General features: G+C 41.6%; 3 protein-coding genes, 1 non-coding gene and 5 pseudogenes across 7 annotated transcripts; 3 read left to right on the top strand and 6 right to left on the bottom strand.

Annotated features, from left to right (window-relative positions):
- Window positions 1-1,512: 1,512 nt before the first annotated feature.
- On the bottom strand, window positions 1,513-2,616 carry LOC101718647 (eukaryotic translation initiation factor 2 subunit 3 pseudogene; annotated as a pseudogene).
- Window positions 2,617-4,015: 1,399 nt separating this feature from the next.
- On the bottom strand, window positions 4,016-26,633 carry LOC101719334 (2'-5'-oligoadenylate synthase-like protein 1). The gene is made up of 6 exons (XM_004843641.3): window positions 26,293-26,633; window positions 21,140-21,422; window positions 18,719-18,894; window positions 9,554-9,795; window positions 6,644-6,791; window positions 4,016-5,164 (listed from the first exon to the last, which is right to left on the bottom strand). The coding sequence occupies exons 1-6, from the start codon at window positions 26,488-26,490 to the stop codon at window positions 4,667-4,669; spliced, it is 1,545 nt and encodes a 514-aa protein (XP_004843698.2). The 5' UTR covers window positions 26,491-26,633; the 3' UTR covers window positions 4,016-4,666.
- A 9,061-nt stretch (window positions 26,634-35,694) lies between these two features.
- On the bottom strand, window positions 35,695-51,003 carry LOC101718983 (2'-5'-oligoadenylate synthase-like protein 2). Of its 3 annotated transcripts, XM_021257342.1 has the most exons (7): window positions 50,639-50,763; window positions 49,221-49,350; window positions 44,597-44,885; window positions 43,013-43,188; window positions 39,580-39,821; window positions 38,958-39,099; window positions 35,695-36,952 (listed from the first exon to the last, which is right to left on the bottom strand). In XM_021257342.1, the coding sequence occupies exons 2-7, from the start codon at window positions 49,236-49,238 to the stop codon at window positions 36,479-36,481; spliced, it is 1,341 nt and encodes a 446-aa protein (XP_021113001.1). In that variant the 5' UTR covers window positions 49,239-49,350; window positions 50,639-50,763; the 3' UTR covers window positions 35,695-36,478. The 3 variants fall into 3 exon arrangements, with proteins under 3 accessions (XP_021113001.1, XP_004843697.2, XP_087054809.1); XM_004843640.4 differs by lacking the exon at window positions 49,221-49,350 and having other exon boundaries at window positions 50,639-51,003; XM_087198683.1 differs by lacking the exons at window positions 43,013-43,188; window positions 44,597-44,885; window positions 49,221-49,350; window positions 50,639-50,763 and adding an exon at window positions 41,339-41,546.
- A 20,256-nt stretch (window positions 51,004-71,259) lies between these two features.
- On the top strand, window positions 71,260-112,893 carry Piwil3 (piwi like RNA-mediated gene silencing 3). Of its 2 annotated transcripts, XM_087197999.1 has the most exons (21): window positions 71,260-71,427; window positions 71,836-71,940; window positions 72,694-72,799; window positions 77,320-77,445; window positions 78,003-78,214; window positions 78,390-78,511; window positions 79,088-79,168; window positions 79,863-80,063; window positions 90,046-90,157; window positions 93,311-93,437; window positions 93,659-93,776; window positions 94,242-94,356; window positions 95,145-95,332; window positions 101,755-101,827; window positions 103,523-103,723; window positions 103,857-103,960; window positions 108,210-108,280; window positions 108,692-108,833; window positions 109,368-109,493; window positions 112,323-112,470; window positions 112,651-112,893. In XM_087197999.1, the coding sequence occupies exons 2-21, from the start codon at window positions 71,857-71,859 to the stop codon at window positions 112,765-112,767; spliced, it is 2,574 nt and encodes an 857-aa protein (XP_087054125.1). In that variant the 5' UTR covers window positions 71,260-71,427; window positions 71,836-71,856; the 3' UTR covers window positions 112,768-112,893. The 2 variants fall into 2 exon arrangements, with proteins under 2 accessions (XP_087054125.1, XP_021112999.2); XM_021257340.2 differs by lacking the exon at window positions 71,260-71,427 and having other exon boundaries at window positions 71,833-71,940.
- Window positions 72,969-73,405, top strand: LOC147821992 (small integral membrane protein 10-like protein 1; annotated as a pseudogene).
- LOC110348885 (nascent polypeptide-associated complex subunit alpha pseudogene) lies at window positions 92,098-92,903 on the bottom strand (annotated as a pseudogene).
- A 13,943-nt stretch (window positions 112,894-126,836) lies between the features above and the next one.
- Window positions 126,837-127,018, top strand: LOC147821991 (U2 spliceosomal RNA). Its single transcript, XR_015446353.1, has one exon. It is a non-coding gene; the product is annotated as a U2 spliceosomal RNA (small nuclear RNA).
- A 1,098-nt stretch (window positions 127,019-128,116) lies between these two features.
- On the bottom strand, window positions 128,117-128,650 carry LOC147821990 (PRELI domain-containing protein 2 pseudogene; annotated as a pseudogene).
- Window positions 128,651-140,444: 11,794 nt separating this feature from the next.
- Window positions 140,445-141,967, bottom strand: LOC101717622 (ras-related protein Rab-10 pseudogene; annotated as a pseudogene).
- Window positions 141,968-142,992: the final 1,025 nt, after the last annotated feature.

Below are 142,992 nucleotides of genomic sequence, written 5' to 3'. Positions count from 1 at the left end.
TCCAAAAGAGCACAATACAGTGACTGTGGCATGAAATCCATCTCAATGCAAATTTAAGAAAAGCAAACTGTAGAGACCATCAAAATTCAGTGAGATACTGTTATTTAATATGCCTACCTCTCAACTCTCTAAACATGTGGTTTTCAAAAATATCAATGCATGCCGGGGATTTAGCTCAGTGGTTCCAGCGCCTGCCTCACAAGCGCAAGGTCCCGAGTTTGATCCCAGTATCAAAAAACCAAACAAACAAAAAATATCAATGCATGATGAATGTCATTATACTGTATACCTAAAATGTACCAATAAAATTAATTTTTAAAAAATCAATGCATCAGCTTCTACTTCAAGCTAATTTAGATCATAATCTGTGGGGTATCTTTTTTTAAAAGCTTACCTAGCAATTCTAACATTAGCCAGTTAGGAGTCACTGCTCTAAATGAATCTCTTATGAAGGGAAGACATAAATAAACAGAAATGTATAAAAGCACAGGGAGAAAGGTTTAAAAAAAAGAAGAATCAGAAGGACTCACCGTTTGCTTTCTGACATCTTTTACTCTTGACCTCTTCTTGTAAGGTCCAAAGATCATTATTAGAATCTATGTCATAATCCTAGCAATTACACAGTTAAGAAAAAACAGGCCTTGGGGGAGAGGGGAACTCAGTGGTAGAGTGCTCGCCTAACATGGATGAGGCCCTGGGCTGGATCCCCAGCACCACAAAAAACAAAACAACTACCCAGGAAAAAAAGCCTGGAGAGATCTTTGTTAGTTGTCCACAATCACTTGATACAACAGTTTTACCAATGTGGGGAAGCTGTCAGGTTTCAGGTATAAACCAATGCACAAATAATCGCAGGGGACCACAGGGAGAGGGGGAGAACTTTTGGCTCAGGTTTCCTATGTCCCAGTCCAAAAAAAATAGGGGAAATGTTATCTGTGGGACAAGCATTCGCACTCTAGAGGACAATTTCTTTCTTTTTGGTTCTGGGGATCAAACTCAGGACCTTGTGATAGCGAGGCAGGCAGCAGAACCACTGGGCTAAATCCCCAGCTCTAGAGGACAATTTCATTTGAACCTATTAATTTCCTTTCCAATGAAAATTTAAAGGATAAAGTAACATAGGGGGGAGACAAGAAGGGGAGGAAAAAAGAGTTAAGATGTGTTATGTATACATACCAGCTCCCCAGTGAATGTAATCATTATGTACTGTAAACATGTACTAATAAAAAAATTAAATTTTTAAAAAAAAACATAAAATGTGAGGCCTAACAAAGGAGAGATGGTTTTTGAGGAGAATTTATATCTTCCAGTTTTTACTGGTATTAACAGTCTTTTAGCCTGGAGCTAAAAGACTTTTAGCCTGAATTGTGAAAAAGAAAAACTTTATTTCAGATAGGTTCAGTAGCATGTGCGCTACAGGGAAGGCTGGTTTTAGCAGTTTTTCAAAGCTGTATTTATGTATAAATTAGACCTGATTTGGAAATGCTAAAATGTAGATTCAATCCAACATGATACCAACCTTTACATTTATTGTAGACCTCATATTAGTACTAGAGGTTAGATTTTCATCACCAAAAAATGAGAATAACCTTACAGCTACCTACTAAGGTAATAAGCTGTGAAATTAATTCCCTAGTATTGCTTTGAAAATATACCCCTAGGTTGTTCAGAGAAATTCCAACTCCATCCAGATGTATTGTTTAACTGGGATTCTTCAGTCATCATCTGTGGTTGGCTTGATTGTCACTCCTCTTCTTATCTGACCCCAACCAATTAAACGCCAGTGCTTCTCAACTCTTCGGCTAAGGGCAATTTTCTCTCCCACTTCTGTGCACACAGGATTGGTCAGAACAATTTTGCCCAAATCAGCCTTGACAGCACTAACTCTCCCTTCTGTTGACAGAGATCCTATGTTGACCATGAGCACTTCATTCTTGGACAGCTTTTGGACCTTTGCTGCTTTCTTATCACCTTCAGTGCGTACACCTAGAAGCCGTCTAAGTAGGAAATAGGAAATTTCTAATTCTGTGAATATCTCAGGTAAAGCTCCAACTGCACCAAGCACCTGGCCCACCATTCTGTCAGCCCGGCACAAGGTGGGGTCGATTTTTGTTCCAACTCCAATAAGACCCCCAGGAGCAGCATACTGAAGATCATTATGTTCCGAAAAAAGTGATACAATTTTGGAAAAGATTGGTTTACACATGAGTTTTCCTTCACTATCTTTGGAAACAGTACCAGGTCTGACTTCTATTTCCTGGCCCACCTTCAATACTCCCTTTAGGATACTACCACCAGCCACACCTCCCTTAAGGTCATCAACTTCACAACCAGGTTTGTTGACATCAAATGACCTAATGACAATAAGTCGAGGTTCTGAAGTAAAGTCTCTAGGAGGCACCGGTATTTTCTTTACTATGTGCTCACAGACAACTTCAATACTGTATTTCAGCTGGGCAGAAATTGGAATAATGGGAGCTCCTTCTGCTACTGTACCTTGTACAAATGCAAGGGTCTGTTCATATTGTTCCTTAGCCTGACTTTCTTTTACCAAATCAATTTTATTCTGTAGGATCAAAATATGCTTCAGTTTCATGATTTCTATTGCTCCCTCTTTCCTTCCTTCCTTCCTTCCTTCCTTCCTTCCTTCCTTCCTTCCTTCCTTCCTTCCTGATGGTACTGGGAATTGAACCCAAAGCCTTCATACTGAGCTACATCTCCAGCCCCTTTTAAATTTTTAAAAAAATTTACTTTGAGACAAGGCCTTGCTGAGTTGCCCAGGTGGGACTTGAACTTGCAGTTCTCCTGCCTTAGCCCCAGCAAGTGCTGGGACTACTGTCATGTGCCGTTATGCCTGGCTAACACTCTAGTTTTCTAGCTCATAACTTCTCTAACCTGCTTGCACGTAGAAACATTTAAGGAGCAAAAATATACTGATTCCCAGGACTGATAAGTTAAAATCTCTGCAGCTAAGCTATTACACAATGATTGACAAACAAAATAACTTTTGTCTTTGGGACGCTTTACCTTTGAAGATGAGTGTGTCAGAAACATCATTAAAATAAGCTATCTGGCCCCGGGCTTTTGTATTAAAAAAAAAACGACCGTTCTAATCTGCATCTTTGTATGTCCTCCCAATTCCCATATTGAAATCCTCACCCCAAAGGTGATGGTGTTAGGAGGCAGGGCCTTTGGAAGGTGATTAACTCCTGGGAGCAGAGTCTTCCAGAAAGGGATTATTGCTGTCATGAAGGAGACCCCCTCCTTCCTTTGTGTGAGGACACAGGGAGAAGTTGCCATCTGTGAACCAGGAAGAAGCCTTCACCAGATACCAAATGTACCAGCACCTAGTTCTTCCTGGCCTTCAAAACTGTAATAAATACCTGTTATTTATAAGCCTTGAATTTATAGTTTTTGTTATAACAGTCCAAATGAACTGAGACAGTGACTCAGTGAATAAGTCTTAGTCCTTTATCGAAGAAGAATTTTTCCACTATCTGCACTGTGGGCTGTTCTGGACATTGTAATGGATACAAACATGTGGGTTGGGCTAGCCTGTTTACTTCTTGGAAATGAGACACTTTTTTGGTCCCTGAAGGCAAAAAGAGCCAGGAAATATACAAATTACTGTTGCTAAATTGCCCAGAGATTGTTGAGAACCAATTATGAGGTACATTTGATATGCTATAGTGAGTCATCAGAAAGCAGGGCAAAGTGGAAGGATGGGAGAAAGCTTTTTATTGTTTGGTTGGCATAAACCCCACCACATGATAGCCTTTGATTATAAAGGATATTATTTTTTTAAAGTCTTTGCACTAGTATGAACTGTGTATGTGGGTTTCATGAGTGGAGGGGATTTTTTTTCACCCAACCTCATCCCCAGTCTCCCAGACTTTGCCTCTTTTTGTCTGTTTTCCTAGGGTCCTTAATCCCCAGAGTTGAGAGGCTCAAATGATTAAGCAATACCCATTAGGACAGAATGACCATCTGTGGAAATGAAGGAAGACCACCCATATGAGAGCAGACAAAGGCTCTTTATTCTCAGCTTGCAAAGACATCGGTTGCCTTTGACAGAGACTCACAGACAGGCAGGGGACCAGGAAAGCTTCATAGCAAGGAGGAAAAAGGGGTGGGCTTCAGGCATGTCCCGATCCGGGCTGTTGGTGCAAGGAGGCTGGGGGTGAACCAGCCAAAGCAGGGCTACTTACGTGATCAGTGTGGGGATCTCATTTGCCTTCCCTTGGCTGGTCCTATACTAGAAGTGGGATCGAGTGGAGGGGGAAATTAGAGAGGCTGGCAGTTACTGACTCAGTCCTGACTTGGTTTCTGGTTGGTTGTTGCTGCAGAGGTTGTGGGTGAGAATTGTATTGTAACACAGGTCTTGGCCATTGTCTATTTGTATATTTAGTCCCTACTGGCAGGGCTGGGAGAACTGTTTATAAAGTTGTTGAAGATGTGAGACCTCCTCCTTGCAGAGAACTGGTGGTGAGACTCAGTTCTGATATTCTTTTTATTTCCTTCCTTCCTTTCTTTCTTCAGCAGTGTTAGACATTGAACCCAGGACCTCATACATAGTAGGCAAATGCTCTACCCCTGAGCTATGTACTCTCAGCCCTGAGTTCTGGATATGGTGGCAGAAATGTTCAGAGCAGCTTCCCAGAGGAAACTAGCTGGATGGAAATAGAGCCTCTTCCTTCTTCTTGGACAAGATGATTGTGTCGCTGTCCTGGATGCCATAGCACGAAAAATTGAACCAGTTCTGCAGGACCTGACCCCGGAACTCTAGCTGCTGCTGCTTGCTGGGCAGCCCCTGCCTGTCTTCAATCTTCTGTTTCAGACCCAGGATGAGGTGGTAGGGGTGGGTGGCATAGGCATGGCTCCTACCATCCGGGTTCTTCACAAAGACCTGGATCTCGGGAGATACAGTGTCCAGCAGGCAGATGTGGGTGTCCGAGAAGATCCCGTAATAGGCCAGCGAGCAGTGGCTGCTGAGGAGCTGTCGCTCGCCGCCGGGCTCCTGGAAGGACAGGCGCTGCAGGCCTGCGTAGCCCCGGCTCCGTCGGATTTTCTCTTTCAACTTCTTTATGGACTCATAAGGGTTCATCCTGAGGATCAAATCGGAGTGACCCCACTGCTCTACTGTCAGCTGGATATCTCTTGCTCTCTGCGAGGGACAGGGAGAGGAGAGGGGTTAAGGCCATACTTCTCCCTGACATGTAAAAGTCCTCTGCACCTGTCTTCATCTTCAGCAAAAACAGAAGCAGCAGCAAACATTTAGGGAGTGCCAACCACTTTCCAGGCCCTGTGCTGGGCACCTCCCATGCTCTAAATGCACTTTCTTCTCACAGCAACCCCAGGAAGCTGGTTCTGCTGTTTTATTTTTGGTACTGGGAATCGAACTCAGGACCTTGTGCTTTTGAGGCAGGCGGCGGAACCACTGAGCTAAATCCCCGGCCCTGTTCTCCCTATTTTACAGATGAGGCAATTGAGGGTGGGTGAAGTTAAGTATTCACTGTCTATCAATCACAAAGGGAGCAAAGAGCCAGGTCTGGAAAGCAATCTAAGCCTCATGTTGCAAAATCTTATTTTTCAAAAAAAATATTTACACAATGTTTTTTATATTTGAGAGCCATGTGGTTTTCAGCCCATCTGTAGGTCTCATGTGGCTGGTGGATCCTCTGTAATCGCTACCTTATCACAGCCTCTGATCTTGCTTCTGCCTCTACTGTAAGTGGGTCAGTCTCTTGTTCCTGCACGTTCCTTGCTTTTTGCCCCCTTCCATTCTGGCCATTCAACCTGGAGTGAGCTCTGTTCCCAGCATCTATAACCCTCCCTGGTCTTTTGGACTCACTTTAAGCCCCAGCTCCTTCAAGGAGTCATCTCTAATGACTTCAGATAATATTTATTCTTTGTGGAGTCCCACAAAGATTTGTGAATCCTGGCTTTGCTACCTCTTGGTAGTGTGATGTTGACTGACTTAACCTCTTTGAGCCTCAGTTTTTTCATCTCTAAAATGGCAACAATAGTAATAGTACTAATATAGATAATGATAATATTTGACCTTCCCACTTTACAGAATTGGGGCTGGGGATTTAGCTCAGTGGTTTCGGCGCCTGCCCCACTTGACAGAATTGCTATGAGATGTTCCCCAGACAAGTATTTTGAAAATTGTAAAATATGATGAGAAGAAAATAAGATTTTTATGGTTTTTGCCTATATTGGAGGTTTGGCATCACATAGGAATATTATTTGCTTGCTGACAGCATAGGGTGAGTTCCTCGAGGGCAGAGGCCAAGTCCTATCTCTGTTCCCCCTATGCTGCCCTTGCTACCTCCCCTCCAACTCCAAACCCAGTACTGGCACCCACTACTCAGCTCATGCAAGGCATGATCAGGAAAATGGAACTGATTTTCCAATAGGTTCTGGGGGAAAAAAGGAGAGGAATTTAAAAATAAGGGAGCTGAGGCTCGGAGAACCAAAGGGCTTTCCCAAGTCCACAGAGCTGGTGGGAGCTTGCAGTCGGGCCTCAAAGTGTCTGCCTCTAAAGCGCTGTTCACTTTGTCCCGGAACTGGAAGACTCAACATGGTGTGGCCATCTCGTTTGGAGCTTCAAGTCCCAGACAGTCCTGAAAGGAGCCGTTACCTTCACATTCCAGGCGGGGACTGGGGTATCATTGGTGTCATAGCAACAGTCCTGTTTCAGGCACTGGCAGGCTCTCTGAGCCATTATGTCCCATCTGTACCCTTCTGCCACATTGTGGGTGGGGTCTGCCGGGTCCAGGATGATGGGCCTGCAACATAGGGAGAGGGTGACATGTTCCTCCAACTTGGAGGCTGCAAGCCAGAAAGATGCCGCAGCCGCCATGAATTCAAGCCACCGAGCATCTATGTTCTGAGCCCAGGGCTGTCTGTCCAGGAAGGCCCAGAAACATCCCCGGAAAGCAAGTCGAGGGAGGTGATCAGATTCCCACCACTTCTCTCAGGAGAGTACTCTAGGTGTTCATGAGGAATTTTGAGGGTGGAGAGGCTGAGGGCCCAAGAGGTGTACTGTGGTGATAACAGATGCCACTCCGGCAGGGCAAGGGGCCTTCGGAGGTCACAGAAGGCAGCACCAGTTTGAGGATGGAGCTGCCCCACAGCTTTGGCTAATAGGAACACCACCACCAACCCTTGTACTGAAGTGCTGAACCAAACCCTATGTGGTTAATGAGTTTCAATCCTTACAACATTTCTAAAAGGTGGGGACTATTATTGTGTCCCCCCGCCCCCCCATTTCACAGGTGAGGAAACAGGCGCAGACCTTCCTAAATTCTCAGAGCCAGTTCATGGGGGTAAGAATCCATTCTACTTGGCTGTCTCTAAACTCATATAAATTGCATTTTTGAGACAAGGTCTCACTATGTAGTTCAAGCTGGCGTTGAACTCGTGGTGATCCTCCTTAGTCTCCTGAGTGCTGGGATTATAGGCACGCACCACCATGCCTGGTGTAATGTTGAATGATTTGTTTTTGGATTTGTTTTGTTTTGTTTTGTTTTGGTAACAGGGATTGAACTCAGGGCCTTGTGCTTGCAAAGGCAGTGCTTTCCACCGAGCTAAATCCCTGGCCTTGTTTTTAGATTTTTAACATGGTACTGGGAATTAAACCAAGGGCCTTCTCACTGAGCGACATCCTCAGCTCCTTTTTTTCTTTTTTCTTTGGAGATAAAGTCTTAGTTAAGTCGGCCAGACTGTGCTCAAACTTGCAGTCTTCTTGCCTCAGTCTCCTAGGGTGCTAAGATCAGAAGGGTGTGCCATCATGCCCAGCATTACATAATTTTTTTTTTTTTGGTACCGAGAACGAACTCTGGATCTTGCACTTCCGAGGCAGGCGCTGGAACCACTGAGCTAAATCCCTGGCTACATGAATATTTTAAAGAGCATTAGCTTGTATGGAGTCCAAGAGCCTGCTCAGGCTTCTTGGGCGTGACTGCATGTGGTGTATAACAACCCCATGAGTAAGACTTGGCCTTTGCCCGTCGGACTTTTCAGCTTAGGGGCTGTGACTGTCTGTGGTGGACTGAGAGCAGGCTACTGGAGGGAACTGGACACTGGGGCTTTCTGCCTGATCCCAACCCCCTGCTCCATGACAGTCCTGCCTGGAATCACCTGGGAGCAATGCAGGGCTTCCCCAGGGGGTTTGGGACACCAGAGTGCCTCAGTCTGTTGGCTGGCAGGTAATCTGTCACATAAGACCTGTGTCCACTGGCCAGACTGGTTTCTTCTGAGGTTTGACCAGGAATGATGGCGGCCCTTCAACAACTGGGAGGAAATGAGGAGCAGGCAGGTGTCAAAGGAAGAGGAGAAGAGAAGAGTAGAAACAAAGGAGAAGAATAGGAGGGAGGCAAGGACGGAGAGGGAGAGAGAGAGAGAAAGAGAGAGAGACAGAGACAGTCAAGTCAGTCTCGAGTCAGTCTCTAGGTCTTCCTAAGATCCTGAAGTAATTTTCCATTCTCAATTTCATGGACATCTTTGTAATAAATCCTCTCTCCATCAGGAGACCTGTTTTTCTTCCTTGAAAAACAAAATAAAACCATCACTAAGAACAAAATATCCAACGCTCACATAATGGAATACTAAAACTTCTAATATAAAGACTTGTCTAGGCAGGGTTCCCCTGGAAGCAAATCTCCAGAGTAAAGACTGGCTTATTAGGAAGGTGATTCCAGGAAGCACTAATAAGGGGGTGAGAAAGTGACACAGGGGAAGGGAAGGAAGCCAATCAAGGGGGAGTGTCAAGAGCATTGCCACTGTGGGCAACTGGAGGTCAGCCCCACCAGGGAACTCTGGGAAACAGTGATAGAAGAGTCCTTTCATCAGAGGGGACTGGGTGTTGGGGTATCTACCACCTACGCCCTCCAATTACTGGTTCAGGGATGCTCCCAGGATGGGTTGGCTGGTGAGAGGAAGACCTCAGGCTGAGAGGTACAGGAGTTGGCAGTTGGAAGTTGGAGCCAGCCTGCCCTGCCAAGGTCAAGGCCAAGGCTATACAAGTTGGGGCACTGGGGACCTGAATTGTGAAAATGAGCATTTTTGCAGCATCTACCACACCCCAGACACTGTGCATCCTTCACATCATGACCCTTGTGGCCATCCTGCACTGCAGGTGCTGTACCAGGTGATTCCTGTTTTACAGATGAGAACCAAAGCTCACGGCACTTAGAAAATGGTAGATGTGAGATTTAAACACGAGTCCACAAGATTTCCCCTCATTTTTGTATGCTGTTTCTAAAAAGAGAGGAAGCGAACTTGTGTGAACAAGAGAACTAAGGTAGGGTAGAGGGGTGGCTTTTGGAACAAGAAAAAGGCTCATATCCCCTAAGGGACCCACCTGCCCCTGGAAGCTTAGTAAGCTGGGAACATGAGGCACTGTGTTCTTTTGAGATTTCAGTGTCAACTATGGCAGCTTTACTATGTCCTGAATAAAGCCAATCCATAAAACTCTATGTCACAGGCCCCTTGATTCTCTCTCTTTTTTTCTTTTGTGAGACTTGGTGAGCAAGCAGTGGCCCAGTACCTCTCTTTTTTGAGCTGTTTTCTGACAGCGCCCTCGATGACTGGGTGCTGGAGGGTGTAGTACTTGGTCCAGTAGATGCAGATGAGTTCAGCATCCTGGAGCAGTTCCATCACGGTGGTGAGACCTTCAGCCAAACTGAAGCTCTCCTCCTCCTCGGTGCCCATCTCCCAGGCATAGATGGCCAGCAGCTCCAGGGCATAGGGAGGTGGCAGATTGGCCCTGGGGCACTTGGCTTTCACATACTGTTGAAAGACATGGGAAGAGAGAGGGAGAGATCCCATGATTACGCATAAGGATGGCACTGGACTAGGAGCTGGAAAATCAAATTCTAGACCTGCAGTTCATTGTGCTGTAGGAAAAGTATCCTTCAGGAAGGGCTTCTTGCTGGACAGGGTAATATGTGTCTGTAATCCCAGCACTCCGGGAGGCTGAGGCAGGAGGACTGCAAGTTTCAACCCAGTCTAGGCAACTTGGCAACTTAATGAGACACTCTCAAAATAAAGAAAAAATAATAAAAAGAGCTGGAGATATAGTTCAGTGGGAAGGCCCTGTGTTCAATCCCCAGTATAGGCTGGGGTTTTGGCAGCAAGGGCTTCTTGGATAATTGGAAAGTGGAAGAGATAATACCTAAGAATGGAGATTCTGTAGTGAGCATTGCGATGGCTCCTCTAGCAGATGTTCTGTCCTAACCCATGGTATAGTAGTGTTGCTGTTTGGATGGTGTTGACCCCCACCCCCAACCCCAAAGTGGGACGTGACTACATAATTGTTTTCCCCATGACAAGTGATGGGCTCAAGAGAGGGCATGTGACCTAGGATGGTTCAATTAGAATAAAGCAAAATTATTTTATTAAGTGGTCAAAAGAAAAGAAGTCTTGTTATGTATGCATGTGAGGGCAGGAACATCTGTGGAAATTTTGTTACCATAAGGGAAACCAACCTGAGGGCCAAGGTGACATACAGAGGAGAAAGAATTGAATTATAGAGAAATGGATAGAGCCCTCACCAAACACTGCCTGAAGACCCCATTCCACTGTTGTGGGTTTTCATACATGAGCTGATAATTTTCTTATTTAAGTTAGTTTGAATTGGTTCTGTGTATTTCTATAAATTGAAAAAGAAAGTATCTTTACTGACTGGTCACTTCCTATCTTAAAATCTTCTCTTATATTCAGCTAGAAAGTAAGAGTTTCTGTGAAATACCTAGATGTTTGGTTTGTGGAAGCAAAACTGACATGTTGTTTATGGCTGTTATAAATAAATATGGCACATAGCACAGTCAGAAGAAAAACACAGTATTTTGACCTTGAAACAATCAAAAAACATACAAAAACCACAGGTTCATCTTGTGTAGTTCTCGTTCCCCAAATAAATGGAAACTTGGGCCTTTCCTGATTTACTATCAAAAACAACTTTATTGCCGGGGATTTAGCTCAGTGGTTCTGGCGCCTGCCACGAAAGTGCAAGGTCCCGAGTTCGATCCCCGTACCAAAAAAAAAAAACACACCAAAAAACCAAAAACCCACAACTTTATTTCTGACTTAAAAATTTTTTAAATGTGCTCAAATTTATTTATGTTAATGAATTTTCTTTTTGTAACCCTGTGAGTTCAGTTTTCTCTAATACTAATGAGGTTTTACATTCTTAAAAAAAATTAGATGATTCATGGACTGGGGATTTAGCTCAGTGGTTCTGCCACCTGCCTTGCAATTGGAAAGTCCTGAGTTTGGTACCCAGTACAAAAAAAAAAAAAAAAAAAATAGATGATTCATAAAATATAGAAAGCCTATAATCATTAAGCTATAATTCTTAGGAGAAAAAAGGGGGTAGGGGTCTGTAATTCCAGCTACTCAGGAGGCTGAGACAAGAGGATTGCTTGAGTTGGAGGCCAGGTTGGGCAACATAGTGAAACCTCATTTCAGAAAGGAAGAAAGAAAGAAAACCCTGCATTTCCTTTATGATCTTTGATGGACTATTTAATGGGGAAAAGAACCCAGAAAAAAATTAACATTCTTTTCCAGAGCTGATGATCAGTGATGTTGTGTTAACCTTTTGTCACTGTGGCAAATACCTGAAGATGATCACCTTAGAAAGAGCTAAGTTTTTGGCTCACAGTTTTGGAGCTTTCAGTCCATGGTTGATTGGCCCTACTGCTCTTGGGCCTGTGGTGAGGCGGCATATCATGTGACAGCATGTAGCAAAGCCACTCACCTCATGGCAGGGCAAGAAAGAAGAGGAAGGGGCTGGGGTCTCACTCTCTCTCTGTCAAGGGCATGCACCCCCAGCAACCTAAGCCCCTCCCAGCAGTCCCTAACTCTAGTTTTTTTTGCCCCCCTGCAGTACTGGGAATTGAATCTAGGGCCTTTGCATTGAGCTATGTCCCCAGCCCTTTTTTATTTTTTATTTTGAGATGGGATTTCACTAAGTTGATAAGTTATTCATCCTCAAATTTGCCAGCCTCCTGCCTTAGCCTCCGAGTACTGGGTTTACAGGCACGTGGTACCATGCCCAGCCTTATTATGTATTTTTTTGGGTTAAGCCTTTCCTTCTGCAGTCTGCTCTCTGTGCACCTTCTCTAAAAATTTTTATTTGATAAACGATTTTTGTCTGAGTTTCTTTTCTCAGTTGAAAGTTCCACTGAGATTTCCCCCAGGGGAAACCCAAAACATTTGGACAGAACTGTGTCTGATTTATATATCTCACGGGCTGTTTACACTCAGATATGTCCCCTTTCCAACTCCTAGTGTAGGGACAGAGATCTGTAGATGAGAAAATAGAATGGAGGCTTCCTTCAGTCTTCTAGCTAATCCTGACTAGAAGTAATTAAAAGCAAACGTTACTAGAGAAATTCCCTTGACAAACAGGTCAAGTAGGGGGGTAGAGAAAGAAAACCCAGATAAAGGTACCAAATGACCTTGGTACTTGCCCCAAGAGATTGAAAAAAGAGCTGACAGGCAGGACACAGAGAGAAAGCCAGGCGCACAAGCGACAAGTCACTCCCACCTCCAATAGAATACAGAGGAAGGAAAGGTGGGGAGGGTGACTAACTTGCAATATGTGCCCACACCTAAGCACTGACAATTCCAAATATATACGTGTGTATTCACTCTAGAGTCACTACATTCGTCACTCCAGGGTCATTATAGGCTGTAAAGGACAGCCACATGCCCCTTTACTAACCCTAAGCTAACCATGAATAAGGGCCCCCATGCCAATGAGCCTCCCACCTCAAAGATAAAGTAAACAGACAGCAGCTGAACATAGACCAGCGGAAGGAATGACATTAGACAGAGGTGCTTGGAAGCCAATCCAGTTATGGCAAGTTCTCAGCCCCCACCCCCCGAAGCAGCCAGGAACAAATGGCCCACAGATCCTCCATCTTTCCCAAGCCTTCTACCCTGATTCTTTCTCTCTTTTTCTTGGTACTGGGGACCAAACCCGGGTCCTTGAGCTTGCAAGGCAGGAAGCAGAACCACTGAGCTAAATCCCCAGCCCCTGATTCTTTCCTATTGGTGTAGCTATCTATCTTCTCCTTTCCTCCCCCTTTCTTTTCCTCCATACAAATAAAGTGTCTTTCATTCAATTTTGTCCCTCTCATTTTTTTACTGGGGCTGAGTTTACAATCTCAGTGGGCTGCTTGGACTGCAGAGCAGCGATGCCCGTCCCCCGAGATGTGACATCTTTGGTTACCAGGAGCCAGACGCAACTCTAAGGTGAAGTTTATGTGGCAATAGCATTTATTCTTTCGGACTTTCTCTCCTTCCCCCTTTGACTCTGTGTTCTCTCTCTCTCTCTCTCTCTCTCTCTCTCTCTCTCTCTCTCTCTCTCTCTCTCGCTCTCTCTTGTCAAGCCCTGACTTCCTGGGCTCAAGTGATCCTCCTCCCTCAGCCTCCCAAGTACCTCAGGCTACAGGTATAGTCACCACACTAGCTATATTATTATTTTTTTGATTCTGATTCTTCTTTTTATTTGTATGGGTTCACTATATCCCTGTTGTGACAATAATCTGTAACTCTGGTTTTGACCATTTGGTGGTCTTTATTGGGAGGCAGATGCCTGGATTAACTCCCTGGTATTGGCAGCCATGGGAATTTGGTTGTATTTTGTGCTTTTCTCTCCCTTTTGTTCTGTGTGTTTTGAGAATTCTGGTGTCTCCTGGAAGCCTCACTGTTGCCTTTAATGTCATTATGAATTTAAACCATTCATAGATTTGTGTGTGTGTGTGTGTGTGTGTGTGTGTGTGTGTGTGTGTAGACAGCCCCCAGAAAGATTAGGAGCTGACTGGTGGATTTTTGCTGTGTTTATTTTTGATCCATAATTAAAGTTGTAAAACCAAAGCTGCTAGTTCTTTGCATCTTTATGTGTATAAATGAAGAAAGCATTTTCTAAAAGAATTGTCTGATTCCAATCTACTCTGTCTGTGGGAGATTTCTTTCTCACCCTCCACTCTAGGATATTTATGGAGTGTAATAAATTCATGGGTAATCACTGATATGGTCATTAATGGGGACCGAATCAGAACTGTACCAGATTCTTTTATTCTGAAAGCATATAACTTCATCAAAGCAGATTTTTTTTTTTTTTTTTGGTACCGGGGGTCAAACTTGGGTCCTTGAGCTTGCAAGGCAGGTGGTGGAACCACTGAGCTAAATCCCCAGCCCCATCAAAGCAGATTCTTTAACCAAAGATTAATAAAGCTACAAGGTTAAAGTTAAATTTTCAGTGGACATGTAAGGAAAAATCCTTTCTCTTTTTGTAATCTCTTACCCTCAATGAAAAGTTTTCTTGAGCAAACCAAGATTAAACATTTTTAAATGATATATTATGCTGACACTTCAGAATAAGAAATCTCCATAACAGATTAATAACAAATCAGAAAACCAAAGATAATTATTTTGCAAGATCATAGCATGTATTATTGGCCTTGTTTACAAAACTGTTCAGAATGATGGTTAAATATTCATGAAAGGTCTTTACTAAGTTACTCTATTTTAATAACTATATAATATTTGTGTTAGTTGAATAAAATTTTGTTCTCTTCCTACCAGCATGGAATTAGATTAATCCAATTTGTATTCATGCTAGAAGTCTCATTCGATTAGGTAGGATAGGACCATTACTTAGAATCAAGGACAAATTAAGCCAGGCACAAAAGGATAAATATTGCATGATTCCACTTACATGACATTTCTAGAGTAGGCAAATCCATAGGGACAGAAAGTCAAATTGTGGTTATTAGGGATGGGAGATAGCAGGGAATGGGGAGTTATTATTTAATAAATATTCTTGTTTGGGATGATGAAAAAGTTCTGGAACTAGAGAGTCGTGATGGTTATATAACATTAAACCTCCTCCACTAAACCAAGAAACCCCCTTTTTTTAAATGTCAAAAGCTTAGCCAAAAACACTGGGGGAAAGTTCCATTTTGTTTGTAGAGCTGCACTGAATTACATACACGAGAGGAAATCTATCCAGTAAGCTTTCCATATCTCTGTATCCACATGTTCCACATCTGGGGATTCAACCAAATGTCAAATGAAAATCTTTGGTTAAAAAAGTTATGTGCATACTGATCACATACAGACTTTTTTCTTGTCATTCCCCAACTAATAAAATATAACAACCACTTATATAGCATTTACATTATGTTCAGTATTATAAGTAATCTAGAGATGATTTCAAGTATAGGGCAGGATGTGTGTAGATTATATGCAAATACTAAACCATTTTAAGTAAGGGACTTGAGATTTTTGGATTTTGATATCCGAGGAGGTTCCTGAAACTAATCCTGTATGGATACGAAGGGATGGCTGTACATAAACACATATATACAAACATACAAATGGCGTATGTATATGGCATCAGTTTCTTTTTTTCTTTTTCTTTTTGATACTGGGGATCGAACTCGGGTCCTTGCGCTTGCGCAGCAGGCGGCGAAACCACTGAGCTAAATCCCTGGCTAGCATCAGTTTCTTGATGAAGAACAGGAAAGAATCAAAGACAGACCTTCATATGTAGAAATGATGCTTATAAAGTTTTTGTTGGAAACTGACTTGAGTTCTGCTCTAAGGCATATGAAAACCCAGCCTTACAGATAGTAAAAAGAACACTTTTATGGAAGGCCTTGAGCACTAACAAACAGCCCTCTCTGATCACTGATGTCATTACAGTTAAGATTTGACAGATGAAGGCAGAGCCCATTCTTGTAATCTCAGCATCAAGGGAGCTGAGGGAGGAAGTTTGCAAGTTAAAATCCTGCCTGGGCAATTTAGTGAGACACTGTCTCAAAATCAAAACAAACAAACAAACAATTTAAAATAAAATAAATAAAAGGGGTTGGGGGATATTGCTCAGTGGTGGAGCACCTTTGAATTTGATCCTTAGTACTGAAAAAAAATGTTCGATAGATGAAACCCCGAGGGTGTAAGATGCACATTCCTGGGTCTCTGAATCCAGTAGATGAACCAATCAGCACACTAAAATATAATTACAACTTCAAACATTTTACAAAGCCTCCAGACAACAATGATGAACTTTTTAGTCTTATGCAATGCTGGCTTTATTCTCCATACTGTGGTGATTGATTATCCCTTGGCAACAAAAGAGTTAAAACCCTCAGCAGGAAGCTTCCCCTATTAAAGCAATTCTGCTCTCCTCATACTAAGCAATCATAAAACAATGCACTCAGACTGACCCAAGGCAGCATGAGATAAAAATAAATCTTTCTCCCAGGGATCAGGGGCCTTATGTAAGGCTGAATTAAAGGGCCTTGCCAATTTGCAATTTTGATATACAACTTCAGATACAATGCAGTTGCTCCTGGGAGATTAACAAGAGACAAGATGGCCCCAGAAATGCATTTCCAAGATGTCTGCAGTTACTGAGACCCTTTTCTATGTCTCCAATCCCTTATAAAAACCCCAATCTCTCACATGGACTGCAAAGTCCTCTCTTGGGAACCCACCGGCTGTCCTCTTTCTGGAAGAGTTTCTGGAAGTCCTCTTTCCTGTCCTTAAGAGGTTAAAATACTGTAAATGCCATTCGATGGAAAGGCAGACTTGTAAAAACATTTTTGTGTGGCTTTATCTACTGAATTCACCAGATCTGGCACCATGTGACTTCTGGCTCTTCCCCAAAGTCAAAACCACCATGAAAGGTAACATTTTGAATCAATTCAGGAATGGAGGCAGCCACAATACTGCAACTAAAGACACTCAGGAAAAAGGACTTCAGGAACTGCTTCAGAAAGTGGCAAGAACCATGGGATAAGTGTGTTTGAAGCGAGGGGGGTGTTTTTGAGGGGGATTAATGGCAATGTGTCTTATACTGTTATACATTTTAAAAATTTAAACATTCTCTATGTATTTTAATCACACCTCATACAATATGAGATCTTTATGTCCTTATATATTAATCAACATCTTATAATACTTGGGTAAATAAAACTGTCAAATAAACTGGGCATGGTGGTACATGCTGGTAATACCAGAAACTTTGGAGGGGGAGGCAAGAGGATTTTAATTTTGAGGCCAACCCAGGCAACTTAGTGAGACTCTGACTCAAAATAAAATAAAGTAAAAAAGGCTGAGCATGTAACTCAATGATATATTCTTGTGTTGCATGCACAAGGCCCCTGGGTTTAATCCCTAGAATGAAAAAAAGTCAAATAAAACAAAATGTTAAGTTAAAAATCCTGCAACAAAAAATAGTTAAAAACCATGTGCTGGGCCGGGGATTTAGCTCAGTGGTTTTGCCGCCTGCTGTGTAAGCGCAAAGTCCTGAGTTTGATCTCTGGTACCAAAAAAAAAAAAAAACTTAAAAAATAGATGTAGCCCAGTGGCACCACTCCTGCCTGACAAGCGCAAGGTCCTGAATTTGATCCTTAGAACCGAAAAAAAAGAAGGTAAAAAATATGTCAAATCCTTGTCTTACGACCAGAGACTTGAGGAAAGGATTGTAGAAGTAAAGCTGATACATTATACACAATCCTCCCCTCCAAAGCTGACCCCATCCTTGACTTTGGAAAAGCTAATGTCTGAAAACTTGTCAACTGTGGTTGAAGTGACTTCTGTCATCTCACCATGAACAGAATATTAATTGTAAGTGTACTGACCTTGGTAATTTTGTGATTTTTATATCTTTTTTTTTTGTTTAAATTAATTAATTTATTTTTATTTTTTGAGACAAGATCTCAATATGTAGCTCAAGCTGGCTTTGAACTCATTTTGTAGCCTAGATTGGCCTCAAACTCACTGTGATCCTCCTGCCTCAGCCTCCTAAGTGCTGGGATCACAGGCGTGTGCCACTATGCCCAGCCTGTTTTCAGGACCTTGTGCTTGTGAGGCAGGCACGGTGCCACTGAGCTAAATCCTTGGCCCATCCTGTTTTATTTTTTAAACTGAGTTAATCTTCCCAAAATCTTGGATTTTTTTTTTTTTTTTGGCACGGGGGATCGAACTCGGGACCTTGTACTTGCAAGGCAGGTAGTGGAACCACTGAACTAAAGCCCAGGCTTACCTTTTTTTAAAATGGGAAACTTCTACGTCTTTGTAATTTTTGTATTTGTTTCTGAGTCTTCAACCCTAAGTTTAGATGGCTCTATTCATTGGATATTTTAAAATCTACTTGGTTCTGTGCAGAGATCATTTGTGAAATCTAAAACGTAGTTATTCTTGGGCCAGGGATTTAGCTCAGTGGTGCCACTGCCTGTCTCAAAAGCACAAGGTCCTGAGTTTGATCCCCGATACCAAAAAAAAAAGTAGTTATCCTGGTGATCATGATAGTCAAGAATCAGTCATACTGAGGGCGATTAGTGTGGGCGGAATAAAGGAATCTTTTCTCTTGTTAGTCCTTAATTTACTGTGATTAAGGTCCAGAGTACACAATGAAGTTACCATTTGCTAATACTAGATGGTAACCAGAGCATTTCAATCCCTTGATTACTGAAATACCGTACATTAGCTATTTTTCTCTTTCCTTTTCTGTTTTTGTTTCTCCTCTCCCTCCTTCTCTCCTTTCCCCTTTCCATTTTCACTGAGGGCTCTCTTTACAATTTAAAAGTCTAGCAATCTCCCCCTCCTTTCCCCACTTCCATTTCCCCTTGATGCATCTGGCCCCTGCCTTTCCTCTTACCCCTCCTGCCCCCATCCTGGCAGCCCTCTTTACCTGCTGGTACCAGTGTTTTACCAGCCGCAGGAAGCTCTTCAGCTTAGTTGGCCGATGTTTTATAAAGTTTCTCTGCAGCTCGCTGAAGGATGGGGAGAAATTTCCAGGGTACCCATAGGCCTTGATCAGACTCACATAGATCTCTGGGGGTGGCTTAGAGTTGGGAACAGAAGGCCCTGAGGGAAGAGGAAGCAACAACAGATATTGAGGGTTTAGGAAGCCCAGAGGGGTAATTAGTGGCCAGGGTACAGCCTGTTTATCCATTGGAGGTGCCTCTCTAGAGAGACTTGGGACCTCAGCTCTTCAGACACCAAAGCTTTGCCTTGCTTGATTGTCCTTGAGAAATTCTTGCTTTGGGGAGCCAACATTGGGCTTTCCGTGTCTCAGAGCCTCCCCCACCCAGGACTGTTGTCCTCCCTGAATATCCCTGGCTGTTATGCTTTAGATCTGGAGGTGTCCTCCAAAAGTCTCATGGGGGCACTATACTCATCAGTGAATTAGTGGATTGATGAATTCATAGCTGACTGTGTTGTTGGAAGGTGGAGGCTGGTTAAAGGTGAGTCACTGGGAGCATGACCTGGAAGGGTATGTCTCTTTCCCTGGCTCTTTCCTATGCTCTCTGCTTCCTGGCTGCCATGCTAGGAGCCCCATCCCTCTGCCAGACTCTTCCACCATGCCCTTCCTGCCTTGGAGCCAGCTGACTATTGACTAAATCCTCTACAAACTAAAAGCCAAAATAAACCTCTCCTCCTATAAATTGTGAGTGTCGGATATCATGTCTCATTGATGAGGAAGTTGCCAAGACTTGAACACTCCTAGTTTTCCTTAATATTTATTTTAGATTTGTTTCTGGACGATTCATTTAGGAAGCCCCAGGAGGTAGCAGTGGCCGAGGGGAGAACCAGTTCCATGGCATGTGTTATTCTTTTTCTTGCTAAGATTGGATCCTGACTCTGACACTTTCTCAATAGAACAACTCCTGGCAGCCACAACAGTTAATGGATGCTGGCACACAAGATAATACATTGTTATGATTTGGCTCCTAAATGTCCCTCCAGGCCTTAGTGCTAAAGGCTTGGTCTTCAGCTCATAGTGCTATTGGGAGATGGTGGGATCTTTAAGAGGAGTGGCTTAATGGAAGGAAGTTAGGTCATTGGGGTGTGCCCTTGAAGAGGGTATAGAGACTTCTCTCCCCCCCCCCTTCTTTTTCTCTCTCCTTCTCTGATACCATGATGTAAACAGATTTCCTACATCATGTGCTCCTGCCATGACATACTGTGCCGCCACCACCACAGGCCCAAAGCAAGATGACCAGATGACCATGGACTGAAACCTCTGAAACTGTGAGTCAAATTAAACACATCCTTCTTCTAAGTTGCTTATCTCAGGTATTTTATCACAGTGTCTGAAAGCTGACTAACAGAAAGCCTATATCATCTGGACTTGTAGCAGACATGGTTTATTTCAAACATGTAGGACACTTGGACTGAGGACAAACAACAAGTGCCAGAGATTTAGTGCTCCAGGCAGCAGCTGACAGCTAATGACTGATAAGAAGTCATGGGTGAGCACTCAGCACCCCCTTGAGATATTGTTGAGATGTGTTCTGTATTATTGCTTTGAGTTCTGCAGGGGCGTGAAGCCCAATTGCTCACAGAGTTGCTTATAGTAATGCCTCGCTCAGTAATATACTTTGTATTGTGTTTTGGTTCCCTGCCTCTCTCCTAGTGTTGGGGCATTTTCTTGTAAAATGCTTGTCCTCATATCCTTGTCACAAGATCTGCTTCTGGGAAAGCCAAAACAATGACAGACCCTGATGCCCTAGTAAGAAGCACTCACGGTTATTATTTTAGCTCCTTTCTCTCATTGGGTCTAGGATCTTCCAGACTATCCTTAGCACAAAAAGCAATTCTTTCTGCACTTACCCAGGTTGTTCCATTTTTGTTTTCTCTGAACACTGCCATCATGTCTTTCTCTCTCTCCCTCCCTCCCTCCCTCCCCTTATTTCTTTTATGCTGGGGATTGAACCCAGGGCCTTGTGCATGTTAGGCAAGCATTCTATCATTGAGGTACACCTTCAGCTCTTTTATTTTGCCACAGGTTCTCACTAAGTTGCTTAGACTGGCCTTGAACTTTTGATCCTCCTGCCTCAGCCTTCTGAATCAGCTGGGGTTATAGGCATGAGCACTGTATGCAGCCTACCACATGTTTATCTGGTAAGTTTCTGTTTCCCAGATTTCCCAACAGGACAGCTCCAGTGTTAGTCATGGGCACATAGCAAAGGTTCAGTCCCCGGTACAGGACATGGATAGAATGAATGAATGAATGCAGGCATCTGTATATGGCCATGAATGAGAGATGAGGGAGTTGCAAGTGTCCTGGGAAGGGCAGGTGTGTGTTGCGGGCATCTGCTTCCCTTACCCAGGACCCCGTAGGCAGGAATGATGGTGACATTGATGGGCTCTTCAGTCTCTCCGGCCTGGATGGTGAAGATGAGAGCATCTGGGACTCCCTGGGCCACACTCAGGTCACTGAGCCCGAGGTCCACCAGGTCTTGGCAACAGCAGACTTTTTTCCTTAACAGTCTCAGGATGGCTTGGTGCTGCTTGGCCTCTTCCTGGAAGCTGTGGAAACAGCTCAGAAACACCACCAGCTCCACATCTGTGGTGCCTCTGAGCACTGTGCCATTCCCGAAGGAGCCCACCTGGAGGAGACAGAGCCCTGTCACCTGGAGGCCCCTGTGCTGTGTCCCGGGCAACCCCTGCACACATCACACGACACATCCCATTTAATGTGCACTGCCACCCTGAGGAATGGGTGGGTGGTACTGACATCCCTGCTCTACAGATGGGGAAACTGAGGTGTGAAGAGGATGGGTCACTTTGTTGGGGCCCTCAATTTGCAGCCTCACACCAGAGCCTAGGTTTCTCATCTACTGCATGGCTTTCAAGACTCAGTCTTTTCTGCAGAGAGACGACTACTTCAAATGAATATGGCTTCCATATTCCCTACCCCAAAATCTGCAACCCAAAATGCTCTAAATCTGACACTTTCTGAGTGGTGATGTGACATCACAAGTGGAGCCTAGGGTGGTGGCACATGCTCTACTCGCAGCACTCTGGGAGGCTGAAGTAGGAGGATCAAAATTTCAAGCCCACTCTGGGCAATTTAGTGACTTCATGAGACCTGTCTCAAAATTTCAGAAGGGGCTGGAGATGTGGCTTGGTGCTGAGGCCCTGGGTTCAATCCCTAGTAAGACACACACACACACACACACACACACACACACACACACGCTCTCTCACACTCACAAGTTGAAGATTCCACACCTGACCTCATGTGATGAGTCATAGTCAAAACACTAGCACACTAACAATAGTGTAAAAAATTACCTTTATGCTATGCAAACAAGGTGTTTATGAAACATAAATGATTTATGTGTAAGCCTGGATCCCATCCCTAAGATACTTCATTATATATATGCAAATACTTCAAAATCGGAAGAAAATCCCAAATCTGAAACGCTTCTGATCTCAAGCATTTCAGATGAGGCATATTCAACCTGTAGTAATACCCACTGCACTGCATTTGAGAATTCGGAGCAGGGGTGTTGTGTGTGTCTGAATAATTTCATGGCATTAAAGAGCAGGAAGCAGGTTTGCCTAGTGGATGAGAGCCATGGGCTATGAAATCAGCCCTTTGACTTTGACCTTAACTAGCGTGTGTGTGTGGTGCTAGAGACTGAAGCCAGAACAAGTGCTGACCTACACCCTCAGCCCTTGTTCCTTAGCTGATCATTTGAAGCCCTCAGACCTTCATCTGTAAATGAAAGTAATGATGGAAGGTGAGTCACTGGACATGGAGAGGATTAGAGAAAATGCTGTATGCCTTGGTGTGGTGCCTGGCACACAGAAAGTCAACAATCTGTTTCGCTCTTTCCTCTCTATCTAATTGACTCAGACAATCCCTTTTGCCACCTGGGCATCAGTTTCCCCATTTGTAATGGAAGGAAACTGAGCTGGATGGTTTTGAAGAGGCCCTGGGGATGTTCTGAGATTCTAGACATACTCTCCAAGTTCCACTGCCTCTAGCGTACAGAGCTCCACACCTCTCTGTCTCCGCCTTTTCTCACTCTGTGTCAGGAAGTGGAATTCTTAGGGAATTCCCAGGCCCCAAGTGGGCTACCTTTCTTGGTGGGTGGAGCCACTGAATACAAATTATATCCCAGCTGTCACAGGCTGAGCACTCCCTCTGTCTGGTACCATGAACAGAACTTTTGCACATTACTCTTAATCCTCACACCCTCCATTTGATGTGGGTACCATGACAAATCTCCCCAGTGTGCAGATAAGAATACTGAGTCAAGTCAAGCATGGTGGTGCACACCTATCTGGGAGGCTGAGGCAGGAGGATGGCAAGTTCAAGCCTAGCCCGAGCAATTTAGCAAGATCCTATCTCAAAATAAAGAATTTTACAAAATGGGCTGGGGATATAGCTCAGTGCAAAAGCCCTGGGTTCAATCCCCAGTACTGGAAGGAAAAAAAAAGAATATTGAGGCAGCAGAGGGGGAATTAATTTACCATGGCCTCCCAGTGAGCCAGGGAGTCAAGACGAAGAATCAGAAGACAAGCAATGGGTGATTCTTCCTCCCCTTTCCTCCCTGTGACCCATATACGAGCCATGCCTTGCTCTGGGATGGGAGGAGGCACCTGCATCTTTTCTCTCTTTTTCTCTTTTTCAATATTGTGGATTGAATCCAGGGTCTTTGTACTGAGCAACATCCTCAGCACATTCTTATAGTTTTTATTTGGAGACAGGGTCTTGGTTAGTTGCTAAGTTGCCCAGGCTGGGCTTGAATTTGCCATTTTCCTGCGGCAGCTCGCTTAGTGCTGGGATTACTGCCGTGCACCACCACACCTGGCTTTCCCTTTCCCTTCACTTTTCCCACTAGATCCTGACTCAGCATTTCTACCCCCGTGAGAGAGCATGGGGTAGCTGTGTGTGGCTTAGGGTGATTGCCCTCCGATGGCCCTGTAGATGGCCCTTTCTCTCTTTGGGCTGTCCAGATCACTCCTTTTGCAACAGCCTCCTCTATCCAGACTTCTCCCATTTCATCCGCTTTTCCCCCAGGGTTGCTATTTTTATTTTGAACCAGGGTCTCAGTTGCTGAGCTGCCCAGGCTGGGCTCAAACCCTCCTGCCTGGGGGAGGTGTGTGTGTGTGTGTGTGTGTGTGTGTGTGTGAGTGTGCATGTGTGCACCTGCACATGTGAGTGCCCAAGCTCCCTAAGCCCAGCAGAAATCTCGGGCAAGAATGACAATGATGTTTCTGTTTTGAGGCCTTTGTCCTGCGCTGCTGATCATTTAGCTTACATTGCCCAGGCTGTTTGGTGAAGGAGAAAGAATGATGATTATGATGTCCGAATCATAGGTGAGAAGGCTAAGAATTTGAGAGATAAGATAGAGCAATCAAGGTCACACAGTTGGCAAGGAAAAAAAAAGCAGAATCAAATCCAGATCTGTCTGATGTTAAAATTTGTGGTTTTCTGCCCTAAATCATATTGTGTCAGGCTCCAGATGCTGGGGAAGGTGTGAAGATGGGATTTAACCCAAGGTTGCGGAATCCTTGCCTGGCTTGGCTGCCCATAGAGCCCTGAGCTGGGGGTCTGCAGTCCTACTTCTAGTCTTGCTTTGCTATCAACTTGGTGTGTAACATTGCGATATCTCTCACCTGGTCTATGTGTCAGTTTCCTTAAAGTTTAAATGAAGGAATGGCTGATTTTCTGATTCTTCAGGGCCTTTTAAACTATGGGCCTCTTGAAAAAAATGTTTTTTTCCAGTACTGGGGGTTGAACCCAAGGCCTTTGTAGTGAGCTACATTCCCAGCCCTTTTTATTTTTTACTTTGAGACAATGTTATGCTAAGTAGCTGAATTGCTCAGGCTGGGCTTGAATTTGTGGTCCATCTGCCTCAGCCTCCTGGAGTGCTGGGATTACAGGTGTGCACCACTACACCCAGCTTGAATTTCTTAAATTTTGATCCTAGGTAGCATAGTAGGTGGTATGAATCGGCTGGGGGAAGACTTTAGGGAAAATCTCAATGAAGGAGCTTAGATCCTTGGCGATGGGGTCAAATTCAAATCCCAGTGTCTGCACTAGCTATGTGACTGGGCAAGTCACCTCCTCTCTCTGAGCCTCCATTATAAAATTATTTTATTAACAGAAATTTAAAACAAACAGAAAAATACAAAGAAAATACAAAGAACACTTATGTACCCAACAAGTTAGATTCAACACATCTAATCTTCTTGCCACATTTGTTTCATCTAAACCATTTTAAAGTAAGTTACAGAAAGCACAGAACTTTGTCTATGGACAGCACGGAACTTTACCCCTAAATATTTTAGCATTTGTGTCATCTCAAAAAAAAAAGAGGACAGGGCTGGGGATTTAGCTCAGTGGTTCTGCCGCCTGCCTCGAAAACACAAGGTCCCAAGTTCCATCCCCAGTACCAAAAAAAAAAAAAGAAAAAGAAAAAAAGAGGACATTCTCTGTCTATCCACAAAGTTACCATTACAATTAATGAAATCTCTCATATTATCTAATATCCAGGCCATGTTAAAATTTCTCCATTGTCCCCAAGCTATGTGTTACACAGATGACTTATTCACCTCAGGATCCAATCAAAGAGCTTGTATTGCATTTGATCCTTGTGAATTTCTTTTTTTTGGTATCGGGGATCAAACTCTGGACCTTGCGCTTTTGAGGCAGGTGGTGGAACCACTGAGCTAAATCCCTGGCCCAATCCTTGTGAATCTTAAGTCTCTGACTTAAGATTTTTGCTTGTCTATAAAATGAAAAAAGAATCTATCTACCTCAAAAGGTACTCAAATTAGAGATAACAATATTAAGGGATTAGACTATTATACCCTGTCTTAGTTACTTTTCTCATTGCTGAGACAAAATACCTGACACCCAAAGTTAAAGGAGGAAAGGTTTATTTAGCTCACAGTTTGCAGAGTTTCAGCCTGTAATCAATCAGCTGGCTCCAAGGCAGGAAGGGTGGGATGGCAGAGGAGAAATTGTTTATGGTGAGCAGAACATAGCAAAGCAACAAGGCTCACTCACAGCTCTTTCTATCCCTTATATCTTATCCAGGCTACTTAAGGAGGGTAGCACTCACACCCTTAATCCTAGTGCCCTTGACACTAGCATTACACCATGAATCATCCCAGCCTCACACATTCTACATCCAACCACCTCTGAAAAAGCCCCACCTATGACCTCTTGCATGAGGCTTTGGGGGGACATCTAGACACAAGCCATAACATACTCCCAAATATGGTCTATTAGTATTAGTTTCCTTACTGGCATGTTCTGCTCCAGACAGCAGTGCAGTGGGGTGTAAATAGCTAACAAGGGGTGGAGTGGATCTTAAGCAGTAGAAAAGTATCTTGAGATATCAGCAGCATGGGCTAAAGATAACATGGCAAGAAGACCCCAGCATCCTTGGGGATGTGGCCTTCCACACTCGGTTTTTTCCTGCCCTGGCTAGGGAGGGAGAGGCCTGGTCTTACCTTGACCACCTTCAGCACCCGCACCTCCTGGTCCAGCCCTCGCTCCCAGTAGAAGAACTCCTGCCTCAGGTATTGCTCCACTGTCCGCACGACCTCCAGCACCTCTTCTTTCCATTTCCGGCTGGGCTGCAGCCACTGAGCCACGAAGGAGTCCAGCCTGGAGGCTGGGGTGCCATAGAGGTCGTGGGCCAGGGCCATCTCTGCTGAAAGTCCCACTGCTGGATAGATATATGGCCAGTCACTCACTGGCTCCTGGAACGCTCACCCCCTTTTTTAAGGAGGCTCCTCTCCAGCTGAACTCCAGCACCCTGATGGGTAAAGGACCTGAACAAAGAGGAATCCAGAGGTAAATGTGCTTAGAGTGGTTCCTTGGAGACCCCTAGCTGCAACAGGTATGCTGAAGGACACCCAGCTGAGGCTGGGAGATCTGGGGCCACCTTAACAGGGCTGGCATCCAGCCAACCTTTCTGCCTTTGGTTTCGATTCTCTGCTTTTAGAGTTTCCTTCTTTTGACGTTTGGAAACTGAAATTGGCTTGAGTCAGACCTTGGGAGAGGCACATTGCCCAGTATGTTGGAGTTGGATGGGGTCAGTCAGTCCAACTGCCCCAAAGTGTCCTAAGGGACAGAGGAAGAGAAGGCGCTTCCTCCTGGTGGGGGTGAGGAGTGAGACCTCTACTTTGAATTCCAGTGTGCCCCTTACTAGGCTCTCTTGACCTCTCTGGCTCTCACAGTTTTTATTCACAGGCGGGTTAGGTAATAATCCCCATCCCATAAAACTGTGCTGATGAAGAAGTATGAAAACACTGAGCAGAGAAACTACTTGGTCAATGAAAAAATTTTTATTCGTTCACTAAACATTCTTGAGGGACTGCTGGATGCCAGAGATTTTGCTAAAAAGACTCCCAAGTTGTTGACCGAAAGGGCTCCCAGAGCAATGGATAGACTTCTAGAGTCCAGCATGAGGTGTGTTCAGTCAGAAAAAGGCCATGGAATCCTGGTGGGAAGCCAGGCAGAAGGATTTCTTTGAATCACAGGTAGTGTCAGCAGACACCTGATTGACAGGAATCTTAAAGACAAGATCTAGCCAGGAGGAAGAGGGCTGAGCAGCGGTAAAAGCTGACACATGTGAACAGTCCTAGTGCTTGTGAATAGGGACTCGGGTGTTGTGTCTGTTCAGCATGGAGGGGTGAAGAGATCCGAGGTGAGAGCTGTACCTGGATAGGAGGGTAGGGATCGCATCATGGATGCTGTTCACTCATTTGCTCCTCTGTGCAGGCATTTATTCATTCAAGAAAGGCTTATTGGGGAACTACTCTATGCCAGGCAGTGTAGTGAATAGACATCAACTTGCATCTGATTGTAGGACTACAGTAAATAAAATGGGGCTAGATGGAGGAAAAGGTGAATAGGTTCTGTATGTGTGGTGGTGCTTATGTGTTCAGTTTATACTATAAGGTGGTCAGAAAAGGCTTACTTGAAAAGGAGACATTTGAGCAAAAACATGAAGGAAGAGAAGAGCGAGCCACACCTATGAGAGGAAAGAGGATCTTTTATGGCAGGACGAACCGCATGTGCAAAGACCCCACGGTAGTAGTGTAGTTGGTGGATTTGAGGAACATCATTGTGCCTGAAATGAAATGATCAAGGAGGGAGTTGAAAGGCGCCTGGGACTGAGTAGTAAAGGGCAGGGAGGTAAATAGTATCTTGAAAACTACTACAAAGGTTTTGTCTATTCTCAATGAAGTGGGGAGCTGTTGGAGTGTTTTGAGCAGAGGAGGTACATGGCCTGACTTTCATTTCAACAGAAACGATCACACAAACTGTGGGACTGGGAGTGCAGGTGAGAGAGAGAGACCAGGATGGCAGCAGTCCTGGCCAGAGCTACAGCTGCTTGAATAGAGTGGTGGCAGTGAAGGTAGATAGAGTTGAATGTTTTAAATATAAACAAAACCGGAATCATGCAATGTATCTCCATATACCATCAATCAGCTCCAGCAATTATTATTTTTAATTTTGCATAACAAGTTTATTTTTAAAAGGCATATAGACCAAAGTAAACATTTAAACAGGTTTTAATTTCTGTCCAAGAAATGTTCCATTAAATTTTAGTCTCTAAACATTTTTAGCTCATTAATTGTCATCTTTGTTGGAGTCCATTACTTGTCTTCTGTTGAATTTAACTGCTGTTTTTTTTCCTGTTTCCTGGCTTTTCAATGATTTCTATTAAATTTTATTCTGCTAGTTTCCCACTTAGATGTCCCTGTCTTGCTTTCTGTGTAAGGTAATGGTTCACTGCTTTCATTTTAGGCTTTACAATGGTAAGTTACTTAGTGGGGCCCAGGCTGATTGATCCAGAACTTGGGCTAAGATGCCATTTTTCATTTCTGCTCTCCTGTGTTTTGCTTCCAGTTGTGCTGTGTTGTTAGGATCCCCATGTTTTGCCTGCAGCTCAGCTAGCTTCTGTTTCCTCAGCACCTCTAGCTCCATGGCATGGGTGTCAGGGGGCAGTAGCTGACCACCCTCTAGCCTGCTCGTGCTTCAACAGTTATCAAGCTATAGATAATCTTCTTTTAGTTATAATTCATCCATATTTTCCCTTCTGTATTTTTTTTTTGAGACAGGGTATGCAGTTTAGGCTGACTTTGAACTCACTATGTAGCCCAGGCTAGCCTCAAACTTGAGGCAATCTTCCTGCCTCAGCCTCTTGAGTGCTGGGATTACAGGTGTGCCCACCATGCTTAGCCTTCTCTTCTGCCTTTCTGTATTATTTGGAAGGAAATCACAGACCTATCATTTCATGAGATATATTGTAGCAGATGTCCCTGACCAGTACTAGGCGGCTATAAGTGGGGCCTTCTTCTTGCTTTCCATAATTCGGCTATATTGTTTTATATCAGGAGTCAGACTGAAGCTCTATGTGACTCAGATGGGCATGTCAGATGGTGGACTGGATGAGTATAGCCCCTCTCCCAATGGCTGCTATGGAAACCAAGGCCCTGGTCTGTGAAGTGGCAGGGTTCTGCTGAGTTATGTATAGCTGAGATCATCGTGACCCCAATTAAAATCCTCTCCCCTGAATCGTGGCTTCTCACTGACCCGATGGATTGCTTGCTAATTGCACCTGGTCCCAGTACCTGTTTGTTCTGTCCAAGCAAGATAAGCAGTGCTTATTTCCTAACAGCCCTGCCTGGTTTCACTAGATGCCTTCAAAGAATACCCTGCTCCCTATTTCTTCCCATGATTGTATTCAATAAATACTGGATGTGCTTGGGGGAGCCTTTGTCTTTGTTGCCATAAGCAGCATTGATCAGGTCCCAAGATTGAGATTCTTCATTCTAAGTCTCATTTCCTGTCTATTCTTTTTTTTTTTTTTGGTACCAGGGATTGAACTCAGGTCCTTGTGCTTGAGCAGCAGGCGGCGAAACCACTGAGCTAAATCCCCGGCCCATCCTGTCTATTCTTTAATTTGCCTTGTGCTGTGGTGGCTCACAGAAGGCCAGAACCCATTGCAGAGGTTCTGGTGACAATCCCCTTCCTCGTTCCCTACAATATATTTTGACTATAAAACTAGTAGATCTTGGTAATGGTGATGTTAGAAAAAGATTGGATTCAAGGTGTGTTTCAAGGGTTTGGCCTTTGGCAATTGGAAGGATGGAATTGCTTTCAATAGAGGGGAAAGGTTGGGGAAGAGCACAGCATGGATATGAAGAGGAAGAACTTGAGTTTGGAACTGAAGTTTGGGGTGTCTATTAGAGATCCAGGAGATGAGGAGTAGACGTTTGGATATATGGGTCTATATTTCAAGGAAGAGGTGCGGGTTTGAGAAATAAAGTTGGCAGTCATCAGCATAGAGATATTTAAAGCCATGAGACTGGAAGAAGGAATGAAGAAAGAGAAAGCAAAGAAAAAGACCAAGGAGTGCACCCTAAAGCATTTAATATTATTCAGAGCTTGGTGATGGTGGTGGGGGATGTTGTCAAAGTCCAGCAAAGAAGAATAAGAAGTAGCTAGTGAGGTGGAGAAAAATCTGGAGTGGTGTTTTGGAAGCTAAGTGATATTGTTTTAAGAAAGAGGAAGTGACTCATTGGGTCATGTGCCAAGTGAACGTGCTCTGACTTTATTCGGAAGGCAGTAATAAATCAGAAGAGAGACACGTGATGAAGTTAGACTCTAGATAGCTTGGCCTGGTGCTCCTGTGGTGAGGGCAGATTGCAGGGAACAAGAGATGAAGAGTAGATGCAGAGATGAAGAGTAGAGGTGGGAGTATATGGATTGGGATGGTGTGTGGTGGTGCAGGTGAGAGGCAACAGTGGCCAGACCAGGCTAGGAGTAGTGGAGGTGGAGGGAAGCGGTTGGCTTCTAGGTGTCTTTTGGAGAAAGTTTGGGACAGGACTTAGTGAGTATAGGTAGGAGGAGAGGGACTGAGAGAAGACAAGGATGACCACCAGCTCTCTTCCTTGGTCCTTGTTATGGTTTAGATCTAACATATCCCCCCAAAGTCTCATGTGTTCAGGGGTTGGGCTTTTGGAAGGCAGTTGGATCAGGTGGGCGCTGAATGGGCTGTTAGGAAGTAGGACCTGGTTGGAGGAGGTGGATCACTGAGGAATGACCTGGAAGAGTGTATTCTTGTCCTCAGCCTTTTCCTCTCTCTCTGGTTTTTTTCCTGCTGTCTCTGTATCCTGGCTACCATGGATTGAGTTGCTTTCCTCAACTATACTCTTCCACCATGACATTTCTGCTTTGGAGCCAGATGACCATGGACCAAAGCTTCTGAAATTGTGTGCCAAAACAAACACTTTCTTCCTAAAGTTGCCTATGTCATGTATTTTGCTCCAGCTATGGAAAAGCCAACTAGTACTGTCCTTGAGTAAGTGGTTGGGGACATCATTAATAAAGAAAGAAGGAGGAGTATGCATGAGAGAGATCTAGCAGTATTTTTAGTGCTTCTGATAAGATATATAGGTCTAAGAAGGATCCAGGAGGTCATTGTTGACCAAAGTGGGTGCAGTTTTATGAGACAGGTGGGAGTAGGAGCCAGGTTAGAATGGGTGGAAGAGGAAGTGGGGTGAGAGGAATGGACGCCAGGAATGTAGATAACTTTTCAAGAAGTTTGTCAGCCATGACATATTTCTATTTAAATTTTCAAACTCGCTAACCTCCAATGGAAAGCATCATTTTTTTTTTAATTACATAAATTCTAAAAGTTCTCATGCTTCCAATGTTTGGTAGAATGTAGTCCTTAAACAATATCATGTTGACAGTTTTAAGGGTGGTGACCACACCTAAGTCAACAACAGTGTAAGATGCAACTATTTGTCATATGTTGACAGATGATTAACATCAAGCCAATATAAGAATCACTCAAACACGAACCATTTAGGCCTTATGTATTAGATTTTTGTTCACCTTCGTAAAATCTGAAGGGTAAGCAGTTTTCAATCATTCAATCACTAATATGTTAGATATATTTGAAGGCTTTAAAAAGAAACAAAGAGGCCCGGGGATTTAGCTCAGTGGTTCCAGCGTCTGCCTCAAAAGCACAAGGTCCTGAGTTCAATCTCCGGTACCAAAAACAAACAAACAAACAATCAAACATAGAGTCAGTAACATGTTGGCTTTGTGCTTTGTCACAATGACACTCAGTTGAGTGTGCTTCTGTGTGGAAGGAGAGCCAGTCTATAAGAAGGGGCTGGGCTAGGCTTGGGGCAGGAAGAGGATATGTGAAAATGTATATCATCTTGACTTGGGTTCCTGTGCTACAGAGAACAAGATAAGGGGCTATGCATGGGTGGTTTGTTCTGGAAATGATTTCAAGGGAGAAATGTGGGAATTGAGAAGGCCAAGCTGAGGAATATTATTAAATCAATAAGTACTGTGGACAACTGGGACTCAGTTCCATTGGAGACCATTTTGAAGAGCTGTGTAGAATGAGCCTGAAAATTGTCTCCCTGAGAACCAGAAGAGGGAACACTTCTGCCTCTCTTCTTATAGCTTAAGGGCTGCCTTGTCCAGTGTCAACTCCCTTGAACTTCCAGGTTTGTTTTATGCACTGTAATGGCTAAGGGGACATCCACAGATGTGCTTTGTGAGCATGCCTTGGTAGGAAGCAATTGTTTCTGTCAAGTAGAGAGAGATGGTTGAAGAAAATAGATTTTAAAAATGTATAAATCAAGCCTGCTATGGTTTGAATGTGCTTTATCCTCTCTGAAATTTATGTTGGAGTTTAAGGCCCACTGTGCTACTGGTATGCAGGAGGTCGAAAGTTAATCAGACTACAGTGTTGAAAGTTGGAGCCTATGGGAGGTATTAAGATTAGAAGTGATTTTTGTGGGTTTTTTTGGTATCAGGGATCGAACTTGGGACCTTGTGCTTGCAAGGCAGGTGGTGGCACCATTGAACTAAATCCCCGGCCCTATTAAGATTAGATATAGTCAGGAGGAAGGAGCCCTCATGAGTAAATACTGGTAGCTTGATAAGAAGGAAGGACACCAGGAGAAACACAGAGATGTGCACTTCCTGTCTCTTGCCACATGATGCCCTAAACCATCTTGGGACTCTGCCAGCAACAAGGTCATCATTAGATGCAGCCCTTGAACTTTAGACCTCCATAATTGTGAGCTCAAACAAATCTCTTTATAATTTAACCCATCTGTGGTACTGTATTGTGTATTTAGCAACAGAAAATGGCTGAATCAAATGTTCTCAAATTCTTCCCATCTCTGAAAGCACCTCCATCTGCAGTGTGGATTTTGCAGTCCTTTCTGTCAAGAAGTGGAGTCAGTTTCTCTTTCCCTTGAATCAGGGCTTGGTTACACAGCTTGCTTTGCCCAATGGGACAGTAGCAAATATCCATTAAGGTGTGGGGCCTAGGCTGGGGAGAAAAGAAAGTCAGTCTGGTATATAGAAGAAATGGAAAGGTCAGTAATTTAAGGTCTTTCTTTCTTGAAACCCTGGGGTTTTCTTCTCTGAATCTCTGCTTGGAGCTGGATCAAACTCACTGGTTTCCATCCCCACCCCCATGACACTAAGGTCCTGCTGTCTCATTAGCGTATCAGTCTGCCCTCCACTCAGAAGACTTCTAGACACCCACAGAGTCATGCGTGCCCTCTGTTTAGAAGTAGGCAAGGCTATTTTTATTCCTCAGTATATCATAATCTGTGATTACTGACATCATTCATCTCCTTGTGTTCAGACAAACCAATTTGTTGGTTTTATGCACTTTCCCCTTGCCATATCTTGGGCACCACAGAAAAAAGCTGCACCCAGTCTTAAGCCATCCAGAGACCAGAGACTTTCACAAAAATTTTTTCAGTGCCTAATATTACAACTTTCCCATCCTCTTTTCTAGATACGCATCAGAAGGGGGATAGTGCCTGCAGATTCTGGACCCAATAGACACTTGGAGATTTTGGGGGATAACATGTAAATATATGTACAAATGAACTCTACTGGCCAGGACTTTATTGTGCTGTCCCAGTTGGCTGCAATGGAGATTGGAAAATGTAATCTCTAGTCCTTAGAAGTGTGCCTATGTAAGAGACAAAAAGTATTGCAGGGGAAATAGAAATTGCTGCTACATCTATTTCAATTTTTGCAATTTTGGCTCTAGCACTGGACTAGGAATGAGGAAATTGCCAAGATCAAAGAAGACACAGCTCTTTAGAATTCCCTCCAGCCTGGGAATCCTCCCACCCTGGGATACGAAAGGGGAACTTGGAGGACGTAGGGGAAAGAACTAATAACAGCAGCTAGCTGCTACATTTATCTAGCACTTATTGTATGTCAGACACTGAGTGAAGAATTTCATACGCTTAATGTTGAGTTTCTATATCCTCAGCTATAGTATGGGGGAAACGGTTATCAATCTAAGCTTGTTGTGATAAATAAACACCAAGTACCCTGCTATTCCTAGTATACAGAGAATGGTAAAAACAAATAATGGTTCCCAGAACTCATAATCTGATTGGCATAGCCCAGCCAATGGATTAAGCCTATTTTGGGTCAGGTGATCACCCCTGGTCTAATCAGGTTTGGCAGAGGGTGAAGTCTCTTGGTGTGAACAAGATTTATTGAAGGGATTGAGAAGATTAGCAGGATGATAAGGCTAGATTTCAGAGCACGTGTTTACTGAAGGAAGTGCAGAGGTGGGAAAGGAGTTTCTTCCAGATAATGTATGAAAACTCCAGGAAGTTCCTGCTGCAGTTGCCATGATTTCCCTTCCATAAAAGTTGCTCTCCAAACATCATTTCCTATTCGTTAAGCCTTAGTACTCTGGTCTGTAAAATGGGGAAGGGTTATTTCAACTTGTTCATCTAACTTTCAGGGCAACTGTGATTATAAAAATCAAATGATGGGGCTGGGGATTTAGCTCAGTGGTTCCAGCACCTGCCATGCAAGCGCAAGGTCCAGAGTTTGATCCCTAGTACCAAAAAAAAAAAAAAAAAAAAATCAAATGATGTTATATCTATAAGGTATAAATGCCATATAAATGCACAGAATTATTAAATACTGAGGAATACAGAAAATTTTTATTGAGCTTCTGAGGCAGATCTTAGTGAAAGGTCTTGAGGGGTAGAAAATACATCCAGTCTGATTTACTCAATGAGTGGATTCTCATTCCACTGAGGATAAGGAAAAGATTCAGGAGGAATTTATTTTTTATTTTTTATTTTTTCCCCTAAAATGCTTTATTAAGACAAAGGTGGGGGGGCGATGGATTGTTTGCCCCAGGGACTGACCTCCACTCCCCTCTGCAGCCCCCCGGCCGGTTCAGTGCACTGCAGGGAGGGTGAGTCCTGGGCCCTAGGCAGAGCTGCTGTCGAGCTGGGCTGAGGCCAGAGCAGGCAAGGTCCGCGTCACTTTCCTCATGCAGTGCAGGAGGAATTTAATAGGAAAAAAGTCAAGCCTGATATCTTACAGCTTTTCTCCCTAGGAATATATGAGGACTTTTGGTTCTGTCTCTTACTGTGTGTGGCTTCTTTCTCTGCGCTGATGGCATTTTCTCTTTACTAAAGTATGGGCTTGAGTGATGCTCTAGTTTGGGCTATCATGACCCCTCCAGTCTTATCTGCATTTCTGGTTACATGCTCACTCTCATTTAACTATGCTAAGAGCACACTATACCTGGTACCGCTCTCCAGGATTCAAAATCAGATTGGCTAAGCATAGCCAAGTGTTGGAAGGATTCCATTCTGTTGCCTTGTGGTCCAATTAGGTCTAGACAGAGAGGAAAGGGAGCATTGGGTATGAGCATGGAGATCAGGTCCAACATGGGGCCTGTGTGGTATTTGGGCATTTTCAAAGAAGGAGACAGAGGCTGGGAGGCTCCCCAAACAATGTGAACTCCAAAACTGCATTAGACTGAGACCTATATCAAGACCATAGTGAAAGACTCAAAGCCATTTTTTTTGGCTCATTCCTTTATTTAGCAAGTATGTGCCAAGGGTTGATACTGGGCAGGTACCATTGTAGAACACAGGGGACAAGCACTAAGACATAGTTTTTGGCAAGTTTCGTTAGACCAGGGAATAGATGATCCAAAGGAACACAGTGAAGGCTTCAGGTACTTTCAGGGAAGTTAAATCTGAGTGAAGGGAAATGATAAAGGAAGAGGATGAGTTGGCCAACTGTATGGAGCATACAGCAGTGGTATCCAAATGGAGCACGCATTAAAATTACTTGGAAGGCCTATTAAGACACAAGCTGCTGAGTCTGACCACCTGAGAGTCTGACTCAGGTTAAGTCTGGGAGAGAAGCTGAGAATTTTCCTTTCTAAGAAGTTCCGAAGTGATCCTGATTCTGCTGGTGTGAGGTTCATACTTTGAGATTCAGTGATTTAGATGTTTGGGGATTGAAAGATGGAAACATGGACAGGTGACCTAAAGTGATGGAGTTGTGACCCAGCAGTTAGTGTTCTGGAATTGCAAGTGTTAGGGAACATCTGGTGTGCTTTAGAAGGTGAGGAGAGATTGAGGGGTAAGGAAGGGATCTTGAATGTCAAGGAGAGGAACTTGAACTTCACTCTGTAGGTAATGGGGAGACACTGAAGACTTTTAGGCAGGGGAGGGGTGTGTTCATATTTAGGCTTCAAAAAGAGCACAGTGAGTAGAAAGGGGTGGGATGGGGGAACAGGACCATAGGAGTCTACATCACGAGCAGCCTGACCACAGGGAGTCCTGGGGACTTTCAGCTTCTCCTAATGAGCAGGATGGTGTCACAATCTTTGATCTCTAGGTCTTCAAGGCACTGATCATTTTTCAGTTTCCGACCCTGGAACTTCAATATCTGATCCTCCACACAAGGTCCTCCAGCTTCTTCAATTACCTCTTTCAAGTCAAGGATAGTGTCATCAGGATTTATGGCATAAGGCCTGCTCTGGCCACTAGAATCCTTCACAAAGACCTGGATTTCATCAAGGGAGGTCTCCAACACCCGGATGTTCACCTTAGAGAAGATCCCATAGTGTGCCAGGGTCTGCCGGCTGCCGAGCAGCTGCCTCTGCCCTCCTGGCTCCTGGAAGGAGAGACGCTGATACCCACAGATGTCATTTCTCATCTTGATCTCTGCCTTCATCTTCCTGATAGGGCTGTAGGGATCCACTGAGAGTGTCCAGTCCTCTTTCCCTGCCTGTTTCACTGTCACCTGCACATCCCGTGCTTGCTGAAATGGAACAAAGAGCAGATAAAGGCATTTGGGTGGTCATGACTGTCTGTTGCCTCCAAAAGTTCTCCCTCTGGTCACTGATGATATAATTTATCATTTACTGAGACATTTTCAAAAATAAAAGGAGGCACTAGTCATAATTATGTGGCACAACAGGCATAGGACTCTTCCAAGCAAAGGAAACTATTTGGACATCCTAGGTTTACAGAATCATTGGGTCAAACTCCGTCCTCTGACTCAACATGCAAATTGGCAACAGGTTTCCAAATAACATTCCTCCTGTGTGGAACTATTCAGTGTCCTTGCCTGTCACCTGGTGGTAACATTAGTACCTCCATGAGCAAATCACAGTGCCATTGTGAGGTTAAACAATGCAATGAGCTGGACTCTGGGATGTAAGCTTAAGGACATTGATTGCAATGGCAGAAGTCTGAAGATATCTAAAAAATCTGCCACAGATGCTGGTTATATAAATTAAAGGACTTGCATTTATTGAATTATCACATAGTTTCTGAAAATATTGATTGGACTAAGGAAGGTTTTATGTTCCTGTTCACCTGGTGTAGGTCCCTTGACCTAACATTCACTCTTGAAAGTGTTCTGATTTGGACTTTATGTTATATGATTGTAACTATTAGGTCCATAGGTGTGGGCAGAAAATTATCTTTAAAATGATTTAATTTAATAAAGGAACAATCAGTTGAATATTAATTTAAGTAAAATAAAAATGCATTCAGGCACATGCTTGGAAGGAGTTGTGTGGAAAGATGAGTGGATGTCTGAGAGGTAGTATTTCTAAGTCAGGGTTGTTATAGGAGGGAAGACTTATTTACTTACTTACTTACTTTGTTTATTTATTTATTTATTTGGTACTGGGGATCGAACTGAGAACCTTGCGCTTGCAAGGCAGGCACGGTGCAGTGAGCTAAATCCCTGGCCCAGGACTTACTTTAAATTACTTTTTAACAATTTGTTTTGCCTTTTTTATGTGTATCAGGGATTAAACCCAGGTCCTCTCTGCTGAGCTACATCCCCAGCCTTTTAAAATATTTTTTTAATATATATTTTTTTGGTATTGAGGATCAAACTCAAGATCTTGTGCTTACGAGGCAGACATGGTGCCACTGAGCTATAAATCCCTGGCCCTATATTTTTTAAAATTCTGAGATAGGGTCTTCCTTAGTTAGTAAATTGCCCAGGCTGCACCTGAACTTGTCATCCTCCTGCCTCAGTCTCCCAGAGTGCTGGGATTACATAGATACACCACCATGCCCTCCTCCCGCTTTGCTTTTGTTCTCGTTTGCTTGCCTCCCAGGAGCTGCCAGATCTGCTGGACATTCTCAAGAGACATTTCTGGGTGGTGGGGCTCTGTGATGCCTTAGTTAACTGCTTCAATTCAGTAGCTGTGAGGTTGTCTTTGAGGCTAGACTCAGAATTTCCATGCAAGACATGAAAAGTGGGACAGGTGACAAGATTTCTCTGGGAGAAGTAGGTAGGGGAAATAGATTATCTCAAGGAGTTCATAAACAGAGTCTTGGTCCTGAACACTGGATTGCTACTCAGAGTGCTGTAACCCATGTGGGAAAAACCTGCACACCGGGAGGCGTGCAGCTAGCATTGTTGCCCACAGCAGAGCCCTGTGATCCTCACTTATTTTTGGGGGAAATATCTAGCAAATCTCTTGCTTAAATAGCAAGAAGCTGCACTTTTGACACCTCACAAAAGGAGAAACAATACCCCACAGGAAATGTAGATGTGAGTATCTTGAGTCTATCTCTGAATTGGCTACAGAGCAGGGCAGAAATTGCTGCTCACTTTATAGGTGAAAGAACTGAGGCCAGATACTTATCACAGAAGAGAAGAACTGCCTATCCATTTGGCTGGAATGTCTACATGGGAGATAATTCCTGTCCCGGGACCTATGGATGCTGGGGTGGGGGGATTCACATGGGGTTAACATGAGGGCAAAACTGAGTCCTGACTACAGGAAGAAGAGTCGTACCTGTACATGCCAGGCCTGGCTGGGGTCTTCAGTCAAGCAGCAGGCCTGCTGCAGGCAGTAAGCAGCCTCTTTGGCCACCAGATCCCATCTTCTTCCCTTGCCTAGGTTGTTGGTGGGATCAGCTGGGTCTAGGATAATGGGCCTGAGGGAAATAAGGGAAGCAGATCTCTGTCACACTCAGGATCCTGGCTTCTGGCACTCATGTCTATCCAAGAGTACAGCCTTTGTGTAGGAAGGATTCCTTGCAAGCTGAAGCTGTTGGTTTAGGTTTGGAATATAACCTAAACTGACTTGGTCAGAGTGAATTTCTGAGATTTTGCTTGGAATGTTCCTTCTTGTACTGGAACATATATGTCCAGATGAGAAGCCCAGGACTGATGTAACCATGAAGGAATTAACCTGAACTTGATGGTAAAACCCTGGGAAAGACAGCTGAACAATTCACATAAAGGGATTCTGATGACATGGCAAACTTCTGCAGCATGCCACACCTTAACCTTCTTTTATTTTGGGGTTTTTCAGTTACAAAAGCTAATAAATTCCTTAAATTTTTTTTAAAAAAACTGTTCCTGTTGGATTTCCTGTTCCTTGAAGCTGAAAGTAATGCAACCAACATACTCACCTGCTCTTCTTCAATTGTTGTTTGATAAAATTTCTGACAATCTCACTTTGGAAATCATAATACTTGGTCCAGTATATGCAAATGTCTTCATAATCCCTGAGGAGTGTCATCACAGCCAGAAGTCCTTCATCCATGTTGAAGTTCTCTTGTTGGTCAGTTCCCATTTCCCAGGCATAGATGGTCAGTAGCTCCAGTGCATATTTTGGGGGCAGAGCTACTTTTCGGTACTGAGGTTTCACATACTAGAGAAAGGAGTTGGGGGAGAGAACAGGAGATAACTGATGCTCTAAGAATTCTCAGGTCACTGTGTTGTATTATGTAGCATAAGCCAAGGAAAGGCGGGGTGTAGGTAGACCTATGTCCTGGGGTTATCAAGATATCAATAAAAGAGGATGCTAGGGTTTCTTATGGATCCTCTGGGCTTTTATCAATCTATGTTTTTCAGTTGGAATGGAGGAAGCAATATAATGAATATAGAAAATAATTGAAGAAAATGAAAACACACATAAGACACCATTGAAAGATGAAAGGGAAAGAGTAATGTGAAAAGTACAATTCCTCCAAAGTTAATTTAAAGTTTTATTGCAATCTCACTTGGAATCCCAGTGGTATTTTAAACAGGACAAAATAGCCTTAAGATTCACATAGAAACATAAATGGCTAGGAAAAGCCAAGAAAATTACAAACTATATTATGTACATGTACCAACTTCCCAAGATGATTGTAAAATGTATGTACTGCAAACATATACTAATAAAAAAGCCAAGAAAATTATGAAAAAGAAAAATAGTCGGATATTTGTCTTTTTGGATATAACATATAAAACAGTTGTAGTAAGAGTATGTTTTTGGTATAGGAATAAGCAATAGTCAAATGTAACAGAACAGCCCAGAATTTGTTCCCAGTAAATAGAATTTAGTATTTGACAAAGGCAATATTTTTTTTTTTTGGTACAGGGGATTGAACTCGGGACCTTGTGCTTGCAGGGCAGGTGGTGGCACCACTGAGCTAAATCCCTGGCCCTGGAGGCAATATTTTGGATCAGTGGGAAAAAGACGCACAATTCAACGATTGATGTACAACTTGTTACCTATTTGGTAGAAAATAAAGTGATTCCATTGTTCCACCATATACCAAAAGAAATTACATGAAGGGCTGGGGATTTAGCTCAGTGGATCCGGTGCCTGCCTCGAAAGCACAGGGTTCCAAGTTCGATCCCCGGTACCAAAAAAAAAAAAAAAACTACATGAAGTTGCTTTACATATTAAACCATATTAGAAGAAAAATGAAGTGACTAATATATGTGTATGGAATATACATATGTCAGTATGTGTATATATATAAGGGGGGGTCAGATAGGAAACATATAATCTATAAAAGAAAGTCATACATTTATCTATGTAAAAATTAGAAACCACTATGTTGTCAAAGACAGTATAATTAAGATTATAGATGAATGATATATTGGTAAATATATCTGAAACACATATGAGAAATAATGGTAAAGGCAATTAAAAAGAGGTCTTAGAGTTGAGAAAAAATACAAAATCAATTGAACAATGTACAAATTACATTAATAGATAACTCCCCAAAGTTTAAATCCAAATGCATTTGTTTAATGGGTGGACTAGAACAACAGTATGGTCCCACGTATCTAAGCTCTGTGCATAAGCTATGTGAATATTGGCAAACACAGATATAAAAGAATGGTCACCGATGATGTTATTGGTATTATCTTAGGATTTTGTATAAATTTTACCTTCTTTCTTAGGCTTTTTGCACTGATGATTTTTTTTTCGGTATTGGGGATTGAAACCAGGGTTTTGCACTATGCTATATCCCAGGCCTTCAAAATTGCTGTTGTTGTTGTTCTTGCTAAGTTGCCAAGGCTGGCACTGAACTTGTGGATCTTCTTGCCTCAGCTTCTCAAGCAGCTGGGATGAGAGGCATAAGCCACTATGCACAGCTTCAATTTTTTAAACATGAGTCCACTGAAATATTCAGATGGAAAAAATAATTATAAAGAATATATTTTTTTGGTACCAGGGATCAAACTCGGGACCTTGAGCTTGCAAGGCAGGTGGTGGAACCACTGAGCTAAATCCCCAGCCCTATAAAGAATATTTTGTATTAAAATCACAAGTGCCAGAGGCAGACATACTTATATTCAAATTTCAGCTCCACTTTAGCATTTGAGTCTCAGTTTTCACATCTCCAAAATAATAATAAATAATGCATACAATTGAATTGCTAACAAGAGCTGAGCATAATCTCAGCTACTGGGGAGGCTGAGGCAGGAGTGTTGCCAAGTTCAAGGCCAGCCTGAGCAACTTAATGAGCTTGTCTCAAAAATAAAGAGGGGTGGGGCATGTGGTAGGTTACTTGCCTAGCATGCACAAAACTATGGAATTGATCCCCAGCAACACACACACAGACTAAATGAGAAAAATATGCAGCATTTGTATGTAGCATAAATCATGGAACTTGATTTACACTCAATAAACGGTAGCTTTATAATAGTTGTTTTACTATTATCTGAAGTACTTGAGGTCTGAAGCCTATTGAAAATCATGCTTGTGCTCATCAGGAACTATTTAACTGCCCTTGAGGAACTGTGTTATTCAAACCAGGCGGCTCTAAGCAGGACAGGATGCTTCAGAGGACAACAGAACATAGCAACAATAAACACCATTACCAACAATACTGGCTACCCCTAACTTTGTCTGGGTGCTCTATGCAGCAGTACCCAACTTTTTGGCATCAGGGACCCATTTTGTGGAAGATAATTTTTCTGTAGGATAGGGAAGAGGAGGGATGGTTTTGGGATGATTCATTCAAGTGCATTACATTTATTGTGTACTTTATTTCTATTATTATTACATTGTATACTTTGTTATTGTTACATTAGGTTCTCACAAGGAATGCAAACCTAAATCCCTTATATCTGTGTGCAGTTCACAGTAGGGTTTGCGTCCCTATGAGAATCCAATGCTGCTGCTGATCTGACAGGAGGCAGAGCTCAGGCAGTAATGTAAGCAATGGGAAGTGGCTTCAGATACAGAGGAGGCTTCCCTGGCTCACCCACTGCTCACCTCCTGCTGCGTGGCAAAGTTCCTAACAGGCTGTGAACTGGAACTGGTCTATGACCCTGGAGATGGGGATCCATCTCCAGGTTACAAATAATTTCCAATTATACTAGTATCTCAGTATAAGGGTTTAATCTGCCTGCCACTCTTAATTGTTTCCTTTTTTTCTCTTTCTCTTTAGGTTTCTTTTTTTTTTTTTTTGGTACCAGGGTTCGAACCTGGGTCCTTGCACTTGCTAGACAGGTGGTGAAACCACTGAGCTAAATCCCTGGCCCTCTCCTTCTCTTTAAAAAACACTGGGTTGCCCCTTGTCCCTGCATCTCCCAGCCTAACCTCCATTCTCTCACCTTCAGGTACCAGAACTTCACCAGCCGCAGGAGGTTTTTCAGTTTAATAGGGCGCCTTTTCACAAAGTCCCTCTGTAACACTGTGAAGCTTGGTGAAAACTCCCCAGGATGGCTGCAGCTTTTTATTAAATCTTCATAGATTTCTGGTGCTGGTTTAGAGTCCAGGCAAAGGGATCCTGGGAGGAAAAAAGTACTTGGTCAGGGAAACCTACTCTTTGAGGTGAAGAAGGTGAAAAGAGCTCCAATGAACATAGTGTATGTATAAATTATTTTAGGCAATTCTCACAACGGTATTACCCTTCTCAATTTATAGCTAGACAAATAAAGGTTTAGATGGTTTGCTAGCACACCCAAAGGTCACATGAATTTAAAATAACTCACGCTGACCAAAAACATACAATATGTCAGGCACTGAGCTACACTCAGGGAATCCTCAGAACAACAGTTCTATGAAGTAGGCAAATTTAAGCAAAACTTAAGACATTACCATTTTTGTTGGTGAAACATGGTCAAATAGCTTTCTATGGTTCCACCTAAATTTGATATTGTCCCATTAAACAAGTTGGTATTCTCAGTGTTGGAGGTATGTTACTGTTTTTGTCTAGAATGTTCCTCAAAAGCACTTGTGGTGAAGTCTTGGTCCCTAATGCAGCAATTTTCAGAGGTGGGGCTTTTGGAAGGTGATCAGATTATAAGGGCTCTAATTTCATCCGATGGATTTATAATTTGATGGCATTTTTGGGAGGTGATGAAACTTAGATGGAGCCTAGCTGAAGGGAAGCAGTCACAGGGGCATGACCTTAGGCACTACATCTTGTCTTTGGCCCCTTTCTCTCAGGATCTTTCTCTCTCCCTCAGGCCTCCCCCTTCTCTTTCCTCTTCCCCATTGCCTCTCCCTTCTTCCTGCTTCTTCTGGCTGCCAAGAGGTGAGCAATTTTATTCCTCTATGCCTTTCTGCCATGCTGTTTCTGCCTTAACACAGGCCCAGAAACAATGGAGCCATGGGCTGCAAAAACCACAAGCCAAAATAAACCTTTCCTGCTTTGAAATGTTATTCTTGAGTGTTTTGTCACAGCAAAGGAAAGCTGACTAACAAAGTGTTAAATAGTTTTTTCAACTAAAGGTGGAGGCAGGAAGATTGAAAGTTTGAGCCCAGCCTGGGCAATTCAGTGACTTAGCTAGATCCTGTCCCTCCAAAAAAATTTTAAAGGGCTGGAGATGTAGCTCAGTGTGAAGACTTTGAGTTCAACAATCCCCAGTACAAAAAAAAAAAAAAGAGTTCTGTTTTAAAGATGATTCTAATCCAATTCTGTGTGATTCCAAAGACTGTGAAGTGCTTGCTTGACCTAGTGCATCCCAGAGAGTTGGAGAGGCTTAGGTTGGGTAGAAATTCATTATTTAGGAGAAACCCCTTTTCCATGCAACACTGAGACATGGTAACACATGCATTTATGGAAAGACTTAATTCTTAAAAGGATAGCTCCAATCCCATCTCCATGAAAAAGAACAATCTCCACTGGTTTTCACTTTCCCCAAACTCTGAAGCCAGGTCAGTAAAGGGGCCCTATCCATTGCTGTCTTTACCCAGGGCATCAAAGGCCAGGACCACATCCATGCGAATGACATCACTGCTCTTCCTGGGGTGGACCTGTAGAGTCAGGGAGCGAGGTTCTCTGGGTCCCGGTCTGTGGTGAACCACAGCGATGTTGTAGGCCAGGCTCTCACTACAGTGATCAAATCTCTTCTCAATGAAGTCAATGATGAATCCTCGGAGGCTTGCCTGCTTTTGGAAGCTGGTAAAGCAGCTCAGGAACAGAACCATGTCCAGGTCGGAGCTGTGGTTCAGCGTTGTGCCCTTCCCCAAAGAGCCGCCCTGTGGAGGATGACAATGCTGAACCTTACTTCCACTGCGACTTGATGCTTGGGGTTGAGAGTAAAGCAAGAAGCCCTCATGGGAGGCTGTACACACAGGTCCCCCCAAATGATAGCACTTGGCTGCTATCATACACAGTGGTCTATGCCGTGGGCATTATGGGTTGAGCACCTCTAACTGAAGACTCAAAAATTCAAAGTGCTCTAAGTACAAAACTTTTTGAGTGTTCACATGACACCAGAAGTGGAAAATGCCACCTGGAATCTCATGTGATACATCACAGTCAAAATGTAAAAATATTATACAAAATTACTTTCAGACTAAATGCACTGTATAAGGAATAAATAAATGAAGGGCAAAATACAAGATAGATAAAAGGAAACAGAGAGATAGATATGTTGCAGAAGGGAAGAGGACTGAGAGATGGAGAAAGGATGAAGGAGGGGAGAAGAAGGGAATGAAAAAAGAATTAAGATGTGTTATGTATGTGTACCAACTCCCTATGAAGTAGGTAATCATTATGTATGTAAACATGTATCAATAAAAATAAAAATTAAAAAATAAATTTAGATCAAAGCAGAGAGAAAAAATACTATGTTTATACAGATTTCATATTTAGACTTAAGATATCATCCCTGAGATGTCTCATTATGTACATGCAAATATTCTAAAATCGGGGGGGAAAAATTCAAAATCCAAACACTTCTTTTCCCAAGTGTTTTGTGTAAGGGACACTCAACCTGTACTACATCTTTTCACTAACTTCTAACAATCAAATAGATGGTGAGCAATTCAGAAGCTATGAAATGCAAAACTCTGTTCCTCCCCAGGACCTTAATCCCTTCTCCAGAGGCAACTACAGTTACCAGCACCTTATAGTGTTCCTTAAATGTTCTACTCCAAGACCTGCACTGTCCAATGTGGTAGCCAGCAGCCACAGATGTCCTTTTAAATTTAAATGAATCAAAATGAAATAAAACATCTGTTAGCTTTATTTCAAGTGCTCAATAGCTGCCCAAAGATAGTGGCTATTCTATTAGATAATGCACATGTATAGCATTTCTTTTCTTTTCTTTCTTTCTTTTCTTTTTTTGGTACCAGGGATCAAACTCAGGACCTTGTGCTTGCAAGTATTAGCATTTCTATCATTGAAGGAAGTCCTATTGGACACCTCTGGTTAAAAATATTTTTATGCATGTATTTTGTACACATATATTTTGTATATACAGATGCGTGGGTATATGTACAAATATTTTCTAGGCTTTTTGCTTTGAAATAATTACAGACTTACAGGAAGTTATAAAGATAGTAGAGAGGGGTTTGGTGTGTACTTCACCTAATTTTCCCAATGGTTATATACCATTATTGGGGATTGAGCACATGGCCTTCACACTGAGTTACATCCCCAGCTCCTTTTTTTTTTTTTTAAGTCTTGGAACTGTTTCTCACTAAACCACTAAGTTGCCCAGGCTGGAGTTGAACTTGGGACCCTCCTGCCTCAGCCTCTCAGAGCGCTGGGATTACAGGTATGTATTACTCTGCCAGCACATCTTACATAAAATATAGTAGAATATTAAAACCAGAAGGTTGACATTGATGCCACATCTTATCCTGTGACAGTCAAGGTAGAGAATCATCATTGCAATTAAGATACAGAATTATTCTATCATTACAAAGATGTACCTCACGCAGCTCCTTTATAATCACACATACTCAGGGCCAGGGATTTACCTCAGTGGTTCCGCCACCTGCCTCACAAGCACAAGGTCCTGAGTTTGATCCCCCGTACCAAAACAAAACAAAAAAAAATCACACATGCTTCCCTCCCTCCCACCATCCTTGAACCCTGGAAAACACCAATCTGTTTTCCATTTGTATAATCTTGTCATTCTGAGAATGTTGCATACAGTTGTCCCTTGCTATCCTAAGACTGGTTTTAGGACTTCCTCAGATACAAAAGTCTGAGGATGCTCATGTCCCTTACATAGAATGGTGTAGTATTTGCATATCATCCCCATCCATGCACAGCCTCCTGTACATCTCAATCTCTAGTTTACTTTTAATCCCTAATACAATGTGATAGGCACAGTTGTTACACTGTATAATTTTATTTGTATTATTTTTAATATTGTACTATTGTTTTTAAATTTATTTATTTATTTATCTTTTTGGTTCTGGGTATCGAACTCGGGACCTTGCGCTTGCAAGGCAGGCGGTGGAACCACTGAGCTGAATCCCCAGCCCTTAAATTTATTTTTTTAAAAATATGGTTAGACCTTTGTATCTAAGTCCCACATAAGCATATTCAACCAACTTCATATAAAAAAAAATACTTGAAAGGGCCAGGGATTTAGCTCAGTGGTGCCACCACCTGCCTCACAAGTGTAAGGTCCTGAGTTTGAGCCCCAGTACCAAAAAAAAAAAAAAAAGAAAAGAAAAAAAGAAAAGAAAAAAGAAAAATACTGTTTGTGCTGAACAAGTATGACCTGTTTCTGGGCACTATTCCCTACACAATACCATGTAATACTATTTACATGGTAATCACATCCTTTTAGGCACCACAGGTCATCTAGAGATGGTTTAAAATAAAGGCAAGGAGGTACATAGGTTATACAAAAACACTACGTCATTTTATATAAGGGACTTGAGCATCTTTGGATTTTGGTAACTTCAGGTATGGGAATGAGTGTGTGTTCCTGGATTCCATCCTCTTGTGGCCTTTTCATATTGACTTTTCCTGCCTAATTTGCACAATGCTTTTGGTATCTACTTGTAGATTTGTGTGTCTTAATAGCTTTTTCCACCATTGTCACATTTGTTTTAGGTTATTCAAATTTTTATTTCAATCCCTATTATTCTTGTTACATAGATTAATTTTCAGAGTCCTCAAGTCCTGGCTCTTTGCTGTTTGTCCAGAGTTTTAGTTGTAACTTGTAAGAGAGTTTGTAAGATGTTTACTCCATCTTGGCGGCACCAGAAGTTTACAGACTCTTGTGAAATAAATATAAGTATTGTTAAATTAAATAAGCAGGAGGCCATTAGTCTGAGGCTCCCATAATTTGAGCTCCTACATTACAAACTGTAGTCTTAGTATGTAAATAAGCCAGATCCTGATTTAAGTAGTATAACAAATGGCCAGGTTTCAGCCAATCAGAAACAGCTAAGCTTCAGCCAATCACAGTCAGCCAACTGATCAGACCATGTCCAAATAAAGGAACGGCATATTACATGCTGCCTATAGAAAGAAATGCCCACCAGTAGCCAAACAGGTGATTTCTCTACTTTGTTCCCATGTTTGTCCAACTTTTATTGGCCTTTGTGTTTACTGCTCATTTGAACAGCACTCTGTGAACCTCATCTGGTTCGGCATGAAAACCTGATTCATGAATCATTTTTTTCTCAGGTATATTCTATTGAGTTTAACTTGTCTAAAGTTTTTCTTTTAGCAATATATATGAAAGAAAATGTTTTCTATCATTTACAAACAAAAGCATGGTCATAGTGTGCTAAAATATGAATGATGCTTATATATGAGCAATAAGGTCATTTTATAAGGTTCTGTGCTTTCCTATACCTTTGTGACTAAATGTATTATTTGTGTAATTAAAACATCACAAAACAATATTGACTTTAGATTTGTATGTAACTTTATTTATTTTTATTTATTTATTTAATTTTTTTTTTATTTTTGTACCCGGATTGAACTCGAGATCTTGCACTTGCGAGGCAGGCAGTGGCACCACTGAGCTAAATCCCTGTTGTTTATTTATTAATTTTTGAGACAGGGTCTTGCTATGTAGTTCAGGCTGGCTTTGAACTCATGTAGCTCAGGCTGGCCTCTCTTGACAATCCTCTGAACTCAGCCTCCCGAGTGCTAGGATTATAGGTATGCACCACCACATTGGGGTGTAACCTTAATTTAGACATGTGGTTCCTTGAGGATGTAGAATAGTAAAAAAAGAAAGAATATGGGGGCTCAGATACAGGTGGTGATTAAGTACAGCAAGAGATGTCCTTGCACAAGTTACTGCTGGTCCCTGAAGACTCTCTGGTCCACTCATGATCGGAAATTAAATGGATCAGCATATTTGACTGTAGAAAAACACATCGTTCTCATACCAGTATGGATGGATGGATGAAACCAGGAAAACTAGAGGTTACTAAAAAAATGTAATGCTTAAATAGGCTAACAAAGGTAGAAAAGTGTATTGTGGCTCCTTCCTCTTAATATAAAAGTGAAATGTAACATATATATATAAAATAATTATCTATATATCCATATTGATATATTATCTATATCTATATCTCCTCATTGCTGGTAACAGGTAAACTCACCGGTAATTCACCATTCATAACTGGTAAACTTATTTATCAATAAGGTCTTTAGTTTCAGTCCAACTTTGTTCTAGGCATTTTCTTTGTTGCTTAAAATGTTATGATAGCTACTTCAGAGGTGATTCAAATTCTGAAAATAGATTGTTGAGAGCAAGAGTAAACGTGAAATACATCTTTATCTTGCACAAAGATAGTCTTTACTTGGTGCATATACCTGTAAAGGTAGGAATAGGAACTTCAAGATGTGGGCATTTGGAGTAACACAAATGGACATATCCTACTGAGACAACGCATTCCAATCTGTAGAAGAGCTTTATTTAGAATATATGTTAAAATCTTCGAGCACTTTCAGACCCATCCTTAAGACAACATTCATCTCATTTCTAGTTCTGTTAGGGATTTCATTTTTTTGTTTGATTCAGAAAATGTGAGCAAAGATGGTGATATAGTAGAAGTACACTATAGCAAGTTCAGAGGTGTGCAGGAGTTAAGAGTATAGAAGTGCAAAGTTGTATCTTTTTAAGCAACTATAGGAAGCTGACTTTCTGTTTTTGAAGCTCATGATCTGCAGTGAATGCTCGAGCATTCGGGTCCTTCTGTATCAGTCTTACTGTCCGCGGCCCTTGTCACCACCGGGCACAGCCTAATTTGCTTAAGTTAATGTGCAGTGTCTTTCATTCTAGGAAAATGAACAAAACCTAGGGTTATGGTCTAAGCACTTTATATTGAAAATGGTATATTAAAAGTTGAATTATAATTTAGTACTTTCCTAGGAGAAACCATGCTTATAAATAGGTGTTTAATTACATGGTCAGTCCCTAAAAACTCCTTGGACTTGTCAGGTGACTTCTGGTATCACTAAATGCTCCGTAGTTTCTGACACAAGCAGTCAGTACCATTTGTGAAGAAAAATATTGGAGCTTTTTTTCATGACATGTAGGTAAAGTGAGAAGCATAAATTTTATAGAGACCTGCTATCCACATTCTGACTCCTTGACATTCAGGGGGCTGAAACCCAAATAATAATAATAATAATAATAATCCTCCTCCTCCTCCTCCTCCTCCTCCCCCCTCCCCCCTCCTCCTCCCCCTCCCCTCCTCCCCCTCCCCCTCCTCTCCCCCCTCCTCCCCTCTTCCCCCTTCCTCCTCCCCCCTCCCCCCTCCCCCCTTCCTCCTCCTCCCCCCTCCCCCTCCCCCCTCCTCCCCCTCCCCCTCCTCCTCCTCCTCCTCCTGCTTTGTGGAATAATTTGCTATATAAGAGCATTTTCCCATGTTTTATCCCACTTATTAGTCATATGAAATTCAGGTTAAAGAGGGGGAAACTGAGGCTCAGAGATGAAGTGACTCATTCCCCTAGGCCCCATAATCCCACAGAAGCAGGGGTGGGATTTGAGCCCCAGGATCCCAGGAGTGCTCACCTTCACCACCTTCAGCACCCTGACTTCTTCGTCCAGAACCAGCAGATCTCGAAAGCAAAGATTTTGAAAGAATCTCTCGACTCTCTGCCAGGCATCCTGCATTTCTTCCTTCCAGTCCCCCTGGGGCTGAAGACTGTGCTCCAGGAAGGCGTCCAGCCTGTCCCCAGTGGTCTCATACAGGTCCGGTGTGAGGTCCATCTCTGCAGGGCAGGTGATGGAATATCTCCTCTGTCACTGCCCAGCTCTGTAAGGGGCACCTCTCAGCCTTTTCCAGCAGCTAAACAATTGCACAGGAGGAAGAAGACTGAACGGGAGACTGGAGAGGGCTGGACTGATTTCTTCTGGCAGCACATCGCTCCTCCTCCTAAGTATTTTAAACTCTGCAGCCAAGCTTCTCGGCCAGATTGTAAACGAAACAGTGCTTTCAAAAGAATAGAAACTGAAACTGTGGAGATAGAATTTTTTTCCTAAGGCAGTAAGGAACAATGGGTTCAGGAATGGAGCCAAATCTCCACAAGGGCTTTCTGTCTGGGAATTCCCAGAGCGTCCTGGAGCTGCCCCCTCTCCCCATGGGAGCTTGACTACTTGGGGTGAGGGCATGGCAGCTTGGCTGTGCTTAATGAAGGAGTCCTGAGGCAGATAATCACACCTTTTGTTTCTCCTGTTATCCCTTTTCTCTTTCTAGGTGAACCCTCTGATCCCTAAAAGCTATGAGTTGGAAAGAGGTCTTTTAAAAATCTATGTGTGTGGGATGTTAAGTAAAAATTTTGAGACCAAGAGGTCTCTGAAAAAAAGGGTTTTTGGAGCTAGCCAACAGTGAAAGGAGCAAAGGACAGATTTGCTAAGCTATCAGCAGTTTGACCAGATAGTACTTGGAAAAACATCCACTGGACCTAAAATGGACCTGAAATTTTGGAGAGAATAAACAAACCATTTACACGGAACCTCCCTTGCCATGGACCAGAGAAGTGGGGCAGAGTGGAAATGGGCAAAGCCCTGGGGTAGGAGGTGAGTCCATAAAGGCACGTTTTTGTTGCTTCTTGCTTGGTTGGTTAAAGAAGCAGAATGTGTGATGTGGCCTTGGTGGTGATCTTCAACACACATGCGGGAAAGGGAGGTGGAGCCAGTTTGTTTTTGTTTCTGTTTCCTTTCTCTTTGTTGATCTTGTCATGCCTGGCCTAAGTGAACAAACAGGACAAAGCAAACAGGCTGCTTGTGCCAAGAAGTCCAGTAATTGTCTACATACCTGTGCAGACTGTCCTTGGTCACCCGAGTCATAAACATTCCTTATGATTATAGCCCTTCCTGAAAATCTATAGAAATGTAGTCTTCTTTCCCCTTCAGTGGCTAGAATCTGTTCCCGCTTTTAGTCCCTGATTTTAGTCTCTGTTCACTGGAATAAACATTTCTTTTTTTCACAAAAGCCCGTCTCCAGCGACTGGTTTCATGTGCACTGTTTATAGCAGATCTGGCTTAAAGCTGTCAGTTAAAATGAATTTCTGTTTTCTCTTTCCTCCCTACATTCTCTGGCCTGTCTGTTTAGCACATCTTAGAATACTTCTCTCATCAGGGGCTTATTTTCTGAAGTCTTCATTTCAAAGAGCAAAGGACAATTTTGAGGAAGACACATTGTCCTTAAAATATTTCAATTAATGCAAATTTTAGAAGTCTAAAACAACCCCTGTGAACCAGAAAAATAAGTGAAGAGAAAGTGAATTCAGGGCTAGTAATTATTTCGAGGAATATGACCTTACATTTACATATAATACATAGATGACATTGTATACGAGTGTTTTAATAGTCATTTTAAAAAGGATATTGAGGAAGTCATAAATAAACACAGGATGCATGTAAAAATGCACAGATGGCACATGAACATGTCACTGAGATCTGTTCAGAATGTCAAATCCAAAAACGTCTGTTTTTTAGGCTGCTGCTCTAAGAGAAGATGCTGGGTCCTGGAAAACTGGCTGAGAAAATTCAGAACTTGCTTGGAGATGAGAAAAACACTGCTATGGGAGATGCTTGTGAAATATTTGAGGAAAAAAGTTTTTTTTGTTTTGAAAGATAAAAGTGGAAAAGAGAAACACATACCACTCATATAACATTTATAATTATATCATTATATCTAAAGAAGTAAATAAGTAAATATTGTGCCCTTTTGGTTTCCCTGAGGTTTATATAAGCAGGATAATTGCAACATTGATGTATTTTCTCACTGGGAAATATGTTATTAGTCTATTGGAAAATTTACTTAGATTATATCTTTAATGCACTGCATATGGATACACACACACACATATGTCAGTTTCCTTTTTCTTTTTTTCTCTCTTTTGTGACAATTTTCCTTCTTCTTTTGTTGGGTGGTATTTTACACCCACTGAAAACACACCATTTCTACTTCCTAGGATCCTAGCATGAAATAGACAGAGGTGCTCTGGTTAATCCTTGTATCGAGGAGGTGGACTAGAGACTACGGGTTTAGTGGGGCTGTCTGACATTGTGGCAATGATATTAAGTCCAATAACTAGATCATGTCAAGCATACAGTATGCACTGGACTCTTCATGGATGAGCTCCTATAATTCCCACAGGACCCACTGATGTAAGTTCCCACTGCTCTATGTACAGAGAAATCTGGTCTCAGATATGATCTGCCCGTGGTCATGCAGCACAGAAGTGAATGAGGTTTTTTTTTTAGCAAATAAAATACTTTATTGTCAAGGAGTAAATATACATTTAAAAAAGTGCAGATACTCATGAAAATTCCACTCTCTGCTTTTACAAAAGACCTGTACAAATTTCATAAAATGTCTTGTTTACTCTGTATACATACACACATATACATGGACACACACATGCACATATATATAGATTTATTAGTCTATCTATGATAAATAATCAAGAATGTGTTAATGCATTTTTCTATACATGTACACTTTTATGTGTTGAAGTGAATGAGTTTTGATTCACATACATATTCTCTGGTTCCAGAGTCTTGTCCTCGTTCATCTGCTTTGTTACTTCTGCTGTTAGCATTTCCGAGAGTCTGGGTGGGTGGCTTCCAGATTGTTCCACCCCGTTGTCCCCTGAACTTGCCTCTGGTGAGCTGAATGTCTGGGGGTATTGCATCTTGTTTAAGTGTCTTCCAATTTTCTTTTTTTTTTTTAGTTTAATTCCTGAGTTGATGCTTGTAGATTGCTTATGGTGAGTAGCTTTATTCCCAGTATTCAGAACCCTTAGAAAATGCCTACTTCTCAAAGGTATCTTCCGGGTATAGCTGGCTTTTGGTTTTTGAGTCTGTTATAAGATCCAACTTCTTTAATATATTGGAGATGAGAAGTTTCTACCTACTTGGCCCAGCCCCCAGTTCTTTGGCACTGGCCTATGGTATTTTTTAAGACCCTTAGGCAATCTCAGTCTTGGTATATCAGGAAGAACAACTGATTAGCACAATTATGTCACCTTGGGTAAAGTAGTACAATCAGCAATAACAATAGCATCAAACACAGCCTAGAAAATGACAAACTAATTTTGTCACCTTTAACCATATAAACTTATAGTTTTGTGGTTATATAATAAAATTTAGAATGAACTAGAAAATTGTATGCAATAAATAAGCCCCCAATATGGCAATTTTACCCTAAAGGGAGGAGATTTAAAAGGGGTTGGGGGAAAAATAGAGAAATAGAAGCAGAGATTAGAAGCAAGGCTGGAGGACAAAGGAAGATCATATAAAATTTCAGAAACTGGTGAAGAAGAAAGGAGTGAAAGAGAGAAGGAAGAAATAAAAATAAGAATACAATAGAACAACCACCACAACAACAAAAATTAGAAAATTGTGTTCATATTCATGTAAAAACAAGAAAAAACAATCAAGAATAAACAAAACAGGACAAGAACAAAAGCCAGAAGAGAAAAAAGAAAGATGAAAATAAGGAAAAGAAAAGACAAGTCCAACTCAAGATGTGTCTCTGTTGTCACTGGTAGACAGTGTGGGCAGGCAGAGTCCAGATCCGAGTTGTTTCCAGCAAGCCAACTGTAGATTTATGGTGGGGTAGTAGGTAATCCCAGCAAGCCTGGACCTTTAATTCCACTGAAGTTCAGACTGGTTTCTGGCTATGAGACTGGAACCAGATTTGTTGAGCCTGCAACAGTCTGTGTGCCTTCTGAAGTCTTGAACTCCACTCTGATCTCCTGCCGACTTGAACTCAGAACTCTCATTGTGACACCAGGAGCCACTAGATGGAGCCAGCTCATAGTTGTTCTGAGTTCTGAGCTCAGTTGGCTTCTCTCCAAGATGGCTACAAGCCAATCACCCTCTCCTGGGGGAGATCAGAACCTGAATAACTCACCAGCCACTGCAGTCTGCTGTGTCCACTGCTCCGTTCCACTGGTGTGTTTCTCTGTGGAGGTCTCTGGGCTCACCAGTAGTCACCATGCATCTGCAGCTTTGACCCAAACTTCCCATACTGTGAGTCTAGACTCTGGGACAAAGCTCTGCCTGCCACCTCCCTCTTTTTTGTTGAATTCTCTTGCTTTGCTCTCCCAGCGGACTTCAATTCTCACTTCAGATCCTTCCTAGTTCCTGGGGACCCACTTCCCTCCTTCTTCTCCTCCTCACACCACTATATTCCAATGTTAGGACACCAAATTTCAGAGAGGCTCTTTCTCTGATGCTCCCCATTCTGCCATCTTCCTGGAAGTCATGTTCTCTCATTCCAAATGCCAGAAGGTCAGCTGCTATACTGTCCCACTGCCTTTGGCAACTTGTATTTATTGAGATCTTCCTATGTGCTGGGTACTGGGTAAGGCTTGGAGAAAATAGATATAAGATTCACTTCAAGGGGAGACTCATCTGGTCCCAGAGCCTAGTATAGAGCTTGGCACATAGTGGGTTCTTAATGTTGCCTGAATCAATGAATAGACTGCACCAGATTACAGAAGAATGAGCACTTTGATATTCGGATGACTTTTCAGTCCAAGAAAGGGACAGATGGTGGATGACAGAGGATTTCTTGGTGACTTTCCACTTGTCCCATCACAGTATCCATTGAGGGTCTGCATCTCTGGATAAAATGAACTCTGGATGGTAATTTAAGATGATCTTTTCAGAGGTAATTTCTTCTCTATTTACTCCAGTGTTTAACTTCTTTGGAATCTTGCACACTGTACAGAATATGATTAATGCTATGGGAAACATGTTTATGTCTATATTTTACACACAATTTCTGGGGTTCTCTGGACCCCAAGTTAAGAATTGGTGATGTGGAAGGTACTTGAGGACCAGAAGACGTCATACATCAATCATATCTCAAATGTGGAATTTAGTTGTTGAACCAACATGTTTTAAAGGAATTTCTATGTGCCTTGCATAATGCTGAGATCTAGGAATATTGCAGGAAACAACTATGGCATGCAGATTAATCAGGAAGGATCTCTAAGGAGTTGAAACACCTAGCTAATGGTTTCTCAATTCTTGGGCCACATTTGGGACTGGGATTGAGGTGATTTTCACCTCCACATGTGTCTGAAACTTTCTTCCTTTTAGATCCTATTTTAGACTAATGTGTTAGTCAGCTTTCCATTACAATAGTAAAATACCTGAGGCAATTAATTTATAAAGATAAAAGGTTTATTTGACTCATGGTTTTGGAGGTTCTGGTCCAAGGTTTAGGTTTCTGACATTGTGAGGTCTTGCACCATGAAGAACCAGCCACACCTTGAGGTCTTGGTTTTTTGTTGCTGTAATGAAAGATTTTAGACTAGACACATAGGCCATGCTATATAGTATGGGTGGAATTTATTGCAAAATAATAGATTTTCAGAGAGACAGAAAGAGAGAGAGAGCAAGAGCGAGAGCGAGAGAGAGCCTTCAAATGCACAAATGACATAAAAAAACCCTGGGCATAGAAGTAATGCCAGAACACTTCCCAAACATGGAAAAATAATTTGACATAGAGATAAATGAGGCATATAAAACTCCAATTAGCCATGATGAAAAAAAATCTTCACCAAGGCATATAATAGTCATATAATAGTCAAGATTCCAGAAATTTAACACAAGAACAGAATATTAAAAGCTGTTAGAGAAAGGAAACAAATCACCTATAAAAGAAAGCCCATCAGAATCACAGCAGACTTCTTAACATAAACCTTCAAGTCAAGAAGAGCTTGGAATAAAGTATTTCAAGCTCTAAAAGAAAACAATCTCCAACCCAAATTGTTGTACCCTACAAAACTGTCTTTCAAAATTGGTGGAGAAATAAGATAATTCCATGACAAAGAACACCTGAAGAAATTCATGACCATCAACCTAGCACTCCAAAATGTTCTAAAGGACATTCTAGAAAGAGATAATGAGGACGACAACTCCATGAACCCTAACAGAATGAATCCACCAGGAAAGGCAAGTAATTAAACAGAGGGGAAAAATTGGAAAAAAAAAAAAAAGAAACTAAACAACAGAAAAATAACATGACAAGGATAAGTCGATACATATCAGTTATAACCATCAACATAAATGGTTTCAATTCACCAATCAAAAGAAACAGACTGGCAGAATGGATCAAGAAGTATGATCCAACAATATGTTGTATACAAGAAACACATTTAATTCAAAAAGAAATTCTTATATTTGAATTCGTATTCAAAGGATGGAAAACTACTCCATGCAACAGGAACCAGGAAAAAAGCAGGAATAGCTCTTTTATTGACAGACAAATTGGATTTCACACTTGATGTTAGCGAAAAGGCCAAGAAGCGATGACAAATTGGATTTCAAGCCAAGATTGTTCAAAAGAGTCAAAGAAGGTCACTAAATGGTAAATGGAACGCTTCCAAGAGGAAGAGACAACAATAATAAATACATATGCATCAGATACTGGTGCACCCAACTATATAAGACAAATAATAATGGACATGAAAAATTTAGTAAACACTAACACAATTGTAATGGGGGACCTTGTTGGGAGCATTTCTATATAAATTTTGGGGAAAAATCATTTCATAATTAGACTATGACTATATCTGTCTAAGGTCCAATATTACCTTGCCCAAGAGCTAGCTATGGCATGGGGAAACATAACTCTGTTTTACCTCCAGTCACAGTAGAGGCCTCAATTGCCCATGAAGCTGTGGAGATCAATAGCAAGATTATGTCAGCTGAAGGCATCCTGGTTCCTTGAGAACCAAGTAATAATACAAAAGAGAAAGGTTTCACCTGGGGAGGGACAAGTTCCTTATCAGCCCAACTTATCCCACCTACTGTCCTGGGGATGCTCTCCTTTCTGCCGTCATCAGCATAAGATTTGCATCAATGTAGGATCATCACTGGCCCCTAAGTCACCCAATACTCCCTCCAATTATTGTGTGTACTCAATAAATAGTGGCTAGCTCAGAGAGTCTTTGTCTTTGCCCACTTTGAGGCACTGACCTCCCGCCCCCCCCCATGTACTTTGAAATTATGCAAGTATCTATTGTCTTTTTTTTCTTTAGCCCTCACTGTGCCCTTTTCTAGGCAATCAGAGGAAACTGGCCTCCAATAGGACCTCAATAACTCACTGTCACAAATAGACAGATCAACTAGACAAATAATCAACAAAGAAATATCATAACTAAACCAAATTTGTGAACAAATGGACTTAGTAGATGTCTACAGAGTGTTCCACCCTACAACATCAGAATACACATTCTTTTCAGCTGCACATGAGATGTTCTCCAAAATAGACTACCCGCTAGCCCATAGAACATGCTTAAATAAATGCAAAAAACCTGAAATTATTCCATACATATTATCTGACCATAAAGCAATGAAATTGGAAATCAATGGCAACCGCCCCCCCCCCCCCCGCAAAAAAACCCCTCCATAAACACATGGAAATTAAATGACACCCTCCTGAACAACCAATGGGTCACGGATGAAATTAAAGAAGAAATTAAGTAGTATCTACAATTAAATGATAATGCTGATACAACATACTACAACTAATGGAATGCACTGAAAGCAATCCTAAGAGGGTAATTTATATCAGTGAATTCTCATATCATGAAAACAGAACGAGTTCAAATAAACAACCTAATGTTGGACCTCAAGCTTCTAGAAAAAGAAGAACAAGTCTAGCCCAAAGCTTACATGAGGGAGGAAACTGTAAAGATCAGAGCAGAAATGAGTCTAATTGAGACAAAGAAAACAATACAAAGAATCAATGAATCAAAGAGTTGGTTCTTTCAGGGAAAAATGAACCATTCTCCACTGTTGGTGGGAGTGCAGACTGCTACAACCACTGTGGAAATCAGTGTGGAGATTTCACAAAAGGCTAAAACTAGAGGTTCCATTTGACTCAGCTATTCCCCTTTTGGTATCTTCTCGAAAGAATTAAAAGCATCATACCAAAGCGAGATATGCACACCCATGTTTATAGCAGCACAGTTTGTAATAGCTAAATCTTGGAAGCAGCCCAGATGCCCATCAGGTGATGAATGGATCATGAAGATTTTTTTTTAATAGAATGGAGTACTATTCTGACATAAAGAAGGATAAATAAGTTATTTCTATCTAAATGGATACACCTTGAGAATATACTCTTAAGTGATATAAATTGGACACACGTTTAAATATCACATTGTTTCTCTGGAGTGAGAAACCAAAAGTGTAAATAAGGACCAAAATGTATAATAGATATTGGGAAATGGGAAGAAAATGTTCACATAGGAAGGGGAACAATGAAGGGGTGATGGGGAAGAAAGGAAAGGATAAGAAAAAAGAGACTAGAAAGAAAAAATGAAAACAAAGCTTTTGCAAAAGAGGGAAAGGGAGTTGAAAGGAGGGGAGGGGAAATGGGAAAAAAGAAGAAGCAAAATATATCACATACAGGTGCAAATTCCCTATGATGAATGTTATCATGTATATCTAAAATGTACCAATAAAATTAAGAATAAGAAAAATCAAACATAAAACATATGCTACTTTATCTTCCATTATTCCATTCCTAAAGCTCTTCTTTATGTATATTTAAGCTTCTGAGGAATATTATTATTTTTTGTCTCTGAAGATTTTCTTTGAACATTTTTTTCAAGGAAGATCTGTTTATCACAAATTCTCACAACTTTCATTTATATGAAGATCTTTTTTCTCCTTTTTTATTTTTATTTTTGGCATTGGGGATTGAACTCGGGTCCTTGTGCTTGCGCAGCAGGCGGCAAAACCACTGAGCTAAATCCCCGGCCCCTTTTTCTCCTTTTTTATAGTTGAAGGAGACTTTCAATGGATACAGAATTCTGGGTTGTTGGTTTTTTCCTTTGAAGACTTTAAACATTTCACCCCACTCTCTTTTTATTAGCCATTTTTCCACTGCCAGGACCAAATATTGGACCTTCACAACTTAAAGGATAAAAGGGTTATTATGGTTCAGGGTTTCAGAGGTTTCAGTCCATGGTTGGCTGGCTTGAAGGCAGAAATATCATAGTAGAAGGGTATGGGGGAGGAAAGATGCTCACCTCATGGGAGCCAGGAAGCAGAGAGCTGGGGAAAGGCCAGAGAAGAAAGAGCCAGGGACAAGAATGGACCCTTTCATGTTACAAACCCAGTGATCTACTTCCTCCAACTGTGGGCCTTCCTCCTAGGAGCACATTAAGCTATAAACTCATCAAAGATTAATCCATCGATGAAGTTAGTGCCCCCATGATGAAATTACCTTCCAGAAACCCCACCTCTGAACATGTAGCCTTTTGGGGAACAAGTTTGACCCATATCACACCATCTTGCTTGCATGCTTTCAAAAGAGTTCAATTAGTTCCTCTACAGGTAATGTACTTACTTCTTTTTGAGGTTTTCTCTTTATGTGTGATTGGTTTCCAGTTTGAGCATAATGTGGTAAGAGGTTTATTTCTTATTATTTATTCTGAGACATTTTCTGGGATTCCTGGATCAGTAGTTCTGTGCCCTTTCTGAAGGGAGGGCAGGGGGATGGGGAAGAAATAAGAACCAAGATACATCATGTAAAGGTACAAGATCCCAATGACGAATGTAACTGTATTGTATACCTGAAATGTACCAATAAAGTCAATGGAAAAAAAATACTTTTGGGAAGTTCTCAGGCATTATTACTTGCATCTTCCCCCCTCCCTGCCTCCCTTCCTTTCTCTCTCTTTGCTCTTCCCAACTCTGTAAGGGAATTCTACTGGGATCCCCATGGCAGACAAGAACAGAACTGAAGACTACTTTCTTTTGAATTCATGTGGCAGAAGGAGGAGGTAGGCCTGTGGACAGGGGATTTAGGGGAGGCAGGAGTATGGAGGAAGGGAAAGGGGAAAGGGCATCATAGTGTCCCATCCTGCCAAGCCATGTGGTTGGGAGGCAGCACCAGAGCACAGATGAGCAGAACCCTTAGGACACTATGTCAGAAGGATGTGGGGCCCAGCTGCTGACAAGTGCTCTGAGATGGGGAGAATGTCTTGGTTGCATCTTGGTGTGGATTCCTCTACTTCCCTGGCATCCTGAGCACTGGGGACTAGGAGCAACAAAGGCAGAGTCCTTAGTAAGACACCAGCTGATGGCCACAGGGATCAGAGACCCAGCACTCAGGGAGGGTGGGGAGAAGGCATGGGATCCCCCCTCTATTACCACACAGGGGGTCAGGCACAAGGGCATCCCAGTTACTCTTAGGAACCTGGCATGACCCACCCCCCCACCCCCACCCCGCCTCCCGGTGGGGACAGCATACATGCACCACCCTCCTGGCCTTTCTGTCAACCTTGGTCCAAAATTTAAGTTTATTTCCCAAGGTCATTGCAACACAGTCACTTTTCCTCCTCAACCACTAGATGCTGCTCTACACCCACCTAAGGTACCTCTGTTGCTAATTCCTTGGAGTGGGAGTGGTAAAGATAGGGGTGTGGTAAATCTTGTTTCCAACAGTATGCACTGGAAGTCTCAGTGTTTACCAGGCTCTGACATCATGGCAATGACAGTGATTCCAACAGTTGCTTGAACTTTCCCCAGACTCTTGTCACAGATTAGCTCTTGCAATCTCTTCAGACCCTGTAATGTAAGTTCTCAACCTACACATAAGAAAATTGAGTCTCAGAAAGGTGACGTGATCTGCCTTGAGTCACACAGCACACACCTGGACCAGTAGTGAGTTCACAAAGAATTTTCATCTAAATCCAAATCCCAGAGACAAAATACTATCCTTATTACCCATCTTATTTATTTATTTTGATACTAAGAATTGAGCCCAGGGTCCTTGCACTGAGCTACATACCCAGCTCTTTTGAAGCCAGGAATGGTGGTGCACACCTGTAATCTCAGCACTCAGGAGGCTGAGGCAGGAGGATCACTGAGTTTGAGGCCAGCCTGGACTACATAGTGAGATTCTATTTCAAAAAAACAAAAAAGTAATTTTTTTTTCAAGACAAACTAGGTTCCTGAGTTGCCCAGGCTGGGCTTGAACTTGTAATCCTCCTACCTTGTTGGGAGCAATTCTACATAATTTTTGGGGAAAAAATCATTTGATTAGGCCCAGTTCTCCTGCCTACAGCCCAGCTATGGCATTCTGAGACATAATTCCATTTTGACCTCCGGTCACAGCTGAGACCTCAATGATCTGGTGATGCTGTGATTCTCCAGGACAAGATTACACCAGCTGAAGACAACCTGGGAGGAACAAAATCTTCATCTACTCAGTTCCTCATTGTTCTTGGATTTCCACGGACCCGCAGTCATTTGTTACACTTTGTTTATCCCAATGTACTGAACTCTCTGCCAGTCATTTGTTACATTTGTTTCTCCCGATGTACTGAGTACTGAATAAAAGGTGCAGCAAGCTCAGGGGCTTTCGTCTTTATTGCCCAGAGCAGCACTGATCAGGCCCAAAGCTCAGTTTCTTCTCCAAGTCTCATTTTTTCTACCTTTCCTGTGTAATAAGTGAATTCGCCTTGTGCTGTCATGCTCGCAGGAGACTAGGACTTACTGCAGAGGTTCTAGTAATGTCCCCTTTCCCTGTTCCCTACACTACCTCAGCCTCCCAGAGTGCTGGGATTACAGGTGTGTGCCATCACATTTGGCCAGAAGTTGTTGTTTATGAAGCTCCTCCTATATAGACTTTGTGTAGCCTTTCAATGTAAGATTCACTTATATTGTAAAATCTATAATTATTATTACTTATTTTGCCAAAATTTTACAATATTTACTTTTTATCTGTAACCCAAGAGCCTAATTTTTGGTTCTATTTAAAGTTTAGCTCTTTCTCTTTCTTAATAACAGCTTTTGGTATGATACAACTCTTTTGTCATAATTTTCACTGTTTGGTGCATTTATAGTTATTTATGCTACATTACCAAGTGTATTCAGTAGAGTAGGTTACCAGCAGAAATCTATTTACTCAGTACAAAATCAAATTTTCTTCCAACTTAGCACTATGGCTTGTTCATTAGGAGACCTAGCTCTTGTTCTTGAATCTTTTAGACCTGAAAATTAGGTGAAAGAGATATAGTATAGAAAATTTTAAAATTTTGGTTATTATTATTATTTTTTTGATACCGGGGATTGAACTCAGGACCTTGCACTTGTGAGGCAGGCAGCAGAACCACTGAGCTAAATTCCCAGCCCTAAAATTTTGGTTATTAAGGAGAAGATAGCATCACTATCTGTGCTATTTTGTAAAAGAAAGATCACTTTAACATTAAAAAAGTAGGAGGGATATAAACAGAAAAAAATGATGTCCCTTCCTAAGTAGGTACAGCTGGTATCCCTATGTAAATATGTTTATGACAGATAAATTCTGACACTAGTTTAAGGATTTGAATGTTATCTTTAACAGAGGTAATCAAAAATATGGTTAATATTTTTAAAAATTACAGTAAAAGACAGATTGGCATTAATTTCTGACACCCCCCCACCCACTTCGAACACACTGATCCCATCATTCTTGCCAGTTTCTGAAGCAGTTCTGGAAGTCCTCTTTTGTGAGTGTCTTTATGAGGTGTGATAAAAAATACTGTGAATACTACTGCCAAGTGCCATCTAATGGAAAGACAGGCTTGTAAAAACATTACAGTGTGTCCTTATCCATGTTATTCACCAAATCGGGCACTGTGCAACTCTTGGCTCTTTCTCAAAGTCAAAATGACCATGAAAGGTAAACATTTTGAATTAACCCACACATTGAGACAGCCATGACAGTGTAACTAAAGGCCTTCAGAGAAGAGGACTTCATGAACTGCTTCAGAAACTGGCAAGAATGATGGGATAAGTATGTTCAGAGAGAGGGAGTATTTTGAGACATATTAATAGTAATGTGTCTTTTACTGTAATACTTTTTAAATTTAAACACATGCTGTATTTTTTATTACAGCTTGTCTTTTTTTTTCAATACTGGGGATTGAACCCAGGGCCTTTGTTCTGAGCTACATCCCCAGCCTTTATAAATTCTTTTATTTGGGACAAGGTCTCACTAAGTTGCCCAAGCTAGGTTGGAACTTGTGTTCCTCCTGCCTCAGCCTCCCAGAGTGCTGGGATTATAGGCCACCATCCCCAGCACACACCTCATACTTTTTAGCTGTGTCACCTTTAGTAAGCAACCTCATCTCTCACCTCTCTGTGCCCTATTGCCTCCTCTTGGATCGCTGCTAGGATAAGATGATTTGTAATGTAGAGTCAGATTAGACGGACATAAAAAACCCAGGGCAAAATATGGATGTCTAACATTGTAAAATCATCACATGCTTATCTGTGGCTGATGATTGTAAGATTACCACATGCTTATTGTGTCCCATGTGCTTGAAAGAGAAGGTACCCTACTGCATCCTTTATGAAAGTGTCACTCACATTTACTATATGCTGATCTTGTCCCCTTCCAAGAAACAAAGACTAAGACCTTAACTGGCCTCACCAGTCCACAAAGCAGCTTACCCCTGTAAGTATGGGCACATCTCACATTCACTGCAGCACCATTCTGCTGCTAGGATAGTGTTATGGTTTTGGTGTAGATGTCCCCAAAGCCTCATTTGGTCATATATGGGGCTTTTCAAGAGGTGGCTGAATCTAGAGTGTGTGATGCTGGTATTAAGGGTGCGTGTGATTACTAAATCAGTACACTCATTGGTCTGGCACCACTCCAATTTCAGTAGCCAAGATATAAGGGGCAGGAAGAGGCTTGTTTTCTCCCTTGTTGCTTTTGTTGTCTTCTGCACGCAGTGAAGTGTTGCCCCTCGGCATGTGCCACCCTGCTTGGAACCAGCTGATTATAGACTGAAACCTCTACAACTGTGAGCTGAATAAACCTTTCCTCCTTTAACTTCGGGTGTTGGGTATTTTGTCTCAGCAACGAGACAGAATTTAGTATCAACAGTGGAGTTGTTGCTGTGACTATATCTGACCATGTGCTTCAGGAGCCTTTGGGACTGGTTTGTGGGAAGAGTTTGGAAAGGTTTGGAAATGCTGGCTGGAAAAGTAGAGCTGGATGGGAGAGTCTGGTCTGAGCTCAGAAAAGCAGAATGCTGATAGAAATTCTGCTGGTAAAGACCAAGCTCAGGAGGTTTCTGCTGAGAAGGACTGCACTGGCTGTTGGACTCCAGATGATGCATGTTATGCCTTGGCAGAAAGTTTGTCTGCATTTTGCTCCTATCCAGAGACTTTGCCTGAGACCAAGATTAAGGGCAGTGGACTAATTAATCTGGGTGAAGAAATTTCAAGGCAATCTAATGTTGAGGCAGTGGCATGGCTACTTTTGTGGGCTTTTAGCCAGATTTATGTTGAGAATCAAGAGCAAAGAGCCCACCAGAATGATTTAACATGTTGTGAGTTTAGCCAGAAAGGAAGCGCCAGTAAAATTGTGGACTACAAAGATAGGGCAGAGGAGATCTTGATTGCTGAGAAGGAACAGGAGAATAGAAAAGATGGCCTGAAGACATCACTAGAAGGAGCAGGACTCCACCCATTGCAGCCTCAAGGTTGCAAAAATGAAAGACTTTGCTTTGAGAAGAGAGTCCTAGAGCATCACATCCCAGAATGGCAGTGGCCTCGGGAAATTGGTTCATGGGCACTGGACCCCTATAGCCAAGAGAGAAGAAAGCCTACCTACTGCTCCAGCTGGCAGCAGGCCTTGGCATCATCCACATGGAGCTGGCTTTAGGTGCATGCAGAATGCAAGAGTTGTGGGGTCAGCAAGGCTTCCACCCAGATTCCAGAAGAAGGCTGGGCAGGGTGCCCCTGAGAGGGCAGTGTGTGAAGCTGTGAGCGTGAAGCCGAAGGTGCACTGGAGACCCCACAAATTTGGAGAAGCCAGGAATGTGGATTGTCTGAGGAAAGCTGCAAGGCGTGAGCAAAGCCAGGCAAAGAAAGAAGCTATAGGAGCTACAACCACTGGCAGTGCCATAGGGGCGGAGCCACTCAAGCCCTTTGGAGTTCACAACTTGTCACAGATGGCTGGGAATGCTGGAAATCAAATTGTGGGACTTAATGTTTGCTGTGCTGGATTTGGGTCTTGCTTTGTTCCCATTACTTGCTCTCCCCGTTTGTAACTTTTGGAATGGAAACATCAATCTTGTGCCACTGAATGTAGGAAGTGTTTAACTTTACTTTCACTTGTACAGGGGCTTCCAGCTAAGAGTTTGCCTTAAATCTCAGAGGAGACTTTGGACTTGGATTTTTCAGCAATGCTGAAACCGTTAGGACTTTGGCAACTCTCGGAAACAGACTAAATTCTTTTTGCATAAAGGCATATGCATGAGTCAGGGGCAGAATGTTATGGTTTGAGTGTAGATGTTCCCAAAGCCTCATGGGGTCGTATGTGGGACTTTTGCAGAGGTGGCTGAATCTACAGTGTGTGATGCTGGTATTAAGGGTGCTTGTGATTACTAAATCAGTACACTCATTGGTTTGGCACCACCCCAATCCCAGCAGCCTGGATACAATATAAGGGAGAGAAAGAAGTTTGTTTTCTCCCTTGTTGCTTTTGCTGTCTTCTGTGGACAATGAACTGTCGCCCCTCTGGCATATGCCACCCTGCCTTGGAGCCAGCCGATTATGGACGGAAACCTCTATAACTGTGAGCTAAATAAACCTTTCCTCCTTTAACTTTGGGTGTCAGGTATTTTGTCTCAGCAAAAAGAAAAGTAACTAAGACAGATAGCTTCTTTTCTTTCTCTGTATTTGCCAGACTTTAAATAAACTTTGCTTCATACTGTACTAGTCTTGACTCCTCCATTTTCTACTAAGAGCTCCACTTCTCCATTCTTTGCAGGAGTGAGGGCAAGGACCTGAAGAGAGGTGGAAGGTCATTATGGGGGAAGCCTACTCCTTCAAGGCTCCCCCCGCCAACTGCACACAACAGTAACAAGGGGAAGAATGTACCTAACTCATGATCTTAGTGATTTACATAAATCATTTCATCTTTATACTTCAGTGTGATGAGACTGTTACTATTATACCCATTTTCCAGATGAGGAAACAGAGGCATAGAGAAGCGAAGTCACTTGCCCAGGAACCCACAGCAGCATTGTAGACTAAATGTTTGTGCCCCCCCATTCATATATTGAAGCCCCAGTCCTCAGTGTGATGGTTATTTGGAGGTGGGGGTCTTTGGAAAGTATTAGGTTTAGATGAAATAATCAAAGTGTGGCTCTTGTAATGTGAAAGACGAAGACGAAGACGAAGACGAAGACGAAGACGAAGACGAAGACGAAGACGAAGACGAAGAAGAAGAAGAAGAAGAAGAAGAAGAAGAAGAAGAAGAAGAAGAAGAGAGCAGCAGTCATTTGGTCAGTGCTATGTGAAAGCAGAGTGAGAAAGCAGCCAGCTATGAGCCAAAAAGTCTAAGGAGCCAGATCTGCCAGAACCTGAAATTAGATTTGCTTTTGATTAGAGGCTTGTGGAAACATGAGTGACAGATGACATCACTGAGAAGTTGACGTGAGAGGGGAGAGCTTGTGGAGCCTGGAAAGGGGCCAGGCAGTCAGCAGAGAGAAGAAGCTGAGAGTGGAGGAGCCGAGGCTGATAATAGAACAAGAAAAGGAGAGGAAAGTCAAATTTCTCCTCTTTTTCTGGAGCCAGGACACCTTTCTGCCTCAGGACATCAGAACTCCAGGTTCTCTATTCTTTGGGCTCTGAGCACCATGGGTTCTCAGGCCTTTAGCCCCAGACTGAGAGAAACATGATCTGTTTCCTTGGTTCTGAGGCCTTCAGATCTGGACTGAACCATGCTTCTGGCTTCCTAGGTGCCCCAGCTTGTAGGTGGCCTATTGAGGACTTCTCAGGCTCCATAACTGTATAAACCCAATTTCCCCTAATAAATGCTCTCTCACACAGCATGATAAAAAATATGGTATAAATGGAATAGTACTCAACCATAAAGAACAAGAAACTAGAGACATTTATAGCTAAGTGGGTGCACATTGAGACCATACTCTTAAGTAAAATTAATAGGACACACATGTGTAAATACCGAATAGTTTTTCTGGTGTGAAAAACTAAAAGTGTAAATAAGGATCAAAATGTATAATTGATATTGTGTAATAGGAAGAAATGGTCTAAAGGAGTAGGGGAAGTGGGAGGGTTAGGGGAAGGGAAAGAAGGGAAAAATATGAGAAAAGGAAAAAAATGGAAACAAAGTCTTTATAAATAGGGAAGGGTGGAGGGGAATTGGGGAAAAAATAAGAACCAAGATATATCATATAAAGGTACAAGATCCCAATGATGAATGTAACTGTATTGTATACCTAAAATGTACCAATAAATTTAATGGGAAAAATAAAATAAAAATTAAAAGATATGGTGAATGTTTAAATAAAATTTATTACTGTAAAAGACACATCCCCATTAATCCTTCTCAAAATGCTCTTCCTCATTTTGAACACACTTATCCCATAATTCTTGCCACAATTCATGTCCCCCACCCATCCATATCAGGGATTGAACTCAGGACCTTGCACTTTTTGAGGTAGGCACGGTGCCACTGAACTAAATCCCCAGCCCTCTGTCTTTTTAAGGTGTGATGAAAAATACAGTGAAAAATATACAGTAGCTGCTACCGCCAAGTGCCATCCAATGGAAAGGCAGTCTTGTAAAAATATTACCATGTGTCCTCATCCACATTATTCCTGGGATATGGTACAACCTGACCCTTAGCTCCAAAGTCAAAATGACCATAAAAAGGTAAATGTTTTGATTGATTCAGGACATGGAGGCAGCCACGATAGTGCAACTGAAGATACTCAGGAAAGAAGACTTCCAGAGCTGCTTCTGGAAATGGTACGAACGATGAGATATTTATTTGAATTGAGGGGGAGTATGAGTGGGATTAATAACAATGTGTCTTTTACTGTATAATTTTCAAAAAAATTAAACCTTTACCACATTTTTTATCATACTTTGTAGAGTTTTCCATATCTGTGGGTTCCACATCTGCAGATCCAACTAACCAAATGCTTTAGGACACTGGGGTGGATAAAGATTTTTTTGGATAGGACCCTAAAACCATAGGGGACAAAAGCAAAAGAAACAACAGAATGAAGAGAGAAACCACATAATGGTAAAGTATTTGCAAAATATGCATCCAACAAGGGGTTGGTATCCAGAATACATGAGGAACTAAAGAAAAACTTAACAGCAAAAAACAAAACAGAATAGTCTGATGAATGAACAGGCAATAGACCGAATAGACATTTCTTAACAGAAAATATACAAATAACCATAGGTATATGAAAAAAAAATTTCAACATCACCAGGGAAATGCAAATCACAACCACAATGAGATATCCCCCCATAGGGGAAAAGAGTACAGGGGCTCTTCAAAATGCATAACTGCCATATAATCCAGTAATCCTACTACTGGGTATTTATCCAGAGGTAATGAGATCAGTACATCCAAGAAACATCTATATTCCCATGTTCATTGCTACCTGCAATAGCTAAGAAATGGCAACCATCTGTGTCTACCAACTGATGAGTGGATAAAGAAATATAGTCATAAAAAAGAAAAGAATGAAATCCTGTCATTTGGAGCAACACGGATGGATTTGAGGTATTATGTTAGATGAAATAAGCCAGGCACAGAAAGACAAGTACTACAAGATCTCACTCATATGTGGAAACTAATAAGTCAATCTGATAGGAGAACAGTATAGTCATTACTCAAGACTGGAGAGAGGAGGAAGAAGGAGAGGGGTACATGAGAAGGAATTTAATAAGGGGGATCAAAACATCAAATAGTGAAATTACCTCTAGCTCTTTTTATTTTATTTTATTTTTTGGTACCCCCCGGTATCAAACTCGGGTCCTTGCGCTTGCGCAGCAGGTGGCGAAACCACTGAGCTAAATCCCCGGCCCCCCTCTAGCTCTTCTTTAGCACAGTAGGTTAACTATAGTTAAAACAATCTATGATATGTGTCAACATGAGTAGAGGAGTGCGAATTTCCCAGCACATAAAAATGACTAATGGCCACAGAGATGGAAGTGCTTCTTACTCTAATTATTATACAATGTATACACGTATTAAATTACCACAACGTACCCCATAAAGATGCCCAAATATTATGTCTCAATCAAAAACTTCTTTACAAAAAGGTGTGTAACTATATCTCTTAATTACCTCAAAAAGAGGTAACTATATCTCTTAATTAAAATGAGTATCCAAGAGGGCCAGGGATTTAGCTCAGTGGTTCTGGTGCCTGCCTTGCAAGTGCAAGGTCCTGAGTTCGACAACTGGTATGAAAAAAAAATGAGTGTCTAATATTAAGGATTTACATGCACAACAATGCAACTATACAAAATTTTAGAAGAAAGAATTGGTGCCCTAAAAAACACAAACCTAAGTGGCAAGACCAAAGAATGATAGAAACCTGGAAGCAATCATTGAAAAATCTGGTACAACAGATTTTTACAATCATTTATTAATTTTTGTGGTGCCTGGGATTAAACCCAGTGCTTCATTCATGCTGGGCAAGTGCTCTACCCTGAGGCCTACAACAGTTATTTTTAAAAAAATGACCCCATAAGCTGGGCATGGTGGCACATACTTGTAATCCCAACACTCTCAGAAGCTGAGGCAGGAGGATCTCAAGTTCAAGTCCAGCCTGGGCAATTAAGCCAGATTCTGTCTCAAAACCAAACCAACCAACCCCCTTAAACAGAACAAACAAACAAACAAACAAACACACAAACATAGAGCTGAGGATGTAGCTCAATGCAAAGGGCTTGTGTTCAATCCTCTGTAACACACTTACAAGACCCCACATATCTAAATGCTTAGAAATCACAGTGAATGCACTGATAGAGTTCTGTGCTAAGGAGATGATTACAGATATGTCTAGGTTTAAATCCAAGGATGGTCACAGCAGCTGCACTTAGTTACACTGGCCTCAGCAGGGAGGGTAAGGTCACCTGGATGGTTAATAGGTGAGAGGCATGATGGGGTAGGAAGCAGGGAGAGCTGACCCCCACTCCCATCCCACAACAGCTAGGAGCATCTCTGAGCCCAGCAGGTGCAGCTCAAGGTCCGCTTAAGGGGGTGGGCGTGGAGCTGGAGCCACCACAGGGATAAAACTAAAGATGAAGAGAGTTCAGGGCCCGGCATCCGTCTTGCTAAATGTGCAGTGCACCTTGCTGAGTGGCCAGGCTTGTCTTTCCATTTCACCACTCCCTTTTGTGACTGTTTCCTGATACAGGGCTGAGTTTTCCCGGAGCAATCTTGCTGTTGCAAAGAAGCTTTTGAGCCTCTAACTCTGGGACTGTGCGATCAGTGAAGACCTGAGCAGCTGCCTGGCTCTCAGATCAGACTAATTCCTGAGGAGGTGAGCTATGGGGACAAGGCCCAAGAACTGTAGAGAAGTCAGGTCTCAGTGGCTCAGGTATGAGTGTGGAGTACTATTAGGGGTCAGGGATTCTGTGCTGTGTGAAAGCACGGCAGGTGGGAACTCAGTTTTCATCTGACTCATAGGGCAAGTACAGTAGTAACCCAGACTGTCTGGCAAGTCTGTATGGGGGAAAAACAACAGTCAACAGTTTTCTCACATTTCTGGGACAACTTTACCACAACTCTGTCCTTTACCACAGGGATGCGCTTGTGTCAACTCAGGGCCAGTCAATGCTGTTGGTGTGATTGGAAAAGGTGTATCATTAGTAACCCGTTTCCTTAGTTGAAACAATAGTTGAAAGACTTACCAGGCAACCCGTGTTCCTCAAGGATTTTCCCTCTGCAGGCCATCGCCTTCAGGACCGCAATGTCTGGCAGGGCCAGGACACGAGCCCGAGGCCGAGCACACCGTCGGAACACTGCTCAAGCTGAGGCACCTGGAGTGATGGCAGTGAGCGCTCTAATAGTCACTGTTTGCTTTATACAAAAATTTCCCGAGAATAAAAATGCCTAAGAATACCTCATTCTTCTTAAATATTCCTACCGGTTCCCATCTATGGCCTGTGTAACTTTGCTAATTCACCCATTTCCTTCAGGTCTCGATTCCATGTCAATTCCTCCCTACACTTCCCCATTTCCCCTATTAATTGGTGCAACCTGGTCCCTTCACGATTCACTTTCCCAATCACTCCTGGTTCTCTTTGTTCTTTTTTCATTTCCCTTGCAATTACCACACAAGGTGAAATGTCGTTTTTTAAAAAGATTAACACATTTTACTTTTTCTTAGTACATGTTTGGGATACATAATGAATACATTCATTGTGGAGAGTCGGTACATCTACACAGCACATCTTAATCCTTTTTACTTCTCATTTGCAAAATGTCTATCTCCTTGTTTCCTATTACCGTTTATTTTGCTCTAAGTTATTGATACTTTGGGTTTCTCTAAACACAAGGAAGTACTACTCAGCCATAAAGGATTAAGTTGGGTCACTTGTAGGAAAATATGTATCTTGAGACCATAATGCTAAGGGAAATAAATCAGACACAGAAGTTTAAATACTGCAATGTTATTTCTAAAAGTTGACTTTTTGTCACCGAACATGAGCATTTCCCAGGAAGATCCTTTGCTTTATTGGCTGATGGGCCTGGATGCTGAAAGAACATACAAGGGACACTATTCTTTATCTCTGTAAACACGCAGGCCCAGATGGCTGCTCCACTGCAGCCTAGACGCCAGGCGCCACTAGAGGAAGGCCACGTGGCTGCACCTGAGCAACCGAGAGAAAAACAGGGCGTCCAGTCTCCAGGTGAGAGGAGGGAAGTAGGATGTGATGAGAGGCAGGGAAGGGACGGCATAGCATAGAAAGTTCTAGGGACAGAGCCTCACTGTTCCCATGACGGTGGCGGGGTGGGAAGCATACTCCACGTGCAACTATTTCCCTTCCTGTTGTGTGACTGTCCATGTTTTATCTGCATACATCTGAAAGGCTTATGACAAGGCCACACTACAGCAAACTCGGCAGGCGGCTGCTTCATCTTCCAGCCCACTGGTGACCTCCAGCTGCTGGTGCTGGACGGGCGGTGTCAGCAGGTCCATGACCCCCGCGGCAGCTCCGTCCTCTTCGGCGGTCAGGGCCTCAAGCCCGGCAGTGGTGCCCGTTTCGCAGGGGTCTTTTGCAGGGGGCGCTTCCGCACGCTGCTCGCGTTCCTCGAGCTGTACTAGCAGCTGCGCGTGAACTTCCCGTTTTTCCACGTCAAGGTCTTGGTGATGCTCTACGTTCTCTTACAGGTACACATTTAGGGCGGGACCAAGCAGTTCCAGAAGAAAACACAGCAGCGCACGAGGAGCCCCGAAATCTCGCGGGAGTACCGGGGCGCCCTCTGCGCCTGCGCTGTAGCCCTCCTCACCAGACAGTGGCAGAAAACTGCTGGGAGTGTTGTGGGGGGGAGGGCTAGCGGTCGCGCGCGCTGGCGCGCCTCTGGCTACGTACCTTCAGTGAAGCGCCACGGAACTGTTTTTAAGAAACTTTTCCTGAAAACAAATTCCAACGAATTTCAGGATGTGACAAAGGGCGCAGAATGCATTATGAAAAAGGAAGGCTAAATTTTTAAGGGACAAAAAAACCTCTTTAAATGTACAACAAACTTAGGGTAAATTAAAATTAAGAAATCAGTAAATTTAGCTGGGGCTGGTGGCAAAAGTTTGTGATACCAGCCCGCTGTAGGCTGAGGCAGTTGGATCACAAATTTGAGCCCAGCCTGGACAATTTGGCGAATTGGCAATATCCTGTGTCGGTTTTATTTCTTAATAAATAGAAAGGGTGAAGGATGTAGTTAAGTGCGAAGGCCCTTCAGTCCCCAGGACTATGTAAAACGACTTGGAAAGATTCAGAAATAAGCAAAATATTGCATAAGAAGCTTGCATTGCATTGTAAGCAAAACATTGCATAAGAAGCTGACTGCAGTCTTTCTTTTTTGGTAATACTGGAAATTGAACCCAAGGCTTTTGTACTGAGCTACATTTCCTGTCTTGTCATTTTTGAGAGAGGATCTAAGTTTCCAAATTGTTCAGATTGGGCTTGAACTTTCCATGCTCCAACCTCAGTCTCCAAGAGTCCTAGCATTACAAGTGTGTGCCATCATGCTGGCTGGCATGTATATCTTAATTCCAGAAGAGAAAACACTTAAACTTTAATGCTGCAGGACTTTGAACCAATGGTGGGAGTGCGAGAGAACAGACTCTATTTCAGGGTCCCTGTGAGCAACACTTGGATTAAGACCTTAGAGGAAAAAAATTTAGTCATAACGTAACACTTGGCTATTCAGTGAGTAATGTTTAAATAATCATAAAATGCAAATGTTGTGGATGGTTTTCATCCCTTAAAATAATTATGGTTACAAAATAGACTGTAAATGTTATTAGCCTTGATGTAAAACTATGTTGATAAGTGGGAATGTTGGAGGAGGGAGGAGAAGGTAGATGGTTGTAGTGTCCTTAAAAAGTGGGAAGTCGAGCCAGGTGTGATGGTACATGCCTGAAATATCAGCACTCAGGAGGCTGAGGATAGGAGGATTGCTGGAAGTTCGAGGCCAGCCTGGGTGACAGTGAAACCCTGACTCCAAAACAACAACAGTCACCAAAACCAAACCCAAACCAGAAAACAATAATGGTCTGTAGGGGAGGAAGTTAAGAAATCAGTTGTAGAGGGGAAAGAAGATACTTTACTACTTATGGGATAGCCTTAAAGTTTCTAAAATAGTAAAAAATCTGTTTTAAGGGGAGAAGTTAGTAGGGGGAGAAAGGTTTCTAAAATAGTAAAAGACTTTTAAAGAGAGAAGTACTAGGGGGGAAAAATGTGACGTCAACAGGAAATATCTGACTTCAAGAATTATTAAGATTCGCCGGTATAGGCCTGGGGATTTAGCTCAGTAGTCTCGCTGCCTGCTGTGCAAGTGCAAGGACCTGAGTTCGATCTCCAGTACCAAAAAAAAAAAAAAAAAAAAGAGTACCTGGTATATCTGAATATAGGTTAGAGATTTTTTTAATTTTTCAGAGTCTAGAAATAGTAATCTGCAGGCTTTTCAAAATTAAGAAAACAAAACAGGTAGTAAACACCAGGAAAAATAACAATTTCAAAAGTGACATGGTGTATCTCAACTGATACAAGTCATGTAAATGCTATTCATAATTATGTGAATATTGGCTACTGATTTAAGAAGAAATGATTATATAACATTGAGAAGATGGGAGAAAGAGATGTGTGTATATGTATAAAGGTAGAAAGCTGCTCAAGATCTGCTGTAGAGGGCTGGGGATGTCACTCGGTAGAGTGCTTGCCTGGCATGCACCAGGCCCTAGGTTTAATCCCCAGCCTAATATAGAAAAAAATCAAATATAGAAAAGTCCAGAAAAAAGCAGTATAAACATTTTTTGAGGAAAAAAACTATAATGCAGAGCTAAGGGTTAAAAGTGATTGTCTCTGGAGATGAGGAATCAGAGGTAGGTAAAGGCAAAACGTTGTTGTTTTCACTAACATCAACAGTATTATTTGTTTTCTTTTTCATTGTATGGTTTTCTTTGTTTTAACAACTAATTTAAGTAAATTTTATTTTTAAAAGTTCTCCAGGTCAATTCAAATATATACTACTGGCTAAAAGCCACTAGAGTAAAATGGCTTGAGTTTTTTAAAAAATGGGCAGGTTTCTAATTAGAATGTATACTCTAGTTTTGTGGTCTTAGGCGAGTCCATTAATCTTTCTAAAGCTGTTGTTCAACAGTTACTCACCTTGAAAATTAGCTTAAGAATTAGAGATAAGCCTGCCTTAGTTCTTGATATGTACACAATAAACAGTATGTCTTTTTTATAATGGAACAAAGTTTATGAAAAAGAAATGGCAATCATGATTCGTTAGCCAATTCAATATCAAATTTAGATAATATATTTGTATATAATAACCCTAAATTAACTAGGAATCCTAGGGGTGTTATTTTCTTGGCTTCTTCAATTGCGTTTAAGAGGTTCAACAGCTGCTTGACCACCTCAGTGCTTTCCTATCTTGCAGCATTCTCACAGGTGACCGGGTCCTTATTATACAAGGTGAGTACCCTGGATCAGCTGTTGTGATTTGCCAAGGACTTGAGTAATGTAGTAAAAGTTCTGTTCTCACCTTTTTAAAAAATATCAAAATAACTTGTGAAAGAACAAAACTTTAAATGTTAAAGAAAAATGTGGGCAAATATTTTAATAATAAACTGATACAAAATTCAGAACCCATGAAATGAAATTATAAAATTGAACACATAAACTTAAAACCCACTTTTATTACTTCTCTTCAGGGTTGTGATTAAATATTGTAAGAAAGTATATAATGTGTAGCAAATGCCAATAAGTGATGCCTGTTTTCTTTCACTGAAATTTTAATATGACTAAGTTTGATTGCAGGAGGTGTCAGGAACTAGCTGAGAATTTGATAAAATTATTCTAAATGTAGTTTTTGTTTTTTGGGGTTTTTTGGTATGGGGATTGAACTCAGGACCTTGTGCTTGCAAGCAGGCTTGGTGCCGCTGAGCTAAAGCCCTGGTCCTAGTTTTTCTGTTGTAGAAATTCAAACTTCAGTATGGTGTAAAATCACCATACAGTAGGAATAATAGCTTTCGGAGATAACATTTTAAGGAAAAGCATGTTTGTAATCCAAACCACAGATTCTCTTAGCCATTCAAGGATAGGAATTTATAGATGTATGTTCTTTCTTTAACAGTGTACCATCTCTCTCTGAAACACTGTACTCTCATTCAAATCTTCCCTCTTTAGAATAAATATTTAAACCTATGTAAGTGTTAAATAGCATGCTATAAATTAGGTTGAGTTTGTTTTTTCCCAGTTGCTCTCAATATAATGGGTAGATCAGTCCTTCTGCATCAAAGGCAAATTTCATTGGTTCTTTGACATTTGTTAATCATTTGATGTTTTCTGATGCACAGGAGAGCGCAGGGTGGGCTTATGAGGGTGGACAGCCAGAACCACGGTTTTTTAGAATCTTGTTCTGTGAACAAATCCCTGGTGAAACAGGACAAATACCGTAGCAGGAATGGATAAAGTCCCAAAGCAACCACTGATGTAGCCTTCAGACTCCTTGGGAAAGATTCCTTGGTAACATGCCCTTTGCTGGTGACCCATCACTGAAATGTTTGGATCCTTTGGTGTCATCTTTTCTCTTTCAAATGACTTGGGTCGTTTTTTCCTTAATAGTCAGTAGTTCATATTGTTCATCCTACTTTTCTCTTTTTACTGCATAACTTTGTGGCTTGTATATTTATTCTATGTAGAACAGCTTCCACTCACAGCTGGATTGCAGGCATTATCTGTGAGGTCGAGGAGGCCTGCTGGAATTTTTCAGGACCTTGTGGTGAATACGAGGGAGAGCTTGGAACATGTTAAGCACTCAAAAACAGGTATGTTCATCTGCATCAAATTTTGTGAAGCTGTTCACTTTAAACTTTTGATCTAAAAATAGCAAGAGATTCTGTAAAGCTTCATATCATCCTTGTATGCCGAGGTACTTCATTCTCCACATGTTTTTGTAATAGTATTCCCTTCTGTAGAAATGGCAATTTGTTACAGAGTTCTGGATAAACTACACACTTTGCCTTTTACATCCTCTAAAATAGAATGACCCAGTTCTTTGGTTGCTCTGGGATTTTTTTTTTTTTTAAATAAATGTTGTTACACATAGTGGCTTTTTTTTTTTTTCAGAAGTTGCATAGGCTTGGGTTTTGAGCTACTCTTACAGTTAAAAACATTTTTATCTTATATTTAAACCCTCTAAATATGTGCTTACATCTGAGTTCACCTAAATTGATAGGCGTTTTGGCTGTCTGGTGTGTGCATATGTTAATTCATCATTTATCTCCATGTTTGACCTATCATTTTGGTTCTCAATATTGTAGTGTCCAAACTGTTTTGGCTGTCATCAGTCACTTTGTTATTGACCTGTGCTTCAATTTCTCAGGTTCTGAAGGTAAAGTGATAGAACTGTTAGCAAACCATTTCCAAGTTACATATCCTCCATGGATTGCATATAAGTACAACATTGACTACAAACCAGACATAAAAGATATAGATCTCCGTGAAAACTTACTTTTTCAACATGAATCAACATTCGGAAGACGTCATATATTTGATGGAAACTCTTTATTATTACCTAGAAGGCTACAAAGTTCTGTTAAGTAATGTTATTTGACGTTTTCTTTGCTCAAATTTCATGCATGCACTTTGTGAGGAAGACTGCTCCCCGAGTAGTGATGGGTTGGACAGCCAAGTGCATGGTGACTTATCATTGAGTAGAATTTAAATTTTCTTGGAAGAACATCTGGACCTTTTTTTCTTTTAATCTTAGAATGTGGAACTTGTCAGCTGGACCCGAGATGGTGGCATTGTGAAGATTACAGTCCACTTTTCAAAGGAACTCAGGCCTACACACCCAGACTGCCTGCGTTATTACAATATCCTCTTTAGAAGGTGTGTTAGTAAACTCTAGTTCCCTTGAGATTCCACTGTATTTCACCATGTTTATGTGCTTAACAGTTTCTTTGTGTTAAGAGAGTGAAGGGCTCTTGAGATGAAATGAGACTTGTGTGAAGTGCTCATGCAGTGAGCTTGTCCCCAGCATTCATCCACCCTGCCCACCTGTACTTCCTGAAGCTGGTACCTGTTGGGAAGGAGTAGCAGATGTCATCTATGTGCATCTGTGTTTATTTCTCTCTGAAGCACATAAACTTGTTTGCCCTTCTACTCTATGATGATCAAATATTCAAAATTAAAAACTGGGACATGTGATTTGCAAAAGCTATCTTAAATTAGTTCTGGGAATAGTCAAATAATATACATTCTGCTGATGTTTATATTGTTTTATATTATGAGAAAAAGACATACACTGAGGTAAAATTAAACTGTGTCTTACCATGTAACTTTGTGTTAATTGACAGTATAAAGAGTCATTGACAGACTGTTTTCTTAATGTGTTCTTATATGTCTTAACAAATGCTTTATAATATTCACTGTCCTTTTAACAAGTCCTAGTCTTTGAATTTCCAGAACTCTGAAGCTGATGAATTTTAAACAAATTGGTCGCAACTATTATGATGAAAACAGTAAAGAAAATTTCTGTGACAACAGGTTTGTACAATGTGGAAAGTACAACATTCTGCAGGCTTAATCATATAATTTTTTTGAGAAAGTTACTCATTTGAAGTAGCATGATGTACAAGTGGTGACTCTTTAAAGGATACCCTCCAGCCATAAACAATTATAGTTCAATTTATTGTAAATTTTAAAAGACAGAGTTTAAAAAAATCCTACCATGAGAAACTTAAACTTTAAAGTATTCATTTTTTTGTGTAAACATTAAATGTCCAATCCTTGCTTGAAAATATTTTAGTAGCAATTAAATATGGGTATCTATATTACTTGTTGGTCTATGTATTATATATAAAAGTTAGATATGAAAGAAAAGTTAGATATGTATAGATATGATACATTAAGCCAGTGGGTGATAGAGTTTAGCAAAGATGATATAGTACTTATAAGTAATCTTTATTTGAGGGTCCTTCAAAAGATCAGTTACTACTAAAAATAAGGAATTGAAATCAGTTGATTCTTTAAATACCTATTTTATTTTATTTTATTTATTTATTTTTTGGTACCAGAGATCGAACTCGGGACCTTGCGCTTGCGAGGCAGGCGCTGGAACCACTGAGCTAAATCCCCGGCCTTAAGTACCTATTTTAGATCCAGAGTTCAGGCCCTAAAACATTTGATTGTATGTTGAGATCTTGGACTTAATACTCTCATGTAATTTATTCTGTTGTAGGTTGGAAGCCTGGCGTGGTTATGTGACTTCTGTTCTTCCATATGAACACAGCCTTACCTTGTGTTCTGATATTTGCCATAAACTGCTCCGATTAGAAACTGCTTATGATATAATAATGCGGAGGTGTGAAAAATCCCTTCAAGATAAATATATCAGAGAAGAAGTGTCTAAAGAATTAGTTGGATTAATTGTTTTTACAAGGTAAGTCAGCTTTTAAAAAACTGCTAATCTCTTTGATTACTCCCTCCCTCCCCTCCAAAAAAGATATTCCTGGAATCGCTAAATATGGAAGTTTAAGACTAATAAGTAGTGTGAAATGGCAAGAATCATTTGATACTCTTCTCATCTGGTTAAACTAGTTGGGAGAGGAATCTGTGATTTGGGGCTGTTATCCTCACAATCTGGAATGTTTATTCCTTTATTCTGAATCATTGCTTGCATGCAACAGTCTGTTTCTTCTGAATTTATTTCCTTTCCCTCTCTTTATTGTTGGTGTCTAGCTATTTTAAAAATCAGTGCTTACTTTCAGTCCATTAGCAAACCATGTACCATTTACATTTGAAAGAAGTTTTTATCTTTAGTTTCTTTTCTACACCAGAAATCTTAACTTGCTTATTAATAATGAGTTACTTAACCAAAACAATCTTCAAAGAACAAAGTTGGCGAACTCACATTTTCTAACTTCAGATCTTATTACAAAACTGTAGTAATCAAGGCAGGGTGATATTGGCATAAAAATAGACATAAAGACCAATGTAGTAGTCGAGAGTGTACTTGGAGTCACTTGATACGTATTTTCTTATTAGTACATGTCTGCGATACATAGTGACTTTCATTGTAGGTATTTAGTTCATATGCAAGACACATCATCTTTTTTATGTACCCTTCTCCCCACTTCTCCTCTCCCCTCCCTCCCTCTCTTGGTCCCATTCCCCTTTGCAGAAGATTTATCTCATTTCTTTTTATCTCTCTTTCATTTTGCCCTTTAATTTTTTATACTTTGGATTTCTCGTATAAGAGATACCATACAGCATTTAAGCTTGTGTGTCTGATTTATTTCACTTAACACTATGATGTCAAGGTGCATCCATTTTCCTACAAATGACTCAAATTTATCCCTCTTTGTAGCAGAGTAGTATTCCATGGTGTATAAACACTACATTAAAAAAATCCATTTGACTGTTGATGGACATATAGGCAGCTTCCAGAATTTAGCTATTACCAGTTGTGCTTCTGTAAACCTGGATATGCATGTTTTCTTTGCTGTGCGGAAGCCAGTCCCCCAATTTGTGTCTTTTCACTGGAGAGTTGAGGCCAATTACTTTGAGAGTTATAAGTGAAAGCGATTTACTTACTCCTGTCATTGTGTTCATTTTCTGTTGTTGACTCCTTTATTTTTCCTTCTTTAACCACTCACCTTCCTTGATGTATTCATTCCATCTGACTTTTTGGCTTTGTTGGCTTCATTGTCTGTCTAGGATATTCTTGAATATTTTTGGAGTGCTGGTTTGGTGTCCATGTGCTCTTAAGGGGTTCTTTGTTGTGGAATGTCCCTATTTCTCCATTAATTTTGAAAGGCAGTTTTGTAGGGTTTGTTAATCCATATTAACATATTGGAAGTTGTTTACTTTTAGGGTTTGAAATACTTCACTCCAAGCTCTCCTGGCCTTTAAAGTTTATACTGATAAGTCTGCTGTAACCCTCATGGGCTTACCTTTATATATGACTTTTTTTGCTTTTCTCTGACAGTTTTTAACACGTTCACAGTGGGGCCATAATTTGTATGTCTCGCTGCTGGCTGACTCCTACTGGCTTGAACTACCAGTGATTCACTCATTGGGTGGCATGGAACAGTCCCATTCAGTGGTACAAGCCACTCAGTAGGACAGCATACCTGTACCACTGGTGTTTAAGCTGGTTGGGAATATGTTAAGATTGGACATCTGGAATTTTTTTTTTCTCCATTAACTTTATTGGTACACTTTAGGTGTACAATACAGTTACATTCATCATTGGGATCTTGTACCATTATTACATGAGTCTCTTGGTTCTTATTTTTTTTCCTCTTCCCTTGCCCTCCCTTCACCCCCTCCACCCTTCCCTATTTGCAAAGACCTTGTTTCCATTTTTTTCCTCTTCTCATATTTTTTCCTTTCCCTTTTTTCCCTTCCCCCACCCTTCCCAATTCCCCTGCTCTTTTAGACCTTTTCTTCCTGTTACACAATATCAGTTATACATTTTATAAAATTACAATATTAAGATCTAGGAGACATTACCACAGATTTTACAGAATTTAAAAGGATATAGAAAGCATATTACAAAAATCTGTTTTGAAATAAATTTGACAACTTCTAAGAAGTAATTTAGAAGACTAATTAATTAAACTAACTCTGGAGGAAATATAAAATTTGAATAGCACCTATTAAAGAAAGTATATTCCTAGCTTGAAAACCTACCTATATGACAACAGTGGGCTCATAAACATTTTAACTGATAAATTATATCAAACAATTAAAGCAGAAAAAAGAAGGAACACTTCTCCCTTCATTTTAGGAACTCAACATTGTGCTGATCCTAAAACTGGATAAAGATAATAGAAGAAAAAAGTATGAACATAGATAGAAATTTGTTTAGCAAAACAAACTATTAGAAGTCAGATCTGGCAGTATGTAGAAAGTGGTTTTGTTATAGGGATGGCAGCGTTGGTTCAGCATTGGAAGATCCACCCCCAAAAGTCATCATTTTAACAGAGGAAAGGAGAAAGCCATATGATCCTGTCACTAGTTGGAGAAAGAATATTGGACCAAATTCTACAGCTGTTCATGGTAAAAGCTATCAGGAGACTAGAAGTAGAACAGAACCTTCTCAACAGATTAAAGACGTGTACTCCATACTTCCAATAAAAACTCCTTCTATGAATGGAGACAATACAATGCTTTCTCCCTAAAGTGGGGAACAAGGTCAGATATGCCTACTCTTCATCTGTCCATTAGACTTTGAAACATAGGTCTAAACCAAAATAGTGTGGCAATAAAATGACACAACTAGGATAGGAATGGCATGGCAGAAGCAAAATCTTTATATGTAGATGAAATGATCATCTACAGAGAAAATACTAAGAAATCTCTAGGAGCCCCTAGAAATTGTACTTGAATTTAGCAGGATTAGAAAACACAAGGTATATATAAAAATTCAGGTCTGTGTATACTTGCTATAAATGAAGAACTGGATATTGAAATTTTAAAGTTATATAGGAGTACAAAGGACCCAGAAAAGCCAAAAACAAAAACAAAAACAGTGTTGGAAGACGTTTAGCACCCAATTTTAAGACTTCTTCTAAAGCTACAGTAATCAAGGCAGTGTTGGTGTAAGGAAAGACATATAGATCATTTGAATAAAACAGAGAATCTAGAAATAGAAACACACATAAAAGGTCCACTGAGTTTTGAAAGATTATTTAACATTAGCATTTTATAGAATATAAATTCGATTCAAGAGCTGAGGAAGAGAAAGTGTCTTCAGCAAATGGCACTAGAACACCTGGTATCTGTATATAAAAAATTAACCTCAATCCTTTTTTTCCATACATGAAAATAACTTGAAGGGATCTATGAACCTAAATAAGAAAGCCTAAAAGTGTAAAACTTTAAGAAGAAATTATAAGGGAAAATATTTATGAATTCAGGGTAGGCAAGAACTACCTAGGATACAAAAACCATGATGTATAAAAGAAAAAAAATTGATGAGATTCCATCAAAATTTAGAACTTTAAATGACATCATTAAAATGAAAAGTAGTCCTTAAACAGACCATATTTACAGTGCATATAACCTATGAGCAGAATACATAAAGAATTCTTAGAGCTCATTAATAGACAACCCAATTAAAATGTAGACATAAGAAGATGATAAATAGCCAGTATAGCACAAGGAATGGTGTGCGACTCTAGAATCAGAAAAATACTAATCAGTACAATAATAAGATTGAATTATACACTCATTAGGGAGATGAAGTCAAAAGTTTTAAAAGCCTTGTCATGACTTTTTCTTTCTGTTGGATTCCCCCCCTTTGCATTTAATTTGTCACGCCCAATGGATTCATTCTGCTGGGTTTCCTGGGGTTGTGATCCTCATTGTCTTTTCCTAGGGTATTGTCTAAAATTTTTTGGAGTGCCGGTTTGGTATTCATGAAGTTCCTGAGGTGCTCTTTATCATGAAAGTATCTTATTTCTCCATCAATTTTGAAAGATAGTTTTGCAGGGTACATCAGTCTGGGTTGGAGGCTGTTTTCCTTTAGGGCTTTGAAATACATCACTCCAAGCTCTTCTTGCCTTGAGGGTTTGCATTGAGAAGTCTGCTGTGATTCTGATGGGCTTTCCTTTGTATGTGATTTGTTTCTTTTCTCTCACTGCTTGTAGAATTTTATTCTTCTGTTGGATTTCTGGAATCCTAACTATTATATGCCTATGTGTAGATTTTTTTTTGATTAAGGTTAGCTGTAGTCCTATATGCCTCACTTATCTGTATGTCAAGCTCTTTTCCCTTCCTTGGGAAGTTTTCTGCCATCACTTCTATGAAGAGTTTTTAATGTCATCTGCACTCTCTCTTCTTTCTTCATTGACTTCAATCAGTCTTATGTTATTCTTCTTTGCATCGTCTAGCAGCTGCTGGATTGATTTCTCATGTTCCCTTACAATTTTAAAGCAATTTTTCTTTTCCTCCTCATTAATTGCAATCTTATCTTCTATATGTGAAATTGTATCCTCACATTGGTTCATTCTGCTGCACAGACTTTCTATGGAGTTTTTAATCTCTTGGAAATCTGTTTGTATCTGTTTTATGGATTCCATTTGTTTCCTATGTTGGGATTCCATCATGTTCCTCAGATCCTCTATTTTTTTTATCTGTGTCCTCTCTAGATTTATTAATCATGTCTTGCACCATGAGCACAATCTTTGCTGTTATCTGAGTAATTATTTCTGATTTCATTTTTCCCAGATCATCTTTTGTTGCCAGTTCAGAGAGTCCAGGTGGTTGAGTATCAGAGTGTTCCATCTCATTTCCCTTTGGGGTTGCTGTAGGTGATCTGGAAGTCTGTTTTTGAGGCTTGTTTATGTGTCTTCTTATTTCCGCGGGGCGGGGGGGAGGTGTGCTTCTGGCACCCACGCGGCTCAACTTCTGTGCCCTGGGATCTTGGGATGGCAGCAGGGGAGCTTCCTTCTGGGTGCTGGGACCAGTTCATCTTCTTGGCCCTAGGAGCCTGGGATGGCAGCGGGGGAGCTTCCTTCTGGGTGCTGGGACCGGCTGAGCTTCACTGCCCTAGGAGCCTGGGATGGAGGTGGGGGAGCTTCCTTCCGGGTGCTCTGACCAGCTCACCAGGCAGGCATGGAACTGCTGAGACATCTGGAATTTTGACAATGATGTGTCATGGAGAGTTTTTTTGTTTGTTTGTTTGTTTGTTTGTTTTGAGACAGAGTCTTTCTATGTAGTTCAGGCTGGGCTTGAATTCACTGTGCAGTCCAGGCTGGCCTTAAACTGGCAGCAATCCTCCTGCCTCAGTTTCCCTAGTGCTTGGATTACAGGCCTGTGCCACCATGCCCAGCTGTAAACAGATTTTTTTGTTCCATGTGTGCTCTTTTTAAATTTCTGACTCCAGTTAGCCTTAGGTTAGTCTTTTTAGTGTCATCTAATAGCTGTTGGATGAATTTTTCTTGTTCTATTATTTTTAAGGCTTATCTGAGTAAATAATGAATTTCCAATTTTGTCTTCACTTTCTGAAATGCTGTCTTTACATTGATCATTTATGTTGTTTATGAGTTCTATAGAATTCTTTATCTCTGGGATTTCTATTTGGTAGAAATATATTTGTGGTATTTCTCTGCTTCTCACATTTTGAACTGTTTTAGTCAACTCTTCCAATTTTTTTCTCTCCTATCCACATTGGTCAGTTTGTATATTATTTCTAATATCTTTTGGGTTATATGCTCTTTGAACTCAGTGAGTTTCTTTACTTCTCTTTAATCATTTCATGTAGCTTGGCTATCTAGTATTTGATTTCCTCTGCTTGGTGCCCCTTGGATCTACTTTGGAAGAGTTGGGAGGTTTGGGGACACATTGTTGCTTTGTTTGTTTGTTTGTTTATTTTATTTAGGTGTTGAGGGTTGAGGTCAAATAGAGTGAAGAGTTTGTTGTTGATATGAGGTTCTGTTTTCCAGTGATGTGTTCTTGGCTTTTTTTGTCCATAGATATTGTTTAGCCCCTCAACAGATTTGATTTAATTGGGTTGGACCCTGTCACTGTGTAGTTTGGAGAGCATTTTTATTGGTTATAACAACACCAGCAAGTCTGACCATACATCAGTCATATGTGTTGGAATCTGATTTTACACTTTCATCCTTTATCAGTGCCCCTTGCAGTCTGTAATATACTGTTATTAACAGTCTGTGATAGGGCGGGAGAAGGGAAGGGAAGGGAAGAGGAGGAGGAAGGGAAAAAAGAGGGGTAAGTCAGAGGGACAGGCAGATAGGAGAAGTGTTAATAGGTTAAAAAAAGATAGGGGTCAGACTGTTGGAGGTCTTTTAGGGTTGGAGTAAAGGGTTAGTGTTGAGTGGTCCTAGAATATTTGTGGGTGTTGGTGGAAGGGATGCAAATGGAGGAAGGGGTAATTAGGGCTTGAGGGAATCTGGGAGGTTGTTGGAACCTGTGTATTTATTGGTGGTTAATTTTGTTTCTGTTGGGCTACCCCAACCTAGCCATGAATGGTACCATTCAGGTTAAAGCGCTGCTCTGTTCTTACTCTTTTTTTTTTACAATTATACGTGCCTGCTAAACATATGTCACATGAAACTCAGAGAAGAGGTGAATGAGAACAGGGATATAGGTAAAACAAGAAAGAGTGAAGAGAATAGAATAGGGAGAAAAAAGATTAAAGGAGAGCAGAACAAAGGGGGAAAAAAACTTGAGCAGAAACATTTAAAAAGAAAAAACAAGTAAAAAATACTGACACAGAAGCAAGAATTGAAGAAAACAAATCGGGAAAGAAGAGAGAACAAGCTGAGAACCTAGCACAAACACTCCAGTAAGAAAACATGCACACAGTCCCCATGGGGCTGCTGTACAGTATAGCCAGTGTCTGCACACTTTTCCTGCTTCATCCGCAGTGCCATTTCCCCTGCCTGCAGGCTGTTTAACTGCAGTGGTGAGGGGTGACAGTTTCTTTGAGCCCACCTCTCGCTGCAAGCTGTGCTTTGGTCTTGGTTAACTGCAGTCTTTTGTCTTTGGCCCAAGGTCCAGCCACCTCAATGAATTTGGGAAGAGAAGGATGTGAAATTATTTTGTGTAACATGGAGCTCTCTTTCACCTTCGGCCATGTCATTATCACTCCTGCTCCCTTTGCTGCTGGCAGATTCCCTGGGTGGTCCCTCTAGGGTAGTGGTGGCAAGTGGTGGCGAACCTATGGCACCTGTGTTCTTGTGTTTTTCTTTTCTTTTTTTGGTACTGGGATTGAATTCGGGACCTTACAAGGCAGGTGGCAGCACCACTGAGCTAAATCCCTGGCCCTGTTCTTGTGTTTTTCTTTTAAGACAAAAGATGTTAATGTGTGAGTTGTTTTATCTAAACTAAAATCTTGTTTTTCAGGTTTAATTGCAGTGTTGGCACTTTGTGATAAGTAGGTGGGTTTTGGATTACAGTTTGAGCACTCTGTCTCTAAAAGGTTCGCCATCACTGCTATAGGGGCTTTCCACCTAGTATGTCACCAGAAGTTCTCTGCCCCCTCTTTTCCTTTGTGCTCAGATCCCAAGCCATGCTTATCTCAAGAGCACCCTTTTCCAGGCTGTGGGACCTGCTGTGGTCCCTGAGCTTGGTTTAGGGACTCTTTTCCACTGTGTATGACAGTGGACAGTGTTTAGGATTTCCCGCTGACTCATCTCTTTCCGGTCTTCATAGAAACAACAGGGAAGCACCTATTCTGAATTGACTGTTCTGTCTCTCTCCCTCCCCTGTGTCTCCAGGATGCGATCCATGGGTCCCTGTGTATGGTGCTTAGTCTCTGCCTAGAGTATAGGGGCTTCACTTGCCAGTGGTGGGCAGTGGCTAGGATACTGCTTGGATGCAGCAAAGTTCCCTGTTCCCTGACTGGGAGGATGGTGGGAGGGACCACCCCTTTCCCTTTTTCTCATTGCTGCCTGTGGTTTCCCTGGGGGCCCAACCACAGTTTATTACTACCTGGTTCTTCTTCCAGATGGGAAGGAGGAGGGTATGGGAAGGGCCTATCCCAGGATAGGCCTCTGTAGCCTGGCTCCTTCCCTCAGGCTGTTAGACCGTTCCCAGAATGGCATGATCCCCAGAGGGTGCAGGGTAGGGCAGAAGTGCAGTCTAGCAGCAATGCCACTTCCCCTTTACAACAACCTTGAATTTGGTTTGATCTAGAAGGATGTCTTTCAGATTGATTGATCCTTTTCTGGGTGTGATTACCTTCTCCATTTCAAAGTGCCTGTAAAAACACACAAAAAATTGGTGACTCTTCTCAGTATCGCAAATGCTCTGCCTTCTCTCATCAGCTATGTTTGATCTCTACTTGATATTTTGGCAGGGGTGTCAAGACAACTCAGTAGGAGGGAGAATAGTCTTCAGTAATGTTACCAGAATAAGTGGATATCCACCTGCCCTTTCTTGACAGAGTACACAAAATTCTCCTAGATTTAACTCAAGAACTAACTTAAAATAGACTTACACGTAAGAGCCAAAGATACAAGTTTCTCTTTCCTTTTCCTTTTCTTTTTTTCTGTTGTTTTGAGGCAGGGTCTCGCTATGTAGCTTGTAGCTTGGCCTGGCCTTGGGCTTGCAGCCATCCTCCAGCCTCGGCCTCCCAAGTGCTGGGATTGCATGTGCACACCACCACATCTGGCACAACTTTCTTAGTAAATATATGAGTAAATCTTTCTGATTTTGTGTTATATAAAATAAAATCTTAAATCAGCCACAAAAAGCATAGGTGATGACAAAAGAAAAAAATATAAGTGGATTTGATTTTACCAAATTTAAACTTTTACTTTGATGTAGCTTAGAACAAAAGGACAACTGACAGAAAAGGAGAAAATACTTGCAAGTCACATGTCTTATAATAAGCTTGTATCTAGGATATAAAAAGAGCACAACTCAATAATTAAAAGATAACTCAGGGCTGGGGATTTAGCTCAGTGGTTCTAGTGCCTGCCTCGCAAGTGCAAGGTCCCGAGTTCGATTCCCAGTACCAAAACAAAACCCCCACGAAAAGAAACTTCAATTTAAAAAAATGAGCAAAGGATCCAAATAGACCAAAGGATCCAAATAACCACTCTCCAGACTTTTCTCAAAAAGAAATACTAATGGCCAATAAGAATACTTAAAAGTGCTCATCATTAGCCAACAGAGAAATGCAAATGAAAACCAAAATGAGGTACCACTTCACATCCATTAAAGTGGTTAAAATGAAGAGATATTAACAAGTTGATGAGGATGTGGGAAAATTAGAACCAACCCTCAGACACTATCGGTTGGAATATAAAGTAATGTTTCTTTGGAAAACAGATTGACATTTTGATGTAAATATTCCATTCCCAGTGATATATCCAAGAGAGAAATGAAAACTGTCTACCAACATTGGCACATGAATGTCCATAACATGATTCATAATAAAATGTGAACAGCCCTAATGTCTATCAACTGGTGAATAGATAAAGAAAATGTGGTATATCCAGTAATAGAATATTATTTGGAAACAAAAGGAATTATCAACACTTGCCACAGCATAAATGAATCTTGAAAATATTGTGTTAAATCAAAGAAGCCAGCCATGCAAGATCACATGTTGTATGATTCAATTTATATGAAATGTGTGACTAGGAAAATGTATAGAGACAGAAATTTGATTAGTGATTGGATTAGGGCTGGTAGGTGGAAATGAGTGATCACTTATGGTTATGGTGTTTTTTTCTTGAGAGATGAAAATGTCCTAAAACTGTGTTGAATGTTACAGCTGTGGATATAATAAAAAACCATGAGCTTATTCACTTTCATGGGTTAAGTTGTATAGTATGTAAATAACATTCTAATACGCTAATACAATTTAAAATTTATTATATGCATAGTTGTTTGTAATGAGTAAGTCGGGAATAATCTTTTACATTGCGATTATACCACAGATACAACAACAAAACCTACAGGGTGGATGCTATTAATTGGGATCAGAGTCCCAGAGATACATTTAAAAAATCAGATGGCAGTGAAATCACCTTTGTAGAGTACTACATGCAGGTATGAAATTTTGTTTAAATATAAATATTTTCATAATTTTTTGTATTTAAATTAACTTCTTATGCCTTATTTAGATGCCTCAGATATATAAATATTACTATTTTCCTTTAGGAACTATGGCTTAAATTCTATCTGTTACTCATGTATTTGATTGCTTTGTGTATAGGGTGAGTGTAACATAGGTATAATGGTTCTAGAGTGTCCCCTTTGTCCAGTCTTGGAAGTGGCTATAGTAGTTTTAAACATGTAGATGGATTATTAGGTAAAAATAAAACACACTAAGACTTCATATATGAAAACGTTACTTATCTGGAAATCTTGGCTCTATGGAACTTGGTTCAAAAAGAATAAAAATTACCACTTACCATCTGAAATGATCTCAGTTATGTGCGAAAGGTTGTATATAATTCATGGCTTCTTTAGTATTAAATTTGAGTATTCATAAAGAAATAAGTAAGCATAGATCAGTAAATAAAGGTGCACCAGTTGCTAATTGATTTTTTAGTTTTGAGAGATGAAAGAAAGGTTATTAAAAGAATGCCAGATACTTGGAGCAACTAAAAACAACCATTTACAAATAGATGATATAGCAACTTCTGTTTTTATATAGGAACTCAAAATGTAGGGACTTGGAGCTATTGACAGTGCACATCTCTGCCACGTATGTCCAAGGGGATGGTGCAGCTATCACCCCCTCCTCCTCTGTGTGCCGTACTTAATGCTTGTGCCTTCAATTAAAAAGCATTTAGTGAGTGCCTCCTCTCTATCTTGGCTATGCATTCCAATATAGTTGAGTTATTTGATCTCAAAGAGCTTGCGTTCTTGTGGTAGGCAGAGGAGTGCATATAAGAAAACTATTCTGATAACTATAAGAGGCATTATGGAAATTATCTGAGTGTTTAGGTGGTCAAGGAAAGCTTCTCTGAGAAGCTGGCTGATAAGGGTATATCTGAAAGGAGTGAGCTGTATGCAGATCAGGGAGAAAAGAATATAAGCACTGTTTTGAGGATGGGCCTGCTGTGTCCCTGTGTCACACAAAACTGGTATGTTCTCTGGAGAACAGTGGCGGGGACAGAGTGGGGACTGCATGAACAGAGCAGTGGTATGTATATTGGAGGGTGGGGGGGGTCATCTTCTATAGGGTTTTGTTCACTGGGTTAAACTGGATTTTACTATCATCAAATGGTGTGAGGTAGATGAATTAAGTGATAATTGTAAAAGACTTTTGTGTAATGTACAGAGAATGGGCAGTATGCAGCTAAAAATGGAGGCTGGGAATCTAGTGGGTAGGTTGTTAAAGGGGTTTGGTAGATAATAGTGGTCTGGATCTTGTGGGTGACAGAAAAAGGAGAGTACAACATAACCCTTTGGCTTCATGTTAGGAAATAGGTGGATGGTGGCATCACTTATGTGATGGAGGAGTCTGGAGAAGCTAGCTGGCTTGGGGGTTATTTGGGGACATGACAGGCTCTGATGGAGTTGCAAGCTGCAGTATCAGTAATCACATGCCACAAGAAGGCTCCAGGACAGGGAAGTAGGACTAGATCTCAGTTGCCTTTAAGTAGCTATAGACCACTTTAAGGAAAAAAATATACAACCTGCATCAGTATTTTCAGAATAGAAAGCAGTAGCCCAGCTTAAGAATAGGGCTGTGAAGGTTTCTTGTTTGAGGTGAGAACTTTGAATGTCCTCTAATGTTTGAAGGACAAGTGATGCTAGAAGTCATGTCACAAGTTATCGTAGGCAAGGACCTTGTTCTGAGCAGCATGGAAGAGTCTATGAAGGATCACTGCTTTTTGTTTGGGAGGAAGGCACTTTGTTGATCAAGAATTGTATCACAGTTCTCTTGTCTTTCTTTTTCATCCAATAAACCATAACTTTATTAGTGATAGAAACAGGACAGGTTTCAAACCCAGCTGTAGTCACCTTTCTGAAACACAAAAAGTCCTGCTTTCAGATGATGACATTGTTAGTCCCATGATAGCACGTACAATATCATTACTGTTGTTCTTCAGGCCTCAGACCGCCTTTTCCCTGGACACATTTGCTTGTGACATAACCAATTCTATGTCCTCAACTTCCACGCCTCTTCTTTTCATTTTCCTCTTGTACAGTTGGAGTCTGTGTGTTTTCTGGAATGACTGAGGTAGCTTTGCCTTGAACTTTGAATTTCTTGGCATCTGCTAACTGTGCTTGATGAGATAAATCCTCAGTCTTGGCTTCCTTCAAAACTGTGTAGGTATCTGAAGCTGGGTTCTTGTAGACATCTGGTTTTGTGATGACAAAGAGAATATTCTTAGATTTCCGGATAGTGACTCTAGTAACCCCTGCAACCTGCTAAAGACCTAGTTTGGACTTAGCCTTCCATGCTTTCTTTTTACTCCAACTCTGTTTTGCTTTACTTACTGGCTCTTCTTCGATTTCAGCTGCTTCTGCCAGCTGGGTTGTGTGGTTGCTTGGGTGAATCTTGTTCCCCGAGCTCCTTGAGCTTGTCACTGTCAGATTCTCTTCTAGACCCTATCTCAGCCCAGGGTTGTGGCAACTCCTGCTCTGTAGAAGGAATAGTTTCTGTGGCTTTGCCAGGCATTTTGTGTGGAGAACTTGTTATCTTTTTTGCAAATGTCTTTTCCTACTAGAAACAGGGACTGAAAGTGAGGGAAAATAATACAGGAGGACCACTGGAATAGATCTGTAATGGAAAATTTAAAAAGTGGCCAGGCTTTGCCTTGTCCCGTTGAGGTAAGAGTTTTCTTAAAAATTTTCAGTATGCTTTAGGACCTCTAAAGGCAAGCCTGGTGAGAACTACATACTCTTAAGTGTCTCTCACCCATCTGTATATACAAAGGTAGAAGAAGGTAGCAGAATGACTTCAGTGTAATGTTTTGTGGGACTCCTAGTCCCTTTGGCTCTGTACGCTTATAAGAAAAACAATGACATGATCTCTGGGATATCAACATTAGGAGAATTTAAAAAGTGTATGTGCATGTGTGTGTATATATATGTATACATTCTTATACCTACGGGGGAAAGTTCTCACCGGCGTGTGTCTGGGCCTCCATGTAATTCCCCAACTGAGTATTTTGTGTCTATTTATGTGATGCTACTCTGGTTTTGCTGATGGTCATGGCAGATTTTCTTGCTTCTGTTGAGCAGCAATATAATCAAATTATCACTGACTTAGACCAGCCACTCTTGGTCAGCCAAGGCAGGTGGAGAAAGGGCCAGAAGAATACACCACATGAACCTGTTCTGCTGATTCCTCAGCTCTGCTACCCGACAGGTACTGTTGATGCAGGTGGTCTCTAAAGAAGGCAGCCCCTCCCCATAAACCACAGATTTAATTATGAAGACATTCAGGCTTATCACAGAGATCTCCCTGAACCAGAATGGTATCCCCTTGGTTGGTTGGTTGTTCCCCACCCCACCTCTGATACTGTGGTAGTTAAGTCTTCTTGACTATAAATTCTCACTTGTGCAGCTGTATTTTTTGGATTTTTAAAGGTCTATCGGATGAACTGCGTCAAAAAAGTAAAGATATGAGTAAATTGACTAAGTTTATGCAGTTGTATCCATGGGAAAGGAAGAATGAATTGGAAGCCTTCATTAATAAGATACGAGTGTAAGTGCTTTTATGGTTGTGTTTATGCTCATGTGTTGGGTTGCACTGAAGTTGAGACCTGTGTATATCCCTTGACATTTCAAGTTCCATTAACAATTGGCTTTTGGAGGGCTGGGGATTTAGCTCAGTGGTTCTGGCACCTGCCTCACAAGTGCAAGGTCCTGAGTTTGATCCCTGGTACCAAAAAAAAAAAAAATTGGCTTTTGGAAAGAAAATGGAATTCTCTCTGGAGAAGAGGAGCAACTTCAGTTTTTCTGACATTGCAATGTTAGGGAGGTGGTGGGGGCAATGAAGCAGGCTCTAAGTTACTTGTGTGAACAGGAGAGCAAAGACAATATTTCAGAGTTTCAGGGAATTTTATCTGTAGGACAAACAATATTGAACTTTGGGTTCAAGAGAAATTGCCCTTGGCTAACTGCTTTTGCTTATTTGGTTTGATCATACTGGAAATATTTTAATTTTCAGAAATCGGACAGCACAAAATGAGCTTCAACGCTGGAGTCTGAGGTTTGATACCAACTGTTTGCCCATCTCAGGAAGAATTTTGAGAGATGTAAAGATCTTCCAGCGTGACGTATCAGTAAGATGGATTCAAGGTTATGTTGTCATAGTTGGGTCAAATAGAGTCATGCAAAAAGGAATGAATTTGGTCATGTTAGTAACCATGACTCTTGTTCTCTTTTTAGACCACGTATTCTTTATATATGAGAGGACAGGTAGACATTGAATAATTATGTGCATAAAGTGCTTGGCATAGAATCAACCATGTTACATCCTTTTCTAATTAGTATTATGGATATTTGTTCACAGCCTTTGGAAGATCAGTCTTCCAAGTCTATCCCGAAAGGTCAAATAAATAGAATCAAATAATGTTAAACATGGGAACCTATGTTAAAAGAAAAACTGTAGATGATGTAAGTTTCAACAGTTTATTTGAGCAAAGAAAGATTCACGAATTGGGCAGCACTCAGAGCAGAAGAGGTTCATGTCAGCAGCTTGGGCAAGTTCTCATGGAAGTAAGACAAAATGTATTTAATTGGATAGGGTGAGAAGACCCGAGTGAGAAGTTGGTTGGTGGTTTCTGGTTGATACAGTTCCTACTTTTATTTTACTTCCTTGGGCTGTGGTGTGGCTACTTAGGAGCTAGAGCTATGGAGTTGTCCCAGTCTAATGGACTCTCAAAACTTCTTAACATTTATGATGGAATTCCTGTTTTACTAATCCTGTCTCAACTGTTGAATCCAGTCATTATTTAAGATTATATTTTTAAGATGTCAGTTGGAAATAGCACAGATATACAATGGAAAGGACTTTGAGTAATGTTGATTTTAAAAAATAAAGGCTTTTATGTCTTGGATTCTTTTCCAGTTTGGCATCGGGCCACAGCCAGCAGATTGGATGAGAGAATCAAGAAGTACACCCTTACTTACAGTGAAGTCACTAAGTCACTGGGTGTTACTTCATCCTAGGGAACATGGTAACAATGCCCAATCCTTACTGCGCAGTTTACGTAAAGTCACCCCTACCATGGGCATAACTGTGGGACAAGCAAATATGTAAGTAGAGCAGAAATTATTTCCAGTTTGGAAACTGAAACCATCAGATGTGTTAGCAATCTGAATGTGGAATCATTGAAACATTAACTTGCAGGAATCATTTTCTTTATCAAAACTCTGAAACTTTGTAAATGAAATCTCTCCTAGGGAACAAATATTAAAATAGGATTTTGTGATCTATGATTTGTGGCTGTTATGATACATATTTTAAAAGGCATGAGAATTAACAACTTGAATGAAGAGTATTAATAACTAGGTCCCAATCATGTTTCCAAAAATTAAACATTTTTTTTTAAAGAGACTGTATTTCTTAGAGCAAATTTAGGCTCACAGCAAAATGAAGAGAAAGATAGATTTCCCATATCCTGCTTGCCTTCCAGGTGTGCATAGCCTCTCATTATCAACGTCCCCTGCCAAAGGGATACATTTATTGTCTTTATAGTATTGCCTTTTCTAAAATGTCATGTCCTTGGAAGCATGCAGTATACAGCCTTTTCAGATTGGCTTCTTTCAGTGAATGTGCATTTAAGGTTCTTCCATGTCTTTTTATGTCTTGGTAGTCCATTTCTTCCTCCTCCTCCCTGCTTCTCCCCTTTCCCTTCTCTTTCTTCCCCTCATCCTCCTTCTATTCTCTTTCTCCCTCTTTTCTCTCCTCCCCTCTTCACCTCCCCTTCTCCCTCGCCCTCTTGTCCCTTCTCCCTTTCACCCCTTCTTTTTCCTCCTTTCTGCTTCTTCCTTTCTCTTCTTCTTTTTCAATTTAGCCTGTTCCTCCTACTTCCTTTCTCCTTCTCCTTTCTCTTCCTCCTCCCCCTTCCTTTCTTTCCTCTTTCTCCTCCTCTTTCTTCCTCTTCTCCTTCTTTGACCTTCTCCTCCTTTTTCATTCACTTTTCTGTACTGCAGATAGAACCCAGGGCTGCTTCATGTGTGCTAGGCAAGAATTCTACCACTAAGTTACTCAGGCTGGCTTTGAACTTGCAACCCTCCTGCCTCAGCCTCCTGAGTAACTGGGATTACAGGTGTAACAGGATTACACAGTGCCCAGTGGTAGCATTTAATGCTGAATGATATTCCATGTCTAGATGTACTGCAGTTTATTCATTCACCCACTGAAGGGCATCTTGGTTGCTTCTCAGTTTTCATGGTTTTGAATAAAGCTACCGTAACATCCCTGTGCAGATTTCTTTTGTGGATATAAGTTTTCAATACCTTTGAGTAAATACCAAGGAACACAATTGCTGGATCGCATGGTCAAAGTATGTTTAGTTTTGAAGCAAAGCACTAAACTTCTCCCAAAGTGGTTGTGTCATTTACATTCTCAACAGCAGCGAGTGAGAGTTCCTGTGGCCCCACGTCCTCGCCGGATGCAGGCTGTTGCTCTTTCTGATAGGTGTGTGGGGGCGGTATCTTGTTTTACAATTCTCTGATGACATATGATGTGGAAGTTCTTTTCATATACTCACTTGTTTATCTGTGTATCTTCCTTGATGAGGTGTTTCTCAAAAACACACACGCAAAAATCAGGTTGTTCATTTTCTTATTGTTGAATTTTACGAGTTCTTTTATTTTTGTTTTGACTCAGGGTCTTGCTGTGTAGTTCAGGCTGGCCTCAAACTTGCAGTGATCCTCCTGCCTCAGCCATCCCAGTGCTGGGATTATATGCACGCGCCACTATGCCAGGTTTAAGAGTTCTTTGTATGTTTTGGATAACAGTCCTTTATCAGATGTGACTTTTTGCAAATATTTTATAGTCTATGGCTTGTCTTCTCATTTTTGTGGCAGTGTCATTTACAGAGCAGAATAATTTAATTATAATGTAGTTCTGCTGCTGTATTTTCATAGCTTTGATTTTATATCAAAAGTTATTGTTATAACAGTCATGGAGGTTTTCTCCTATAAAACTCTAGAAATGTTATATTTTTGTGTTACATTTAGGCCTAGGATCTATTTTGAGTTAATTTTTGTAAAGGGTTTAAGGTCTGTCTAGAATTTTTATTTATTTTTTTACATAGGGGTGTCCAGGTATACCAGGATCATTTTTTAGAAAGATTATTTTTTACTCCATTGTATTACTTTGTTCCTTGACTATATTTACATGACTCTGTTTTTAGCTATATATTCTTTTCCATTGATCAATTTGTTTATGCTTTTACCAATACCACACTGACTAGTTCTCTAGCAACTCGTGACATTGGATACTTCCGTCTTCCAACTTTGTTTTCCTTCAGGATTATGCTGGTTGTTATGGGCCTTTTGCTCCTCCTTTCAGTCTTTCAGAATCATTTTTCCAGTATTCACAAAGTAATTTGCTGTAATTTTGTTTGAGTTGTATTACATCTGTAGATTAAGTTCAGGAGAACTGACATCTTGACAGTACTGTCTTTTTGTCCATGAACATGGAATATCTATCCATTTATTTAGCTCCTTTAAAATTTATTTCCACAGAATTTATAGTTTCCCTCACTTAGATCTTATGTATATTTTGTTAGATTTATTTCTAAGTATTTAATTTTGGGAAGGAGTGCTAATATAAATGATATGGTATTTTAAATTTTAAATTCTTTTCAAATTATACTTTTGTTAATTGCTGGTATAAAGAAAATCAATTGGGGGCCAGGGATTTAGCTCAGTGGCATGCGCCTGCCTCACAAGCAAAAGGTCCTGAGTTTGATCCCCGGTACCAAAAAAAAAAAAAGAAAAGAAAATCAATTGGCTTTTGTATATTAACCTTGTATCCTATTACCTTGCTATAATCCTTTATTAGTTCCAGGAGTTTGTTGATTCCTTCAGATTGTCTTCATAGACATGTTTACAAACAGTTTCTTTTTTTACTAATCTACCTTTTGACTTTCTTGTGTATTGCATTAATGAGAACTTTCAGTTCAAAAGGATGGGCTGGGGATTTAGCTCAGTGGTTTCGCCGCCTGCTGGGCAAGTGCAAGGACCAGAGTTCGATCCCCAGTAGCAAAAAAAAAAAAAAAAAAAAAAAAAAAAAAATTTTCAAAAGGAGTAGTAAGGAGAGGTGACACCTTTGCTTTTTAAAAAATTGTTTAAAATTTTTCTTTTAATAATCCCTATTCTTATGAGTCATACTTACACTAAATTTGTGAGAATTCCAACAGGCTTCCATTATCTGGTTGTGATGTTTTCTGTGTCTTCAGATTGTGTATGTTTTTACCTTTTGGTATGCTTTATAATTTTCCTGATGGCCAGATGTGATGTACCAGTTGAAAAAATAATGTGCTATAAATAGGCCTTTAGTCATGTGGTGGTAAGATGTACGGAATTGTAGTCCTATATTTTTCATTTTCTTAATGAGATTGTGTCTCTGGACTATGAACTTCATAAATGTTTTCAATTTTTTTCTCCTTGCTTATGTGGGACAAGATGACCAGACTACTATTTGGGTATTTCTCTTCTGCCATGTAGAAGGCTGGAACTGAGCAGAGTTTGTATTTCCCTGTCCTCGTGTGGGTTAGGCTCTAGTTAACTACTTTCTCCTAATGGCAGGCTTTGTTGGGAAGAAAAGAATGCTCTGAGAATATTTCAGAAGGGAATGTTTCCTTCCCTTGGTTGGAGACACTAGGGAATTTTTCTGATATTTTCTGTGAAGACCTGGTTGATTTCCTAGAGCAGTAGTCCCCAGTCTTCTTTATACCAGGGACCAGTTTTGTGGAAGAAATTTTCCACTGACTGAGGGGAGGGTGGTTTTGGGATGATTCAAGTGCATTGTGTTTATTGCACACATTATTATTACATTGTAATATATAATGAAATAATTATACCACTCACCATACTGTAGGATCAATGGGAGCCCTGAGGTTGTTTTTCTGCAACTAGATGGTCCCATCTGAGGGTGATGGGAGATAATGTGTTGTTTATGTCAAGTCTCCTCTGTAATCTCATTTTGGTTGCTGTCCCTGCAGAAAACTTTGCTTCATATAGGTAGGATATTGGAAATGGAAGATGGATTTTTAGTGCTTTTGTGGCAATCTTAGGTTATTCTACCTTGACTTTAATCCAGAATTTATGAAGATTTGAAGTGGTCTCAAGCATATTTTTTGTTAGAGACTGAGTCTCACTATGTAGTTTCAGGCTGGCCTCAAACTCATGTCAGTCTTCCTGCCTCAGCCTCCCAAGTGCTGGAATTATCGAAGTGCTTCATCATGTCTGCTTCTAACATACTTTTGAGTCCACCATCATTTTTGATCTCTAGCAGTTGATCCTCTTCTAGCACAGACAAAGTCAGTTCACCTCAGTTATTCACAAATGGGCCTTGGATCCATTCCTTTTTAGTTTGGGGGTCTTTTGTAGTTGGGAAGTAATGCTCAAACTGTTTTGAAAGCTGAGATAGGTGATCCTGCACCATCTGGGAGAAATAAGGTCCTGGCTCACTCTCTTTCAAAATCTCTGGCAATGTCAGAAACATGTAAAAAATTCCAGTGTTCAGTAATCATCCGCATAATTCCAAGGTGATTTTGAATGCATCCATTTTGTCAACTTGAACACAGGCATTGTGACTTTGCTGAGCAGGTTGAATGTCACACGAGTAAACAAGTTTGGGACTCATTCTGAGTCACTGAAATGTGCTGCCGGTCATTGTTTTCCTAAAAGAAATTTCTGGAACAGTTCTCATAACTCAGAAACCCTGGCCAATGATCTTTCTTAGTAAAGGGTTTAACTTAGTAACACAGCCACTAAGAATAATGTTCTCAGTGCAGACACATTTGATGAAGTAGTGAGCTTCAATAATTGCTTCTGGCTTTTTTGTGTTCACATTGTTTTTCTTTTGCACAGCTCTAAATGCTTGTCTTTTAATGCAAGGTGCTTGGTCTCCATGTGGCAAAGCAGTTTTGAAAGTTTTATGGGTTTGTTGGGTAGCTGGTCACCACATTATACAAAGCAGGCTTGGAGAATGTGTATCCCCTGTTGCAATGAACCTGTAATTTACATAGGCTCATGGTATTTTCTTTAAAATGCCCCTCTCCCTCCCTCCCTCCCTCCCCTCCTCCCTCCCTCCCTCCCCTCCTCCCTCCCTCTCTCTTTCCCTGTCTTTCTCCCTTCCTTTCTCTCTTTTTTTGAGACAGGATTTCACTATGTAGTTCAGGCTGGCCTTGAACACACTGTGTAGCCTAGACCGGCCTTGAACTCATAGCAATCCTCCTGCCTCGGCCTCCTGAGTGCTGGGCTTACAGGCATGCACCACCACACCAGGCTTTAAATGCCACTTTCTTTTTGTTGGCAATGTTAGAGTCCTCTGCTATCTCATCACTGGATCTTTCTCCTTTTTCAAAGAAGCTCTTCAGAGATATTTGCTTTTTACTCTTTTTGGCTAGGGTTAGCATGTGGGCTTAGCAAAACTGTAACTGAGACAGTGCACAGTGGGAGAAAGAGGCACAGTTGGAAGTGGTAAATAAAATAATGAGTGGACCATGCGCAGACTAAAATAAGCATTGGATTCTGACTTTGAGACTACTAGCTGTACAGTTGAAATATATCAACTCACTTGCTGCTATACAGCCTGCCACCAGGTACAGTTTGTCACTTGCCACTCACTGATAGGGTTTTGGTATGAGTCTGCAAGCAATTTACTTATTATGCTCTCTGGAGTCACCCTTCTCCACTCATTTTTATCTGTATTTGTAGCCTCTCCCCAGTACTAGCATCACTACCTCAGCTCCAGCTCATGTCATCAGGCATTAGATTCTCATAAGGATCATGCAACCTAAATCCCTTGCATGTGCAGTTCACATGAGGCTTCATATTCCTGAGAGTCTAAGGCCACAGCTGATCTGACAGGAGGTGGTGCTCTGGCAGTAATGCAAGTGATGGGAAGTGGTTATACTACAGATGAAGGTTCACTTGCTGGCCCACTGCTTGCTTCTTGCTGGGTGGCCTTGGCCTCTGTCCTACAGGTAAATCAAAACTGTGGGGGCGTCCCTGGGACTGCAGGCACCTGGAGTTTTCAGTTCTCACAGTTGCCCCTGTGGCGTCTCCAGGGTGTCAGTTCCAGTTTAGGTTGCTTGGTTTGATACTGGTGCTATTTCCCTGGGAGCTTTCCTCTGATGAGTCTCTGCTCAGGTGAGCTATGACTCCCTGTGTTCACCTGTTTCTCCAATCTTGGGGGCAACAGTTTGCCCTGCGTCCTTACCACTGTTAGGGGTACTAGGAGAATTGTTCATTTTTTTGTCAGTAAGTCTGTTGAACTTTTTACTTGATGTTATGACTGAGTAGTGACTTCAGGCCCCTTACAAGGGGAACACAAACCTAAGTCTGTTTCTGTTTTTTGAAAATAAACTTTTAGCTGAAATGCTTATCTTGGCATTTTATAATGTCACATTTTTATATTTCATTCATTGTGTGAAAAGTTTTTTGTGTTCTTTGTTCATTCCCTCTTGACTATAGAGGATATACTTATTTTTCAGGTATGAAGTAAATGAGGACCCGAGCTCCTATATATCCACATTACGGAAATGTGTCACATCACATACAAACATGGTAAGTGTCTACTTATTATATGTGCATTCAATAGTGATTGTTCTAAAAATCCATTTTTATATATTTTAAAATTTGTGATGCTGCCTTTGCTTTATAAACTTGCAGTAAATGCACATATACCTCTGTAATATAGCTGAGTTTCATCTATGAGGCTGTCATTCTGTCTAAATCCTCCCAGCCACATTTATTGGGATGAATAGATACCACACACAAAAAAACCAGCCTCAGTTGCTGGCATCAGCTCTGTGTCCCCGGTTTTCTCTTGTCATAAGCCCTGTGATTGCCTCCTTAGACCCATTGAGTCTTTTTTTTTTTTTTGAGACAGGTTCTCACTCTGTAGTTCAGGCTGGCCTTCAAGTCACTATGTAGCCCAGGCTGGCTTTGAACTCGTGGTAATTCCCCTGCCTCAGCCTCCTGAGTGCTGGGATTACAGGTATGAGCCACTACACTCAGCAACCCATTGAGTCTTAAGCAGGAATATTTCTGTGCTCTCATCCAGCTTGACTGTGTCTTCTCAGGAGACGAGACCATGTTATCCCAGAAGCTGAAACTTTAGGTGGTCCCTAAGCAACAACTATGTTAGAATAATAAGAAGAAGAAAAAGAAAAAATTCTCAGAACTGAGAGGTCATGAAAGTACTATGCATCAAAACTTGTACGATGCAGCAAACAGATAATGGACTTACAACTCTCATAAATACATTCTCCTTGAATTTTAAAACACTCAGAAAGAGAAAACCAAAGTAAAGAAGAATGCAAAAAATAAAAGGAACAAAGCAAAAGCAAAAACAATATGGAAAAAATTGACAAGTTTAAAGCTGGTTCTTTGAAAATATTAAAATGTTATATCCTCAAGACTGAAGAAATAAAAGACTAAAGCTAAACATTAGGAACAAGTAGAGTTCATTACTATGGAGTCACTGGAGATGAAAGAAGTGTTAAAAGAACACCACAAGTTACTGTGTGTCAGTAAATTGAAAAATTGAAACAAGTAACTTACAGAAAAATACAAATAACTAATATGACAAAATATGAGAAAACAGTTCTTAATAAATGCAGATATATGCATTTGAAATTTCATATCCTTTCTAGTGAAAGAAGGAAAACTATAGTATGAGAAGTTCTTTAATCTGATAAAGGATGTCTACCAAAAATTTCTTACAGGCATCATGTTAATAGCATATTGCTGAGATGCCCATTGAAGTCAGGAACCAGTCTTCTAACTTCTTGGTGTCTTGCTGGAAGCCCTACCCAATCTTTGATGAAGCCTTGTAGATCAGGTGGTTTCCATGACTCTCAAGCTCGTTCTCTTATCAGTAAAATGGGGATAACAGTAGGTATATCAGTGGATCCTTAAAAGAATTAACTGAGTGAAGTAAAGTACTTAACAAGTACCGTACACAGAATGATCAGCCTGATCCTGTACCCTTCTGTTCGTCTGTCACACATCCTCATCAAGGAGTAAGTTCCTTAAGTGGAGTACTTAGGACAGAGTATTTTGCAAGTTGAAACAATTGGTGCACATTGCTGAAGTGACTGTCTTATAGCATTTTTCTCCTCCACACCCCACCTTTTAATGTCATGTGACTCGAGACCCTTCACCCCCTTAGACTCCAGTATTATCTTAATGGACTTTAGTTTGTTGGTGCTGTATCTCGAGATGGTTTTAAGAGTTTCACATTTGCTTGCTTTCAAGGTGGTTTGTATACTGCCTGATAGCGAGAAATACAGATATGATGAGATAAAAAAATTCCTGTGTATCCATTGTCCGGTCCCAAGCCAGTGTGTGGTAGCAGAGACCTTAATGTCTGGCAATACATTGCTGACCATTACTACGAAGATTGCCCAGCAGATGAACTGCAAGATGGGAGGAGCCCTCTGGAAGGTGGAGACAGGTGTATGTGGATTTCATTACATTCTCTTAATTTACATGGAGTAAAATTTAATAGTCCGTGTGTTTAATCTAATGATTAAGTTTTGCTTATATTCTGTTCGAACTCAATTCGCTATCTTTTTCTTTTAAAATGAAGTTACAGAAAACAATGTTCATTGGTATTGATTGTTTCCATGATATTGTAAATCGACAGAAGTCAATTGCGGGATTTGTTGCAAGCACCAACGAAGAATTAACCAAGTGAGTAAAGCTTTGGCAGCATTTAGTTGGTAGCTGTTTATGGTCCGAATAGAAGAAGTGGACCTGATTCATATTTGTTGACAGTTCAAGGGGTTGAGAGTTCACAAAAGTTGTTCTTAGCCATGTAGTCTCTTGACTTTCTGGCAAAGCGATGCTTCCAGAATATTTTGCATGGCTGGGAGGCTCCATGTCATTTTCTCTGATGCCCAACAGAGCACAGATATGGCAGTTCACAGCCCCAAAACTTGTCTGTTTCTGTATAATTCTTTGGGCCAGACAACTGGCACCACATTCTCTTCTGGATGGTCCTCCCCAAGCCCATGTAGGTGTGGCAGTGTCTATTTGCTTGTGGTTGGAGCACAGAGGGCCCTTGCGCTTTGCTGGCTGTCAGCTTCTGGCCAGTCTCAACTCCTGGAGGTCATCACATTCTTTCCACGTAGTCCCCTCCATCTTCCCACCACGCAGAGCATATTGTCCTTGTTTTGCCAGAGGTTCACAGGTCTAGGATCTTGACACATCCATACATTTCCATGTAGTGTACCTGCACATGGAGACTTGCCTCTATATTCTACACCTCTTTTTTTCCCAGAGCTCTTTTCACTTTCTGCACTTAGAGTAGAAACCATGTGATACCTTGAAATGAGTTTGCACACTCTTGAAGTTTGTAGTCCTTGTGCATTACGTGATGTATAACCCTCCAAAATCATCACTATGGCTTTAATGTTTGTAACCCACTGGAGTATAACTTCAGAGTAGTTTTTTTTCCAGGCATGAAGTAACTTTTTATTTATTGTAGACTCTGAGAGAAAAAGAAACCACTTCCATTTTTCTTGGCCTTGCTGCTAATTCAGATTTCTATGTCACTTTTTACAATGTATTTCTGGGTTACAAACTTGTGTATTCTTAATATAAACATATATTTCTCTATATAAAACAAGTATTTTAATATGTTACTATTTGTTTAATAACAAATAGTCATCTGTCAGTGAACTAGAAAGGTACAAAATTCACAGTAAATCTCAGATAGCTTGGTAATTACCCAGACAGCTTGTTTAAAAAGTTGCTAAAAATTTACGACTGTGAAATATTGATGGCTGTTTTATTTCCATGGAGTTTCAAAAGATTGTTAGTATATTTGTCTATAATTATGCATAAGACCTGAGTCTTCATAAATCAAACTTATATTCTAAGCCAGAATTATTACTTATAAATTGTGCTGGCTTTATCTTGTCTTCTAGCCCTTGATATTGGTTAAGTCCACAGTAAGGATCTTTGTCTTCTTCCTGTACATCTACTTCTTTAAAATTTTTCATAAAATACCATAGTGATCATTTTTATTGAATTTTACCACAAAATTCCAAATAAAGGAATTTCTTTGGTTTCAGAAATTCTAGAAGGAGAAGTAGGGAATGGAGGTAATTAACTTCGCAGAAACAGAAATCTTAATGTTTTCTTAATTTTCTAATTATTATTCCATTAGATCATGCCTTTATGTGTTCCTGGCAATATGTATTCTCGAACTTACTATCACAGCTTTGGTTGTGAGTGAATGGATTGTTCAAAGTCATGTTTGACTATAAAACAATGTATATTTGTTCCCTTCTAATGAAATTACCCTAGTGGCCGTCTTAAAAACACAAACAACAATTTCCCAATTTGTTTACCTAGATTATCTAATGTACCATATAATAATGTCTACCTATTAGGGAGAATGTGATATTTGTCTAAGTCTGGCTTCATTTGATGATCTCCAGATCCACTCATTTTCCTACAAAAGAGAAAATTTTGTTCTTCAAGGCTGAATCTCCATTGTGAATATATACCACATTTTCTTTATCCATTCATCTGTTGATGGACACATAGGCTGGGTCTATATCTTGGCTAGTGTGAATTGTGCTGCAATAAGCATGGGTATGCAGGTATCTCTGTAGTATGCTGACTTTAATTTTGGGGGGTATATATGAAAGAGTGGGATAGCTGAATGAGATGGTAGCTCTATTTTTAGTTTTTTTGAGAACTTCCATACTGATTTCCATTAACATTCTCACTAGCGGTGTAGAAGTTTTTCTTTTTCTCTGTATCCTTTCCAGCCTTTATTTTTTGTATTCTTGATGATAGCCTTCTGACTGGGGTGAGATGGCATCTCAGTGGTTTTTATTTGCATCCCCTGAATGGCTAAGGATGGTGAACATTTTCTCATACACTTATTGGCCATTTGTACTTCTTTTGAGAAGTGTCTCTTCAGGTCATTTGACCATTTATTGACTGGGCTATTTGATTTTTTTTTTTGGTGGTGTTTAAAAATTTTTTCCTATATATTGTAGATATTAATGCTCTATTGGAAGAGTAGCTGGCAAAGGTTTTCTCCCATTCTCGAGGCTGTCTCTTCACTCTATCACTTGTTTCTCTTGCTGTGCAGAGACTTAATTTGATGCTTTCTTATTTTTTGATTCTTGCTACTTTCTATCCTATTGCAGTTCTATTGAGGAAGTCTTTGCCTATGTCTGTGGCTTAGTATTTCCCTTAAGTTTTCTTTTAGCACCTTCAAACTTTCAGGTCTTATACTTAGGTCTTTGATCCATTTGGAATTGATTTTTGTACAGAATGAGAGATAGGGGTCTAATTTCAGTCTTTCGTAAATGGATATCCAGTTTTCCAAGTACCATTTATTAAAGAGGCTCTTTTCTTAATGTATATTTTTGGCTCCTTCATTCAGAATCAGATGGCTGTAGTTGCATAGGTTTATTTCTATGTTCTCAATTCTGTTCCATGGTCTGTGTCTGTTTTATGCTTGTGTCATGCTGTTTTTGTTACTATGGCTTTGTTGTATAGTTTGAAACTGGATATTATAATGCCTGAAGCCTTGCTTTTTTAGCTTACAAGTGTTTTGGTTTTTGTGTTTCTATATGGATTTTAGGATCGTTTTTCTAGTTCTATGAAAAATGTCTTTGATATTTTGATGACTGTATTGAATCTGTAGATGGCTTTTAGTAATATGGCCATTTTAATAATAATTCTGCCAATCTATGACCTTGGGGAGTTTTTTCCATCTTCTGGTGTCTTCTTCAGTTTCTTTCTTCAGTGTTCTGAAATTTTCATTGTAGAGGTCTTTCACCTTTTTGGTTACATTGGTTGCTAGGTATTTTAAAAAATGTAATGAATTGTTTTCTTGATTTTTTTTTCAGCTAGTCTGTTATTTGTGTAGAGAAAAACTATTGTTTTGATGCTGATTTTTATATCCTGTTACTGAATTTATCAGCTCTAAAGGTCTTTTGGTGGAGTTTTTAGGGTCTTCTATGTGTAGGATCGTATCATCCACAAACAAAGATAGTTTGATTTTTTCCCTTCCTATTTGTATCTCTTTTATTTCACCCTGTTGCCTAGTTTTAGCTTTAGCTATTGAATAGGAGTGGTGAGAGTGGGCACCCTTTCCTCATTCTTGATTTTGGCAGAGTTTTCTTTAAGGAAGGTCCATCTTTATTTCAATGGATGCCATCTTTTTCTAAGTCATTCTGATTCAATATAGTAACATTATTTTCTCTGATTTGCTTTTTGGAACTAGAAAATAATATTGGCATTCTTAGGGAGAAATTATCATTCATTGAGCAGATATTTTTGAGCCAAAATTTCCATGTCCAAGTGCTGGGAATTCAGCAATGAAAATGCAGAGCCAAAATCTTGATTGTATTTCTTGGAGCTTAAATCTTGATAAAGAAGCAGACAAAAACAAAAACAAGACATCCCATTGTGTCAAGTGGCCAGATGAGCTTACTATGAGGGAAAACACCTAGTAAGGAGATAGAAACTTATGACAACATATGATTTTACTGGATGTGTCAAAATGGTCATAGTAGCTGTCATGGTTACAAAGAAAGCTGCTTCCTCCAAAGATTAGTATGAATGAACCATTGCTCAAGACGTTGATCCCAAATCAGGGATGTCCAGGAACACTGAATTTTCATTTGACCACGTTCCTCAGTGGGTGGGACTACAGTAGTCATGCATATTAAAAACATGAATAATTTGTAGTAATGTTAGTAAGTGCTTCCATTTGCTTTCTGTACTTTTGAAAAATCTTATAAAATGCGGAAGATATCAGAAGAGACCAATACTTTTGATCTCTGTAGGGGTGCATAAGAATTGATCCTTAATTGGATACTGATAGTGATGTTTCTTCTTGGTAATAGATTAATTCAGAATTCAAATGATGATATTTTAAGATTCTAACTGATTTATTTCTCTGGAACAGATGGTACTCCCAATGTGTCTTCCAGGAACCTGGACAGGAGCTTGTGGATGGGTTGAGTAGCTGTTTGGAAGGTCAGTGTCTTGAGGAGGTTGGAATACCCAACTGTACGTATGGTAGTAGTTCTCTTAAAGTGGACATACTGCCCTCAGAGACCATCTAGTCATGGCTGAAAATATTTTTTGTTGCTGCACCTGGGATGGCAATATAGCTGGCATTTAGTCCAGTGGGTAGAGGGCAGAGATACTGCTCACTATCCTACTGTGCATACAGTACCACCATTACCACCACCAGAAAGCATCACCTGTCTCAAGATTTCCGTAGTGCTGTTGTTGAGAAATTCTGGGCTAGACTGAGGCTGTAGGTAGAGAAACTGTCGTGAGAGCTATAGCTCTAAAAGATGAGCCTAGACGTTGTCAAAAATAATACATGCCAGTTTGTTCCAAGTTGCACTTTATTTACGTGTGTTTTTGGTTTCCTTCCAGCTGCCTTAGATTCCTGGTTTAGAAATGTACAACAGCAGCCAGATTCTGTTGTGGTATATCGGGATGGCGTAGGAGATGGTCAGCTTCAGGCCTTGCTTGACCATGAAATACCACAGCTTGTGAGCCACTTAAGAAAGCATCAGTAAGTAGAGAAATTATAAAGCACAGAGTTTGTAAGCTGTGTGTTTTAGTCTATGGGAAAAATCTGTTTGGAGCAGGGGACCAATATAGTGAGCGATGAGAGGAGGAGCATAGTGCAGACAGTGGGCCTCAGTGGGTGGTGGGTAAAAGACAGTGCTTCAAGTCAGAGTTCAAAGCAGAATGAACATGGCAGTAGCAGATTGTTTTCCCCAGGTACCCTCAGTGGATTTTCTACATCTTCTCATTTCCTTTCAAGTCTCTGTGCAGCAGGGCTCCTTAGCCTCAGTGATTCATAGATGTCCATGAACACAGGTTGTGAGGAAGACTCTTCCATTAGGTTGTGGTTGGCTATGAGCAGACACTTCCTCATTTGCTGCTTTCATTAGGAATGTGGGGCTAGCACTGAACTGGGGTAAGTGGAGGGCTGCTGTCTACAGGATTTTTCATAAGTCCTAAAAGTATGGTGTCCTAACACCTTGAATGTTTGTGAGATGAGACTGAGTAAACATAGTGACATTTACTCTAATTTTTAAAGAGTCAAGCTAACTTTCATTGTGGTGAAGAAACGAATAAACACCAGATTTTTTGTTCAGTCTCAAGGAAGACTTCAAAATCCACCTTCAGGAACTGTTATTGATGTGGCATTAACCAGGGAGGAATGGTAAACGACTTTTATTTTTATTATCTGCATCTATACCTTTCTTTATTACTTCATCAAAATCACTTAATCCCAATATCTTCATCTTAAAAGCATTTTCTGATTCTTGACAATTAATTTGATTCTTTTCAGAAAATCTTGGCCAGGGATTCTTCATTTGGATTTAGAAATTGTGATTAGCCTTGTGGTTAAGTTTCTTTGTTAAATTTGTCTCTGTGACCAAGTGAAGGTTAATAGTGTGATCCCCAAACATCTTTATGAATGTGGAAGTAGAAAGTTACCTTTACATTAACAGTTTGGAGTCATTACAAATCAAATAATATGGAATATGTCCTATTAAAATGTTTGCCAGGTGTGGTGGTACCTGCCTGTAATCCTGGTACTGTGGGAGGCTGAGGCAGGAGGACTACAAGTTTGAGCCCAACCAGGGCAACTTAATGATTTAGTGAGAACCTGTGTCAAAAATTTTTTTTTATAAGGGCTGGAGATATAGCTGAGTGCAAAGGCTCTGGGTTCCATCACAGCCCCACAAAAATAGGTTATGTAATAGCCTGAGACAATTTTATATTTTTAAAGATGTTTACTACCTTTAAAGGCAACAAAAAGTTTTTCTTACAACATTTATCCTCTTAGAACCTGAACAAGTGAATGTTACCAAAGTAATATTAGTATTGAATAATCTACAAAATAGAGTTTAGTTATATATTGCATTATTATATATGGACATAATGTAATAATTCAGAGCAGTGATTTAGGAATTTTTTTTTTTGAGGAAGCAATCTACCATGAGTCACAATCAGCAGACAAAATGCTAAAGGGATTAGATTCATAAACTTTCAGATAATGAAATAGTTGCTGACATTCTATATTAAAATACATATAGAGACCAAGAGGATAAAAAATGGAAGGAAAGCCATTAGAAAAATAACTGAGTACTCTGAAAGGATGGAGGATTGCAAGTTTGAGCCTGGTCTGTGCAATTTAGTAACTTAGTGAGACCCTGCCTAGGAAATAGAAAGAAGGCTGGGACATAACTTTGTGTAAAGGCCCTGAGTTCATCCTCCAACACCACAAACAAAACAAAAAGCCCTAAGAAATTTGAATTAAAAGATCAATCAGATTTGGGTATCTAATAATGGTTCCTCTCTCTCTCTTTTTTTTTCCTTCCTGGTACCGGGAATCAAACTCAGGACCTATCACTTGTGAGGCAGGCACCGGGCCACTGAGCTAAATCCCCAGCCATCAGTATCTAATAATGAAACATAGTGAAAATGAAAAAAAAAAAAACCTCAGAGGAAGGCTTAAATAACAGATTAGACACAATAGAAAAAAAATAGTTAACTGGAAAATACATTCAAAAATTCCCATGATGCACTGGAGTACAATAAAGATAGGTGAGAGATGAAAAAAAAAAGAAAAATATAAGGTAAAATAAGATTTGCTATATATTAATAGAAATTTCTGTAGGAGATAATACAATATTTTATGAGAAGGGGGAACAATATTTAAATTGAGATTCTGAGCTCAGATTCAGGAATCATGGGATTTAAACAGGATCAATAAATATAAGTCTACACTTAGGATCATTCTAATGAAACTTCAGGGAAGCAGGCACAAGATTTTTTTTTCCTTAAATTCTTTTATTGGTACATTTTAGGTAAGCAATACATTTACATTTATCATTGGGTGAGGCACAAGGTTTTTTAAAAGCTGTCAGAGGAATAATATTTTTTTAAGCAATAAAAAAGTACTCAAGAGTGGGAACCAGAATACAGTGAAATAATATCTTTAAACTGCCAAAAAGTAATTATCAAACTGGAATTTGATACCTAGCTAAGCTATCATCAAGGGTGCCTGTGAAATACCAAATGCTCAGATAACCATATATTGTATATACACTAATCCACCAGACTCTCACTGAAAACACTACAATTTAAAGGTTGTATTTTAGGAAGAAGGAAATTGAACAAAAAGGAATGAGATTAAAAAAAAGCAGTGTTGAACAGTGATGCTGGAAGTATAAAAAAGCCTTGACTTTTTAGATGGTTACTTAATAGGGCACATTAAAGCAAGGTGGATCTAGAATACTGGCTATAATAAGAAAGAGTATATTAAAGTAGCCCTACAATACTGGCTATAAATAATATTTACATAGGGAAGGCATTATGGAGTTAAAGCATTTAAGATTAGTAAAATGATAGAGCTTCTAATTAACTTTACACATAAGTCAATAGGTAAAAGAGTTATAGGAAGTCAAACATGACATTTACAGGAACAGATGGTGGGAAATGAATTAAAATTAAAAGCAGAAGCACTGGCAGGAAGGGACTAAAGAAAAAGCAAATGAAAAGTATGATAAGCATAAACCATAAGACAGTGCAAATAATAATTCAGTATTTACAGTAAATATTGAGACGAACCTTACCAATTTCCTAAATCATTTGGAGTGTTTAAATGTACTGTGGTGATGCTTAGGGAGAAGTAGGAAGCCTTTGTCTTTGCATACAATCACTGTAAAATGCAGAGACCATATTTCTATGAAATATGACCAAATGAAATGGGCCAATTTTATCTCTTCCTCTTGGCATAAGCACCTTTATTTTAAGTCTGAATCACAGGAGAGTTTTTACCTATGTCAATGACTTAGCTGTCTTTTATGGATTTGCTTTGTTAGATCATTGTTTGCCAATTAGACAAGCTTCTAAATTTAAAGGAAACTTTGTCTGTGGAACAGATTTCTGTAACAATATATTAAATGTTTTTGCTTCCAGTACTAGAGATTATCACATTTCTTCTAAAATAAACTAATACCCACCTGTTGTATAATTTCAGGTATGACTTTTATATTGTGAGTCAGTCCTCCAAGCATGGTACTGTTACTCCCACTCATTATAATGTTATCTACGACACAATTTGCTTGGACCCAGATACAGTACAGCGTTTAACTTACAAACTATGCCACATGTACTATAACTTCCCAGTAAGTATTGTCTCATTGATTTTTTTCTTCCAATCTATAAAAGGTATTGTTCAAAACTGAGCAAAATTTGAACTTCTGAATTGAAATCTATGAAACTAAACTTAGAAAAAGTAGATGGAAGGGCAAGTATAAGGTGATATAAAGTTAAAAAATAAACTTCTATTTTTCTTCTTATAAAAGGGCACCATTCGAGTTCCTGCTCCTTGCCATTATGCCCATAAACTTGCTTACTTCGTGGGGCAAAATATTCAACAAGAGCCGCATAACTCACTATCAAACTGTCTCTATTACCTTTGAGCTACAGAGAAAGACCTGATATGATGCAGAAAACCACAAGTGGTACATTTATTATTTTTTCCTTTTGAAGCTGGACATCTGAAATATTTTCCTAGATTGGCAGCTAGATTGTAATTTTGATTGGAAATAGGGGAATGTTGAATAGTATCAAAGAGATGGCAAAGCAGAAAAGAAAATTGTGCTAATATTTAGCAGGAAACTCCAAAATGGTACTTGCGGCTGCTTTTTATGTCACAAATGCCACATGAGGCAATTGAGTGTGACTGAGAAGTTGTATTTGTTCAGAGTTTTGGGTCTGTGTTGAGAAAAACTGGAGTGGACTCACTACAGTTGGATTCAGTGATGTGGTCTACTTTCAGTACTACTCACTGACTTTACACAAGATTGACTTTCTGAAGGGTGGGGGTAGGGAGAGAACAGACAATAAAGATTTTGTGTCTTCCAAGTTACCTTTTTTTTTTGGTACTGGGGATTGAACTCTGGGACCTTGTGCTTGAACCACTGAGCTAAATCCCTGGCCCTCCAATTTACTTTTCAAATGTTAAAAAGATTTTATAACTAAATGTGCCAGGACACTTTGCATTACAAGCAGTGTCACTCTGATCATTGAAAGGATTAGTCATCCTAGGGTTAGCCTGGTGATTTAAAAATTGGCAATTTAGGAATGTGGAAACATTTTTCCTCTTTTTCCACAAAGACAGGAAATTAAGAACTCCTTAGTCTTTCTGCTTCTGTTTCAAGTGTGATATTGTTAACTGCAATACGATCAGAAGAATCTTAAGTAGATGTTTTAGATGAAGCCATCTGCTTTTCCAGAAAGCAGATACATTTTTCTCTCCCCTTAAAACTATCTTTAAATAGACTCCAAACAGTGTATTATGAGAACTTTGTTTTCCTGGAGTCCTAAGGAGAGTGTTATTTTGGGAGGGGGAAGGACTAGCTTCAAAGATACTAGAAAGAGTATATTTGAGAACAGTATGTTTGCTTTGATTCTATGTTGATGAATTTACATTTACAACTTGAACTTGTTTTATAAAAAATAAAATTAAATCATTTAAGAAAATATAATCCAGGTAAAATTGCACTGAGCAGTACTACCAAGAGTGGTAAATGTAATGGAAGAGGTGGCCCATGATTAAAGATGTGCCCTAGCAACATGTTCTTTTCTGAGGTTAGAATTTGATTTAGGATATTACTTTCTAGAAATCTGAGCAAGTACTTTGGGAGGAAAAAATGGAAAGTTATTAAAATGTAGTGAGTGTTTTCTCTAAGTGCAGTATGTACAAATATCACTTATTCCTAGTACTGTTAAATGATGTAATTCAATAAAATACTCATGTTAAAATCATAGATTTGAGTCTTACTATCTGTAGTGTGCTTTTCTTAGCTTTCTTCTTGTGTTTATCGGTAATAGAAATTGAACCCAGGACCTTTACCCTGAGCCACATACCCTCCCTCCCCCCACACCCTTTTTATTTTTAAAAATTTTTTTGGTACCGGGGATCGAACTCAGGACCTTGCCCTTGTGAGGCAGGTGGCGGCACCACTGAGCTAAATCCCCGGCCTCCCCCACCCCTTTTTTAGAGATCAGATCTTGTGGAGTCACTGGATTGTCCAGGCTAAGCTTAAATTTATGATCTTCCTGCCTCACTCTCCTGGAGTACTGGCTACAGACGTGTGCCACTATGCCCTACTCTTTCTTAGCCTTCTTAATCTACTGATTAGAGAAAATTGTTGCTTTTGTAAGAAAAATGGAAATATTGCTCAGACCAGGGAACTATCTCATTAGCCTATTAGTGTTTTACAGATTAGGTGAAGGAACTTTGAGTATTTAATATTTCCAAGTATTTGTACCACAGTGCCTCAGTTTCCCATTGCGGAGCAAGTGTTGGGGAGTGTGACTTAAAGGCAGGAATGTGTTGGCCTGTGTAGTAATACAAATAATGTAAGGAAATAGACTTTCTGACTGTGGCAATAGTAAATAATATACACTGGGCTCCCCAGGTCAGGGGATTCAGCATCCATGGTTCAACCAACCCCAGATTGAAAGTATTTGGAAAAAATTGTATACTGAATATATACAGACTTTTCTTGTCATTATTTCCGAAGCAATCTAGTATAACAATTATTTTTGTTGTATTAGGTATTTGTAATATGGAGATGATTAAAATATATGAGAAGATTGTCTAGGTTATTTACAAGTACAGTGCTTTGTATAGCAGATTTGAGCACCTGCAGATTTTATGTTTTCAGAGGTCCTGGAACCAATTCCTCCAAACACCAAGGGATGATTGTATGTCAGTTCTCCCACTGGGTACAGCTCAAAAAGCTGGACAAAATATTAGAAAAGAATATTGACAAGTATCATAGATGTCAAAACCAAGAAGAAAACTGTACCAATATCCAGCAGAAGGAAACCCAGAAAGTGACCTTGGTATTTGGTACTGCCACAGGAGGCAATTAAGTGGCTGAGAACTTGGATTTAGTTAGATTTATTGGTCCATGTTGAGAAAAAGCAGAATCCAATACCTACCTGTATGGAACATTGTCCGTGACTTGCACTCTTCCTTTGAGACCATGCACCACATACCATAGGTTGAGCTAGAAATAGACAAGACCTCCCAGGTTCAGAAATCAGACTGTCAGTCACCCACAGTCATCAGCTGGAGCTAACAAAATCTCTCTATGGGATAATAACTTCTTCGACATCAATCTATTTCTAATATTTATCTTTTGGAATATACAGTACTCAGAGATAACCAGATATAAAGAGGGCAAGAAGTCAAAGCTGAGGGAAACAAGAACCAATAGAAGAGGAACTATAGGGGCTAAAATGATGTGAGTTGTCAACACAGAGCATTCCAAGAAGTAAAAGGAAAATCTCATGAGAAAACTGGACAAATGTGGTTGAATGTCTGCTGCTGCATCTCTTGATGCAAACTGGTGTCTTCATCCCCTTTCTTGGTTTCTTCTTTACCTTACGTCATAGATATAAATTTGTTTTCATTTATAGGTTCTCCCACCAATAGTTTTTTTCCTGATTCATTATTTCCAGGGTCTTTTGAATAGTGTGACTGTTGGAGATGTTTTTCAGAGAATACGATGTTTTTTTTGGATTTCTGCCTCCAAGAAGCTAGCAGCAGAGGTATCACACATGAGTGACACATCTCATAGATGGCTACTGCTGTTGTCTTGATGAATTAACCTCTTTGTCATTAAATTACTGTAATATTTTTCTGAAATCTACTTCATATTATACTATTATTTGGTTCTTAAATGTTCCCCAAAGGCACATGTCCCCACAGGCCACAGCTTGGTATTGGCCTGTAGCACTAGTTGGAGGAGATGGAGCCTCTAAGAGGTGGGGCCTTGTGGCAGGTTGTCAGTCACTGGGGCAAAGCTCATGAAGGGGACAGTGGGACCCCAACCCTTTCCTCTTTCTTTTTTGCTTCCTGACCATAAAGTGAGTGGCTTTGCTTTGCTACACGCTTTCATTACAATGTGCTGCTTCATCACAGGCCCAATGTAGCCAATTGGTATGGACCGAAATCTCTCAAACTGTGAGCCCAACATGTTTTCTAAGTGTATTTTTTTCTAGGTGTATTATCTCAGGTATCTGTTTCAGTAAGACAGCCAACTACCACACCTTGTTTTAATATAGCTTTTCTTTGAATTAGCTTTTGCATACTTTCATCTTTTCACTTCAAATTATCTATACCTGTCCATCTACTACCTATCTAAAATGGAATCTTATAGAAAGATTCCATTTAAGGTTGGCTTTGCTTGATATCAGTGTGATGATTGTGCTCCCTAGATTCCAAGTCCTGCCAGTTGCCATATTTCACAACGGTTGAAGTCTCTGTTAATGACTTCCCATGTTGTCTTCCTTGCTCAGGACTCAGTCACTACTCTTGGAATCCATTATGGGCTTCCCAACTGTGTGAAGCTTCTCTAGGGAGAGTCTGACAGGGTCCTGTGCCGGTCTTTAGCCAACCATCCGTCTTTGTCCCAAATCTAATTCCTCGAGTCTTTCCTACTTTATAAACATGTCTCAAAAATGAAAATAACGCTGTGGGTTTTTCTAGTTGCAAGGCCTTGATGCTCTCCAAATACAGACCTGTTTGGGCCAGTACTTCTGGTCAGTGGAAAGGCTTGTTTTGTTGCCCTCAAGTATCAGCAGTCATGCTGAGCCACAGGCAGTCACCACAGGAACCAGGTCTCACTCACTACTAACCATGGATGCTTTCATAGCCCATGGAGTCCTTACCTACTGAGCCCTTTTTTCTCTTTGCATTACACATGGGTTCTCAAGTGGATGTGAAGAGTGTCCACTACCTGGTCACTTCCCTTCCCTGTTTCTCTTTGACAAGTGCTACACACCATTCATGTGTGCTGCCAGCAGCCTCGCCCTTGACACTTTTGTCCCATGAGTCCACCTACAGAGTGACTCAGTTGTTGTAGTTTATTCTGGCTCACAGATTTGGAGGTTTCATTCCACAGTTGGCCCATGGCTTTTGGGTCTGGTGAGGCAGCACATCGTGGTGGGAGAGCATGAGAGGAATCCCATTCACCATACGGCCAGGAATGAAAAAGAGGAGACTGGTGTTACTGGCAAACTCCCAGTAACCTCCCACTAGGCCCTACCCCTAAATGTTTTTACCACCTTCCAATGGGGCCAAGCTGAGGACCAAGCCTCTTAATGCAGGGGCTGTCTGGGAGCATTCCAGATGCAAAATATAGCATTCTGCAACTTTATTCTTTTTCCAGATTAGCTATTTGGGATTTCTTGTTATTCTGTATGATTTTCAGGGTTGCTTTTTACTGCAGAAACAGTATTGAGATTTTTTTGTGATGGTAGGATTTCATTCTTAAGGCTGAATACTAACAGTAAAGAATGTACGCATCTCCTACAACTCAAAACACCCAAACAAAAAACCCAACCCCCCCAACAAAACAATTTAAAAATAGACAAAAGACTTGCTTGAATAAGATATTTCTCCAAAGAAAACATATAAATGGTTACCGTATATATGAAAAGGTGCCAGACTTTACTAATCAGGAATATGCAGATCAAAGCTATCATGCAGTATCTCTCACTTGTTAGAAAGGCCATTCTCAAAGATGAAAACTAACAAGTGCAGGCAAGGATGTGTAGAGAAGGAACACTTGTCTACTGTTAGCATGTATGTAAACTGGTACAGCCATTAGGGGAAACAGTGTGGACTGGTTCTTTAAAAAATTTAAAACAAAATTACCATATGATCCAGAAATCCCACTACCTGGTATATATCAAAAGTACCTGAAATCAGTATGTCAGAGATAACCTGCAAACTAATGTTCACTGCAGCGTTAGTCACAATAGCCAAGATCTGACAACAACCTAGTGACTAACAGATGAATGGAATAGAGAAAATGGAATGTTTTCAGCTTTAATAAAGGAAAAAAAATCCCCCTATTTGCAATAGTGTGAATGAACCTAGAGGGCATTTATGAAGGATCTAAAAGAGTCAAATTCATAGAATTAATAGAGCAAAATGGTGGTTGCCAGATGCTGGGAGGAGAAGGAAGTGGGGAGTTGTTCTTCATCAAGTATAAAGTTTCAGCTAAGTAAGACAAGTACTAGACATCAGCTGTACCATATTATATGTATATCTTGCAGTATTGCATTATACACTCATAATTTTTTGGGGGGTATTGGGGATTGAACTCTAGACCTTCCACTTGGGAGACAGGTGGCGGAACCACTAAGCTAAATCCCCAGTCCCTACACTCACAATTTTTGAGTGGGTAGCTCTCATGCTAAATGTTTTTATTGAAAACAGCACAAGGAAATATTTGGAGGTGATATGTATAATATTTTGGTTATGGTGATGGTATCTCAAGGTATACATACGTCCAAACTCAGTATATATACTCTAAATGTGTGCCATTTTGTGTGTGTCAAAGCTTTGATAAAGCTTAAAAATGTAAATAGGAAGAAATGTATGTTCATAGGTTTGAATTATTTTTGTTTAGATGCCATACTGTTTTAATCAATTTACAGGTTCAACAAATTCCTATAAAAATTCAAGCTGCCTTTATTGCAAATGCCAACAAGATGACTTAAAATTCACGAGGAAATGCTTGGGACCAAATGTAGAAAAATGATTGAAAAATAAAATAAATAGTAAAGTTGGAAGACTTATACTTTACAATGTGAAACTTTAATACAAAGCTACAATAATCAAGACCACATGGTATTGGCATGAGTATAGACACATAGATCAATGGAATAGATCACGAGTCTGGAAATAAAATCCTCACCTTGACAGTTCATTTACAAAAAGGTGGCAAAGCCATTTAGTGGGAAAGAATAGTCTTTTGAGAAATGGTGTTCTTTTTATTCTTTTTAATGTATAACTGGATACCTACATGCAAAAATGAAGTGGGGCCTATACCTGATACTAAATACAAAAGTTAATTAAAAATGGATCAAAGGGCCAGGGATTTAGCTCAGTGGTTCTGGCGCCTGCCTCGCAAGCGCAAGGTCCCGAGTTCAATCCCCAGTACCAAAAAAAAAAAAAAAAAATGGATCAAAGCTGAACATGATAGGAATACCTATAATCCTAGCACCCTATGAAGCTGAGGCAGGAGGATCACAAGTTTAAGCCTAGCTGAATGACTTAGTGAGACCCTGTCTCAAAAATAAAAAGGCTGGGGATGCAGCTCAGTGCAATGGCCCTGAGTACCACTAAGTTAATTAAGTACTAAAATATGAATTTAAAAACTGCTAAAACTAATGACATGGTATTGTTAAAAATTTTAAACTGTATGCAAAACTCAATTGTTTTTCTATGTAAAAGCAATAAACAATCTGAAATAAAATGAATAAAAAGCAGCACTATTCATAAAAAAAAATGCAAAAATAAAAAAGGCTGGGGTAGCCCAGTATAAAGGCCCAGGGTTCAATCTCCTGTACTGGGGAGAAAAAGATTAAAGACATAAATGTTATTAACCTATCAAAATCTTTTGAAGTAAAATAAGAAGGGTAAATCTTTGTGGCCTTGGATTTGGCAGTGAATTCTTAGGCATGACACCAAAGGCACAGGCTGCACACACACACAAATAAATAAAATTTCATGGAAAACTCCTGTGCCTCAGAAAATACCATCAGTAAATGTCTAACTACAACCCACACAATAGAAGAAAATAATTCTAGGCATATACCTGATAGTCTGACTATATAAAAAATACCAACAAAAGTAAAATGTCAAACATTTTAAATGAAAAAATATTTACAAAGATACTGCTCCAAAGAAGATACACGGTCAGTAAGCAGGTAAAATCCTGTTCAGAATCACTCTAGTCATCAGGGGACTGCAATCAAAGCCACAGTGAGACCACACCCACTGGGATGGGTATAAGGAAAAAGAAAAAAATAAATGAACAATTGTTGGCAATGATGGGGAGAAATGGGAACTTTCATACATTCCTGGTGCAAATATAATGAAGAAAACTGTTTGGAAATGCCCAAAGAAGTTAAACATAAGTACCAAACAGTCCAGGAATCCTAGTCCTAGGTAAATACACAAGAGAATTTAAAGAAATATTCACCCAAACACTTGTACATGAATGTTCATAGTAGCCAAATAGCCAAAATAATCCATCAACAAATGGGAAAAATGTGTTCTAGAATCTTAGAAACAGCTTACTTCTTGAAACAAGCCAGACATAGGAGGCAATGCATTGTGTAATTTCTTTCATATAAAATGTCTCAAACAGGAAAAATCCAGTGAGACAAAGTACATCAGGGGCTTCCAGGATGGGAAGGTGAGTGAGGAGAAAGGAAGGTACTAGGTATAGGATTTCTTTTCAAGGTGATGAAATTTACTGGAACTAGATAACAATGATTACAAAACCTATATATACTCTAGAAACCACTCATCTATACACTCTTAAAAGTGAATTTTATGAGACATGAATTATATCTCAATAACAAAATTATATGGCTTAGCACTTTTATAGTTTGTCTCTAAATACGATGCACTGAATAAACCAGTTATGATTCTTGAATCAATTGAATTCTCACAAAGACATCAGTGGAGTAGGCTGTGTGAGATATTTGAGACTCAACCCTTTTGTCAGTTGCTCATTTTGATGCCGATGAACAACTCCTGCGGACAGGTAGCATATTCTCTGCACCAGAGTCAGTTCCTACATTCAGCTTTTGAATGTATTATTATCTTTTTCTATTTTGTTTTCATATTCTTGCAGCAAGGTATGTGGGAATATGAGAGAGAGAGAGAGGAGAGAGAGAGAGCATGCACGAGCACGCTATTTTGATTTCTTCCAGGTATAAGTATTAATAATTAATTCCCAGGTCAAACTTTGGATGTCCTCCTCCTGTTGCTGGATAAGCAGAACCAATGTCATGAAAATGGTCATATTGCCAAACATGACATAGATTTAATGGAATTCCAATAAAAATACTATCAGCATTCTTCACAAAACTAGAACAAACCATTCTAAAATTTGCGTGGACTCAGGAGAGATCTAGAATAGCCAAAGCAATCCTAAGCAGCAAGAGCAAAGCAGGAGGCATCACAATCCCTGTTTCAAGTTATACTACAAAGCTGCAGTACTAAAAACAGCATGGTACTGTCACAAAAATAGACATGTTTAACAGAATAGAGTATGCAAAAACAAACCCAGGTACCTGTAGCCACCTGATTTTTAACAAAGGGGCCAAAAAATATGCTGCAGGGAAAATAACCTCTTTAATAAATGGTCCTGGGAAAACTGGTTATCCACATGCAGAAGAATGAATCTAGACCCATATCTCTCACATTATGAAAGTTAAATAAAAATGGATAAAAAACCTAGATATAAAACAGAAACACTAAATCTACTGGAAGATAAAATAGGTAAAACACTTGAAGACAGGTATAGACAGATTTTAAAAAAAAACCCAGTTGCACAAGAAATAACACTAACAATCAACGAACAGGATTATACCAATTTAAAAAGCTTCTGCACAGCAAAGGAAACAACCAAGAAGTGAATAAATGACCTACAGAATGGGAAGAGTTTTTGCCAGCTACTCCTCAGAGGACTAATACTTAGAATATATAACAAACTAAAATAAAACTAGATCCCCCCAAAATAAAAGACCCAATCAAAAAATAGGAAACTATAATGAATAGACACTTCTCAAAAGAAGTACAAATGACCAATAAGTACATTGAAAATGTTCATTTTGGGGCCAGGGATTTAGCTCAGTGGCACCACATCTGGCACACAAGCACAAGGTCCTGAGCTCAATTCCTGGTCCCCCCCGCTGAAGTTCATTTTTGACTAGTACAAAAATGCAATTAAAACATACTTGAAACCATAGCTTGTCTATAGATGTCCCCCCAAAGCCTCATGTGGTCATGGCTGGGGCCTTTTGAGAGGTGGCTGGGTCTAGTGTGTGATGCTGGGATTGATTCATGGTGCAATGCTAGGATTAAGGGTATGAGTGTTACCCACCCTTAGGGACAGAAAGAGGCTTGTTGCTGGTCCCTTGCTAGTTGCTACTTTATTGCTGGCTCCCTTCTGCCTACCCTGCTTTGCCACACACTGTTTGTCCTTTGTAATGCTCCTCTGCCATGCCACCTTGGGTTAGAGCCAGCCAACTATCAACTGAAACCTCTAGAAATTGTAATCAAGTAAATCTTTCCTCTTTTAACTTTGGGTATTGGGTATTTTGTCTCAGCAATGAGAAAAATAACTAAGACAAATACTGAGATCCCATCTTACTCCAGAAAGAATGGCTATCATTAAGAACTCAAAGAACAACAAATGACAGCATAGTTGTAGGGAAAAAAGAACTCTTCTACCTTGTTGATGGGAATGTAAGCTAGTACAACCACTGTGGAAATCAGTGTGGGGATTCTTCAATAAACTAAAAATAGAAATTCATTTGATCTACCTATACCTCTTGTGGGTATCTTCCTCAGAGAGTTAAAGATGTCATATTAGAGTTATACATACATACTCATGTTTACAGGAACACAATTCATAATAGCTAAATTTTGGAAGCAGCCAATGTGTCCAGTAGCAGTTCAGTGGATAAAGAAAAAACAATGGAGTACTACTCAACCATAAAGGATAAATTAGAATCACTTGTAAATGCATCTTAAGACCATAATGTTAAGTAAAATAAATCAGACACAGGTTAAATATTGTGTAGTTTCTCTTATATGAGAAACCCAAAATATAAATAATGTAAAGATCAAAATAGAAGAGAGGTGCTAGGAAGCAGAGAGGTAGACTTTGTGAAGATGGCAAGGAGACCTGGAAATGGAGGGAGAAGGGATGGCCAGGAGGGGAAGGGGAAGCAAAAATGATTCATATGTGATGTGTCTATGTACCGATTCCCAAGATGAATGTAACATATATTGCAAACATAGACCAGTAAAAATAACTTTGGATGTCTTTATCACTAGTTGCCTACAGGAGCTGCCTGGATCAAAGTAGGGCTTAGGAAGATGAGTCCTGCATATGTAACACCCACGAGTCTGCTTTGTTTGGGAATAGTTGTTCTGCTTAAATGAAGCAATGTAGAAAACCAGCACTACACAGTGACCACAGGCACAAAGCCACGTGTGCCCGGGAGTGTTTCTTGGCCCCATACTTCTCAGGTTCTGTGAAAGAGAGACGTCCACAAGAACTGCTATTATGTTTATTACGAGGCTAATGTAAGTAAATACAGACAAAACGTGAAGAGAAATGACTGGTACTTCGTAAGCGCCACCTGTATGACTGTCCAGTGACTACATGTCTGGGAGGGTAAGCAGAACCTGTGGTACTGGGGTCTTTCAGAGAGGGGAGATGAAAACAAGTCAGGGGAGGGGGAGCCCGCTTTTCCACACCCACAATGCTCATGGAAACAATGTCATCTCTGAGAGTGTGGGGTGTAATCTGTGACCCCTCAAGGCAAAACCCTGCTGAAGGCCCAAGGGGTTCAAATTTCGCTCCCCCAGCACTGGCCTCCTGTGGTCAGGTGACCCCCTGCTTAACTGCCACCTGCCTTGGAACTTAGGACATTCTGGGCCAACTGTCAACCAACTGCTGATCTGATGGTTGAATAAATAGCTTTGCCCAAACTGACCAAACCCAGATGAGCAGAGCAACTGACTGGGGGCCAGGAGGTGGCCTGCTGAGCTGGGGCTTAAAGGGTTCAGCGCCAGCCTTCCAGCTCCTTGTGTCTTACTGACTCGAGATCAGACTGGCTGCCGAGCAGGGGGACCAAGACCTGGCCGAGACTGGGTAGTGGCTGCACTTTTCCTGAGCCAGCATCTTCCTCCCTTTGTCCAAACTCTGTCTCTGTTGTGCAAACTGCAGTCTTTCCTCCCTCAGGCCTCTGCTGACTGGCTTCCTGGGCAAGAACCTGCACGGGGGACATTAGAGGGGAAGGGTCTGTGGCTCCCCTAGTATTTGCCAGATGCCCATTTCTAGGCTGCAAGAACCTATGTGGGGCGCAGGCAGGTGTTTCCCTTGGCCACTAATCCCTTTTCTGGTGTATTTCTGCATCATATGTTTTATGACCTGTGCTTCTCATGCCCTTGAGTCATGATCCTGGAAAATACATTCAAAACAGGGACAGCTGTTGACAGCTGTTCATTGGAGAGAAAGTCTCAGAGAAGTATTTTTCTCCAGTTTGAAATTTTGTCTCTTGCTCCCCAGCTGCCTCAGAAAGTGGCTGAATCCAAGTTGGTCTTAAGCAGAAGGATCATGCAGTGGGGTACAAACCCCACGGTGCCCACTCAGCTGGCTGTGGAGGCACAGCTCTATTGAGCGGAGGGCAAGACAGTGCCCAAGAACCTAGGGCTGGTACCTGGTGGCCTGGGCTTGGATCCCACTCAGCAGACATATGAACCTGGAAGAGAGACTTCCCCGTCTGTGGTCAATCCCCTGCTCTGTGGCATGGAATGTGTGCATAGGCCTTCTTAATCTAAGTACGCACAGATGAGGCCTGGGGAAAATGCCTGGTGCTTCATAAGTGCATACACATGTTCAAATCTTAAATGTGTGGAAGAAGGAGCCAGATCGTGGGGTGGCTTCTTCCAAGCAGGAAACTTGGGTAGGCACAAGTCATGAGAGAGGGAAGGCTACCCACCCCATCCCAGCCTGTGCATAGATGTGATACTATAGCTCAGGAAGAGTGTCTATTCTCACTCTGTTGGTATATCTGCCATGTCAGGTGGGCAGAGCGGGGACTCCACCTGTTATTTTAGTCAGTGAAGTGACTTGCCCAGAGTCTTACACAGAGAGGGCTAATGGATCTGAGACAAAAATGTAGTTGGGTTCCTGGGGAGAGAGATCTCTGAACCCAAGTCCTCTGGATCATGCTCTGGACTCCTCAGCCAAGGATATCCTTTGGTACACTCCATGTGTTCTTATCTAAGTCACTACTTGGGGGAGAGTAGCTGCCCTTAGAAGGTACCTGAGCCCAAAGGGCAGGAAGCTGACCCTGAAACAAGCCCCCTACCTCCTCATTTCAATCCTGACCCAAAGTTATGGCACTTTCTGAAAGGAAGCCCCTTGAAGATCCATGAGAGGCCACTCTGGTTCCCCCCTTTATCCAGCGGATTTCCCAGTCAGCTGGCCCAGGTGAGCCTCCTCGAGAGCAGGTAGCCACCTGAGGGACCAGTGGTCTGCTTGACTCCAGAGTGCCTACTACTCACATGGCACTGCCACAGTGAATTAACTTGGATTTAATGGATGAGCACTGGATAGACTGTTAATGCCAGTTAGTGAGGGCAAAGTGGTACACTGGGCTATTGGTTTGGTGGTTCACTGGATGAAGCTGGCATGTCCCCATGTCTACTGACCACTGATCTGAGCCCACTATTTGAGCAGCTGAACCAAAGCCTAGCTGAGGACAGAGCAGCTGTACAGAGTGCCCTTTCCTGCACTCAGCCTGCAGGGACAGAGGGCAGAGTCTCGTCTATATGAGAGGGACCCCAACCGCCATCACAGCCTGTGACTCCCCGCCTCGAGTCCTTCCTGAGAACCACGCAGACCTTGCTTTCCTCTCACCAGTTGTCACTCCATGGGCACGATGGCACTGTCCCTTGCCACCACTCTCCCAGAAGCCCCCAATAACAGGGATCCTGTACTTGTGGACCACATAGTCTACCTCTAAAACCTCAAGTTTTTTCCTGTCTAAACATTTCTGGACTTGGCCTGCCTTAATGGTGGGTTAGGATTTGGACTTCTACACTCAGAAGTTTGGCCTCTAAATCCCCTTGCATGCAACGTCTATTGCTATATTGATAACCAAGATTTTCCTGATCCGAGAGAATAAGGGGAATAGAGAAAGGGATGTAAGGGAGGCTAACAGGAGATATATATGGTCAAAATATATGCCCGCATGAAAATAGCACATTGAAACCCCATATTTAAAAAAATTAGCAGGCACTAATACGTGTATTAGGAAAGGATTTTTTCTGAGCTGATGAAAATAGTGTGGATCTGCTCTCCTGTATTCTCTTGTGGGTACAAAACCAGCATTAGAAAATGTACAATTTTCTAAATTTTGGAAAATATTTAAGGAGAGGACCTTGAGAGAAGAATCAAACCTACCTGTTGAATAATGCACCAAGACTACAAAATGCATTTAAAGATCAGCAGAGAAATCGGAGGGGATGTGACTTGTGAAGCAGCAGTGCAGCTGGGGGGCGGGGCTATTGATAGGATTGTGATAATGGTACAGATGCACCCAGATGTGAACTTTTCCTCTCAGAGTGATAGCTGGATTAGAAGACAAGATGGGCAGCAGCACATTACCATGGTGACAAGTCAGCATGGAATCTGTACTAATTCCCCAAAGCAGATGTAATTGTTATGTACCACAGACATACACTGGAAACAAACAAAAAAGGACTGGGATAGCGCTTAGTGCAAAGGCCCTGGGTTCAATCCTCAGTCCCACAAAAAAGTCTGACCAACTATTGAACTAGAAGAACTGCAACTCTATTGTATTGGTAGTGGTACAGTCCCGTCAGAAAACTGTTCAGAAGAAGTTTATTGAAAAATGAAGTAGTATTACTTCTTGGCCTTTTGGCTAAGATCAGGTGTAGTATCTGTTCTTATCAGTTCACTCTCTAAGGTGAGGTCAATATATTAAATGTATGTTTCCATCTGGGAGGTGAAATGAGAGGTTGCTCTCTCCACACCATGCTCGATTCACCTGGTAGTGCAGTTCCTCAGGGAAGGGGAAGCGCAGCACCCCATCAGGGGAAATAAACAGTTGCAAACGTCAAGAGAGTGAAGCCTACACCTAGCATATATGGCGCAGCCCTTTTTCTGCACAAGTTCACACAAAGGCGGAACTGCAAGTCCCGTGAACACTAGGGATCCAGGAGTAGTTTGGGGAAATAATGAGATTCTGTCCCCATAGTTAGTCATCTTGGTGGCAAGTCCAAAGCCAGGTGTCATGGCTATGCCACTGTGCAAAGCACCTGGGCTCTTATCAGAGGCCGGTTGATCGGTGACTGGAGTGCCAAATGTGGACCGAGGTGATGTTATTATTCCCTCAAGTTCTGGTTGTGTTGGGCTACTACTGGGTGGCTGGTCTGCCAGAAAGATTGGGCCAGCAGGTGATGCTGGGGTTGCTGGGTTCTCCTGAAAGAGCTTCCATGTTGCTGTTTGTTGGGGGCCCCACGTTGGGGCTGACTCGTGGCTCCTGTATTACCTGTGAAAGCTGCAGTCCCTGCACTAACTGCACACAGACTGGTGGGGTACTTGGGCTCGGGCAGTGCTGCCTTTGAAGGGGGAATAGTGTCACCTATCAGTGACTCAGGGGTCTACTCTTGGGTGCCAGATCAAGGCTGCAGATGGACTGGGTGCTGTGGTGTAAGCGAGTCACGTGGAGAGGACACGCTTGGCAATGCTAACGAGGTTGCTGGGGGAAGGGACCAGAGAAGATGTGATAAAACCTGTGGCCCATGGGGTGGACATACCTGGACCACCTGAGTATGAAGAATTGTCTTGTGCTGCATATAAAATATGTAATGTAGTTATATATAACAAAGCTTCCTTTATTCTTTCATATTTTATATGGGGTTTTCCTTTATTTTTAAAATCATAGACAGTGCACCATAAAAATCCAGCTAGAAAGTCTCATTTCCATGAGTCCCACTGCTGGAAGCCGGCTCCAAGGGGAGTGTGTCATTTTATGTCCTCAAAGGAAAGCGTCCTCTTCTTTGAGCTGCTGACACTATATCCTCAAACCTGTACCCCAGGAACTGTGCCAATGTAGCCAAGAAGTGATTCTTGAAGGGAAAAAAAAAAAAGCAAACACGATACAGCTCCTGATGATTCTTTATTCTGCTAAGGGGGCACCACGCTGTTCCTTCGGCAGAATCTCCATTATTCTAATTCCCTACTGGGCTCCCTGTCTTAAGAATGTGCTGGCAAAAGTTTCCAAAATATAGTTGAGACATCCAGCCCCTGTGACTGAAATCCTGCCTCTTTGAATGAACTCTGTCCAATTTGGATTTTCCCTACTTTCCCTGAAGACAGATTCTTCCTTCATGGATACATACTGTGCCCAAGTAAGGCAGTGACTCCATATAGCCATGTGTGTTTCCTGAAGATTGAACCATGATTCTTCCTCTACCTGGATACTAGGAATCCTTAAAATGCTCACCTTCCTTAAAACTGCTGGAATCACATTCTGACAGATTGGATCCTCTTTCTATATAGATGATTCCTGTTATTTCATCTTTTCTTTCTTCCTCAGTTTTTAAGAGATGACATGTTTATCCATGGGGTTGGGGTACTTTCAGAGGAAGCTGGTGATCGCCTGCTCGAAGAGGTCCTGGTACATCTGGTGCACATCCACTGTGACACTCATTCCACCCCGACTGTGCCTGCATGAGCTACGGGCCAGCTCCAGGGCCGCGGGTGTCCACTCTCCTATTCTTTAATATTTTTATAATAATACAGACAGCAGGTTGGAGGTACCTGGTAGCTTAGAGGAGGAGGGGAAGCTATCTGTATGGATATTGGGCGATGCCTTCCAAAGAGGGAGGCTTGAAGGGAAGAGGTGTGGGTGTGAGACATGGGAGGGACTGAAGCCCTGATCTAGTGAGTGAGATCTTTATTCTCATTAGGCCAAACCTCCAAACTGGGACTGGACCTACAAGAGAGAGCGTGAGCAGGAAGAAGCAAAAGAGAATGAGGGATGGTGGGTATTATGCTCGTCAATCTTTGGTTTTGGTGGGGGAAGGCAGAGGGACAGATGGCGTTGGGGCCCAGGCCCCTATGTGCCCAGTCCATGGCAGTAGGAATGGCAGGGATCGGTGGCAGGGACAATGAGTCTGCAAGTCCCTGCCGCACGGAAGGAAAAAGGACAGGCCGAGGGGCTGTGCAGTCTGCCTTGGCCTCTGTTTTACCCATCAAGGCCTTCAAGGCCATTTTATTCTTTGGGAATTGGCTCTGTTTTGGACACCAAATATTCTTTTGTAAAGTACTCAGATTTCCTCAGTAACGGTTCGCGGTAGATGAGGACGTACAGTCAGCTCATGATCCAGATGTCAGCAGTGACAGTGTTAGCACCACTGGGATGGATACTTTTGTTCTTTGGGGACTGTGACCAGCAGCTGTTGGTGGAGGAGAGCTCTCTGCTGGAGAGACTGAGGGCTTTACTCCCCGCACCTTCTTCTATGACCCCTGGGAACATGGAACTCTGGGGAGATGGTCTCCCTCTAGCACTTCTTTGGCAGCCTTCTCCAGCAGCACAGATGCATGGAGCTACATCAGGGTGTAGTTGTGCATGTGCATGCAACAGCCTGAGATTCAGGACACATATAGCAGGGCTGTGTGACTGGGGACATTCTGGCCACCAGAGAAGCAGCTTATGGAAGACACCTGTCCTTGTCCAATAAATGCGTTTTCTAGGATAGTGGCATGGGGATTTCCTTCCCAAGGCCTAGGCTGTACTCCATGGAAGTGTGGTCTCTCTTGGCGTCCAGGTGCCTGCATCTTGCTACTTCCTCATTGCCAGATGCACCCCTTTCCTTATTACCTCTCCTCTTTTTTTCTTCATGATCCTCATCATCATCTTGTTCAGCATTTTCTCGTTCCCTCTCCTCTGTGCCATTTCGGCTAGGAAGAGGGAGGTGACTGTATGTCGGGCTGTGGAGCCTGGACTACCTGCTCAGGTGGTAAAGGCAGGACAGGGGCTCCGTACAAGGGAGGAGGGTTCCCTGTGGTTTGGAGGGGGCAACTAAAAGCACTGGCTTTTTTGGAGAGTCCCCACAGGATGCCATGTGGAGGATCCCCAGAGAGAACTGGCAAGGCACATTGTAGGGAACTCAGCTGGATGTCCTTCAGACAGGGCAGAGGCCAGGTGCAGAAGCAGCTGTGTGATCCTGACCAGGTCGGGGAGAATTGAGAGCTAGGGAGTGGGTGAGCAATAACCTGGCGTGTGGTGGCAGGTGGCAGAGTGGATCACCACACTAACAGAGTTGCCCATTCAGAGCTGTTCGCGTGTGTCATAGCGGAAGAAGAGAGGTGTTGAGAGCCTTCTTCCTTCCTAAGAGCATGGGAAACCAAGCACAAGCCCTAGCGAAGTCTCACTGCAGTCTCATATGAGGGAGAAATGACACATGGGGAGGGGGCACAGGAACAGCTCAGGTCAGCAGGAAACACTGCCCAAGGGTAAAGGATGAAGCTGGCTGACACCGAGCTGCATTTTCTAGAAAGCTTCTGGGGACTTCCTGCTGCTTCTTGCAAGTCCTTGGCACAGGATAGGCCACTGTGTAGTGACCTCTGGGACCCCTGAGCCAATAGCACTCCTCTGTCCAGGGTGCTATCTCTGAAAGCTGCTCAGTGCCTGCCCAAGGGTGCTAGCTGGGGCACCCAGGGCCTGTGATGATGCAGTCCCTCTCCTGTGGGGCAGGAGAGGCAGACAGTGCTAAAAGCCCAGTGCGTGGCCAACCCAGACCCACCCAGGCCCCTTGGGGGGGGACCTCTCCAGGCCAGTCTGCAACTGTGCCTTGAAGCTTCCTGCAATACTCCCTTCCTTACCCTTTCCAGCACCTCTGGTCCAACCCTTTCCAACTCTCACCTTCTGCTTGCCTGGCCCATAATGCATTAAAGGATGAAAAGCCACTGCTATTTCCACATAGTGTTTTTCTTGGTCACATTGTCCTCATCTCTGAGATTTGAGACGTCTCTGCAGATGTCATTTCGTGTGTGTGTGTGTGTGTGGTTTCTCTCTAGATGTGGAGAACCCAAGGCCCAGAAAATTCATTTCCAGTTGTATTTCAGGTCTGGAGTTATCACCACCTCCAGGAAGCCCCCCATAATCTCCCCCAACCCCAGCAGGTTATTTGTTCTCATGGAATCAAGTTCTTTTGTTTCAGAGAACTGGTGTCATAGTGTGTCATCATTTAGCCATCTGTGTTGGGTTCGTTTGTGTCTTTCCATATCTCTGGACGTGCAGGAGACACTCGAGATAGTGAATGCTGAATGACTGTCTTGATTCACGTGAGGAGGCATTAGGGAAATACTGAGATGACACCCTTGTCCTTGCTTGGGAGACGGAAAGTCCAGGGAAGCTTCCAGGAGGAGGTGATGTCTTGGTGAAGTTTGACATCCAAGTTACAGTTGGCCATTTGTGCATCAGGGAGGGACACCTGGTGGAAAGCTCTGGAGTTAATAAGGCCCCGGTGGGGGCACCACTGGGAACCTGGTTCTAAGGGTCAGTGGAGAGAGACGTCAGCCTGGCCAGGGGTCTGTGCCCTGTCTAATGCAGGCAGCAGCCTGAGAGAACCGTGCACAGCTCGGTGACTGACTGTAATCTAGGCCTCCTTCCTGAATCCCACAAGCCCTGCACTGGGTACTTTCAACTAGAGGTCCCTATGGGCCATATGTAAGCTGAGAATGTGCCTATATGTCTACATTTTGAAAAGGTTGTAAACACAAGACTATATGACCTAGACTGCTTGTGGCCTGAAAATAGGTTTTCCAGATTCAGCAAAGAAAAATAATTTGCCAGATCATCCACCAAATGAAAATTTAGAATGCCCAGTTACGTGTGAATTTCAGAGAGACAGCCAATAACCCACTCAATACTCGATGCAGTATTTGAGGCCTACTTTTACTAAAAAATGTCAGGTAAAAGTGCCGAAGACCAAGACCAGACCAGGCCACAACAAGCCTTTATTAGGGGAATAGATCTGCCGGGCTGTCTCTGAACAAAGATAGACAAAAGCAACATGGCCGGGGCAGGGAGAGTCTTTTATAGAGACAGGGGTCTGGTTCATAGGGGCTGAGGCGGGGTTGAGTGAGGTAGTGATCAGGGAGTGGAAGAGCCGGTGACGTTACTAGGTGGTAGGAGGTGAGCGAGTATTAGGTTACTCTCTAGGTGGGACCAGGGGCATGCTGGGAAGAAGGGTTTGTTCTTTGGTGGGAGCAACCATCTTGGCATGACGTCACACAGGGGAGGGGGCAAGGCACGATAGGAAGAGGGCAGCCACTATACATAATGGCTGCTGAGGTAGTGGAAGACCTATCAAAAAATGATTATTTTTTTTCACTACCGGGAATTGAACTGGGAACCTTGTACTTTCCAGGCAGGTGTAACACTGCTGAGCTACATCCCCGCCCCCCCCTTCATGATTATCTATCTGAAATTTAGATTTATGGGATTTTGTATTTTATCTGGCTCTTCTACTCCAAACCCTGAAAAATTTGCTATCTGGCCCTTTGTGGAAAAATTCTGTCAACCTGGCCTCACACATGTCAGTGTGATCAGGAGTGAAAGGGGCTCAGGCCACTGCCTAACCTGGGGTCAGTGTTCTGGAGATAATCGGCATGATCGCCGACAGCACTGAGCATCGACTGTGTGGCCAGGGCCTCAGGGTCTCCAGGAGCGAGAGGAGCATTAAATAGTCGACCCAGAGCTGTGTGAAGTCAGGCCGTGTGAGGTCCTAAAGAAGAAGTTGAAGGGCCGTGATGACGGTGCTGCCACACCTGTGGCCTGGTATTAGGACTCCCCAGAGACCCTCGGAAGTGGGACTCCGAGTGGGGGCATCTGGGAGTTCCCACCTGCCCGGTACCTGCCTGCTGCCTGCTGGGTACTGTGTACGTGTTGCTCATGGACTCCTCACACAGCAGCCCTGGAAGATGGTGTCAGTACCATCCCCGTTTCACGAGGACAAAACTGAGGCCTGAGGTCACCCCATAAGTAGTGGAGCTGGAGTCTGACCTTGGGACTGGGGGCTCCCAGGGTCACGATCCTCATATCCCCAGGGGGCCTCCCTGGATTTGGTTCTGGCTCTGTTCTGGGTCCTGTTGGAGACCCTCTGCCCTCATTTCCCTTAATCCTCACAACAGCCCTGGGTAGGGTTTTGAGGAATAAATGTGTGTGGGTTAAGACATGCATCCTGCTCCTGGGGCCCCAGGCCTGCCTCTCAAAGGTGACCTGGAAATATCACTCAACATGTAGCACTGTGGCCAAATCTCCACCCACAAGCTGTCCTGGACAGGCAGCAAACAGTGATGATTTTTGCCTCATTGGTTAGGTGCACTGTGTGCATTTGCCAAGACCCCCACCATGTGCCAGGTGCTGTACCAGGCTCTGGGATTGCAGCAGTGAATGTTCCTGCCCTCATTGTTCCTTTGATCTGGCAGGACCAGAGAAGTAGAGAGGAAACCCCAACATGGTGCCCAAGGCTGGATGGAAGCAGTCCTGGGCAAAGACGAGAGGCCTTTTGGGCACAGCTGGGAGGGCAGACCCTTGTGATTAAGGCCCCTTCGGGAAGCTCTCAGCTATGGAGCCCAAAAGCTGGTGCTCAGAGCCTGCCAGCTGTCCCTGAACAAGGCTTAGGATCGCCACCGCTTTTCTGGCATAACCTCCCTTGACCCCAAACACTCCCTGGCCCTTATCCTGGAGGGTGGGTGGAGCCCAGCCCGGGGGTACTTCTCTGGGCAGCAGCAGTGGAGAGGAGGCTGGATGGAAGGGGGCAGACACGTTCGGAGACAAGTGTGGACGCAGGACTGAGTCCTTGGACAGCAAGGGCCTAATGAATAGGCCCAGCCATGGATCCTGGGAAAGTCTAATGGCAGGGGGGTCAGGGCCAGAAGGATGCAGAGGCCACTGAGGGCAGAGATCCCTCAGAGGATGAGGACAGTGGGGCTGGGGGACATCTTTCTTTTGGGCAGGGCATCCCAGAGGGATATGGGTCTCTTTGGACTCATGGCCTCCCTCCAGACTGGCAGCTCCTCAGTTTGGTGGATGTATTAATGTCCCAGGGCCCTGGCTTGGTCCCCACACCCTATTCTCCAGACCCCAGGTCCTGGGCCTAGACAGTGGGGCCCCAGTTGAGAATCTCCGTCTTGCAGTCCTGGTGGCTCCTCCCAGGAAGGGAGGCTCTGCACCCAGTCTCCAGCCCAAAGCCAGACCGTGGGGAAGGGACCTAGCACCTGAGTTAAAGTGCATTTCTGAACCCTTGGACTGGGCCAAGGATCAGAATCTGCCAGGATCTGGCAGGGAAAGAACTATGTTGGCTAAGGACCTTAGAGGGGTGCCTTCAACCCCTCCTACCACCTTCAAACCTGGGCCCTGTGCTGGGGCAGCCACTCTTCTTACAAAGATGGTGACCTCCAGCTACAAGCTGCTTGGATCAGCAAGATGACTGTCATAGTAACAGTAAATGGGTCTGCACAGCACTTGCCCTTCCAAGCACCCTTCCTATTACTAGGAGTATGCCATCCCTCTTAGCTTGTCTCATTCCCTCATGGGTGGGTACTATTAGTTTTGTCCCCATTCCAGTGATGAAGAAACTGAGGCTCAGAGAGGTTAAATATGAATGCAAGCACACACGCCAAGAGCTGCAGCCCTTAACCTCTGTGGGTACCTGTGAATGTAGGTGATCCCCACAGTTCCCAGCCAGGACCTCATCTCTGTACCTTGGCCTGCAATACATCTCCATCTCATCCCCGCCCTTCTCACCCTCTTGTGACTTCAGGGATCCTAACGAATTAAAGGATGAGGTATCCAGATTCTCCCTCATGCAGCATCTCAAACTCTTCAAGGCCAAGAGCGCGCAACCTTCCTCCTTCCTCAGCCGTGCTCCCCCTCTTGTTGCATATCTCTGTACTGTGTGTCTACACCGCCTCGCAGCCCTCTGGGATCCCTCCCTCGCTGTTCACGCCAAAGGGGCCAAGGTCCTGAACTTCTGAATTTCTCTCTGCCACTCCTGGGCCACGTCTCTCCATCATGCACCTGTGTGGGGGTCCCTCCCTGTCCACCCCTTCTCGACATACAGTGCCCGAGCCTGACTCCGTCTGCCCTTGGCTCAGCAGCCTCAGGTGAGGCCTGCCACTCTATCCCAGGTGCAGGAGAGCAGAGCATTGCTTGGCCTCGCCTCCAACCACCGCCTCTCCATCTCCCCTGTTGCTGTTGCTATAGGTCTCAGCCACCTTCTTGCTTCCCTTCTCAGCCTCTGCTCCTCCTGTCCCATGTACATAAATGTCCTCCCGAAAGGACAGCCTAGTGGGAACATCACCTCCTCTATGAAGCCTTCTGCCCCTGGCCCTGTCGGAATGAACACTTTCTTCCCTCTTCCTGTAGGCAGCATAGTATTCCCGAGGATCTGACATAGCAACCACTAACATTGGCCAAGTACTTGGTTCTGCTGTGAGTCTTCACACAACATTGCCTTGCCTTATCCCCACTGCAACTCTATGAAGGAGGTACTATTAGCATTCCCACTTTACAGATTAGGAAACAGAGGCATAGAGAAGTTCACTCATTTGCCCAGGATCTTGAAGCCCACAGTGGCACTGACTGGATCATATCAGAGTTAAATTCATCTCTATCCCACTGAGGGCTAAGGTCACATCTGTCATCTTCAGATCCCCTAAAAGCACTGTGTGGGTTGCTGGCCTGGTTCTTCCTGCTAGGATGGAGCATGCCAATGGGTGGTATTTCCACCAGTCTGGGAGACCCCACCCTGACCTGGGCTCTGAGGCCAAGAAAGGGGAAGGGGTATATCCCCCATAATGTGGGAAGCCCCTAGTGGTTGGAGGCGGAGAGACTCCTTGCTGGCCAGGCTGGGATTCAAGGGTGAGGACTGTGTGCACGTGTGTGTGTGCCCGGGGGTCCGGTCAGCCCACAGTCCCCGTTGGTCAGTGCAGCTTCTCCCCCAGGATAGCATTCAAGCACACAGTCGGGCCACCCCTGGGCAGCACCCCCAGCATGGGTGCTGAGAGACTGTGGGCTCCTCTCCCTAGGTCTGTGCTGGCCATCACCCTCACTGGCAAGGGCAGTGGGGGCAGGGTGGCTGGGCCGGGTGTCTGGCCTTCCCCTGAGGGGCACTGGGTCTGGCTGCCTGCTGGAAGAGCTCCCTGGGGCTTCTCACCTCTGAGTACAGTTGGCTCCCCAGAATGAGGACAGAACCTGAAGCCTCACCACAGAGAGTCACTGACTCATTTTCTGTCTTTCACCCAGATGCCCAGCGATTGTGTGCAATGCACAAGACCTAGGAGACTTTGGCTCACACAGCCTTTCAGGAAGCTGAGGATCTTCTGATGCACCTCCTCACGTCCAGGGTCCCTAGCTAAGCCTGCCAACACTGAGCCCCAGGGGTAGCGATGTAGGAAGCGAAGGAAGGTTGGGGTCATCTTGCCAGTCCTCTGCCTACAGACAGAAGCTCTAGTTCATCTGGTGGATTCCTGACGGTTTCACCTCCCTTTTTTTCTTTAGTTACACGTTTATAAGCATAGTGGCATGAGCCCTGTGGTCTCAGCTACTCGGAAGACTGAGGCAGGAGGATCATTTGAGCCCAGGGGATGGAGACTAACCTGGTTGATACAGTGAAACAAACACAAAGTACAAATGGTGACAAGCTCAATAAAAAGCTTGTACAGCTTACAAATTTGAAGTATATGCAATAAAGTTCCGCCGTTAGCTCTGATATTGTCTGCAATATTTTAAACAACAAATTTGATAATTTTTTCCTAGCAGTAATAGAAGCTAATTTCATTTATCACATTTTATACTTGACAATTGGGATATAATTTATGAATATTGTGAACTGAGACAGAAAATTTCAAACTAGTAATGCAAATATGACCTCTGACAAAGAATCACTCTTAGTGGCCCTAACTTGGTAAAAAGTGAGAGGAACAAAGTTGACCAGAAAAGGGCAATTTTTAAAAAATATTCATTCTTGTTTTATTTCACTATTTTATTCACAGAGGAACGTTTCTTTTATCCTGAATTATACAATCAAAATTCCAAAAATTACTATTTAGAAGATCCACTGGTATTCCATTTTCATACCATGACTACAGAACAGTTTAAAAAACCTGAGTTCACTCAATTTTGTTGGTATAACATTTATTTGATCTCTACTGACTACAGTTACAAAGTTATAAGCACAAATGGTACAACCACATTTATTCTTGAGAGGATTTGGTGTCTGATAATACCTGGCCATTGGGCAGCATCCAGTATTAGTTCCATTGATCAAAGACAATATTTCATTCAACTTCCCAAACACACTGGAAGATTTATTTTGAATTAAAGGAAAAAAGCCAAGTTAAAATACAAAAACAAATGTTTTTTTCATTTGGCGGGAACTGAAGCCAATGTATACACGCCAACTGAATGTCTGTCCCATGTCCCATTTTTCATTTTTAAGGACCTAGGAGACCAAAGTCCTTGTGCTTGCTTTTATTTGTTTTTCCCCTTTCCTGCATGGTTTTCCTCAGGGCTGGGGATGGAACCAGGGCCTTGAGGATGCTGGGCACGCGCTCTACCACCTTCCCCTGCCCTTTCACTTGCCCTCAGCCCTATCTCTGCCTGGGGCTCTTCTATCCTGTCCTGGCTTCTGTCCATGGTGGTCTGGAAGAGTTTTCTAATTTTTATGTATCCATACCCATCTTCACATCATCTTTTCCATCTTTCACTACACACTGCATTTGCTCTTGTCAGCCTCCAGCTGCTATCTCTAAATATCTCTCATGAAAACACCGCTCTCTACTCTGAGAATACTTTTAAATCTGTTCAGCTCTTCTGGGGAATTGTTTTCTCTTTTCAGCACCCATCTTCAGAGAAATTCCCGAGTGCACAAGCTGCAGGCAGATCCTGTGAACTGGAAGTCCACTGCTTTATTTTTTGATAGGCTAAGCAACACTGACCAGCAGCTTCGAAATGGAAGATGTTTGAACTGATGTCTGACAGGCCACTTTGTCATAGGTTTGATTGCCAAAATATGAGTTCATCGGTCTCTTTAGATACACAACAAGGCAATACAAAACTTAAAAGATATCTAATATGCAAAAACCATTTCACTGCGAAAAGACATCTTGCGTTCCAAAGTTGAGAGATGAGAAAAACGATGGTCATTCTCAAAAAGTGTTGTTGAATGTATTGAACTCAATTCATTCCCAAGGGCTGGTTTTAACTCCAGTTGGTCAATTGAAGGCTCAGGCCCCACTTCACACCCTTCAAAGTCTCTCTCCTGTATACAGGAAGATCTCAGTGTCTTTAGAGAGACACTGGCTCAGGATTTCTCAATTAACCCCACACAGGAAAGGATGCTGAAATGATCCTTCCAGAACTCTTTAAGGGTTAAGTCTCAGAAAAGGGCAATTTAAAAAAAATCAGCAAATTAATTGAATTTACAGGTTCCCTAATTTTCTTAATAGTCTAGCATTTAATTGTAGGAAATTTACAATCTGAAACAGTATCTAAAAGCATTTTAATTTATTTAATTTTATACTGTGAAATCCTATATATCTTTGTAAGAAAGAGGTTTTAAATAAGATTTCAGTTTCCTCTTGCACTACAGTACGTTGGATTTGTTAAGAAAATGAATGTTCTATTTTTACAATAAATGAATTTCTGTTAGTAAATGAAAACTATGTCATTGTAAAAGTGATTTGTGTCACTAAAACAAGATAAATATGAGTAATTTTTATCAATTATTTTCTTTGCCTAAGTGTGTGATGCAAATTTTTGTCTTAGGTATTTTGAAATTCTTCTATATGACATATTACACAAACTGTTACTTGGATCATTATCACCCATTTAAAGGTGACTGTGTCTTGCTATACTACATGGTAATGGTAGATTCAGTCAATATCTGTTTTTAAGATAAATGAGTGTTTTTGTGGTGCTGGGGATCAAATCCAGAGTCTCACACATACTAGGCAAATGCTCTACCACGAAGCTATATCTTCAGTCCCTGATAACTTTAGTTTTGTTCTTTTCAAGTTTTGTTTTTATATGAACAGAAGTAGACCATCTAGAAATATTTCAGTTTATTTACATTGTTAAGTAGGATATGAAACCGAATTTGTAGCCTGTACCAGAGAATGGACTCAACTGTTCAGTGTTTACTGAGAACAGCTTCTACATAGGGTCCCAAGAGACTTACAGAAATGGGGCAAAGCCCTAATATTAAGCAAATAAAATTCATGTTTTAAACAGATTATACAAAAATGGATTTATACTCCATTTCCCTTTTTTTGATATTTAGAAAGTGCAGATTTAACAAAAGGTAGCTGTATCCTTTCTATGTACAATGCGGATTATAATTATGCAAACAAAACTGTCAGTCTGTTACCCCAAAATCCCAGTGTTTAGCTCTCAAACCTTAAGTCACTGATTTGAATAAGGATCCAAAGAGGGTTAAAAGTAAAACAACAATAAAAGCTACTGCGACATTCCAGATAAAGGGAAGAAACAAATACATTAATCTAACCGCAGAAGGTTTAACCTAAAACTTATCAAAAACCTTTCATTTCATATTTTTAGTGGAAAATTAGCGATTATTTGCTAATTTGCTGCTTTTTACTAGTAAACAATGATAAAGTCAAGGGAGGGGAAAAACCTAAGAACATCAACAACAACAACCACCAGTGAGGCATATATATAACATTTTTAGGGCACTATCTGAAAACTTCATGGATTTTCATAACAGATATGTCCCTATGTTGTTTATGTGAGCCAAGAGGTCATTAAAATGTATGTCACAACACAGAGACTTTTCAATGGAAGCTGCTGTCCCAAACTCAGCCTCTGCTCGAGATGAATCATGCTATTCACAGTTCTTTCACCAAAGGCATCACCTCAGGGTGCAACCCTAATCATTACCCCATCCTAATGACAAGCCATGAAGCAAAATTAGAAGGATGAAAAGAAAGGATAGGGTTAGAAACAGACTAGAGGTCCTATCTTAAATGAGAAGCCTTTTTGTCCTTTTTCTAAATCCATGGTGATGTAAGTTTTCCAAGAGGATGTGAAGATAGGATTTAAAATTCATAATTTTCTAAGCATCTCTGAATCTTAAGGTAAAGACAACTTAACACTGAAAAAGTGTTCTTCGGAGGCCAAATCTCAATACATTTGGCAAACATGTTAACAAAATTCACTCCTCCGTCCCATTTTTTAAAAACAGTTTTCACTGGCCTACCAAACTGCCAGAGGAGTTGCCAAACTGGAGACTACTCAAATTTAGGCTGAGAGACTTATTCTAGGAAAGTGAATAGGATAGACACCTAATTAGAAGACAAACCACAGCACCCTCTGAACACTAGTGCATGCAATTAGCTCTTCCATTTCATAAACTCAATGGGTAGACAGGAAGAGAACAAAGGGAAGGAGAACGCAGAAGAGAAGCAGAATGAAGGAATCTGGGGCAGAGGTTTTAGGGGAGAGGAAATGAGGGGAAGACACCAATGAAATGACACGGATAGTAGGCGGTTAGAATTTGTCTTTTAGTTTACTAAAGCAAGTTAAATCAGTGCTTTATGTTAAACTTGACAAACTTACTAGTTTGCCCCTTTCATTTCTAAATAACTCATACCATAAGGTGGTAGGAAGGAGAAGCAAATAAAGTGGCATGCAGGAAGATGAGATGCACGGAAAAAGTGGCCAAGGAGAACTGGTGGCAAGAAGAGTTTTAAATATGAAGGCCACTGAAAACGAGGCTCGGCAAACCAGATCGTTTCTGCATTACCCTTTGTCCTCAATTAACCACTCTGGAAATGACAGCCAAGCAAACCACAAATATTTTAATGGGTTATGTTGGGTGGTAGGTCTCCTGCACATGCTTCCACCAGAACAAAAAAGGAAAACCAAGTAAGTTCCTTTCCACATAAGGCACAGGACAAAATTAACCCCATTTACATATTCGAGGCGAAAATGAGTGTTTTCCTGGCTTCTGTTTGTTTCTTTTGCACATCTATAGTTTATAGGGACTCAAGCACATTATCCATGACAGAAAATTCCACTGTTGTCCAAAATAAAATTGTTAATTCTAACTTTTATTCTTCTACAATTTGCAGAATAGAATTGAAATGTTTGTTATAGGTTTTAAAGTTGATAACTGGACTATAATACAACTGAAATGCAGTGGTGAGCTGAGCAAGTACATTTAAAAAGTCACAGACGTGATTTTTCTATACTTTTTTTTGTTTGAAGAAAACTATAATAAAGTTAGCAAGCAGTCACAGAAGAAAGAACAAATAAAATAGGTGGACTGGATAGTTAGGATGAGGAACAAAATATCTGTTTAGAGTTACAAACGGACGGAGTGGTTTATTTGGAGCAAGGCGAGAAACAGGTGGCGGATGGCAGTGGATGGAACAGGAGACCGCTCAGCAGCATTTACTCCTCCAGCGCGTGACTCCGCCTCCACTGCTGACATCTACATTGTCACTGTTGGGCTCTTTTACAGGGGTCTTTTGAAGGATATCTTCAGCGAATGTGAGGATCGCCTTTTCAGTGTTTATATTTGCTTTTGCACTAGTCTCAACAAATCTAATTCCATGCTCCCTTGCAATCTGTTCTCCTTTTCCTTAAGGTACAAGTCTTTTTTAATTATCCATATCACATTTGTAGTAGCATTCTTTCCACGTCTTCACTGGCATGCTCGTCTATGTTTCGAAGCCATTTGCTGATGTTTTCAAAGCTTTTACCATTAGTGATGTCATACACGAGCATGATACACTAGAGTGCTCCTCTGTAGCAGGAGGTTGTGATGGTGTGAAATGGCTCTTGGCCTGCTGTGTCCCAAATCTGTAGTTTGATCTTGTTTCCTTGTAATTCAACTGTTTTGATCTTAAAGTCTATTCCCATTGTGGAAATAAAGTCAGGAGCAGCTTGAAACCCTTGTCGTTGGTCTTCTTGGCCATCGGGAGGAGCTGCTCAGGCTCTCGCTGCCGGCGGCCCCGAGGCATCCTGGGTCCCTCGCACTACAGCCAACTCCTCACCCCTGCGTCTAGTCTAGGCGTTCTGGGGCCAGAGGACCAGGGAGCGCGGGAAACAGGAGGGCTGGAGAGGGCGCGGGCGACCTACGAATGGCCTCCTCCAGGAAGCCCAGGCAGTGGCGGCGCCTGGGGCCTCTGAGGGCGGCGGCGGCGACTCTGCAGCCTCTGCCAGCCGCTCCGCCCGGTCCCGGGGAATAGGTCTGGACAAAATGCACCCCCCCCCCCCAGGGCTGCTCGGCCAGGACGGGACGCTCCCACCGGCGGGCGAGCAAGCGGGCTCTGCTGCGGAGGGAGCGCGGCCGGCGCGAGGACAGCCTCTCCGGAGCAGGAACTCCGCGTCAGGGCGCGGCGAGGGCAGCGAAGGAGGGCCGCGAGCCGGCGAGCCCAGATGCATAGCTTAGCCCCAGGAAGCCGAGCCGCCCCGGCCAGAGCCACCTTTCCCCGTGCCCTCTCACGCCGGCGTGCCCAACTTTAGTTTTCAAGAGCAATTTTATTCCCACAAAAATTGAGAGAATGGTATTTCCCATAAACCCTGGGTCTCCTACCCATGCCCAGCCTCTTCCGATATCAATACCCGTCACCAGTGGTGCATTTGATAACAATGGATGAACCTACAGGGCCAAGTCATCCCCATACTGTTACTGTCAGGCTGGTGGCTCTCAAGCCAGAAAGAAGTACAAGACAGAGAGTCAAAAGAGGACGGAACAAAAGTTTTCATTGTAAAGTGCAAGCAGAAAGCCCCCTGGATATTGAACCTAGGAGGGGACCCGAGACGGTTGCCAGGAGAACTCTTCGTCCAGGGGGTTTTCTACACAAAAGTGACCACACTCAGCCATGGTCTGAGGGCAAACTATGGGGCTACTGGCAGGAAAGCTGGACTTAGAAGTGGGCCTAGAGGAACTCAGGGTACACAGTAAATGTACTTTTGCAAGTATCATTCGTAGTAACTATTCTAAAATTAGC

This window comes from Heterocephalus glaber, unplaced genomic scaffold (assembly GCF_053883595.1).
Source record: "Heterocephalus glaber isolate CG9 unplaced genomic scaffold, H.glaber_assembly_v1.0 deba00001687, whole genome shotgun sequence".
NCBI lineage: Eukaryota > Metazoa > Chordata > Mammalia > Rodentia > Bathyergidae > Heterocephalus > Heterocephalus glaber.
The sequence above is the reverse complement of the archived record's forward strand: the minus strand, read 5'-3'. Positions and strand labels throughout refer to the sequence as shown.

Excerpts from the sequence above, each read along its gene's own strand:
- LOC101719334 (XM_004843641.3), bottom strand. The coding sequence starts at position 26,490 with ATGGCCCTGGCCCACGACCTCTATGGCACCCCAGCCTCCAGGCTGGAC. Across the intron at positions 9,796-18,718 it reads TAAAACACTGGTACCAGCAG|TATGTGAAAGCCAAGTGCCC; the intron begins GTAAAGAGGGCT and ends GTCTTTCAACAG. Across the intron at positions 6,792-9,553 it reads AAACAGCTCAAAAAAGAGAG|GCCCATCATCCTGGACCCGG; the intron begins GTACTGGGCCAC and ends CCTATGTTGCAG.
- LOC101718983 (XM_004843640.4), bottom strand. The coding sequence starts at position 50,836 with ATGGACCTCACACCGGACCTGTATGAGACCACTGGGGACAGGCTGGAC. Across the intron at positions 44,886-50,638 it reads GGGTGCTGAAGGTGGTGAAG|GGCGGCTCTTTGGGGAAGGG; the intron begins GTGAGCACTCCT and ends CATCCTCCACAG. Across the intron at positions 36,953-38,957 it reads GCCAGGCCTGGCATGTACAG|CAAGCACGGGATGTGCAGGT; the intron begins GTACGACTCTTC and ends GTTCCATTTCAG.
- Piwil3 (XM_087197999.1), top strand. The coding sequence starts at position 71,857 with ATGTCTGGCAGGGCCAGGACACGAGCCCGAGGCCGAGCACACCGTCGG. Across the intron at positions 78,215-78,389 it reads CTAGAAGGCTACAAAGTTCT|AATGTGGAACTTGTCAGCTG; the intron begins GTTAAGTAATGT and ends TTTTAATCTTAG. Across the intron at positions 103,961-108,209 it reads ACCAACGAAGAATTAACCAA|ATGGTACTCCCAATGTGTCT; the intron begins GTGAGTAAAGCT and ends TCTCTGGAACAG.